Source organism: Petromyzon marinus, chromosome 32 (assembly GCF_048934315.1).
Source record: "Petromyzon marinus isolate PM22_M1 ecotype Great Lakes invasive population chromosome 32, UKy_Petmar_22M1.pri1.0, whole genome shotgun sequence".
Lineage (NCBI taxonomy): Eukaryota > Metazoa > Chordata > Hyperoartia > Petromyzontiformes > Petromyzontidae > Petromyzon > Petromyzon marinus.
In genome coordinates, this window is record NC_133698.1 from 13,592,888 (window position 1) to 13,735,845 (window position 142,958).

Genomic DNA, 142,958 nt, shown 5'->3' on the forward strand with positions numbered 1-142,958 from the left:
GGTGTGGAGTGGGGGAGGGGAGTTTGGGTGGGGCGTAAAAAAGGGGGTGGGGTCAATAACGTGGGGCCAGGGGGGGGGTTGTCCGCGCGCTCGGGTTCCACTGCTACGGGAGGGGGGCAGAGGGCTCGGAGTGGGGTGGGGGCAGCTGGGAGGGGGGCAGGGCTTGGGCGCGTGACGTACGCACGCGCCCGCGGGTGCCTCTGTTGTAGTCGTGTTGGCTGTGGAGGCAGCTGGGAAGGTGGGGGGAAGGGGGCAAGTGGGGGCGGGACTGGTCGCGTGACGCACGCGCGCGGGGAGGGGGTTGCAGAGCGGCTATTGGTCAGAGGGAGAGGGGGTGGGGTAGTTGGGAGATGGGGGAAGGGGGGAGGTGGCGGAGCTGGGAGGGGGGTGAATAGCGGCGGGAGTGGGGGGATGCGCGTGACGCGGGCGAGTACGCGGGGGGGGGGGGCTTTTATAATAACGCGAGAGTGGGTGGGGGAGGGGGCGGTGGTGGTGGGGGGGGGTTACATCGTGCGCGCGTGGGCGGCGCGAGCTGAGCGCGGTCATCGCGGTGCGAAGCCGAGCGCCCTCACGTCCCGGCCGGCGGGCGGCGCACACTTTTTATTTTAGTGCGCCCCGGCGACTCGCTCCTTTCTGCCATCTCTATCGGCGCCGTCACTCTTCTTTTTCTTTCTCTCTCCCCCCTCTCCCCTTCCTCGTTACTCCCTTGCACCGCGCGAGCTTCCTCACGGACCGACGGGACGGAGCCACGGACCCTCGGAGGAGTGAGAGACGCGGGCGGACGGAGATCTTCCCCCCCCCCCTCCTCACTCTACCCCGGCGCCGCGACCATGAAGAACGGTGCCGAGCGAGGTGCGTGCGCGTTGCGGGTGAAGTTGCGTCGCGGCTTGAGGGGGGGTGATGAGCGCGCGTAAGGGGTGGGTGGGGGGGGCACTTTTGGCGGTGGTGAGGGGCTACTTTAAGGAGGGTCTGCGAGGAGGAGGAGGGGGCAGGGGGGGTCGCTTTAGGAGGCGACTCGAGGGGGGCTGTGTAGCCAGCGTCTGCGGCGAGTCCGGTCCGTCGGCCCCATGTAAGTGGTGGCCATCCCCTCGGCGTCCATCAACTCGCCACCACCGCATCGTGCGCGGGGAGGCATTTTACGAGTTTTGTGCCAGGGCCCAGGGCTTTCCTCTCTCTCTCGCGCCGCCGTCGCCGACTCTACCGTAGGCGCCGATCCTCGCTCCCAAGTCGCCCCCCACCACCACACTCGTTGCCCCCCCCCCTCTAATCCCCCGCGCCCCCCCCCCTCGCTAATGTCTGTGTGACGTCACGGTTCCTGTTTTCGCCGCGACGCGGATTTCCTGGCCGAGCTTTCCCGCCCCTCCCCCCCCCAAAACCTCCACCCCCCCCCCACGGCCACGCGTCTCGCGTGAGCGACGCCGCGAGCCCATGTGTCCCTGGCCAATGTGTGTGTCCCGTGTGTGTGTGTCTGGCCAGTGTGTGTGTGTGTCCCGTGTGTGTGTCTGGCCAGTGTGTGTGTGTCCCGTGTGTGTGTGTCTGGCCAGTGTGTGTGTGTGTCTGGCCAGTGTGTGTGTGTGTCTGGCCAGTGTGTGTGTGTGTCCCGTGTGTGTGTCTGGCCAATGTGTGTGTGTCCCTGGCCAATGTGTGTGTGTGTCCCGTGTGTGTGTCCCTGACCAATGTGTGTGTGTGTCTGGCCAGTGTGTGTGTGTGTCCCGTGTGTGTGTCTGGCCAATGTGTGTGTGTCCCTGGCCAATGTGTGTGTGTGTCCCGTGTGTGTGTCCCTGACCAATGTGTGTGTGTGTCTGGCCAGTGTGTGTGTGTGTCCCGTGTGTGTGTCTGGCCAATGTGTGTGTGTCCCTGGCCAATGTGTGTGTGTGTCCCGTGTGTGTGTCCCTGACCAATGTGTGTGTGTGTCTGGCCAATGAGTGTGTGTGTCCCGTGTGTGTGTCTGGCCAATGTGTGTGTGTGTCCCGTGTGTGTGTGTCTGGCCAATGAGTGTGTGTGTCCCGTGTGTGTGTCTGGCCAATGTGTGTGTGTGTCCCGTGTGTGTGTGTCTGGCCAATGTGTGTGTGTGTCTGGCCAGTGTGTGTGTGTCTGGCCAGTGTGTGTGTGTGTCCCGTGTGTGTGTGTCTGGCCAATGTGTGTGTGTGTCCCGTGTGTGTGTCTGGCCAATGTGTGCGTGTGTCCCGTGTGTGTGTGTGTCCCGTGTGTGTATGTCTGGCCAATATGTGTGTGTGTCCCGTGTGTGTATGTCTGGCCAGTGTGTGTGTGTCCCGTGTGTGTGTGTCTGGCCAATGTGTGTGTGTGTCCCGTGTGTGTGTATGTCTGGCCAGTGTGTGTGTGTCCGGCCAATATGTGTGTGTGTCTGGCCAATGTGTGCGTGTGTCCCGTGTGTGTGTGTGTCTGGCCAATGTGTGTGTGTGTCCCGTGTGTGTGTATGTCTGGCCAGTGTGTGTGTGTCCGGCCAATATGTGTGTGTGTCCCGTGTGTGTGTGTGTGTGTCCCGTGTGTGTGTGTGTGTGTCCCGTGTGTGTGTGTGTCCTGTGTGTGTGTGTCTGGCCCATGTGTGTGTGTGTCCCGTGTGTGTATGTCTGGCCAATGTGTGTGTGTCCCGTGTGTGTGTCTGGCCAATGTGTGTGTGTCCCGTGTGTGTGTGTCTGGCCAATGTGTGTGTGTGTCCCGTGTGTGTGTGTCTGGCCAATGTGTGTGTGTGTCCCGTGTGTGTGTCTGGCCAATGCGTGTGTGTGTGAGTGTGTCTGACCAATGTGTGTGTGTGTCCCGTGTGTGTGTGTCCCGTGTGTGTGTGTCTGGCCAATGTGTGTGTGTGTCCCGTGTGTTTGTGTCTGGCCAATGTGTGTGTGTGTGTGTTCCGTGTGTGTGTGTCTGGCCAATGTGTGTGTCCCGTGTGTGTGTGTCTGGCCAATGTGTGTGTGTGTGTCCCGTGTGTCTGTGTCTGGCCAATGTGTGAGTGTGTGTCCCGTGTGTGTGTGTCTGGCCAATGTGTGTGTGTGTCCCGTGTGTGTGTATCTGGCCAATGTGTGTGTGTGAGTGTGTCTGACCAATGTGTGTGTGTGTCCCGTGTGTGTGTGTCTGGCCAATGTGTGTGTGTGTCCCGTGTGTTTGTGTCTGGCCAATGTGTGTGTGTGTGTTCCGTGTGTGTGTGTCTGGCCAATGTGTGTGTCCCGTGTGTGTGTGTCTGGCCAATGTGTGTGTGTGTGTCCCGTGTGTCTGTGTCTGGCCAATGTGTGTGTGTGTGTGTGTCCCGTGTCTGTATGTCTGGCCAATGTGTGTGTGTGTGTGTCCCGTGTGTGTATGTCTGGCCAATGTGTGTGTGCCCCGTGTGTGTGTGTCTGGCCAATGTGTGTGTGTGTGTTCCGTGTGTGTGTGTCTGGCCAATGTGTGTGTCCCGTGTGTGTGTGTCTGGTCAATGTGTGTGTGTCTGGCCAATGTGTGTGTCTGGCCAATGTGTGTGTGTCTGGCCAATGTGTGTGTGTCTGGCCAATGTGTGTGTGTGTGTGTGTCCCGTGTGTGTGTGTGTGGCCAATGTGTGTGTGTGTCCCGTGTGTGTGTCCCGTGTGTGTGTGTGTGTGGCCAATGTGTGTGTGTGTCCCGTGTGTGTGTGTGTGTCTGGCCAATGTGTGTGTGTGTCTGGCCAATGTGTGTGTGTGTCCCGTGTGTGTGTGTCTGGCCAATGTGTGTGTGTGTCTCGTGTGTGTGTCCGGCCAATGTGTGTGTGTCCCGTGTGTGTGGCCAATGTGTGTGTGTGTGTCTGGCCAATGTGTGCGTGTGTCCCGTGTGTGTGTGTCTGGCCAATGTGTGTGTGTCCTGTGTGTGTATGTCTGGCCAATGTGTGTGTGTGTGTGTCCCGTGTGTGTCTGCCCTGTATCTGTTTATTATGTCCTGCTGTGTGTCCGCCTGTCTCCCATGTGTGTGTGTCTGGCCAATGTGTGTCCCGTGTGTGTGTGTCCGTCAGCCCTATGTGTCTGCCCGCCCTGTGTGTGTACCCTGTGTGTGTCTAACCTGTGTATATTTCTTTGTATATCTGCCTTGTGTATGTATGTCTGTCTTGTGTGTATATGTATATATGTCTCCATATATACGAGTGTTTAGGTCCGTTGTGTGTGTCTAGCTCATGTTGTGTGTAGTTCATGTTTGCATTTGTCATGCCTGTCTCTTGTTTATTCGGTGTGCATGCCTGTGCCGCATGTGTCCATCTAGCTCACGCGTGTCTCTCTGCCGTGTGTGTGTGTACTTTCTGTTTAGCATGTCTTTTTAGCTCATGTGTTTAGCCCAGGTGTATTTTTCTCGCTCTCGTGTATGTCTGGTGCATGTGTATGTGTGTCTGTCTTGATCATGTCAAGACAGCTTATCCCAAGTAAATCTGTCTGCTCCATTTGTGTCTTGTCTATCCCATGTGTATTATGTATATCTCACGTTTGTCGATCCTGATTAGTGTGTGTTTACCCTGCGCATCCTGTCCGACTAGCCCATGTGTGGCTATCCTGTCTAGCTCTTCTTTATCGGTCTATCCAGTGTCCTCATGATCTCACATGGGTTTTTAATCTATCGTGTGTCCGTCTAGCCCATGTGAGCGAGTCATGTACAATCCATGTATGAAATGTCTGTGCTGTGAGTACTGTATCCCATGATAGCTCGTGCGTGTGTACCCCATCATTCTATCTCTTGTGTGTATCTGTTTCGCGTGTGCCCCTATCTTGTGTGTGTCCTCCTTTCTAGTGTGTGCGAGACCCTATCTCATGTGTGTGCGTGCGTGACCCTATCTCATGTGTGTGCGTGCGTGTGTATCTCTCGTGTGTGTGTGGCGTGTGTGTATCATGGGTGTGTGTATCTCTCGTGTGTGTGTGGCGTGTGTGTGTGTATCTTGGGTCTGTGTATCTCTCGTGTATGTGCGTGTGTGTATCTCTCGTGTATGGCGTGTGTGTGTGTGTGTATCTTGGGTGTGTGGCGTGTGTGTGTATCTTGGGTGTGTGGCATGTATGTGTGTATCTTTGGTGTGTGTATCTCTGGTGTGTCGCGTGTGTATATCTCTCGTGTGTGTGGCGTGTGTGTGTATCTTAGGTGTGTGGCGTGTATGTGTATCTTTGGTGTGTGTATCTCTCGTGTGTGGCGTGTGTGTGTGTATCTTGGGTGTGTGGCGTGTGTGTGTATCTTGGGTGTGTGGCGTGTGTGTATCTCTCGTGTATGTGTTCGTGTGTGTATCTCTCGTGTATGTGTTCGTGTGTGTATCTCTCGTGTATGTGTGCGTGTGTGTATCTCTCGTGTATGTGTTCGTGTGTGTATCTCTCGTGTATGTGTGCGTGTGTGTATCTCTCGTGTATGTGTGTGCGTGTGTGTATCTCTCGTGTATGTGTGCGTGTGTGCGTGTGCTCCTGGGCCACAGGAATGCTTGCGAGTGTTGCAGAACTCTTTAAACACAACATTCCAGTTCGTGTTGGATGGGCAACCTTTAGTGGGTGCTCGGGATTTTAGGTTTACTGCAATGTGGCCCCCGAAGGTCATGTGGCTTTGATTAGCGTCCACACGACAGCTTGTTACGTTTACCTACAGAAGGGACCAATGATTACGCTGTAGCTTCCACACCGAATCCACTTTTGACTCTACACTAAGGTCGACACTCGTCTTTGTTCTATCGTAATTATAAGAGCCCCCCCTCCCCATTCCTCTGGAGACAAATCGCTTGCAGCCCTGCAAAGGTTTCCAACTCCTGAACGTGGAAAGTTGTAAAAATTAACCTAAAAAAGACACCAGATACGGACGGACCTTACTAATTCGTTGCAGGATAATTGACCTGGTACAGTATTAAACAACGTTAACCAATGCACGATCCCGAATGCAAATAACTCGCGAACCCGTCTAAATCTGCATCACGCCCTCGTTGCAGAACGTCGCTCGGTTGTTTGTCGCTTTGACAAGACTTCGTCGCTGGGAATGACCGAAAAAGCCCCCAAATCTCGCGACACAATCATTCTCTTTTTTGAGTTCGTAACGCAGCAGGGCCCTGCGACCTTTAACGCACCACGCGGAGGCCCCGCTTCCTTGAAGGGGCGTGCCTTCACTTCTCGGCCATGACACACACACACAAAAACTCTCTCGAAAACAATGCGTGGGCCTTGCACTCGCCTCGACACGCCACGGAGATTCTTTAGTCAACCGGTCCCAAACGCTTATAGATCCATCATCATCATCATCGTCGTCGTCGTCAGCAGCAGCCATGACCACATCCACTGCTGGATGAAGGCCTCTTACACTCTGTCGCCATCCCTCACGTGGTCCGGTGCTGCTGCCATCTCGTCTCACTCCTCCTGCACGTCACAGACTGACCTCGTAACGCCATCGTCCGTGGTGGTTGACCTCATCCCGTCACGTTTTATATCTGGGTGTAATTCCAAGTACGTCCCTCTGCATGATTCTTTGTGCGCTCTTCAGCTTTTGTTTCCTCTTTAGTCAGTGTCCCGTGTGTTTGATTCTTTTGTATGGATGTTGAACTTCTTTCCCACCGTACGTAGCCAACCGTGCTAATCGGAGGTGTCAGAACTCGCGTTCTAGACTGATTGAAGACTCTGCTAAAACACCGGGCCGACTTAGTCCTAAAGCCGAGTCCAGATGTTTCACTTGTCCCCGTACCACCTTATATTTAATCACTTGAGTGGCTCCAATGTATTTAGAGTTTTGCTACATTCGGTGGCACTGCACTAATTGTTTCGCTAGCCCATGGACTTAACTGGGCAGTGGGAAGTCTGCAGGTTGTTACAACTGGATCCTAGCATAGTGCCGCAGAGTGGATTACTCGACTGCGAATGTCTTTGCAAGAGAGCTTCATAGTGGCATACTGTTTTGAGTAAAAAAACAAGTTTGTTTAATTAGTTGCGTTATTTGTAACCTTGAACATATGTTACAAATTGGGTCGCGAATTATCATGTCTATCGGAGAATGTAAACAGACTGAAACAACACTCGCTTAACACACCACACGTTCATCCCTCATTTGCATGATGCTGTGGAAGTCTGTGGTGAATGGTTTGAGTGGCTTCTATCCTTACAATTACATGAACGGTACAGGTTAATGCAAGTTTAATCGTGCCGTTACTGTGCTTAGTCACTGCTTACAGTATCGTATCACGTTACTTTAGGTACAGTAAGGTAAGTACAGTTACTCTACGTATAGTAGTGGCATGGTTAATGTATCACGCATCGCAAAGCCACCTAAGTGGCAGCCACACATGGCTGAAAAAACACGCTGCACTTCGGCACATTCTGTGGTGCTGTTTGTGTTATACGCAGTTGGTACCATCGGTACGGACAATCACTACAAGCAACACTGCCGCCACGCACACACGCGTTGCACGTGTGACACACGCACACACGCGTTGCACGTGTGACACACGCAATAGCGCCCCATCATCATCACACGCGAACACACTGGTCATCTCACGAAGTTTACGGCCATAACTGTGCACCGCGCCCTACAACCACCACCACCAAGCACACTAAAGCCCCCTTCCCCCACTCCGTCCTGACAACTCGCAAAAACACGTAAAAGCACGACCTCCCAAAACGCACACCATCCCCTCCCACCCTGCCCTGCTGACGCTGCAACTCACAGGCGATATTCATCAACCTTCGCTGACCAGCGTGGAGAAGTATGGACAAATAACCACCCCTGCCCCCCCCCCATTACCAGCACAGTGTGGTGAGGCCCTCATCCAGCAGCTGTTTGACAAAGGGGGCTGTGTATTGTAATTATTTTTTATTTACCGTCTGCCGCCTCCCTTAGCGCCGAATGGTAAAACCTAACCGTATTCACGACCCCCAAACTTGACAGCCATGAGTGCCAGGAACACGTGGCGAGCGAGGAGGAGGGCACGGCGCCTTGGCTCTGCGTGGAAGTGACATTGCGCGGCGGGGTGGACCCCACGACCTTAACTCTAACCTCTACGCAGAAGCCGAGAGTTAAAGCGCGATTAAAGGCATTAGGCGGTCAGAACTCGGCGCGTCGTGACTTGGGCGGTCTCGTGAGTCGTGGGTGGTGTTGGTGAATGCGAGGAAGGAACCCCGTGATGCTGGCCGGCTGGCTGGCTGCTTGTAGAAGCCATTGTGAAATGACAAGCTGATAGTCGTGTTACACAGGGACCTATCAGCTGACCATCTTTATTGATTGGCTGGGCCCCGGCTAAAGAACCCGCATCACCGTGCTATCATTGGCGACATTGTCAGAGGAATGTCAGAGGAATGTGCTAATTATCAATTGGTTACCAACATGGTTTCATTTCTCAATATTTTCGGGTCGCTGTTAGACTGGAGTAGGTGGCATGTGATGAGTCGTAGCCACAGCCTGTGGTGGACTGAATGTGGTCTGCTGGGTGCGAACATGTTTTCTGCGTTGCTTTCCAGGACAGACCTGGATTAAATTAATTCCTGGTCGCCTATAATATCACGCGACACAACTAGTGGCATACAGCAACTGGTTTTGATTTATATTTATAGACATGTGCTCTGTGTAGGTTAAGTGTTTGAATACCAGAGCCGTGCTGACTATGGCCTGATTGTCATAGATGTCTGAATGTCAATCAGGCACACACAGGCATCATTACTATGTGTCCATGTGTACATTAGCTGGGTTATTCACTTATTACCAAGCAGTTAAGAACAACAATGCAAATGTAGTATGTTCCATGGTTTTTTCCATCCTGGTGTTTGCAAGTTATTATTGTACAGTCATCACTCCGAACTGGTGCCACACACTATTCGTATGCTGGCTAACTACAGTTATGCAATATGGCTTAATTACAATTATACAATGGGGGGGATTTATTATACAATGGCAAGGCAGGCGCAAAGGTCCAAGGTTGGTTTGTTAAAAGTCAGTCCATTTCTCAGTGCCACGGGGTGATTGCACGGAAAAGCATTTGGAGGGAGTTCACTCAGTCCAAGGTTCGTTTAAAAGTCCTGGCATGGTGTCTCTGCTGTCCCCCTTGACCCCATGTTCAGCCATCTGTCATACACGTACGTACACGCACGACCTGTTTTTGTCAATCCACCACTGGATGAGGGCCTTGCAGGCCATTTCGTATCTTCGACCGTACTTTCCCAATATGGTTGGTACGGGTAAATCCGCAATGCCAATGATCACACCGGTCTTTTGCGCGTGGTGTGATCGTCCATCCAAGCACTGTCCCAGAATCGCCCGTTTCCGAGTTTTGAGGAATGCGGGGCGATTTGGTGTACAGTACAGTACTACAATTGCGTACAGTACAGTACTGCAAACGTGGCATAAATGACCACGCACAGTCGGTAAGGCTGGAACAGTGGTTGCATTGGTTTCACGCGCTGCGCTATGAACCCAGCGACCTGAGTTCGATGCCTGGCCCCCGGCTATTGTCCAGTGGCGAGTCCCCTCCTTCCCCCACCCACTACCTTGGCCAAACCTCGCTGACAAGACGTGAAGCATGATCCAACAACTAACAACCCCCGTGATCGCTATGGTGTGGGGAAGCCTTCATCTAGCAGTGGGTCGATAAAGGGCTGTACATTACATCATAATAATCAGTAATAACCCATTTCAAATGTTAACATTGGAAAGAGGAAGAAAATAAATCGAACTTTCTGACAGGGTAAAATGCAGACAGGCATACAGTGTAACGAGAACCCGGTCGGTGTTTACGCCGAGTTCATTGTAAACTTGAACATGAAAGCATCCCGTTACAGATTGTGTAATCGAATATCACGCCTATCGGAGAACGCAAACAGGCCGAAACAACACGAAACTCACAAACTTGACAGTAATTTGAAAGTGTGATCATCCCTGACGTACACAACTGTAGGATTAGTTAATGACTCTGCTACGTGGCTTCCGCTAAATTCAATACATAGCCGTTCCTGAACTTAGTGACATACTGCTTAGCACAATGCAGAACAATACTTTCATTTCAGTAATGTTACCGTACTTAGTTACATGTTTATAGTAACGTTGAACATCCCTGTGTATTTGTTCATCAGTGGTACAGCCCGACTTCCTTTGAGCTGGTGATTCATCACAATGTACCTTGTAATTAGTGGTACAGCCCAGTGTCCTGGAAATCTCTGGTAAGCCATCGTTTTGAATGTGTAATACCCACCTGGCCAATGACATGGTACATATTCACTGCCATCTAGTGGACCTCAAGTGACACCGTGCAAAGCAGCAATTGCAGGCTCGCGCTGGGAATGATAAACATCATCAGCCACGATCAAGCCACTGCCAGATAAATGCATGGCCAGGCCTAAAAATGCAAATAACTGTGTAGAAATGTTGTACATCATGCACTGAATAGTATGTCTGTGGGGATGCATAATGTAACTAGGCCCTACAACTGCCAGAATCGGAAACCATTTGTTAAGAGCATTGGAATTGTTAATGTGAGCGGTGGTGGACTAGTTAGCACGCTAATATGAACACTGCTACCTGAGTTTAATTCTCAGCCAAGGCTGATGAACTATGGTCAAACAACCCCCCACAACTGGTTCGGCAGGGGGGGGGGGGACTTCATCCAGTAGTAATTGACAAAGACTGTAAAGTAAAATGAGTAGTAGTTGTTCATGCGCGTGTTGGAAATCACGCCACGGGGTGGGTAGATAGTGGGAGGGGGGCATGAGCTTGTGATGTGTGTAATGTTATTGCTCTGGCCAATAAGCCTTATCCGTTTTAGCGGTTGGTAATTTTGTTGCCAGGATTTGGGTAACCCCTTTTAATCAATTTGACTGGTTTCCTATAGGGCAAGTTCCTATTAGCAATACAACTCGATACTAGCATTTTATTTAAGTTGAAAAAAAGCTCAAGTGATGAATCGATAACACTGCCTCGAAGTTTAACTTCTTATGAAAGGAAAAAATATAATAACGGAGACATTTTGGGTAGTGGCCCTTCTTCATAGACAGGCTATAAGCTGACTATTACATAAGACCTGAACCATTGGCAGCAGCTGCGTGTGCACTGCAATAAGTTGGACCGAGTGTTAAGTGTAATTATTTACAAGTAAATAATAAAAAATCCATTGTACGGTTTGGAGACTCTCAGAATTGTGAAAAACTGTGAGTCTCAAGGGTAATGCTTGAGACCTAACACGTATGATTATCCCTAGAGGACAAATACAGGTCGGAAATCATTATAGAAGTCGTGCTCATGCGTCATTTTCCTTCCCTGATTTTTTAATTCCTGAGTACCGAGTTTAGCTGCCACAGCAACTGAACATTCAGTCGGCTTGTGTATTTACAGTCTTTTATTGGTGATAGGCTTTTGACCAGTGTCTGGTGGTCTGTAGAGCGTTTAATAAACCCACGAAGCCAAGAGTGGAATGTTGGCCAAGCCTAACAATGCCGCCCCCCCACCTCTTACCCCCCAACATGTGTTTAGACTCGCCGGGGCTGGAGCGCGTGGACCTGAGTCCTGGTTGTCGGCAAGTGCAGCTGTGGCACTTCATCCTGGAGCTGCTGGGCAAGCGCGAGTTCCGGCACGTCATCGCGTGGCAGGGCGACTGCGGCGAGTTTATCATCAAGAACCCCGAGGAGGTGGCACGGCTTTGGGGAGCGCGCAAGTGCAAGCCGCACATGAACTACGACAAGCTGAGCCGCGCGCTGCGGTACGCTCGCGTCCGTGAAGGAGAGAGAGGAGGGGGGGCATGCACAGACACGCTGTGTACGCGCCGGATAAAGAGTCGTTTCATGAGAGCCGCACCGATACGTTGAGAACAATTTTTGTTTGTGGTCGATTACTTGGGACCCCCTTTAAAAGTGGCAGCCACCCCCCCCCCCCCCACATTCCAACAGCCTCCTGAAGGTGGGAAACCCCAGCAAGTCCCCCCCACCCAGTGTGACGTGGCCATGAGGTCACCAATCCTCCGGCTATCACCTCCTGTCCAGTGGCACACATGGCAACAGAGGCGGAACTTTTTTTTTCTTCGCCAAGCTATTTTCACATTATCCGATGAAGTCAAACAATCTTAACGGATAATCAGTGGGAATTTGTTTCCTTGAAGAATCGTTTAGAGCCCAGCTGTGGTGTAAATGTTAACTTGTGTCAGCCTATTGCGGGATGAGGGCATCCCCATGCAGTGCGAGTCGTGGGGGGGGGGGTTAAATGTACCTTACTACTCTGGTCAGTGCCGGTTGGTTGACCGTACCTTACAATGCTGGTCAGTGCGAGTCTTGGGGGTTGATTGACCAGACCTTACCACGCTGGTCGGTGCCGGTTGGCGAAGGCAGCGGGAACAAACGTTGGAGCATAAAAGTATCGTGCATTTTCCTGCCGTTACCACCCAACCCCACTGCCGTGATGACAATCTGTGTTTGTGCTTGGCAGTCACCTGTTTGAGTGCTATGCTGGCTATAGGCCTGCTGCTTAGCTTCTGAGATTGATGAGATTGGGTGCATTCCTGATATTTAGACCAAACACGGTTCACAAATGATTTAAATGTGAACTTGCTCGTATATTAAATTCACGGAATCATGTTTTTAAAGCAAAATCATTCAGCCGCGAATGGGAGGTTCCAATTCAGTAGAGGAGAGTGATTGTCGATCGTTACCGCCGATCTAACAGTTGCGTAAAACGCGCCCACAGGTATTACTACAACAAAAGGATTCTGTACAAGACCAAGGGCAAGCGCTACACCTACAAGTTCAACGTCAACAAGCTGGTGCTCTCAAACTACGGCGGGGTGGATGCGCGGAACAAGGGTGAGTAAGCGCTCGAGCGCCGCCCGCGAAAGCAACTCCTCCGACATGCCTTCCGGTTGAGGCGCTCGCGTTTTGTTCGGAGACTCTTCCCGCGACGTTTGGCTCCGCATCACCGGGAAATTAGTTGGGAAGCGTTGTCTTCATTCGTCCGCATGTCAGTCTCCAGCATGGGGGGTCGCGATAACTTTCATGAAGGTGACCCCAGTTTGACCACTCCGACTGCTATTCCCGGGACAGATCCGATCGTCGGGGTGCCCTTGGCGATGACTCGGCTGTCCGTTTCCCCCAGCGCGTGCCGTCTCGGGACTCGTGGAGTCGCGGCTCGGGTAGAGTTTCTGCAGTCCACCGCTTGGCGGATTCCCAGCGGGGTCTTTCTTCTCTTGTCTTCCTCTCTCTTTCCTTCAGCCGCTCCCTGCTGACGCACTCTCTTCGTGAGGTTGCTGCTCCGCCTCGTGAAACGGCCAAACCATTGCAGTTCCCTCTTTTTTGATGGTGTTTTCCAGCTGTAGAGGTAATCGTTTCCAGACGTAGAGTTGATCGTTTGCTCAACACATTCATTTAATTTCTTTTCCAGATCCCATATAAATGACATAGCATAATAATTCACGTCATTGTGGAGACTTAAGTAATAAAAACTAGCTATTTTGACCGTCCCAAGGACAGGTGTATATTGCATCAAATCTGAAATATTCAATAGAAAAATTGTTCAGCTCATGATTATTAATGAGGGGAGGGGGGTTGCCCCATGTGGAGTGACGTCACCCGCTAATGATTATTAATGAGGGGAGGAGTGTGCCATGTGGAGTGCGCGACCTTGTGCGCAAGTGTAAATTTCCACGCGGGCATGAATATTAATGAAGGGGGGGGGGGGCTCTTTTGCAGTGACGTCACGCACGGATGTAGCACTGTGCTGCGTAGATTTATTTTTCACCGTCACTTTCTTTAACGAAACGTCATCTTTGAAGCGACTTGGCGTAATACATTATTTAATTCATCTCGACCTTTGCGTTCGTGTAAAAATCCACCCACTCATGAATATTAATAAGGGGGAGGGGGGTGTGGGCCTCGTGTGGAGTGACGTCACACGGGGGGGTGGGCCTCGTTGAGTGACGTCACGCACGGGACGGACAGACATTTATGGGTGATAGGTAATACGAAGCGGGACAATACACCTTCCAAATATTTGTCCCTTTACATAAAATAATAAAAGCATTGTTGACACATCTCACCAGCCGCACAGCCTTCTGGGGAGCGCATAATTACAGCAGCGTAAATTAATTCAGTTCCGAAGAATCTGCCAGCAGTACGCAGAGCGAAACGTTGGACGTCGTCCCGCACGACGCTCTGTACGCGGCACGACCCGAAAGCACAAAAGGGAGAGCCATACAGCTCGAGCGCTAAAACCTACGCGGTAGATTTCCTGGAAAAACAGACAATAAAGCGTGCGGGACACGCCGCTCCGCTGAGTGGCGGTACGTGACATCATTCTAACCGGGCCGTGGGCTTGAACGCGATGCTCTCTGCACACTCTGCAAGGGTCCAATTATTATAAGTGCCTGCGTGAGCCTCGGCCCAGAGAATCGGGAGACTAAACTATTGTGCGGAATAGAAATGCTCCTCTACAGCTTTAGCACCAAAAGTCACAATTTATTGAAGCGTGTGTGCATTGGACGAGACAATTATGAATGTGGGCCTTGATTATTTGTGAAAAAGTAATTTTAAAGCTTTCAAACCAAGGTTGAAAGTTTTTGTGTATTGGCTCTCTCTGTCTGTCTGTAATATGGGATCATGAATTGCCCTCGAGAAAACTGGCCCTATTGATCACATAATTGCCATTGATCGATATAGGTTACCCTTTGGCGATAATAAAAAAAAATAGCAGGAAATATATAAGTGCCTCTCCTCCCCATGACACCTTTATGTGTGACGTCATCTCTCATAGTGTGGCTTGGAAGGTAACATTGCATTTGCGTGATTTTTCTTAATTGTTTATGACGTCAATAAGGCCCTGCAAAAAGCAGCGCATAAATTCATGACTTAAAGGTCTGTCAGTCCACCGCTGGATAAAGGCCTCCTGACGCTATTCCGGTGATGGCAGTAATTTGGCCATACTTCACCACGCTGGTTAAAGTGAGCTGGTGAAGGCAGGGCACAAATAATTGGGCGCATAGCAGTGCAGTACAACAACGGGTTTTGCTGCATCGCCTTCTGCCCACCGTCGTGTACCTGCCTTGCAAGCCCTGCAGCAACAGCAGCCCGTTTGACCGCGATGGTCGCCCATCCATCCAAGGACGATCCAGGCTTAAACCCCGGCTTCGGAGGTCTGACGGAATGGAGGGGAGCACGTTGTGAGCGATGTGGTCGTAGGCGCAGCGTAAATAACAGCGGTGCACTTGTGTCCGTGTTTATCTTTTATTATTATTCACCCCCCTTGTTGTTGTTCACCGTGCCTGTGGAGAGGGCATTACCTTGAACTGGCATTCCTGTCATTGTCCGGAGGTTAGTGAACGCCGTTCCACTCTGATGAGAGAACTGATACAGGCAGGCGGTGTTGGTAGGAGAGGGTTTCTGCGATTTGGCGACACTGAGAATACCGTACGATGTAAGGTCCCCACGGTAGTCGTATCATCCATTTTGAGAAAATATATTGTTATGTCCTGGTAATCGTCCTGCATTTTATATTTGTCAAACCACTTGGCGATCGAAGTTTTAAATCAATACCCGTTGTTCATTATTGCGTTGAAAAAGTTATTCAAGAGGCACAGCATGGTATGGTTATTGAACGACATCAACGTCATCGTTCTCACTAGCAAAAGAATTGGCCAAACATCCCAAGAAGGTACCCCTCCTTACTGGGAGTATTGAGACTCACAGGTTTTCCTGGGTAGCCTTCTACTCCAATAATAATAATCGGGGCACTTACAATTATAATTTTTTACGTCACAACTCATGCATTCGCAGAAAGCATCGTTGTGAGTTGAAGTGGAAATGGCATTTGTAGTGCAACACTGGCTGGAGGAGGGGTTGCTACTTAGTGGTCAAGTACTGACATCGCGATAAAAACTAGAAAACATCTTTATCAACACTATACTCTTTGGTTCTTTCGGTAAAGTCACGTAGTTAGAAATACAATGTACCTTGGGCACAATGCTGTGATTTGTGATTAAGAGCGACGTGTTGCCACAGCATCATCACACGATGATGGCAGCGACGATGGTTGTAGCGTTTGGCCTGTGCCACGGTGGCGAGATGTTAACTACCTCGCCTGGTATACAAGAGGTCGTGGGTTCGATTCTGACCCTGACGCCTGTTGTATATGTGGAGTTTGCATGTCTTATGTTCCTGTGGTCGTGTGGTTTTTCTCCGGGTTTTCCCTCCACGTTTCGAGCTATATAGCTCAGTGGGTCTTGTAAAATAAAAATAGTTGAGCTTTAATTGTTTTTGACTAAAATCAGAACGTTTCGCCGTCCTACGCTGTTGGCTGTCGTTAATTTTGTGTTCTCTTTTTCCGTGCAGTGGGCCCCGTCCCAGCCAGCGCCCCGCCTGTGCCGGCGATCATCAGCCACTTTTACTTCCCCCCGCTGGAAGGAGGCGGGGGTGATGGTTCCGACCCGGGCCCCGGTCCGGCTCCACACCAACACCCGTTCCTGCCTCCCGGGGGGCCCGCCGACGACTCGGCCTCCACCAAGTGCTCTGTGATCACCCGGGGGCCCCACGCCCACCCCGCGCGTGCCTACCCGCTGCTCTACCCCGGGGCCTCCCCCCTCGCCAGCCCCCAGCCTCCGTTCTCTCCCGGCTTCTCGCCCGCCATCTCCCTCACCCCCAGCCACTTTAACTTCACCCCCTCGCCGTCCTGGAGCCCCGCGTTCGGCGGGCACACGCACTTCTCGTTCAACCCCGACGACATGCGGAGGTACTTGGAGGCGCAGAGCCGCTCGGTGTACAACTACCACCTGAGCCCGCGCGTGCCGCTTCCCCGCCCGCACGCGCACCTCCGTCTCCGGGATGACGACCTCCGTATCCGGGATGACGAACTCCGTATCCACGACGACCTCCGTCTCGTGAGCAACGAGCGTCTCTACGGCGATGACCTTCGCGCGCCGCGCGGCGGCGGCGGCGGCGGCGGCGGCAACGGCGTCGGTGGCGACGACGCGCCCAGCGTCACCCTGAAGCTGCAGGCGCCCCCTCCGGGAAGGAAGGGCCGGCAGAGCGCGGGCGAGGACGAGCCACCGTGCGCGGACAACGCGTACAGATGCTACGGCCACCGGCGTCCCGACGCGGACGCCTACCCGGCGAGCAACGGCCACCCCTCGGCGCTCCGCGTCAAGACGGAGACGGCGACCGAAGCGAAGGCGGAGGACGCCGACGACGTGGACATGGACGCGGCGGACGACCGCCACGGCGCCGGCTTGGCGACGGGCGAACGGAAATCCGCGTGGAGACCGAGGCAAGCCGAAGCTTACCCGGACGGGGGCCGGCAACGCTCGGAGCCCAGCTCCCCTCGCCCGTCGCCGCCCTCCCCCTACGGCACCCCCCCGCCCGCCGCGGCATCGCGGCCGCCGACGCCGTCCCCCAACGCGCCCCTCCCGTCGTCCCTGGAGGCGCGCGACCCCCGCACGCCCCTCGGGAGCGCCACGATGCCGCTGAAGCTGCGCTTCAAGCAGCGGTGGTGGAGCGAGCAGCGGGCGGAGGCGGAGGAAGCGGGCCGGGGTGGCGCCAGGGCCGACGCGGCGTTCGACACGGGCAAGCTGCGCCTCACCCTGCCCGACTCGCCGCTCGCGCTCAAGTGAAGGGACGTCCGTCCCGTCGTGAAGCCGTTAGCTCCGCATCGCAGCGCACAGTACAATCAGACTCAAACGTCGGGCACAGTCGGGTCTTGACACTGAAAAACATCCGCTCCGATTTTGGTAACTGTGTCAGGTGTTGGGGAATGCAGGATTTTTTTCTCTCACGTTTAACGAGTAATGTAACACATTGACAGGGTTTTAATTGTGCTGAGGAGTGCCCTGTGGAACAACAGGGCACTTGCACTGATGGACAACACTGGCCGACCTCACTGGGACAGAAATGCATGTTGACGAACATGTTGATTGATTGAATGTTATAGTAGCAGAACAAACATTTCACGTGCTTTCAATGCAAGCTACACTCAAGTTTGTGATTTGGCTACAGGGAAGCTCATACTTTGCAGCCAGCCTGTCTGCTAATCAGGCAGCCTTTCCACTATCCTGTCAGCCTCTCTGCTAACCAGCCAGTTATTTTGATAACCATCCAGCCTGTCAAGTAACCAGCCAACCAGTCCACAAAACAGAAAGTCAGTCTGCTAACCAGCCAGTGATTCGCCAGCCAGTTAGCCTACTAACCATCAAACCAGTCTGATAACCACGCAGTCAGTCCACTAACCAGCAAACCAGTCTCATAACCAGGCAGTCAGTCCACTAACCAGCAAACCAGTCTCATAACCAGCCTGCCAATGTATCAGGCAATAACATTAGCCACGTGTTTACACGGCCAGACCCATTAGGCCAATTAAGCACCCATCCGCCTCCTACATTAACTATTCATCCAGAAACACACGTGGGTGTGCCAGAGCATGTTCACGGCATGCTCCATGTAACAAGCGTCCGGTAACACGTCTCTGTCAGGCCTCTCCTTCGACCACACAACGATGCCGGGTAAACACCCCAGCCAGTTAATTGAAGGCTGCTATAAGCACGCACGTCATGCCTTAACGTTTGTTTTTTAGCACCGTAGTGTGGCGATTTCTTACGTATACTAGAGGTGGGATGGTCGTCAGATTTACCAAAGTCCACTTCGTAGGCCAACCAATCAAATCATCCTCGAAAAAAATCCCGAAAGGACCATTTGATCCAAAAGTTATGCAATCGCTAATTCGTCACACTTTTTGAATACGTGACGAGGCCAAACGAGCCACATTGCATTGCTCCACCCCAACCCCACCCCCGATGTATCGTCCCACCCCTAGCCGTGCGCTCGTCATGGTGCTGCTGCTGCTGCCCTACATGCAGTGGAGGAGGGGGACGTCTGCTTTAGCTGTAAAGCTGTTTATACTATGTGCAATACGACACGCGCGTGTGCCCGCCCTGCCCAGCTCCGTTAACGCTTTCATTCTGCTTTGTGTTGGATGGTTTTTAAATATTCTTTGTATTACGTGGTATAGATTCGAGTCGCTTTTGTTGTTAATTGAGTGGCGAATTTGAGTAGTTATTTTTCTCCCGAGGGGCAGGATGTGATGAACGTTGCGCATGCTGCCGCTAATGCCTTACGTAACTCCACAGTAGGAACACTGCTCACTAAACATTTCTATGCTTTGTATCGCCTATTGAATCTGTCGTGTAACTGGCATAACCAATGTTTTTACGACATTTTTTTAGTTTATCGGTTTATAAGTTGTATAGGTGGTGGAGCTTTTTGTTGTTGTTCGGTTTTGTGATTATGTAATCATGTGGGAGGTTTTTATTTTTGGGCCAGCCTCCAAGCTCACAGAGATTGGAAAGTGCAGCAGATGCGGGAATAATGCCCCTACTGTTGTGCCCGACTCGCGTACAGTGTGTGTGTGTGAGGAAGCTCTTTATGGAACATAACTGAGGCCCTTTTGTTTGACAGTGGGGTGGAGCCCCCCGGGTTGGTGAGACCCCATTTGGAGGGCCGTGCCAACAGTCGGGGAGAAGGGGGCGTTGGGGTTTAAAGAGTCGGGTGTACGATGGTAAACGCTTTGGGTGCAGCAGCAGTTTGAACGGCTGACTTCGTCGTATTTGGCTCCTGTAAACCCAGTGATGACTATTGACGATGATTGCGAAGCGTGTACATTATATTAAAACTCGCAAGTTTGTCAATGTACGTACACGGTGCAAGGTATGTATTTTGTTTTAAAGCATTACCTTTTTTTTCCGATAACAATGGAAACATAAATGTGCACATTTCCTAAGAGTTTACATTTAAAAAAAAACTAGGGCACAGATTTTTATTACATCTATTTTGTAATAAAGTAAATGGTTTTTCTTTGGATTTGTAATGAAATATAGCATGCTTGATCTTTTGGATATATTTGGGTAGAAAATCAAGTTTTACCTTGAAAATCTTAATTCTTAAGACAGAGTTGCAGCCCTTGCAATGACCTGCTCACACCCACTGCTGCCACCAGAGGGAGCTCGTGAGAGCTCAATCTACTCTCGGGACGGCTTCCACGCGAGCCGGGCATCTTCGAAGAAGCAAGAGTCACCCACACTTTACCCCAACGCATGCAAACCTCCCTGTCGCAATAACTGCGGCATACCCATTTATACTGTTGGGTAGACAGAGGCGGGGTGGGGGGCGGACAGTTTTAGAAATTCTCTCTCTGTGTCTCTATTTAAACTGCCACGCCGGGAGAGCGACAGTCCAGCGCACTCAACCATTATATCGCAGCAGCAGCAACAGCGTCCACGTGTGTTATGGCATCAGTTTGTAAATTACGGAGTGATGCCGTTTGGGGCAATAATTGGTAACCCCGTTACAGCAGGGATGTTGAAAGCCGTTGAGCTGGGGGGGGGGGGGGCACTTAGGCCAGCTTGGTAATTTGGTGGCCTTCGTCTGCTGAGGCGCGGGGTTGTTGGTAGTTGACGGCCACGGTGGGAGTGGAATTTAGCCGTCTGTAGTTGGGGGAAGCGTGGAACTAACAGCTTACAGAGTGGGTGTACTGACGGGCCAACTCGCCGCAGTGGCGAGATGTTAACTCCCTCGCTTGATATGCAGGAGGTCGTGGGTTTGATTGCGACGCTGACGCCTGCTGTATATTTGGAGTTTGCGTGTCTCTCCTCATGGTCGCGTGGATTTTTTCTCTGGGTCCTCTGGTTTTTTTGCCTCCACATTGGAAAACACGCGTTTAGAGTATTTGGCTGCGATAAATGTCCACGTGATGACAAGCCACTTCATTAAGCTTTGTAACTCCGTGGGTTTCACCTGGTAAAATGAAAACATTGTTTGACAGTTTAGTTTAAACTACAACTTGTCCATCCAGACTCCCCCTCCCACACACCCTGTGAGCTACCCCACCTGCTGTATTGCTCTCAAGTTCCAAAGTGTGTTCTGTTGAACCGGGTGAGAACTCCAGAGACCAGGATTGGGGCCATTTGCAAAGAGTCACCTGGGTCGCCAAACACGGCACAAGCGCAACAAAAACAAAGTTACAGCGATGAAGCGAATCAATCCGAGCAAAAAAATAGTCAACTATAACGTGAGGAATCGAAGATGTTGCAAACACCCATGAGCCACCGGTCTCTTGTGACTCTAAAGGTGGCATTTGACACCCACGGCTGAAGCACCCTGAGCAGACGTAATGCGCAACCCTCGTGTTAATCCACTGCTGGATGAGGGCCCTGCCCCACACCATGCGGGTCGTTGGCATTTCTTTGACCGTACCTCGCATGCTGAGTACATGGACGTTGGTTCATAGTACAGCACAACCATGTATGTTGATGCACTGGCCACCATGAAGCTCTTGCCATCTCTATGATAATAAATAAAAATGCGTGCTTAAGTGGTCACCCATCCAAGCACTCTCCAGACTCAACGCTGCTGAGCTTTCAAGCCCGAACAAACGAGATTGGCTGCATACCAGATTATTTGATCATACGCTGTTTAAAGGTACATGATATTGTTTTAACTATTTTTTTTCTCCGCTGATATGGTCATCGTGTGTGGTGTATGTTCAGATGTCACAAAATGAGAATTTTTTGTCATTTGACCATTAGCACAGGGCTTCGGTGACGTCTGTCGTGTCTCGTGTTCAAAATGAGATCCGCGGTCTTGTGTTATGGCCCAAGTTAACTTTTGGTGTGAACACACGAGTATGTAAAGTATTGTTTTGATTAACTTAAATTAACATTCGGCAATTTGTTGTTTAAAAAAATGTATCATGGTATCTGTTTTAAGTTTTTTTTTATTAAAACAAAAGGTGGGAAAGATGTTGGCCACTTTCCACAGCCACAGTAGTTTGTGTTGATTTCATACAGATGAATATATATGTATATATACAGCTTTGCAAAATGCCCCGTGACATTTCATGGCTTAAGATCCCACTTCTTGTGGTCGTCTCCCCAATTATTTCTCAAGTGTGTACATACACGGACTAGACAAAGATCCCCCGTATCGCCTTGACAGACTGTTGGGGCAAGTGCTGGAAGCGAGCACCTATGAAGGCCGGCACGGCACACGAGGGGGTGGCTGACCAACACTAGGCCCGGCCTTAGGCTTCCCAGTGGCGATGTTTACACGCCGCACCAGGTACTCATTTGAGGCTTAGTCGACCTAGGGGAGGCCCAGGACCGGTTCAGATAATCGTCACCAGTGTTGGCTGTGAGCTGGAATCGAAATCGGGTCGCCGGGTTTGTAGCGCTGCGTGCGAGCCGCTCCTACACTACCGCTCCCCGCTGTGGTAGTAACACGCTCACACACACGGAGCCCTAACAACAGTCCCGTGGTATAGCGATCAGAACAAAGACACAAACACTATCACGTGATGAATCGTAAACATGGCAAACTCACGCACGAGCTACACACGTCGTATCGTGACACCCGTGGCTTCAGTGTGCACAGTCCTTTTGTCAATCCACTGCTAGATGAGGGCATTCCCCTCCGACAATTTCTGCACGAGGTTATTTTCATTCTTCCCCTTTAATTTTCACCACCACGCCCCTCCTCCAACTCCACTCTCTCCCCTTACACCTGACGCGAGTTTAATTCTCTCCATGGCCCTGCCTCTCAACTCCTTCCATGTCACCCTCCTCTTCGTTCCCAATCTGCCTCTCACGCTGCCTGTGCCCATTCCCGTGATCGGTCCTTCTCCCTCCTTGCACCCCTCCACTGGAATCAACTTCCCCTTTGCATTAAACAGCACTGACCATAGCCCCAACACTGCCCACAGACTCAACTCTGCCCCTGTACCTGAAGCAGCCCCCCTCTTTCACCTCCTTCCGTTCCCTCACCTCTTCTTTATCGCCCATTCCCCTCCACTCCTCCCCGTCCCTCCCCTACCCTTCAGTGACCCCTCAGTACCCGAGTGTATCGCGTTGAGTCATTCCTCCCCTGCACGCCTCTGCCAACTAAAACAGGTCCCTGCAGGGTGGGCTGGTAGGACAAGTCTCTGCGCTGTCTATTGCTGATTTTACACCCAACAGCATGAGATTTCACTTCGTTAAAGTATTGAAAGGGGACGGACGGACGGACACATTAATCTATTGCAGGCTGGTACACTCAGTTTACAACTTCGTTCCTACCAGTATCATTCCATTATTATCACCGTTTTGTTTTTCTCACTATGTCACGTGCCTTGAGAGGAGCCGCTCTACAAATAATATAACATGAATAATGTAAATAATATCAATATAACAGATTGGAATCAGCAAGCCACAGTGCGGGTTGGGAAGGACTGGGAGCTATTGGCGTTTGTGTATAATATAGTGCAACATGGATTGTATTCACGCGCTCGTGATGTAGAGTATTCACAACTACTCACACCGGCACAGGTTCCCGCATCCAAGCAAGTTCAGGTGGACACGTGGTCCGAGTGGGGCTCTCAGTGCCTCCACACCACGAGGCCTCTGCGTTCAGGAAACCCTCCAGCAATGCGCTCGCATTTTAATCCGACCTTGGAAGCTACGCAGGAGGTTAAGGCCTGAGATTGTTTTACTCGATGGCTGACCAAGGCAGCTACTTGTGGTGTCAATGGTCAGCACGCCGCTCCTGCAACCCCGAGGGTCCTCCGGTTCGATTCCATCTCGTGACGCGGCGATCGAAGCAGTCTCACGAGATCCTTCGATCTCTCCCCGCCCAGCAGCGCGCCTGGGTTCAACCACAGCGATTCCATCCGAAAGGTCGCGTGTGTGGTGGGGTAACGCGTGGGTTCACTCTCCCACATCTTCGACGAACACCACGGGGTCGGCAACTTGCGGCTCTGTAAGGACTGCGTCGTGGCTCCCGACACGATCGTTGCAAAATAGAAAAAAAGCAAACCCCTCCGATGTATTTTCTATAAAATAGTGATTGAAGAAAACTATGGTCTGAATGCATTCATGAAGGACCGACTTGTATTCACATGCATCGCGGCTCTCGAAATATTGAGGGTTTTTTTTACTTAATTCCATAGCTGTCAACCCATGCGGTTTACCCAAATTCTTGTTCCAGGGAAATTGAGTGTTCAGGTCCATACGGCGTACAGCCGTTTCAATACGGGCAAAAAAAAGTTGTATGTGTTTATTCCCTTGTGATCGGACTTTGTAGGATGAACGTTGAGATCTATGAGGGCACGGGGTGACCAATATAAGGTCTGAATTGGACTGTAATAAGGTAGGGCACTGATAAGGGGTTGACAGCTCTGTTAATCGAAGAAAATGGCTCTTTTTTGTTACTTTTGCTGCCGACCCACGGTCACTGACGCGTCTTCTCCGAGTAAAACCAAAAAATCCCCTCTAAAGGGCTCCCTCTAGCGGAGGAGTCAGTCCCGACTGCCGGGCAGTGGCCGGGGAGCGATCAATCCCAGGGCTGCCCTTTCTGTTTCACTGCCCTCTGCTGCCCCACAACGCCTATTGCATCTTCAACGGAGCAGACGTTGGTAAACGCCTCCACTGTTGGGTGACCCCCACGCGGTGACCTGGACCGCCTTGACCCCTGAAAACGTCCACGCTCGCCTACCAATCGGTGGCGTTCATTTTATTCTTTGTAATCCACTGAAAACGGTAACCGGTTCCTGACTTTCACACGGGTTTACCGGTTATCGTTTTAACATCTCTTGACAATGTACAGACATTTCGATTCAAAGCTTTCGTGACTGCAAGGTTTCTTCTTTGGTTCTTTCGGTAAAGTCACGTAGAATGAGAATAAAATCATAAATTGATAAAATAACACAAAATTCTCACGACGTTTCGGCCACAACACAAGCGGCCTTCATCAGGTGAAGGGACGAGACTTTACCGAAAGAACCAAAGAAAATGTACAGACACATCTGGCTGTCCGCCTGATGAAGCTAGTTGTAATCACTGGCGAAACGTCGTTCTCAGATTGTAAATGTTGTGGATTTGCTCTTCAACACACCGGTGTGCTGTACTAGTAACGAATTGGCCACGTTCTGTTGACGTTACAAACCTTACTAGTTGGCTGTCGGGTAGTGGCGGGTTTAACAACACATTAATATATTTACGCGATCTAACAAAAAAACACACTACTATAGACTGTACAATATATTTAGCACAACGCAATGTACACGGTCGTTTATAGACATATAAAAAAGTCGAAATCTCCGCAAATTTGGCCCAAGAATAACTTGTGGAAAATATCGACATATTGATTCTTCTTCCAATGCTGTGGTCCATTTAATTTAAGCACGTCCCCGTGTCACCCTTCACGGTGCAGGGTGGAGCAGGCCAAATACGCGCTTCAGCTTGCCAGGCCTCGGAAAGCGAAGCAGGGCATTTGAGCCCGGATCGTGCTTGGATGATGGGTGGGTGGCTACCCGGCCCAAGCTTGGGTGCCGGTGCTGCTGCATTGCTTAGTAGGAGGGATTGCCAACTTTGAAGATATTCCGGGATATTTTTTATTCCACTCCAACATGACATAATATAACGACGCTCTATAGATGCTCGTGCACGCATCTTCTACCGCGTTAAACGAGGACTTACTTGACGTGTCAATAACACGGCTCTAAAATTAAAAGCATGCAGCGTGCATACTTTAGACATTCGCTCGTCACATCACGGCGACAAAAAAAGCTGACGTTTCTCTTGGCCTCTTGTGAGCAACAGAGGGCAGTGCAGTCCTATCCACTGCGCTCACATTCACCACCAACCCGCACTGACCGGCGTGCTGCAGCATGGTGGAATACCTCAAGGCCCGCGAGGCGTGGGGAGGCCGTCATCCAGCGGTGGAGTAACAGGAAGTGCAGCAGGCAAGGTTCCCGTGCAGCCCGAGTTTAAGTTGTGCATCATGAAGCCTTCGTCTCCATCCGTTGCATTTCCAGGTGTGTGGTTGAGATCGACTCGCGTTCCACAGGCGGTGATGGAGTGGTTTGTATCAACGCGTCTGCACGCGGCTCGGGAAACCGATAGGGGCAGCACAAAGGCTACCAGAAACCTTCCCCTCGTCCAACCCTGGAGAGGCTGGCCACGTGATGGGGTTGGGGGAACCTCGCGTGCCGCTCTTTTGGGCGTCGGCTTATCCACGGTGGCTACGAAATGTTAACTCCCTCGCCTGGTATGCAGGAGGTCGTGGGTTCGGTCCCGACCCTGTATATTTGGAGTTTGCATGGTCGCGTGGGTTTATATTCGGTTTTTTTTCCCGCCACATTAAGAATCAACAAGTGTTTGGCGTATTTTGCTGCCATGAATTTCCACGTGACAAGCCACTTCGTTGAACTATGTGGCCAGGACGCTTCTGAAAAAAAGCTACATGGCTCGGTGGGCCTTACCGGCTAAAATAAAAAAGTGTAGTTTCTGTAACACAGCACTGCTGCTCCAAGGCCACCGTGCAACACGAAGGCCACAGGGACCAGCCTCGCGACCTCTTCTACGTCACCCTGGATGGTTCACGCTTCCTTCCAGCTGAGCGCTCTCCCACTTCCAGCTCTTTATGTTATCGCGCGAGTGTAGGAAAGCCGCTGACATCCACGCGGAGGAACGGTCCTGTTCCATCTCAGCTGTGCCGTTAACGAGGCATGGCCTCTAGGTTCGTCGCTCGAGGTGCGTGGGCCTCATGCGAAAGATTTCATGCGCACGGTCGCGATGCAGTTTTGTAGACCTTGTGGCATCAGAACCCAGGTTGTACAATCAAGTCGTGGGCCCTACGGGATTCCCAATCGTTGCTCTAAAATAATCCTCAGCCAGAGCCACGTGATTTGGCAACTTGGCCACCTCTCGCGTTTTCCTCTCCTTTGATGCCTGCACACACTCATTTGGAATGACCAACAGGACCACGAGGCGCTGACAACAAACAGCATTGCACTGAGCAATGGTTGCAACCTTTATTAATAAATATTAAGGAAGACAGTGAACAGACAAGATTCCATGCACGTTTTGATAAAAACTTTGCTGTACCAATCTACTACCACGATATGTATTAAAATTTGTTAAAAACGGCCGATTCACACCAAGTGTGTGTTGTACATGCGTTGAAAGTACACGGCACGCGTGCGCGCTCGGCTTCCCAAGGCTGTGCGCGCTTTTCGAACGTCGACCGCTCTGCGCTCGCGCCGGCCACGTGACCGCGCCAGCGCACAGAGGAACGCGAGCACGTGGTGCGTGCACGCACAGCAGCTGCAGGCCACGTGGACTTACAGCCGTGCGTGGGAGCTACGCCGGTCAAGAACTGGCTGTGAAGCCAAGGCACACGCGCGCTCCCTCCTTGTGTATAAACGGACACACGGGGTTTTAAAAAAATGGCACAAATGTGGCCACTTAACTCACAGACAGCTCACTAGCGGACTAAACAACATCGTGGGATGAACGGTTTTGTATTTTATTACTTTAAATGTTCAGCACAATACCACCGAATAAACTAGGTGGGGGGGGGGGGCAGCAAATGGTCCGTGGAAACAACAAAAGGCGGCCAGACACATGGTGCCACTTTTTAGTTTCACTGCATTGGCGTCATCCACGGACTTGGCACGCATGGCAGTGCAGCACCACCCGTCTGGCACCCCCCCCCAGGTTTTCCAGGACGAGTCCGTAATACTCAATGCAAGATCAAGACTTTTTTTTCTCTCATGAACTCGGGGGCACACTTTTAGAATGGCCCACCCCCACCCCTCCCCCCCATCCCCACGCAAATTGATGACGTTTGCGCGAAGATGGGTCCCGCTGCCAGTCGCTCGCGGCCCCACGAAGTGACGGTCACGCACACACTACGGCACAGTTACCACACGACATAAGTGCAGGGCACGAGGGTCTGGTTCACATGCAGCTCTCCTCTCTCGCTCTGTTTGTGATGGGAGTGGCCGACCCTGTTGAGCAGAGTCAAAGCCACCGGGTGGGATCCTAGAAAAAGCCACACTCGGTCCATGGCTCCTGTCCAATCGATGCTTCTTTAAAGGCAAGGGGGCTCTATAAATTGGCAGCTGCAATACTGTAAACCTGTTGACGTTTTTATTTTCTCAATTCATATTTCGACTTGCACATGACAAAGCAGAATACGACCTCACGGCACTGTATTTTAAAAACTCTATATAAACACGTTAACAATGAATTCAGCTACTGAAGGCAGGTTTACAGTATTTAATAAACAAACGTTTAATGTTAGTTTGGCAATTGACACATTTAGTGAGTGGAGCGTTGGGGCATGGCCCTTGCAGGGTGTAGGGCTGGGGGTGGCGGCTGCGTCGTCTAGTAATACGTCTCTCTCTCCACCCAACCTGCACGCACACACAAGACAAAGACAAACGCACAGTCACACGGGGACAACGCCTGCCAAGGGAATGCACCGAGGCAAACCCCCGACATCAGCAGACTGCCCAACAACCTCACCTCGTTATCAAATTATGCGCAGCCCATTTTTGGAAATACCACAAATGAAGGGGCTTCTCCAGTCGTGGGGATTGGTTTTGCCCATACTTCACCACGACAGTCATGCGCAGATTGGTAAAAGGAGTGGGGGAGGGGCATAATCGGTTCAGCCATCACTCCCCACCGATGTTGGTCGTGGCTGGCAATCAAACTCGAGCTGGCAAGTTCTTTGTGCAGTGCGCCAACCGCTGTGACACCTCTCCTCGCCCACCCGCCACAACACCTCTTCTGGAGGCGAAGAACGACCGCAAGTCTAGGAATGTGGCGCGGTCCTCGCTCTGTGAACTCACCTCCAGGATGGCGCCTAAGGATGAATTTGCGCACCTCGTCGTACACGAAGATGAGGAGACTGTAGGGGAAGGCGCAGAACCACCAGCTCGGCCTGCACACACACACACGTGATTGTGAGGTGGTGCAACTCGCTGCACGATACCCGTCACGACACCGGTCAGAAAAATACGAACATTAACAAAAACTTTAGTGCAACAGAAATTGAAAAATGCGCCAAGAAGCACGGAGGGATTCGTGCTAAGAATGACAATGAGACAGAAAGAGGGAACGCGTCGCTCAAGAGAACATACACCCAGGTTAATGACATCATGCAAACTGCTACAAATAGCAATGTGGTGTTCGGCAGGACACGTCATGGGGAGAAGAGATGATGGCCAGAAATATCGACGGCGTGGCGGCTAAAGAATGGAACGCGGCCAGGGGACGTCCAGCGGGGAGATGGAGCCAAGGAAAAGTAGCTCGTGTAGAGGGGTGCATGGTGGGTCATTACATCGTAGGTTCATGGAAGATGGAGGCTGATTGGCGAGGCATTCATCCAGCAGCGGATTGACCATGGTTGATGATGAAAGGTACAACGCTGGCTTATGAACAGAAGAGCGAGTGAGCGAGTGGATTGGCCCTCACTTGAGCGGGTACATAATGAAAGGCACAACGCCGGCTTGCAGACAGACGAGCGAGTGAGTGAGCGAGTGAGAGAGCGAGTGGGTTGGCCCTCACTTGAGCGGGTACATGCGCAGGGCCACGTCCATGCCCGGGCAGTAGGAGAGGAAGGCGGCCAGGGCGGTCTCCTCAAACAGCCCAAATATCAGCACCTTGTTCCTGGGAGAGTGACAGAGCAGCCGTCAGCAGGGGGACTCCCTCCCGGCCGTGCCCGCCGGGCGGAGAGGGGCGGCACGGCCGGTCCACGGGGGCTGCCCGACTCCAAACTCCGCGTGACGCCGGACAAGCCGCGCAACTTCGTTAATCGACCAATCGCGATGACGGTGGTGCGGTCGGACGAAGGAGCGCCGCGTTTACGAGCGTCCGCGCGAGAGCCGAGGCGGCACTCACTTCATGCCCTGCTGGAACACGGAGTTGCGTCTCGTCTTGCAGATGATGAGATCGGCCCACTGCACCACGACGATGCTCACGAAGAACGAGGTGTGGCAGGTGTACTCCACGATCTTGCGCTGCTCGTACGTCTGGAACACGCGGGCACGCAAACACAAGCACGCAATGTGTACGTGACACCTTGCCAGCACACGAGTGTCTTGAGGGTCGTTATATTTAGACGCTTTAGAAAACCACAATTTGGGACTCTTTCCATCTGGTCACTCAACTCTTCGTGAAATCGTAACGGACGGCCGATGTATGCACACAACTTACTCTTAACGTCACAGACAGAACACTGCACGTGCATGGGTATGGATAAATACGACTACGATGATGATGACGACGACACTTACCCATTCCTGGCCGTAGCTGTCCTCCAAGTCATTGAGAGATTTGTCATCCCAGTTTATTCGGATGCCAATGAGGTTCCAAGGCAGGAACCCGTTCTCAGCCAGGATCACAAAGTAGGAGAAGAATCCTCCCAGGGCCTGGATCATGCCTGGGACCAAACACACGCACAGTTAGAGATCAGCAATGACAAAAGCAAAGGTGCAGCCCTGAAATTGCGTGACTATGAGAGCAACATCAGCAGCTGCCAAGACGAGACTGCGAGCACCCAAGAGACTCTTCCATCAGGGTCACGGAACCACGGGGAAGTCTGCGGGTAATGCCCGAGCTGCCTGTGTAGGTACAGGAGTTGGGAGCCGCACAGCTGAACCTGGGCACAAGCCAAGGGGCCCTCTCAACCGGGACTGGAACATGAGAGCTGCCGTCTGTGGTGAAGAGCGGACCGACTCCCTCGCTCATCTGCGCTGCCGTTGTCCGGTAGCCAACGATTACAGCTACGTTACCGACTGCACAAGGGTCCCCATCACCAACCACAAATGGTAATTGTTGATCCAAGTTGGTATGATGGACGTGAAATGGTGGGTAAAAAGGGTCCTTTGGGGAGATAGATGGCAGGCACACAGTACCCCATCAAAATTTACTCTGCAGTACGGTTCCCGTGCCCCGTAGATAGATAGCGGTGTCCGTGTGTGCGTCGCGCGGAAGATAGGGTCATGTGTCCGCGTACCGATCTGCCCGTAGGCGATGCTGATTAGCCGCTCGTTCACCAGTTTGTCGACGCGCGCGTTCCTCGGCTGCCGCTTCATGATGTCGCTCTCCGCCGCCTCGTACGCCAGGGAGATGGCGGGCACCTGCATCGCGTCAAACGCGTCGCGGTTAGAGTCGGGCTCCGGGGTTGGGATTCAACGTCCGCGCAGCTCCGGAGATGCCAAGATGCCACCACCGGCTTTGAGGTGCGCTGCCGTGCGCGCTGGCGCCGCGGAGGCCACTGCTCACCATGTCGGTGCCCAGGTCGATGCACAGGATTGTGACGGTGCCCAGCGGGAGGGGGATGTTGCACAGGATGAAGAAGAGGAAGGGCGTGATCTCGGGGATGTTACTCGTCAGGGTGTACGCGATCGACTTCTTGAGGTTGTCGAAGATCAGTCGTCCTGAAACGCAAACAACGGTCAGCGCTGGCATTGGCCCCGCTCTGTAGGTAGAACTTCTTTCGCACCGTACGTAGCCAACCGTGCACAGGAGCAGCCTCTTTCCACCCCGGAGGCGACTGCCGGAGAGCCACGCAACTTCTAACGACTAGACACAGCATGACGACCGGTATCGCCAGTGGCAAAGCAGGTCATGGTGGTGGTGGTGATGAAATTTGCACCGTCACTCACCCTCCTCTACGCCGGTGACGATGGAGGCAAAGTTGTCATCGAGCAGGATCATGTCGGCCGCCTGCTTGGACACATCAGAGCCCGCGATACCCATGGCGATGCCGATGTCGGCCTTCTTGAGCGCAGGCGAGTCGTTCACACCGTCTCCCGTCACGGCCACAATCGCACCCTGCAGGCAGACAGGGAGAGAGACACGTGCGGGCACACACGTCAACAAATCCCAGGACCATTCGCTTGACACGACCGTCAGTGCCAGAGGGTTTGGTTCTGCTTGAGGCAGTGCAGTTTGCGAGTGTACACGTACCTGTCTGGCAGCGTGTGCGTATGTGTGTGCGAGCACCTGTCTGCCAGCACGTGTGTGTGTGTGTACGTGCGTAAGCACCTGTCTTTGACAGCCCTCTACGATGATGAGCTTCTGCTGGGGGGAGGTGCGAGCGAACACGATCTCCGTGTGGTTCTTCAGGATGTCGTCCAGCTGAATCTCCGTCATGTCCTTCAGGTCCGAGCCGTGCACCACGCACGCCTTCGCGTCTCTGAGCGGCACAGAAGGACGAGAGCGCAGCACAACAAAGCGTCATCACACGGCACAGGGCAGCACCAATACACAGCAGCAGTAGTACAGGGCAGGATGGAGGCAGAGCATCAGCACGTGGTTGACAGAGCATGCATCTCCCAACTTTCGAAGTCTCAAGTCTAGATATTAAATTACCGACCGACGCGATGGCCAACCAAAAACAAAAACCCCCCGTTATAGCCTTAACAGACTTTTGGGGCACATGCTGTTAGCGAGCATCTATGAAGGCCGGTACGGCCACGGCAAACGAGGGGGTGGGTGGCCAACACCACACCGGGCCGCCTCCGTCTCCCAAGTGGCGATGTTTACACACCACACCAGCGACTCATTTGAGGCCGAGCCGAATTAGGGCAGGCCCAGGACCGGTTCAGGTAATTGTCACTGGTGTTGGTCATGAGCGGGTATCGATCTCTGGTCGCCGGGTTCGTAGCGCAGCGCGCCAACCACTACGCCACCGCTCCCTACAGCGAGGGGCAACCACACGCTCGCCAGCGAGTGAACGCCGGGCCGACACGAACTACGGGCCGCCGCGCTCACCTGGGGTTGACCTGGCTCACGGGGATGTTGAGTCGCGCCGCGATGTCCTCCACCGTCTCGTTGCCCTCGGAGATGATGCCCACGCCCTTGGCGATGGCCTTGGCTGTGATGGGATGGTCTCCGGTGACCATGATGACCTGGCCCGCAACACGATGGTGCCGTTGTTAAATAAATGATGAAAACCACGCACACCGACCACCGGCACGGAGCCAAACTGGTCGATTGACACTCGAGTTGGTACGAGTGGGCAATTGATCGACTGGAGGTTGATTACTTCAATTTAGAGTTGTAATCTATTGCGTTGCGAGCACTCGTTTAGCCAGGCCCCCCCCCCCCCCCCGTTCACAAACGGTGGTCATCCCGGCACCCTGCCTCCCCCCACGGTGGGATGACTTACCCCCACCCCCCCCAACATATATAATATGCAACCTCCACAAATGGGGGGGGGGGGGGGGGGGGGGAAACGCTCGATTACACGGCGCAAGGCCACACCTTGATGCCGGCGGAGCGGCACTTCCCCACGGCGTCGGGCACGGCGGCACGGGGAGGATCAATCATGGAGATGAGTCCGGTGAAGCACAGGTTGTCGGTGGTGAAGTTCACGTCGTCCGTGTCGAAGGCAAAGCCCTTGGGGTACTGGTCGATGGGCAGGTAGAACTGGCAGAATCCTGCGGTGGTGGGGGACAAGGGAGGGAACGATACAATTCGGAGGCGAGACGCAACAAGACACTTATCCCCTGGATAGCCCGAACAGACTTTTGTGGAATGTGGCCTCACGCTGACGCTGCCCGTGTACCCTACCTAGGCGAGGCCGTACGAATATCTCAGCGATCACAGCTCTTCCCATTCACAACAACCCCTTCCCTGAAACATGCACGCACACCAAGTGCGAGCCCTCAACTCACCCAGCACGCGCTCGCCCAGCCCTCCCAGCTCGAGGTAGGCGTTCTGGAAGGACTCCTTCAGCTCCTCGTCCAGAGGCTGCTCTTTGCCCTGGATGATGATGGAGGAGCAGCGGTCGAGGATGCGCTCCGGGGCGCCCTTCATGACCAACAGGTAGCGCGGGTCGCTGGCGTCCTCGGTCTCGTGGATGGACAGCTGACCCACGTGCACACACACACACGCGCGCATGTTAACAACGCACACGAAGGGGCCTACTACATCCACCGTCAGCAACAGCAACGAGGCTCGCTACCTGCACGATATGGGAACAACATCTCCTCGTTGCTTCCCCTAGGCAGACCGCTCTCACAGGGCTCTCCGAGCTCGAGAACCTCACGTGCAGAGGAGGCCAAGTGGGTGGCCGCAGATTAACCGGTAATGTCGAGACTCGGGGACACCGAGGGAGACACTCGTGGGGGGCTTTGCCAGGAGGGACTCTTAGGGTTTGGCACTAAAAAGGTAGTGCTCCCACACTTGTCTCGACCGTCAATTGAGGATGTTTCTCTTTATTTACGACCACTTGCAATGGCAAATGAAAAGCGGGGAGGGAGAGTCAGGGGGAGTGTAAGAGTACGCAGTGCCCCTACCTGGTACTTGTTGGTGGAGTTGAAGGGGATCTCGGCAATCTTCTTGTTCCTGTCACGCATGTCGCGCACGTTGCCAACGCACAGCTCGATGCACTTGAGCAGCGCAGACTCGGACGCGTCACCGGCCACATCACGCTGTCAAGGAAAATTAAATGACGAGTTGTTAGCGCGTCACTCTTGTCGAGTCTTTTCCACCGCACGACCGAGCCGTACCAGGGCCTGTGCCGAGCCAGCCTGGCACTGCTGCTGCGTTGGATAAAAAACCAGAATCGGAGCCGTGCAGCCGACGTCGCATGCAACGGATCAGATGAGAAGTGAAAAGGGGGCGGCGTGGCCACCCACCTTGAGCACGGGCACGTTCTCCTGGCCCGCCTGGAACACGGCGCGGTTGCACAGCGACGCCACACGCGCCAGGGCGGTCCACGTCGGCGAGCTCTTGTCGAACGCCGTTCCTGTCGCGAGGGCACAACCCCAACAGCGAACGTCAACGGGGCAATCGCATTTCCACACCGGATTCATCCCAATTTGTGCGATTGGCGCTTGTGTCACGAGGAATACATTCGGCCTCCCGCACAGCGGTTTAAACCCTTCGCATTACAGAAGCCGATGTAAAAGGAACTACTTCTGAGATCCCTTCAAAGTGACCCTCGGTTCAAGCAGCAGGGGACAACATTTCCCCACCCGTTCTGCCACGGAGAGCACCGTCTGTTGCATTCGAGTAAAAATCAATATTTTTTAATTCTCCAGAACTAGAATTAAAACCAAATGAAATGCAGAACCACATTTAAACGAGGCGTTTCCTTTCTTAGCACAGTCATCGGTGACTGGACTGAGACCGATCGCTCACGACCACCTGGCAGATCAGAGAAGAAACGTGACGGACCGTAGAGTGGAGGCGTCGGTCGAGCAGATCTCTCGCGCCTCTACTCCGCCGCATTCCCCCAACATCCCGTGGGCTCACAAGTCTTCCGGGGACGTGCCACCGAGACCGTGTGCGCGTCACTCGTGCCCGGGCACGGCGGAGCAGCAACATCGCGACGGCGCCCTGCGTCCGCGTACGGAGCTCGCGCGTGCTCTCACCGGACTGGTCCTCCGTGGTGTCCGCCTCGTGGATCTGGTTGTCGAACCACATGTGCGCCACCGTCATGCGGTTCTGCGTGAGCGTGCCCGTCTTGTCGGAGCAGATGGTGGAGGTGGAGCCCAGCGTCTCCACGGCCTCCAGGTTCTTCACCAGGCAGTTCTTCTTGGCCATGCGCTTGGCCGTCAGCGTCAGGCAGACCTGCGAGCGCACGCACGCGTGCATTTAGAAAAGATTCTACCCTTCCCCTGCTGTCAAATAATTCGCATTACATCACAACTTAGACTAACATTTCATCTCAACCATTCCGATGCCCTGCTGCAGTCTAGCCAAGGGGAGCTCCCAGTAGCAGATGGCTCTGCAGCAAAAGATCCACACGCAGCACCGGCCTGAAAATGGGTGTTTAGAAGTCTTCCAGTAGGGGGCAATGTTGCGACGTGGTGTTTACCAATTAAGTAATGTCTGAGTAATTCCATAAAATTTGGCAAATGTAGATCATGATGCGAGCCTACAATGGCAGCTCTTTCACATAACTTCCACTGTGAAGACGGTGGGTATATTTATGGTTAATACACAATGGCAGAAATAACCAGGGCGGCCGCTGGGCTCGAACCATGAATATTTGCAGCGAGCGGCGTACACGTTAACCACTCGGCCGGGTCACCGCCCACTCTGATGACAAACGAGGAGACGGGGAGGGCTGGCAACGCAGCGGCCTCTTAACTCACGGTGACGGTGGCCAGCAGACCCTCGGGCACGTTGGCCACGATGATGCCGATGAGGAAGATGACGGCCTCCAGCCAGCTGTATCCGAGGATGAGCGACAGGATGAAGAAGGAGACGCCGAGGAAGACGGCCACGCCGGTGATGATGTGAATGAAGTGCTCGATCTCGATGTTGATGGGAGTGCGGCCGCCCTCGAGCCCGGAGGCCAGCGTGGCGATACGGCCCATGACCGTGTGGTCACCGGTGTTGATGACGATTCCACGAGCGGTGCCTGCAGCACAACCAGATGGTCCCGCCCCAGTCACCACAGCATTCTAACAACTCATGGTCATGCCACGACAATTCACCCTTCGCCTCGGGATCACGTAGCGAGCTACGCCGACTCAATTTCTATTGAAACAATGCAGAGGGAGTGCATAACAGGTAAAAGGAGAGGTGGACGGTGATGCATCCTCAGCAGACGCACCCCCTCTCGCCGTACTGTGCGCACACGACACCCACCCTCGACGCAGTTGGTGGAGAAGAAGGCGATGTTGCGAGTTTCCAGCGGGTTGTCGTGCGTGAAGTCGGGGGAGCGGCTCTGAGGCTCCGACTCTCCGGTGAGCGAGGAGTTGTCGACCTGCGGATACCACGCAAGGGAACGGCGACCAGGTGAGACACGCCGCGGCGAAAAGTCTCATCCCTGCAGACACCCGCGGTGGTTGTTTTTCCTTCTATTTAAACAAGAATATTTTCACAATTGTAATCCCAATTGTGCCGGGAGGCGTCACGGAGCGAGACGAAGAACTCATTCAGGACTCTCGCAGAGCAGTGCAGCCCCTTCTTGTCACAGAGGACGACCCACGGAAGCGGAAACCACAGAACTGCTGCTTAGGGGATTCTCTTCAAGTGACCTCTGCTCCACATGGAAGGTGGGGGGGGGAGGCACTTTTTCCACCCCGTTCTGCCACTGAGAGCACAGCTCGGCAGAGGTCACCAAACGGAAGCTTTTAATCCTAACCAGCTGAAATTTCGCCAATTTAAGTATAGAACCAAATTTAATGTCAGGTTTTTTTTTCTGCAGCAAGTGATTAACCCGAGCCAAGACGACCGACTACACTTTACAGAGTCCGGATTAAATCGTTTTTTTATGGAATCGTGAAACAAGTGTGGAATGCTTTATCTTTAGAGCAATGCAAAAGGGGTGCACAGAATGAGGCGGGAGCTGGACCACGACAGGTTCTTGTGCAGTCGTTGGTAGCGGAGCCGAGGTTCGACCCCAGCATCTGGCTTATTAGGCATGTGCTTTTAGCACAGTGGCAGTTGAACTAACCTCGCAACTCAAAAAGATAAGCAAAAGACTATTTGAAATGGCAAGAACAGTTACAAATCAACGTCTGGATTATTTAGCCAGTTGCAAATTGTTAAGATGAGCACCACGGAATAACACACTATATAAATCTATGCAAAAGAAACTATGAACTAAGCGACCGGTGGACCGGTGATCATCGAAGCGAGCCGGTGGTCCGCTCTGGTGCTCCCGGCGCTCTCCGTTCCCAGCGTACCTTGCAGCCATGCGATGAGACAATGCGCAGGTCGGCGGGGATGCGATCTCCTCCCTTGATCTCCACCAGGTCCCCCAGCACCACCAGCTCCGCATTCAGCTGCGTCTTCTCACCCTCGCGGATCACCAGCGCTTGCTGCAGGGCGGGGCACGCGTCGCAGACTTTTAACGCGACACATTGCCTTTTGTGCCAGCCGTTGCACTCTTTTACAAAACCGCACGTTTAACGTGCTTGTTAAAAAACAACTCAAAGTGTGCAAAGGAAAGCGTGGGCGTGACAAACACTTGGGATTACTCGAGACTGAAAGGAGATAGCATGTAGTGGAGCACACAGCGCATGTTCAAATGCAGAATTTTCACTGATAGGGAAAGAAAATGGGCTCGGGTAGGACAAATGGACGGAGTGGCAACCAAACGAGGCAATGCCTGCTGCGGACATGGAGAAAAGGTACAAAATCGGCTCGTTTGTAGGTGAATTGTTACATGACACGGCTGAGAACTGGTGACAACTTGGGGTGGGCCATAATCCAGCAAGTGGATCGACTTTGACCGATGATGAAATATACCTTTAATGCGGTGCCATCAAAGACCATAGGCAGATGCCACCAAAAACGACCCAGGTGGGGGGGTGGGTGTCACATTTATTTACCTGTGGGACCATGTTCCTAAAGGAGTCCATGATACGGGAGCTCTTGCTTTCCTGGTAGTAGGAGAAGCAGCCGGTGATGATCACCACGGCCGACAGCACCACCCCCAGGTACAGCTGCACACACACAAATTATTAGTATAAGGTACACCTGCTATTCCCGCCATTCTTATCACACGAGGCTATCGGAGAAGGCGCTTTGGCTTCACCCACGAGCTGTCCTGCCAAGAGGGGACAACATTGTTGCATGGCTTTTAACTGGTAGGTTTGGCGAGGTAAAAAAACACCCGGAGCATTAACCAGGGCGGCCGCTGGGATCGTGAGCGAGAGCCTCCCAAAACGAGTTGGCAAAACGCGCTATCGCAGGGGCCCACGTGAAAGGTCACGGTCGTTAAGCTCCCACCCCGGGCCAGTCCACTTTGGCAGCCGGCAAAAAGAACGACACGCGTCGGCATGCCAGCGCCCACGAGAGCTTCTTCCGGCGGAGCAGTGGACTCACGTTGTCGTTGGAGGGCTCGTCTTCAGTGGCGGCCTGGATGCCGTAGGCCAGGAAGCACAGGATGGCTCCCACCCACAGCAGCAGCGAGAAGCCCCCAAACAGCTGCTTGCAGAACTTGACCCACTCCGGGGTGGTCGGGGGAGGGGTCAGGGCGTTGGGGCCGTCTCGAGCCAGGATCTCCGCGGCTCGCACGTTCGTCAGGCCCTGAGACACGGGCAAGGGGACACGGAGGAAGCAGCGGTAGCCCGCACACGCACACACACACACAACGCACACAAATAAACACACGGTACCTACCTATAAAAGCATATGTAAGCAGAAGTGTTCTGCGTCTGCACCCAAGTAAAAATATTTTGTTTGTTCATCAACGCATTAGCTGTTTGGACCAACCAAGCCGAATCTGTTGAAAGTTACCGGAATCTGGCGTTGACGCCTGGAAGGACAAAGCCGGTCCAGCATCTGATCGCTTCAACATATGGCTGCTTGATCATATTTGTCTGCAAGGGCAATAGGCTAACAGACTGGAGGAACTTTTATTCAAATGTGGATAGAGAATGCCATTTGTTTATTTACGCTTCTCAACATAATGCTCCAGCATGGCACACGCAACATTTGTGAACGGAAAAAACTGCCCGTACTGGTTACATAAGACCTCCACGAGGAGAACATGGCGTGCACGTGTGGAAAAGAAGATTGCTATCAATGATAACCATCGCACCAAATACGTAAACGCCGCAAAAACAAATCAGGGAAGGCTCTTTCATCGAGCGCGCATGTCTCCAAATCGCAATGTTTACGTAAATAATTTAATAAAGGAAACAAGGCATGTTTTGTAGCTGCCAATGACACGTGACCCCTGACTTTAAGCGGAGCTCAAACGTGGCCGAGTGGAAGGTAGAATGCGAGAGCGCCGCAGCGTCACCTTTAATTAAATTCAAACAATCGCCTCGCTTGTTCGTGAACCGCTAAGCCGCCCAGCTCACCTCGTATCGCGCGCCGCTGGCTCTCGACCGGGGCCCATCGACCGGGGCCCATCGACGCACGCGGCCATCCGGCCGTTGGCGTACGCGCGCACGCCTCCTTTGCTTGGTCGTGTGCGCTCGGGAGTCAATTACGACCACGTGCGCGACAGCCCCATTACCGACGCCACAGCGGGGAAAAAAACTGCGTGTGTCAAGGGAAGCACCCCCGGGCTGGGTCGCAACTTTGGAAAATGACCAGGCGATCCAACGGCAAGCGCGCTCGCGCGCCGTGCCCGTGCGCATGACGCGCACAGAGCTTCTCCTCCGTGACGTGCACGGTGCGTGCGAATGGTTGTGTTTCGGTGCCGCTCACCCCACCCCCGGGTACTTACACGGCTCAGATCCGTCCCGTACTTGCGGTGCAGTTCGTCTAACGACAACTTATGATCGTCCTTAAAAAGCGAACAGAAAACAACAACACGGGACACTCAGCATGCGGCGCATCGGGCAACACAGACCTGCACGGGGTCCGTGCCGTTTTTACAGCAGACTTCCTCCACAGACATCTTGTGCTCAGTCTAACCTCCCATCCCCCCCCGAAGCCCCACCGTATCAACCACCCACCACGAGGAGGTGGAGACAGAACGAGAATGTTACACGTAACCATGGAAAATGACCAAGCATCCATGCGTGGGCAATCCCATGGGAAGAGAGAGGAGAGGAATGAGAGGCGCGTTGTGAGCGCGAGTTGCGGGTTACACAGATAGGAGGGTGCGTTAAAGAGGGGGGGGGCGAGTGAGATAGACGGCGACGTGGAGATGCAGGCAGGAGGTGGTTTGACGCATACAGGAAAGTGACGAGCGATGAGGACAAGACGGAGAGGGTGGGGTGGAGGGTGACAGCGATGTTGTGTGTGAAAGGGCAGGCGAGCAGAGGGATTTATTGCACGAGTCGGGGCGAGTGAGCGCAAAAGTTATGGGAGAGGTGGGGGGGGGCACGGGAGAACGGAGCGTAGTAGTGCGGTTGCCGCCCGCGTTGAGCAGCGGGAGGTTTTTTCCCCCCCGTAGAGAAGTTAGGAAACAGGTGGACGAGCCAGGAAACCGGGAGCAGCACCAAGTAGAAGGGAGGCATCGGTTCGCATGTGCAGGGCACAGACAGGGAGAGGGGGAGGGCTTCGTTAGTGCGCAGCTCGGCAGGGGTCACCACACGCGCACGCGGTGCGGCGTGAAGAAACACGGCTGCCCGAAGCGATCAAAGACGAGGGAAGCGCGTCGAGAATAACAAAACATCAAGGAGGCGGCCGTGGCATGCTCCGTACCCACGGAACGTCGCATGTTCTACCAAGTCAACGCTCAGTCACTGCAGATTGTTCAACCACATTAAACCGTTATTGCTCTTTTCAGTTTGTTCAACAGGCACACACCGGAAATAAATAAATAAGTGATAGGCATTCTATTTTGTTAATAAGACATGTATATTTTAATAATACATTTACATCACATGTAGAGCAAACATAGGAGACGAGTCAGAAAAACAACGCGGTGTCAGTGGACAATCGAGGTGGGGGGGGGGACCGTCACATGGACATTGTTGCCAAAATATATTTAGCTCGTGCAGGCCCGTTGCAGCCACTCTACCAGGGCTCAAACTGCGCTGCTGCCACTGCCACCGCTCTGCTAGGAGACCTGCAAAGTCCTGAGACGTACTGTCACCCAACCGCTGCCAGGAGTAGAACTCACGTCTATGTTGTGCGCTATCTGGAACGCTCTTCCTGCCGATATTAGGAATCCATTGGAGGCATGTCCATTTGAATGTAGATGGGGAAAACTCGTGTTGCTAATCAATTTCGAAATTGAAATCTAATTTTTTTTACAACTGCTTTTTGCGTTTACTTTATCATCCTTCCCCTGCACCTCCAATTAGTATGGTTGGCTACATACGGTGTGAAAAAAAGTTCATACAAAATGTAACCGGATCACGTGATATTCATTTCACTGCCAAACGAATGTAGTAAATGCCGGGTGGATGGATAGCCCAGCGGATGTACGGGGCGGGTTTCACCGCACAACTAGTTTTCACACGCCACATCGGTTCATTCTTGCCCCTGGAGCGTTACGGCTCGCGACCAAACAAGCAAAGTGCGTGGGCCTGCCCGCCAGTAAAGTAAGTTGGTGAAACGGAACGCTTCTGATATCGTTTACACGAAGAGCCCTATTACGCGTAAGAGATATAAAAGGGTCAACAAGCTGGGAGCAGTCCCAAAACATTAGTCAATATTGAGGGAAAACATCAACGCTAATACGCAAGTGTCAAACTATTACTCGGGCAGAGCCCACGCTTGCGCAACAAGTCCGTCACGCACCCCCTCGCAGATTGAGAAAGTTTTTTTAAACTCGGCCTTTCAGCTCCAAGGGCAATAAGGCGGCAGCATTGTGCATGAGTCACTGGGGTTGTTAGTTGTAATTGATACCGGAGTAAAAGGCACCTCTAGTCAGATTTTAATGAAGGCATGGGATTAAGTACGACTCAGTGAAAGCCACCCCCCCTACTCCTGCCGTTCCCTCCCACATATTTTGTTCGCACTTACTTCGTAATTATAAAGGTAACTAAACAATGCATAAGCATGTCCCTTGCTGACGGTTGTAAACAGAGACTCTGAAAACCCCGTGCAACGGACTGCCCCCACATCACTCGTTTATGCCCATCTGGGGCTAATTTAATGAAGCAGTGAGCGGAGTGGAAATTTACTTGCTACTTTGACCACACGCATAAGCTAAAGTGACAAAGCCACCCACAACCACACAGCATTCACACACGTGGGAGTTTTACATAAATCGCCAAATCACAAGTGGCCTAGTTTAAGGCATCAACACATGGTGGGTCTGGAGGTGAGAATAGGGGGCAGTGGAAGGTGGGTGATGGCATGGAGGATGGTAGGCAGCCTTACCAGGGAAACCTCCTTCTTCAAGTCATCCATGTTGTTCTTTTTCTCCAGCTTACGGTCTTTCTTGCTCTTCTTCTCAACCTTGTTGGGAACGTCATCCTTCCCATACTGCAGGCACACATGCGCACACGGCAACAGGCACAAACGAGCAACAGACATCAGCGACAGCGTCCCGGACTAGACCAAGCGAGCGAGTTGCTTGGTCGCATGCCGACATGCGAGGGAGCGCGACAGCCTTGCCGACCTTAGGATTTGGGAGACCCTGCTCCGCAATCCAACCGTCGTCCTTCAGGTAAGAGACCTTTGAACATCCCTTACACAGCTGACCAACGAGCACACACAAGTGATAGAAAATCCCTGCAATTGCTTGCTCATGCTGGCATCCACTAAAGGGAGCACCACAGAGGAACCCTGAGAGGGTAAATTGGCTTAATCTTTTTCAATGCTGGTCTTGGACGAGGTGGGTACAACCCACTTTACCCCACTCCAGGCGACCTGCTGATCAACTGTGAGTCCCATATATACAGCAGAGTGGACAGAGGTGGAGATGGCATTTAAGAAACTTGGGCACAGATAAAATACCATGAATTTAGTCACCACACCAACAAACATTGAATCACACCCAACCAGGGCACTCATTTAAACTATTATCTTGCACTAGTATATTGAACTCCGTGCACACAATCACGGGGTGTCCACCAGCAGCACAAGGCGTTCACCCCTGCGAAGGACTCACAAGGGACAAAAGGGGAACCCCTTATCAGCCGCTGCATGCCATTAACTCCGCACAAGGATGAAAAATACCTCCTTGGGCTCACACTGTACTCTCAAGCACACCCCCATGCCCTCAGCTCTTCAGGGATAAGATAATCATTAGTTGTTAAAGCTGAACTTTGTACAACTCGGTACACGAAGTCCAAAAATGCTAGCAGGACCCTCAAGAAAAAATTCCCATCGATGCAAGGTCAACGTGACGTCACCTCACACTTACGGAGTCTTTGTGCACGCAAAAAAATCAAATGGGAAGGAAAGAGCACGTGCAAATAGGGAGAAAAAAACTCCACCACCAAAAGTTTGGTCGACATCGCATACAGGTGACATCGCACTCAATTGTTCAGACACATGGGGGGTCGTTTTTTGGCCAAACCCCACGACTAGCACAGCACCCTCACACACCGTCCTCCCGTGTGTCACAGACCCCTGACAAATGCAACAAGCATCACACATGTTGGATAGTGCAGACATTGAGCTATTTTCTTGCCCGTATTATTTTTAAGCGGGTGGAGAACGCGAGGCCAGCAGTTAGTGGCATTGCGCTATGAATCCGAGAAACCTGCGTTCAATCCCCAGCCACATTTTAACATCTATGACAAGAGTGATAAATGATGGACCCCCCCCGCCGCCCGTCTGCCCCAAGCAAATTCACCAGGTTTCCTGCACCCAGCAGCGGGATTTGATATAGGGTTGAGAGTTAAAACGACCGCAAAAAGAAGACTTCTAAAACAAAGTCGGTTAAGTACAATATAGCCGATTAAACCGGTATTCAATGTAATAGAGTGCTTCAAAAGGTAGGGCACGTATTTCATACCAGCGAAGACAGCATTTAATAAACTTGGAACGGTTCAGAATCTTTCCCATCCAATAACAAGAAAAACACCACCACAGCTGGATTCAAATTTCAAAGGACATTTTGGTTTGTTTTCCACAAGCCCGGAGTGCAACCCACCACAACACGCATATCCAATCAGACGTGCGCACACGTACAGTGTGGGACCCCATTGTGGGATGATAATCCCATGTGCATGCTAAAACAAACACCAGCCTCAAACAGCCAAGGCTAGAGGACGACTGGTCTGCTCCCAGCAAAACGCAGAACAAAACCCAGATTACACACAACCTGAGTCATTGTGTTTGGCCAGAGCCAGGAAGTACAACAAGCAAATGCTAAGCCATGTGCACACACACCACATCGTCACAGCTTCCCCCCACTACACCAGAGCCAAATTGGAATTTTCCATTCTGAAGTTACAAAACATACTTTGTTCACAGCACTTAAACCACGGCTGGGTGCCCCTCCCCGTAACCTGTCCCTGCCGTTACCCCATTGGTAATTCTCCTCCACTCACCCGTGATTGGCACTACATCAGATCCCGCCGCGCTGACCCCGTAGTTACGAACGATGTCCAACTTACTACAGAGTCAGCCGGCACTATTCCAGCTCTGCGCAGAGACCGTTTACGGCTCCGGTCAGCCAACCGCAGGTGCGTCCCCCTCTTCCCATCTCCGTGTGGTCATTCCTACCACATCTACCCATCTCCTCTCACTTTCAGCTTCTTAAACTTCACTGAAGTGATTTGTTAGAACGCGCGATGGCACATGGTAATATTATCAATACTGTGATCACAATTATCTTCATTTATGTCCCAAGCATTTACTACACTTTTCTGATTCACCGGTTCAAACAAAATTTTTATAACAGTGACCAACAGCTTACAATACAGTACAACTTCATGAATGACTTGTCATACATCCACACTATGCACATCTACAGTACTTTACTTTTGTTGCAATATCATATTTGGTAAAATGAGCTGACATGAGTTATAGCAAGTCAACTAAAAAGTAAAAAAAATGGCATTACAGCAATGATATGGTTACCATCATAATAATCATCATAGCACTCACCCCACGCCCCATGGTTAGGCCGAGGAAGGTGCCCGAGCAGACGCACGTGTACTTGGTTTGCTGTGCCTGCTGCTCACAGCCTCTCCAGCCAGAACAAGAGCTTCAGTGAAGCTCACAGGACTTTAAGCCAAAAGCCAAGCCCACCAGCCAATCCGGTCGCAACTAAAGAGAGGCGAGGCCATGCCCCTTTCCCAGCCAACCAACGGGAATCCCTGCCAGCTTTAGGCGATGACATTCACACGCTAAACTTGAAGGTCATTTTACAAGAAACTTTGTCGCCCTCTTACTTTCAGCATTACCCTTCTTTTACATTCCATTTTTTTTGTTATTTTCTTTCTTCAAAATCCGGTTCTCTGACGTCACAAGGAGGGTCATGGAGGCCATGCTGTATTTCAAGGTCAAAACTACAAGGAGTGGTGGCTGCATTAAAAATGTCCCCCACAACTATACAACGCAGAGGCGCATCAACATTCACGGCCACACACCAGACAGGGACACGGGCATTGTATGCACGGCACAAAACCACAGAAACACTCGCATAGACGTTCACTCGAACACTCGGTTATATAAAACAAAACACACACTAACACTTTCTCTTACACACCAAAGTTAAATATCCCCCTTAGACTTTAACTAGCTGTTGGGGCAAGTGGTGTTAGCAAGCATCTACGAAGGCCGGCACACCACACGAGGGGCTGGTGTGGCTACTACCAAGTGTTGGGTCGCCTTTGTCTCCCCAGTTGTGACGTTAATACGCAGCACCGGGTGCTCATTTATGGCTGAGTCTACCTAGGGGAGGCTCAGGACCCGTTCAAATATTCGCCATTTATGTTAGCTGCGAGTGGGAACCGACACGTACAGACAAGTTCAACTCTACATACAAGTTTTTATATACACACCAGACACACTAACTAGTACAGTATATACATATCACTTTCAAAGATATTTGCAATTCCATTCTCCATGCATACATGTATGCACACAATAGTTTTACAAACACCCACCATTCATAAATGCACACACCAATACTCCCTTTACACAATACCATGCAAGCACTCCTAGAAATATTCAATTTCACATCCACTATCTCAAACTCGCAGATGTTCAAATAAACACCGTACACACACACAGACATTCAATTCCATGTACACGCACACTTGGAGTTGCTCAAATACACAGACGAAGATACACCTCCCCCCCCCCCCCCAGTCATCTCCACAGGCTGTTGGGGCAAGTGCTGTTTTGGGACCCGACTCTTTCCATACTCAGAACTGTTCAAATGCACACATGCGTACACCAACCCTTTCTCTAATACACAGTTCAAATACAAAAATACACACTAACAATGACATTAATAAAGTGGTGTGGACATCACCACACCTGACCCGCCTTTGTTTACTCAGTGGCAATGTTTAAACATCGCATCAGGTATACAATTAAGGCCGAGTCGACCTAGGGGAGGCCCAGGACCGGTACAAATAATAATCACCAGTGTTGGCCATAAGCGGGAATCAAACCTCGGACCGACGGGTTTGTAGTGCAGCACGTTAACCATTGCACCACTGCTCCCCACGCACATTAAGTGAAATCAGCAAATTCACCACAGTGACACTCGCAGAGATAACAGCGAGCAGACTGCGGCCACACACAATGGATCAGGTGAATTGTAACAAGAGAGAGAGAGAGAACACCCTCAAGGCCCCTCCACCTACAGGAGTGGCTGTGTCCAGTTAGTTCTGGAACACAGTGGCCAGGCAGCCGGAGGCTATATTTAAAAACCACATACCAAGATTTTCATTTGGTAGGTGTAGGTAGTGGCACACCCAACATCCATCCCCACGATCTCCCTGCGTTCGCATGCACGGGGCGCAGCATAATGGAGAACTCTCTCAAGGATGTACATACAAACATTCTATCACTGTGGCATGGATTGCCAATGGGCATCATGCTTTGAAGAAAGGCAGGCTCCGGCCAAGTCACACCTACATTTTATGTGATTAAAAACAAACGTGAGAAGGCTTGCGCTAGTTTTCGTTCCTGCAGGATCCATGCACGAGAAATTGTGAGGGGGACAGCCGTGGCTCTCCCATCGGTCCCCGTTCGAGAGAGGCCACTATGGGGACGTGATCACGGCCATGGCGAGAAAGACAATGCCCCCCAGAGCCCCGCGCGCTCCTTTCCCCACACACCTTTAGGCATCGTAACCTATGCTCAGCTGTAAACGGGTGCTACTCATTAACTTACATTCTCCACGGAGAGGGCAGTTAATGGAGTGTGAACATTAACCTGCCCTCCCATGGAAAGGTTGAGCTGCTCGCTAGTTTGTTCTGGTCCCCTCCAAACCTCCCCACTGCCTCAGCCCCTTGACTGTTGCTTAAAGGGCAAAGAGGCAGACTTGCTGCCGATCTGCTTAAATATTCACTTGTAAAAAAAAAAGGGGAAAATGGCTGAAATCTGTGCACATCTAAACAGGGCACATCTCAGGCCATGGCAAGACCTTCACCCCCCACCACCTTTGCAATGAGCAAACACAGCAAAGTATCACAAAAGCCCGCCACCCCGACCAGCTCCTTGACTGCAAGCCCCACACGGTGTGACACAATTAACCGTGTAGTTTCTCAGAACCCACACCATGGCCTGGTTTTAATTTGTACCAAATATCAAACACGGGCAAATGTGTAGAGAAGGCATATTGTGTATAGGTGGAGGACACAGAGACAGAACGTGGGAACCGCATCGAATCATTATTATATTTATTGCCCCAAGTAGGATGATGAGGGCAGCAGTGGTGCTGTGGTGCTGTGGTTAGCGCACCGAGCTACGAACCTGATGACCTTGAGTTCGACTCCCGGCCCATAGCTAGTTAACGTTAGTGCCGAGTGATGGCCTAAGCACTCCACCCATCTCTATTCAGCAAGCCATATTGACCAGTGTGGTGAAGTATGGTAAAAAAAAAACCTCTTAGCAAAATGGTTGAAGCAATCATCCAGCAGTCAGATAACTATCCACTTTTAAAAGAGACCGACAGTTCAGTTTTATATATTAATTTACACGCAATTTAAACACTTCAAAAGTAACTAAATATGCAATTAATGAAAGTAGTCCATATCGTAAATGTAAAATACGGTAGATGCATGTTCATGAAAGCATATGAATCATTTTGAAACGACAGCACCACCACCTGAATTTTCTATAAAGGACATAGGCTGAAAAAAATATTCTCTGCAAACTGGTCTCCTTTTCTATTCCTTAGACGTTTACATGAAACGCCACAATACGCAAGGTCCCAAACTATACAAGCGAAGAGATAAAGTATTACAATGATGATGATGAATAATCAAAACGTACACACTTGTCACCCCACAGCTGGATCCATAATTCCCTAAACCAGGTTTGGCCATGATTGGTGTATGGCCACTTTTCCCACATTGGTTCCTGTGTGGTGGTAAAAGGGGTCTCCAAGATCATTTCATACATCACTCAACTGATATATTACCCATGAAACTCACGTGGCTGGATTAATAGGGAAGTGCGTCAACCACTGCGCCACCAACCCCATTCCATCACGTCTATGCGCTCCACTAAAAGAGTTATGTTTGTACATAAAGCGCAGCGCACCTATATCTTGGCATCTGCGTATCGGGGTTCCATCGCACATGCATATAACATGCAGCGACTGTTCTCCCTTCTGCAGAGTCATGCTTGTCAGCCAGAAACACATTCCAAAGTAAGCACTCCCAGGTGGCCAAGAGGGAAGACGATAGGATGTGTAATTTTTTTGAAGTTTAGAAACAGATATGCAGCAGACTTATTGGCTGCTCGTCTATTTTATTATTCCAGGAGGTGGTTGGTACCGACACAGCATCGGATGTAACCCCCCACCACTCAACCACTGCAGGGGCCACTCATCCACCCATGGGGTTGTGTTAACTTAACAGCAGAACAAAGGCTCTTGTATATTTAGAGTAGGCACCTCTGGGCTCAAGAGTTTCAGCAACACAGGATCAAACACACCTGGAAAAGTATTTTATGGAGCACACAGACATCAAACGTTATCCATTAGGGGCCCGTGTTTGCCTCTCGTCTGCCAAATGTAAACAAATCTCCTTGGTCCAGCTTAGAAGGTAGATTTTAATTAAGACCAGCCGCAAGCCAATTATGGAAAGCTTATCGGTGGCTTGCACCATATCAGCCATTACCTGGAAGCAACCATTTGAGGATTATGTGCAGACATGTATTGCTTGCTTATCTATTTTATCAGTGAAGGATTAGTCAGAAAGCAAACCTCTCCTGCTGGTGGTCGCATATACATTTCTGATACCCGGAAAGAGATGTCCAATACACAGCCTAGTAGACATCACAACTAATTTAAAGGGTTTGATACACTGGGCTAAAACCCACTGCTGGAGGAGTGCCTCGGGACGCCATGAGTGTAGGGGGTTATTTCACCGTGCTTCACGTTACGTGATCGTGGGATGGTGAAGGTGGGGGGAGGACACGTGCGTGTGTGTGTGTGAGCATAGGGGTAGCGTACAACAAATAATGTTGCTACATGTGGGAGCATGGGGCAGAGTACAGTCAAGAAAGTATATATTTTTTTAGGAAAACATTTGAAGGATCAACAGGTGCATTTACAGGAGTGCCTGGACAGTGTCCCATAGACTCACTGGGGACTGAGGTACAGGCAGATATGGGAAAAGGCTCAGATTTGCGGACACCCTTTTCATGGAGATGTTCCATCATTCACGCGTGCACGCCTGCTGTGGGTGGTGTGCGGTGTGTCTTGCATGTGGTGTGCGCCAGCGCAATCCCAACCATTGCTTTCCTGACCACAGCTATGTCCCAGCTGGAATGCACAGCAAGCTCCAATGCTATTGCCGCAACTCGTGATCCCCGTGACTTTGTTAGAACTAACGACCCCTCCAGCAGAGCTTGAAGGGGGTGAGACAGCATATCCGCGACCCCTAAGAGGGTATAGGCACGCAGTGTGGCGGCACTCCTGGTGCTGTGCCCTTCCCATATGTTTTACGCGCGTGGTCCCGCACCATCACAAACCCTTCTGTGCCTGCCATTATGAATTAAACTACACACGGGCCAGGTACAATGCGGGCAGAGATGCAGAGGGATTTAATGGATCCGAGGATGATAAACGCCGAAGAGATGGAGCGATGAAATTAGCTCGTGCGCAGGTGTTGGGCGGTTTGTTACACTGTTACATTGCGGGACCTCAGTAAATGGTAGAGGCTTGTGATGGCCTTCATCCAGCAGTGGATTAACCATGACTGATGATGAAAATATTGTAAAATGCCTTCACCATGACCAATCCTATGCTTTAAGGGTCAGACTCCCACAGATGGTTTCCACATGATTAAATAATTATGTACATGCCACCTTCCCTCCACACCGAGATGGCAGGACTTGCAGACAGTCTGGATTTGTTCATATTTACAGCCCTTTTGTCAATCCACTGCTGGATGAAGGGCTTCCCCATGCCATGCTGGTCACGCAAGGTGTTTAACCATACTTCACTAAGCTGGTCAGGTAGTTTAAAGGGGCAGCCGTACAGAACCCTTTCATACACGACAATTCGTCACCGATGTTAGCCCGTGGCTGGCAATCGAGCTCGCTGGGTTTGTAGCGCGGTGGGTTAACCACTGCGTCACCACTCCAAACGTCCCATGGATTGTTGGGACTGTGGAATTGCCAGAGGCTCAACAAAACAAACACTGCAGCATGGCAGACAGGGAAAGGAGAAACAACATGGAAACGGCGTAATCTTGGAAACAAGCCATGGTATTCAACAGGCGGTTGGGCGAGGGGCTAGGCAGACCAAGGCCGCTCACAAGTGCAGTCACGCCTACACGGGAAAATGGCAGCGAAAGCTGCACAGACAACTTCCCTGCACCACAGTTTTTGCCCACTCCACCTCACCCTCCTGGTGAATTTGCCACAAATTTATGTTTCGGAAGGGGTGAAACAGTGTCTACAGCGGTTAAGAGCAATTGTGCTACGGGCCCGGCAACTCTAAGTTTGATTCTCGGCCACAACTCGGGACAGCGGCGAGCGCCATTAGAACCCTGCATGGTTTTCCTCCACCACCCCCCAAATCCCCCGATCCACTCGCGCAATCATCCACAGGGACCGCTCCATGGTGAAGAGAGGCCAAAACAACCTCCTTGCGACTGACACGTGGCATGGGAAGGCCTTTGGACACCGCTGGATTGAGAATAAAGCAGAATAAAAAAAATGTAGACAGTTTTTAAATGGAGCCACCCAAAGTCTTAAGAGCGAGCGAAAACAGGCTCTTGGCAAGTCACGGTGAAGAGGGTGGCTAGCAAGCGGGTGTCAAATGTGCAAGCGACCGCTCCTACCAAGCTCGTGCCAAAACAACGCTGTACTTATCTAATACGTGGAAGATTATACATTTACTCCATTGTGCAAGAGTTCTAAAAAGAATCGCTTCCCATAAGGTCCACTCAAAGTTCAGCACCCTCAGTGGTCTTATCCACCACAAGGTCAAAGTTCTGATTATTTAAAAGAAATATGGAAAATATTTCCCGTTGATAGCATTCTTGAAACTCCAAAGCCAAAGGATTAATCTTGAACTGAAAACGTGGATGACAAACAACTATTTGTTTGCCTTTCCTGTTGAGAAGGCATAACTGTAACCAGTGTTCAAGCTAACCAGGCTAGATTCATGACGATTGCATAAGGAGTGGAAATATCTAAAAAGAAAAAAAATTCCAACAGGCAAAAATCTGAATGACAGAGCAGAGTTGCGCAACAGGGACCCATGGGGGCGGGGTGTCCTTCATTCCCGTGGTTTAATCGTTATTTATAAAATTATCATCTTCCACTGCCTCACTGGGTTTGGAAGGTGTGCTTGCACAATTAACTGTACCCTATAAAACAGCCTATTTGTACAACATTTATATACCCTTTAACAATCCACCGATTAATGTAGGACTCCGCAACGTTTAGGTCTTGGGGGTTTGTTTGACCATACTTCACCATGCTGGACAACGTGGGTTAGTTAAGGCGGAGGGAGGCCTAGGAACAGTTCAGAGATCACGTCGCTGTGACCAGAAGCAGTGCAGTGCGCTAACTTGATCCTCAAAACTGAAAAAGAGTCCAAAAATTAATCTCTAATTGGCTGCGTCTCACCTGGGTTAATGTTTCAATGCCGAAAGTCACTTTGGGTTTTATGGTTACAATCGCAAAGCGAAGCCATAGTCCAAGGTTCGGAATGGCTAAAGGCGGCGTGAAGGCACTGGGTTTAACAGTGCAGTATTACACCATGAAATCAACGTGAACGGTATGAACTCGACCTGCATGGCCACTCAGGCAAATTGTAAACCTATGCAGGACCTCTCACTGCCATCCAACGCATTGGTGTGCACGGCCCTGCATTGGCGAAGGACATCATCTTCATAGTTATAACATTCCTTTCACGACTCGCCAACATCCAGCTATACGATTATACACTCACAAACCCTTGTTCTCCGGCTCATTTCCGAACGACCATTTGAGTCCGCCACCTGTTCATGAATTTTGTATCGGTGTACGGGAGACAGGAATTGATTGCTACCAGAGCTGTGGTGGAACTGTGCCGAATTTCATTCCAGTAAACTGCAGTTATGATGGAGCTAGGTAGATCGACTGAGAAATGTCTGGGTTTGGTCTGTGACAGGTGGCAAACGCTCAGGGGACCATGCTACACCATGCTCGTCAGCATCTGGTGGTATAGGGGAGGAGCATATTGCAGTACAAGCTGGATATAAGCACTCCTTGTGAGTAAGCGCAATTGTGCTTATATCCAAAGTAGTGCATTTGTATTACAAGTTATCCCATCACGTTCCTCCACACCAGTGTAAGACAAGAATGTGTTTCTAATATACACAATTGTGCTTTCATATCCAGCTTCTACTCAACAATAGATGTTGCTGCACTGCCCTCTCCAAACACCTGTTTTATTTATGCATGGTGGTCCCCCACCCAAAAAAACACGCAATCCAGGCTCAAACCTGCTTAGCCAGCGGGATGAGACCACATTCCAGGTGATTTGATCACAGGCTCTATACAAACACGAATCTCCAATAATCTTTACAAACAGGAGAAGATCAATGGGCACCCAGAATGGCTCTTTATGCAATCGGCTGGCATCTGGAGCCAGACGTATTTTTTTGCAAGGACAGACATTAAGCCAATTAGGAAACAGAGCACATGGTGGGTGTTAATCATTGGTGTAATAATGCTTGATTTGTGGCACTGGAATATCTTTGTTTAACATTACAAACACAGCATTTTCATCAATACATCCAAAGTGAGATTTGCTTTAAATACAATTAACTTTAGCTCAATAAAAGGATAAATATATACGGTTCTAATGTTGACAAAAGTAGTTAAGAAATTACCACAATGACGACAATAATAGTTTTTACATGACTGTAATATAATATGGCCTAATGACAAAACCCAGAGCACTCCACCCAATTAAATCTCTGAAGTCCATCTGGGTTGAGCCTGGTTCGTGTGCTTGTACTGGCGACCACCACGCACAAAGTTGTCACAGGGATATGTACAGTGCAGAAAAATCAATTGGTGCACTGTACATCTATTCCCCCCCCCTCTTCACCATTCCACACTGACCAGCATGGTGTAGTATGGTTGAAGAAGGCCACCATGACCTGCACGGCTTGTGCAGGGCTTCAACCAAACACCGGATCGTCAAACATATTTTAATTTTAACTGCGGGCGGTCCACGTATATGAAACATAACACGATCAACTCCACAGCTCAGCCGATGACGCCACACTTCCTACACGGTTCCAGCCGATGTTGCTTAACAATGAAGCTTAATTTATCGACTGGATTCAATAAAATACAAGGAAACGCGATCGCCGGTTTAAACAAATGATGCACTCGTCGAAGGTAAAGCAGGCCCGATAGATTGTGAAAGAAATCATTTTGATTTTATTTTTATGTTGAGAGACCAATAAAGGAGGTGGCCCATGGTCTGCCTATGCAACTTTTTTTTAACAGCCCTAGAATTACACCACAGCCACACTTTGTTTAAAGTAAAACTTCCTCGAACAAAAGGGCTGTACTTTACTCACATGGACTCAAGTCTGTTCGAGGTGGAGGGTGTTAATTGGTAACCAGACTGACACCGTTGTGCGATTATTACATTGGCTTCACGCATATGGGCACGAGTAGGTGAACTGTTTGGATACACAGTGCTGGACTCGTCCGCTAGGGAAGGAATACACAAATAATAACAAAGCCTCATTAAGCAGCTAGCTGGGAGAGACGTCGAGTGGTGGGACCTTTGTTTTGCAAACGTAAATGTGGCTCACAAAGTGCCGCTCACGGCTGGAGGGCTGCAGGCGACAACAATTGAGGCCCGATAAGAATGACGTTAAAAATGTTTCCGGATTTAAAAAAAAACCCACCGAGTTATAAATTGGCATATGAAGTTACCTAAGAATTGACATTGGAGCAAAACATCTTTCAATAATCTAAAATGTATAAGCTTTATATTCTTGGTTCTTTCGGTAAAGTCACGTAGGTCTACGTTACTTTACCGAAAGAACCAAGAATATGAATCCCTGCTGTCACGCAAGCTTTACATCAAAATTTGTATAAGCTTTGTTTTAAACCAATATCTGTTCCAATAGGAAGGCTATCAGAATAAGGGCATGTCTGGAGCAAGTCAGCCTAGAAGCGCAGTATCCGTTAAATTAAACCAAATCAAATAGTTACTCGATTTCTCTTTGTTCCTCTGTTGCCTTTACAACAGTGAGTGGTGCTCCAGGGCTACAAATGGGCTGGCTGCCTTCAATTTAGTCTTTGCATTCGTCCCCCCACCCCCACCTCCCCCAACTTAGAGCTGATTGCGCTATCAGCCTCATGTCTTACACTACTTTTGTATGGCCGATGCAAAGAAAGAGCAAACCACAATTTCACAAAAATCAGGTGGTCAAGCCAAATAATGATGTCAGGAGTAGCGGAGTATATCGGTGTGATCTCGTATAAAGAGATTGTGCTACACTAAGTGTGCAACACAAAAAGTAAGTCTTGCACAGCAGTCTTTTTTTCCAGGCGGCTGCCTTTATTTGAAACCCAGAGTCGCAGTGGTTGCCAGCTCAGCACTCCGACCTCCTGAGCCACCCGGTCGACTCTTCTGTCACCTCTTCTAAAAGGGCTGCGTTAAGCACGTGCTGACTATGGCAGTGGCAATCTTCCGGACTCGGAAACCATTATTGAGAGATCAGCAGTTCAGTTTCCTAAACCATCGACTCATCAACTTGTAACGCAATTAACCCAATTGCTGAATGCAGGCATATATTTTTCTTGAATTGGCCTTCAATCAGGCAGATAAGCAGGTCTTTAACATTGCACTCAATGTCTGCACTCTACAATAAACATCGTAAATCAGCATACAAGAACAAAATACTCAATTTCTGTGCAAGCAAATTGCTGTAATGTTTTCAAGTGGGTTCAGCTGTAACACAGCAGTCGCACTCCAGTTGATGCTGAAAGTAGCAATCATGCTGGCAAGGCTACCGTTGGTAGTGGTAGGCGGCAATGGTTGTGATATGGCAGCTGACAGTAGTGCTACTGCGAGTACTGGTGGTGACGGCGGTACTACAGCCGATGGTGCTGTTGCTGAGAGTACTTGCAAAAGACTGGTACCAGCGGTGTCAGGATCGGCCCCTATGGAGGAGGCCCGCGAAGGACGCTACCGAGCAGTTGAGAGGCAGTTATCCTCCAAGAATAACTGAGGGCAGAGGAGTGACGCCAACAACGAGCGGAGCATCGGGTGTCTAAAATGCAGCAAGTTGGCACAGTGGACAAAGGTGGTGCATCTGCCAGTTATTGGAGTCAGTTAACCCATGGCACCTGGGTATGTCCCCTAAACTTCAGTCAGCAAGCCTTCGACACTTCACATGTCCTCCGAGTGCACCAGGCCTGGCAGACACCGTGGTGATGTCACCTCCACTTGGTGGCGAATGGCGACTGTTGTTGTGGGGATGATACTGCTGGTGGAGCCATCAGTAGCGGCAATGGTGGTGGAACTGCAGCCGTTTAAACGCTGGTGCTGGTGGTGGGCAGCAGAGCTCCGCACAGCGCTCGGGTAAGCGGGTGTGGCTGCGAGCGCCACTCAAACCGCTCTAGGCCGCTGTGAGAGGAGGGCACGCTTCAGTAGCAGCCCGGGGTATGCACGAGTTCACGGGATGCATGTGCAAGCCGGGTGGATCCGGATCAGACGAGGCAAGACAGGCACAGTGCGCCCCTTCCCCTCACTTTAACTCCTTACATTGTGTTCTTAGGGGATGGATGCCTGCCGTTTGACAGAACCCGCACTGACAAAAAGGAGGAATGGCTGGGAATAAATGGAGAGCCATTTGAAAATGAGTGAGAGCCAAGATCTTTGAAACTCCAGCAAATCCACCGAACATGGGTAATTGAGTGACATTAATGATCATGGAATTACAATGATTTGTTTTGCTATGCATTCTACACACCTGGGACGCTAATTCTTTAGAAAATATGTACTCAAGTTATCAAATCAGACAGTTAGACATCAGAGTATCAAAATAACCCTAATAATACGTCTATAATTTTTAAATCAATTATATCTAGTGTTAGAAAATACAGCTCATTCTTGGAAGAGGTGAATGATTTAAACCGCTTTTTGTGTTTTGTTTGGCATGCTTCCCCACACCTCCGATTAGCACCGTTGGTTACGTACGGTGCGAAAGAAGTTCAACATGCATACAAAAAAGCCATGCAACATGGATAACATGTGAAAACATGGCATTCTACGCACAAATAACTTCACATGGGTTCATGTACCATGCCCAAGTGAAATGACAATTCCATCATAATACTAAGGGTTACTCGAATCTTTAAACGGTGTCTTAAATGTACATTCCGAATCGTGGACATGCCCAGCAACAAATTAATTAAGGAAATGTGTGCAGCGGACAGAAAGCAAAGAATATAAGTACACTGCATAGCCCCCGGGCTATGGAACACTCTTCCACGAGATATCAATCAGCATCTGAGTTTGTGGAGATTTTGAAAATGCACCTTAAAACCGATTTACACTTCCGCTGATTAAACTTTTAGTTCATTCGTAAATGCTTTTTTAAATGTATTTATATTTTCATGCCGAGTGTCTGCTGCTGCTGTGTCCTGTATAGTGCTTTGAGATCCTTGATAAAAAGCGCTATCTAAATGTAATTATTATTATAAGCATGCTTGGATTACCCAAGGGTGGAGGATGGTGATGGAACTTTCAATAGGCATACAATATTTTCAGATACAAGCACAGCCGACCTTCCTCCATCCAAAAGGGGTGTGCTTAGTTACTGAAAAATGTTAAACGTTTCAAATAGTGCTAACCACATGAAATAATAAACCACGGTGGAACGGTTAGCACGCCGAATTTTCAGAGGGCACGATCCAGAGGTTTGCTGGTTTATTTCAACCTCCACGCACAGAAGTTGAATAATTTCTTACATTTTAACTGAAGGTAAGAAGGGCAACCAGTGAATTTGTTACTCTCAATCCAATGGAAACTTAGTCATGAATGAAAACGGTTACACTGGTGTACTGGTTATTGTTTAACCCTGACAGTTACCCACAGACGTATGTCCTCTTACAAGTAAATCTCACCGATTCCAACGTCATTGCGTGCTTATCGCTGTACCTTGCGTTGATCTAGCGCAGCGGGTGTTGAACCCAGCTAACATTGGCAAGACAGGAGAAGCAACATACCAACCACAGTAGCCACACACGCATGTATGCCGCCTGCCTACCAGCATGCCCGCATGTCCCTGGGTTAAAAGGGCCAGGGGGAGTACATTTTGCTTTCTCCGGGTCGTCCAGATGAATCGCAGACCACACAACTCTACACGCGTTAAACAACCTTACGTCAACAGTTTGCTCTAACTCACCAGAGCCTGTCCTACAGCTGTAATATGATTATATTAAAATCGGCAATGTTTTGAACGATGGCCTTCATCATAGGACATTCACGTGGCAGTGTCATTTGACGAATGCGAGTTTTTTTAATTTGTGCACAAGTGCCAACACAGCAGGACCACCACCAAATCATTTCTTATTGTACACTTATAAAAACGTAAATCCACACTTTCCTACAGCCAAAACATGTGCGCTAGTTTGTAGAAAATGCACACTCATCAATTAATGTTTGTTCTCAAGCTCACGATAGACAAAATTAATAACCGAGTGTAAAAATCAATATTTTTCCATTTGTATGCCATACACGCTTGGGATTACATTGCGAGACATAAAAATGAAAACAAGGATGAGGGAATAAAAAACACAACCCCGCGACATCATTGATAATTGAGAAAATTGGGATAGCCTTCGGACGAGGTTGGTGACGGAACGGCAGCCCAAGGACAGAACTCTTGTACCACGTCGACTGCCGTGGAGATTGAACCATGAGATGAGCTCGTGTGCAGGAGCGAGATGGATGGGAAGCAGCAGTGCACAGATTATTACATAATTGGGTGGCCTTCATTTAGCAGTGGATAGAAAATGGCTAATGACGCTTTTTTTATCTAATGGGCTCACATGACCTCTGTACCCACCACAATATCTTAAGTGGATAACATTCTTAAATTTAACTTTAACACCAAAGAGTTTTTGTATTGCCAGGTAAGGTGCATACTTACTATCCTAACTTACATGTGCCCAGCAATTTGTAAGTATGCGCCATATACCTACAGAGGAATTAAATGCTCAAAGTTCAGCGTGCGTTTTAACGAGCAGGTTAAGAACACTGTGTCCCAGAGGCAGTGTTTATAAAAGGGTGTAGATCGCTCCCATGCCTTCCAAGCGCATGTGGAGCTGGCACGCCGCATTAGCGCTGGAAATCTGCGACACAGCATGAACATTTTGCTTTGGTGCGTTCTGAGCAAAGCACACACACACACACAGATCCTCCATATGCTACTGTGCAAGTTTCGTGGCTGCGCACTATATCTCTCTGATGTGTTTTTGGAGTTCTACCGCGTGTCTTTCGAGCACTTTAGACGTTTCGCTCCACATGCTGGGAGGTTCTTCAAAAGAGCCCACATAGGCTTTTGGGGGCAAGTGCTGTTAAGCAAGCACCTATGGAGGCTGCCACGGTGCACAAGGGAGTAGTGGTAGGGTCAGAACCACACGCCCGGCAGCCTTTGTCTCCCTCGTACTGATGTTTATATGCTGCGCCAGGTACTCATTTTAAGGCCGTGTCGACCCAGGAGAGGGCGTTGGAATGGTTCTCATTTGTATCACTAATCTACTGATGTCAGCCATGGGCGGGAATCAAAACCCAGGTTGGGATAAGCAGTGCGCTTACCACTGCATTACCACGCCCCCACACACACATGGATAAACAGCATGCACTTTCAAACACCTTTACAACACACATACATGTCTATAAAAATGTGGCACAAAGCACAATATGGTGATAGTGTGAACATGAAGAATAGGTAGGCACTGCAGGACATGCTGGATAATACACCTGACTATGCTCTACACACATACTACACAAATAATTATCTTTTAGAAAAAGGATTACCGATCGTGACACTGAACCACTTTCTGTAAGCTCGGGTCAAACTCCTCTTGATGCCATCGAATGGTTTGCCAATGTCAACAGACTTACAATGTAAGGTGCCTTTTCAAATGCCATACAAAAAAGGTGTTATGATTAGTGTTCCCTGCGATCCATAGGATCGCGATTCATTAATGGATTTTCTTTTTGCACCGTGGCAATTCTTTCGTAGGGTTCACGTGAAACCTTTCCATGTGACAAATACACGATTAAAAAAGGAGACTTACAATCGTGAGTCGATGCACGCATCATGAACTTTAGAATTTGTATATTCAAGTGACGAATCGACACATCGTTACATTGCTAATTTTAAAGCACCTGCACATATGGAAGTCCTGGGTACATATAGTAATATGGCTGATCTTACCCCCGACCCTCACCCCGGTCAAAGGCACTGCCTCGCTGGAAACTGCCGCGCAAATGCAAGGCCAACATTTTTGTGAATGGCGGTCAACGTTTAGAACACCTATGATAGGTTCCACACCCCGGCTTATGATACCACTAAAATGGGAGAGGCAATAGCAGAAGCTGCACGACTCCCATGAACAAAGTGCGTGCCTTTCTGTTAAAGACTGCTGGGAACGTTCTCTGAAAAGGTGACCTTAATCCCCTCCTACGTTTGGAAGTGGAGAAGCCACCACAAACTGTACAAGCAAGCTGTGCTTTGCAAAACCACCAAGTACACTTCCCCAACTGCACGCTCAATGAAAACAAAGGGGCTGCATAGCAATCGCGGAGGACGGACGCCACGCGGGAAGGGTAGCGCTGGCTCCGCACATTGCGGAGTGACCTCAATCTTTGCCATGGAAACCCCGCCAGCCACCCTTGCATCGTCGACCGAGAGCAAGCACAGCTACAGTGAGAGTGGTGCTGCTCATCTGCCGCGCAGCGAACTTGTAGACAACCGTCGTCGTCATTAAAAGCCATGTGCTCAAACCACTGCTGGCTGAAAGCCTCCCCCAAGCCATCGCCATCTCTAGCAATCCTACGATGCAATAATCCACCAAGCAATTAGCTTTAATAGCTATCTCCGTGGAGGCTCTTCTCCAAATGCGTTCCATTCCTTGGCTGCCACTCCATCGTTATTCTTGACCACCGACCATTTAATTCCTTCTAAGCACCGCATTCTGCACAGTCCACTTGATTTCTAACGAGTTCGAATGATGTTTTTTAAGCTGTGTAACTTATCTAATGCACCCGTTCCCTTTTGACTGTCAACGCAATCCCGAAGACGCACACATTACATTTTTTGCAAGTAAACCTTCCCATCAAATAAACCAATTCTACCACTTCCTGCAAATGATGACAAACTCTGGACCGTATTCCTACTACACAAGGGGATTTCTGGATGGCGTGACTACTGGCTCAGTCCTCCAATGCCTTGTACGTCAATTGAAAACCAGTTTGAATGTGTACTCGCATACACGTTTCAGGACACCAAGTCACTGTTGTGGCCATACTATTAAGGCAGCGGTAAGCTGATAATGGTATACCGACATAGGAATCAATCAGTACAGCAAGTCCTTCATTGCTTTGTGAACAAACCCTTTCCAATTACTATAGGGACAGGTTGGCGCTATCCGGTTTACCTTTTCAATGTATGTTTGCCACAATGTTCTCAGCTGATCAGGTAGAATTACCGGCTGACACTTTCCCTCGAGCTACGCAATAAGACAAACGCTAAAAAGAGTATTGCACACAGCGGTGTTTGGAAGCAGTGTGTTTTTAACACCGTTGCAAAATTCCCAAGCGCATCGTCGCCACGAGCGAGATTTACTTGGGCCCATTAACATTGCAAATAACTCCAAACTATCTTCTTGGTTCTTTCGGTAAAGTCACGTGACTTTACCGTGACGTGACTTTACCGAAAGAACCAGGAAGATGAATAACTGCAGTCACGAAAGCTTTAAATCGAAATTTAACTCCAAACTACTGTACGGTTTATGAAAGAAAATCTGGCAGGCAACGCTTAATCGCGTGCAGAATTCACCACAGAGGAAGAGACACCGCAAGGGGCCCACTATCGCCACCATGGTCAGCGCCAGCTGTAACGTGACGCTCCAGACTCGTTGTTGCAATCTTCTCAAGTTTTATCTACAAGCCGTGGGCGATCACGTGGTTTAAAGAAAGGCAACCTCTGCACATACCTAGCTACCCTGGCTACAAGATCATCATCAACTTAACCCAAATGGCCAACAATGCATTTTAAAGCATCTGGATTGCCCTCGTTTTGAATGTCTGTTACACGTCCGTGTGTGAACATGGAGCAACAAGACAACTGTGATACAGCGATGATGGCAGTGGTAACGTTGTGGGGCAATGACCTTTCTGCCAAGCACTCATTGGTGCTAAGAGCCATTTCCATAAAATATCCAACAATCGTTTACAATTGTATATTTTTTTCCTCTTTAGACCGTGTCATTAACGAATGTGTGTAGTTGTTTTTAATGGTGCAACGGTAGCCCAGAGCATTATGAAATAAAGAGAGTGGTGGGAGGGATTGGGGAAAAAAAAATAGAAAAATAACACCAAAGTACAGCAGTAATAAAATGGCTCAAGAGCGTACATTGTGCATCGTGTTTGTTGTAACCATCATGGGGGAAGAGTAAACACGAGGGAGTGCTTCACTGCCAAGGGTAGGGTAAAACATACTGCAATAACAAAATTAATAATTAATCCCACTCCCCCCCCCCCTTATAAACCCACCATTTTGTTACTTCACACGTCTCTCTCCACCAAGGCTCGTTCTGTTCATCACCGCCGCGTTGCTGGCAGTTCCCCGTGCACTTATCGCCTGATTAGCTGCAGCTTCACAACTTCGCGGTGACGATGACAGGAGATAACACGACACAGTTTAAAACAAAAAGGTAAAACTAAAATATTGAACAAGGTAATTTCAAGAGGAATGAGCCTCCACAATATACAGCAACTTTGTGGCCATTTCCTGAATAGAACGAGGCAAGGGCAAATGAGGGGCACTCTGTTCGGTGCCGTGTGATACAGGATCTCGGAGCTGCATTGCGGGGTGTCATGAGCCAGCCCCACACAACGTTTTCAGGTTGAGACTCCAATTCACACGGATGCTTTGTCGAGGTCTAAAAAAAAACTTAAACCGTGCGATGTGCAAACCCCTGCACACAAACACACCATCTGGAAGTCCATCTGCCCTTACATATGTGCAACTGCCCAAGATGATACGCCAAGCACATCGAGTGACCAGCAGAGTAAAATAAAAACAAGATTGTGTAAGTAAATCCCTTTGTACAATCCACTGCTAAATGCGGGTGCAGGTAATGGGGGCTTACTTGCACAAACCGCACTGATCAGTGGGTTGAGGCAGGGAGCATACATTTGGGAGCATAGTACAGTATAACAATGGATTGTGCGACACTGCAGTGTGCTGTCCACAACATCGGCCAAAACCTATAAACACCGATGTTATGGTGATCATCCAAGGACTATTCAGGCTCGACCTTGTTTGACATCTAGCAAGATCATGTGCATTGTGAGCGAGTTGGTCAAAGGCCTTGTTTGACATCTAGCAAGATCATGTGCATTGTGAGCGAGTTGGTCAAAGGCATGTCTTTTTTTTATTTGTAATAGTTTTTTATTCAAATTGGATCATTAGATTAAGTGTTGAAACACACATGCATCCTAAGAGTAAAGGCTGTATGTCTCCAATTTGTTTTACCCATTGTAAAATTAGGAGACAAAATAACCGTCTTGAACCCATGCACCGTCACATCCATGTGACAAGTCCACCCCCATCTCTTCTGGTAGCAACAAAGCAAACCAAGACTGTCACTTAAAACACAACACACGCGTGGAGGGGCAGAGGAGTCTTAAAAAGTAATCGTAAGATGAAGGCTTCCACAGTTTCCATTCTTCATGGTCATGCAATGAAATCATCCATCAAGCAGCGGCACACGAGCCGAGTTCGTCTCTCCATCTCCGCGGGGGATATCGCCTTAGGCTCATTTGGCTCCTACTCCATAGTTAAGTTGACCGCTGGCCATCATCCCTTCCCTTCCCAACGTATTTTGCCTACGCCCACTCACTAAACAGTCAATGGGGACTTGATCATTTGTGTAGGATGTTGACTCCCCTAAAAGTAGCGGTTAAATTTCGCAATAGGGTGTCTTTACGACAGCACGCATCGAAGTACGTCCGCCAGTTCCATTACGTGTAAATCAATTACCCAGAAAAAAAAAGTCTTACAGAGTCTCAGTACACTGTGCAGGAGGGTCCTGCATTTGGATGCTTGGCAAATGCTGAAAGCAAATGTCGAATCCACGGAAGAAACACCTAGCACTGCCATCTCCTGGAAGAAAGTAGAATACTTAATTTCGCAGTATAGTGCCGTCACAACGTGTGCGGCAGGGTTAATTACACCGGCACGTCCCATTATATTTAATTCATTTATCCAGGTAAAAAAAACCCGAGGTTGGGATTCTTGCAGGCCCGCGAGAGAGAGTCAACGTGTTGATCGCGGTTACTGTCAAACTCTGCTGCCTGCTTGGCAGGCCTCGCTCGCAGTGGCAGGGAGTCGGGGTTGTCAATGGTCGCTTTATTGGACGGGCTCTCTGCTCGGGGTGGCTTTCTGGCCTCTGACTTGGCCACAGCGCCCTCACGCGGCCGCCCAAAGTGTTCGCGCAGAACCAATTTACTACCCGACACAAGGGGGACCATTGATCTCGACATCAACAGCGCGGAGAATAGCACCTTCTTTAAATTTCAAGGGATTAAAACCGGTCCATTTAAATTTCGGGGGGGGGGGGGCCCAAAACAGCAGCGAATGTAAAACCCACCCACGGTGCCTTGAAGCTGCCCAATTCCTCTCCCTTCGTTGTATTTTATCTACCGTGACATTTTATCAAACGCGATATCATTAATAGCGGGGCTTGGATCCCATCCACCGCTGGATGAGTGCCCCAACCCCCAAAAGACGTCGCCATTCCCCTTACGGTCACCACGACGCCACCAATGAATCATCTCGCTCATGCATTTAGAATCCGACCTCACACCCCTACAAACCCAACGCTCTCATCGCGACCACAATTGGGGCGAGTTCACGCGCGAGGCTGTCACGACGTTGTTAGTCGTCTCGACCACCGCCGGGTCCATCCATCATCCCTTCTAGCCGTCACGTGGAGTGGGGGCCCCGTGTCCTGCCCCATTCGTGCCGATTTTCACGCACACCAAAAAGACATCCGACGCGAGCGCTCCCCTCCGAAACCACACGTTCCTATTTCAGTTTCAATTCGAAGCACGTGCCTCCCTCTCGCTCTCTCTCCTCCCCCTACGCTTCGTTTGATCGCTTTTCAACTCTCGATCCTTTCTGTTTGCCGGTGTTTCTAATCGGAAACATCGGGTGGACACATTCCCTCCCGACTTGAATTCGAGCCGGCAGATGGGCACAGTGCTCCAAGGCGGCCGGGCGGGCTTGGCAGACTCGAGATCCTCGGAAATAGCTGCGCGCCTCACCGCGACCAAAATAGATCGTTCCAACGGAATATCACACACACATATAGCACATAACACACATGCATATCACACACACACGGGGGTTATCACACACACCAACACACGCACGAATGCGAGATGGCGCGCTGTCTGTGTGCCCGTATAAAATTAACTCTTGCTCCCTCCCGCCTCCACCGGACCTCGAATCCGTCTTGACACTCGGGAGATGCTGGGAGACCACTGCCACAGGTCACAGGGAACAAAGATAACGGTGCCTCGGCGACTACTGCCCACAGAGATAAATGAATGCAGTCTACCACACAATCTCCCTTACAGCCATTGACAAGGTCTGATACAGACAGAGCTACACAAAGACACGTGGACGCCCCGAAATGGACACGATTTCCTCTACACCGACAAGCATACACTTGGGAATCCCTTACACATGGATAACCACAGACAACCACACAACCACATGGGTTTGCCTAGATACACAGAGCGACGTATTCTCTCCTACAGATGCATGAGCCAACACACACACATTATACCCTTCACAAAACCACACGAAGCCACAGGCAAATGGTTGCCCTTACAGAGCCACAGGATATTTACAACAAAACCATAGACAACATGGTCCGCCCCTAAGCCCACAAGTCATAGGCTTCGCTGGCAGAGAGCTACAATGAGGTGCTTCACGGTATCTCCTTCCCCTCCAGAGAAGACAAATGAACGCATACTTCCCCTTACGCGGGGGGAGGAGACGGGTGCGAACGAGCCACGCACACACAGAGCGAGCCTCCATGTACACGGTGTGGCTCGCGCCACACCGGCTCCCATCACGCGCGGCGCCTGGCTCGGTGTTACCGCCCGCCGCCGCCGCCGTGCCGGTGCCGTCCCGCTTACCCCATATCACCCCCCACCTGTCCTCCCCCTCCCCACCCCGGTCTCTGTCACTCGCCCCGTCACCGGCGAGGCTCCCGGGACCCCGCGACTCTCCCCGCTCACCTGTGCCTCCTGATGCTGCTCCGGGGTGGTCGCCATTTTGTGAGCGGGCCACGTGACGCGCAGTGCCCTCGGCTTATATAGCCCGCCTCGTGACGTCACGTGCCGCCATCACGCGTCCACGCCCCCCCCCCTCCTCGCCCCCCCCGGACGTCGTGGAGACTGCGCGGGGGCGAAAGGACAGCAGCAGCGGTCCCCCCCAGCCCCCCCCCCCAGTCCCCCCCCCAGCCCCTCCCCCAGTCCCCCCCAGCCCCCCCCCCAGTCCCCCCCAGCACCCCCCCAGTCCCCCCCAGCCCCCTCCTCCCCCTAATTCAGAATCAGACTCAACAGTAAAGCCCCCCTCCCCCCCCCATTCTATATTTGTTTATCTGATTTCTCGTTGGTTGGTTTCTGCTCTCATTTCTGAGTATTGGTATGATTTTAATGTTGTCATTGTTTTATTTTAATGTTGTCCATTTTGTAATTTAGTTGACCCAGGGGTCACTCTTGCTATCCCTGCTCTGTTGCCTTCTCATCAGGTTACGCAATCTAGAGCAGGCCTTCAGTATTAACACAAACACGACAGCTTGCACACACCCATAGCCAAACATCGGCCAGGTGTACCCTAGCAGCCCACTTAGACCAGGATGACATTTCTTATTAAAGTATTTAAGTTCCCTTGACATGGGACATCTCATATTCTTGGTTCTTTAGGTGAAGTCACGTAGAAGGGAAACAATAAAATGGTGATTGCTTGTGTTGCAGTCGAAGCGTCGTGATAATTTTGTTGTTTTGTGTTTTTATTTTATTGTTTTACTTTTACCGAAAGAACCAAGAATATGAATCCCTGCAGTCACGAAAGCTTTAAATCAAAATGGGACATCTCGTTTGCATGGGTCTCGACGGTGTCAACTGATATACCCAAAGGTATGCAATTTATTAATCGGATGAGAACATCTGGATATATAGAAAACCGCAGAGCTTGGGTCATTGTTGGCTCACTGCCTGTCTGAATTCCAGCTTGTCTGTGGTATTCAGTGTTTTGGGATACAATTTGCACGGGCTACACTGTATAATACGAAACAGTATTATCAGATTAATACCCAATTAGACCAGGCTTCTACTATTCCACAAATATTGTATTTCGATTAAATCAGACCTCCCCTATGACTTAAGCAAGGCTTTCACCACTCACCCTATGCAGTTAATTTCTAATCAAACCATGCACCATTCCAAACACCATTAAACCCCCTGGCCTCGTAGATCAACGTTATCCACCACCATTGTATTAAGCTGGCAAACTCTGGACTGGTTTTCACCCAGGTCTCTTAATCATAATAATACATTCACTGTCGGGGCTCGACCGGCAATCCGTACAAGTGTCACACTTTCAAACATCAACAATGATAGTAGGCAGGTATGATCGATATAAATAATTGTTGACATCCTCCTGTCAATCCACTGCTGGGAGAAGGCTTCCCATTGCTCTGATGGTCAGGACGGGGTTGATTGACCGTACTCCACCACTCGCCATTGATGTTAGCCACAGTTAGGAATCAACTCAGATAGCCAAACTCATAGTGCGGTACACTAACCACTGTAGCCACTGCTTCATTATATACAAACGTGATGCAAGATGGAACAACAAAATATATATTTGAATGTATTTTGTCTTGGGCTCCAGCCAGTTATTTAATTTCTATTCTTCTTCTTGCGTATGGCATTGTGAATGAATGCAACGGTTCCTCATCCGCCCCCCTTGATGTGGTTGACGCAGTGTGGATATCAGCGATACCCCCAGGATGTGCATGGATGGAGCGTTCATCGGCGACATGCTTGGATGGTTCGGACTTCTCCACAGTCGCAGTCGGGCGATTCTTTGATATTCCATTTATGGAACGTGCACGCGCATCTGCCGTGTCGTGTTCAAGCGCGGTTCAGCGTGGTCCGTAGTCGTAGTGGGAGAGATAATCCCGGTACTTCCACCGTCGGATCGTGAATTATGTTTTTGTTTGCTACGTCCATAGCCGCCCACGATTCTCAGAGCACCGAGTGGCGGTGTCTTTAGTTTGGGCTGCAAGAGTGGAGGCGCGTATCCAGAACGTTTTCCTGGATTTTAGCCTTGGGCGTGGGGGTTCCTTTAGATGTTCATGGAGCGGCAGAGTGAAGTTCTTCATTATCTTGTTGTGCTCCCGTACCGTCGCATCATATTTAATTTCTATAGGATTGTACAATACAATTATATAAATTGGGATTTTATAAAGCATCTAAATGTCTACGAATCTCAAGACCCTGAACCACGGGAGCACGGATATTGATGTATGGCCAATGAGATGGCCTGAAGCACTTGTCACAAAATGATGTGCTCGGAAATAGAACATTCGTCTTCTCAGCCTATTTATCATAATCCTTGTTCCACTGCCCTTTGGTTGTCCTTGTCCTGGCCTTGCTCCCCTCCCACCCCCCCGTGTGTGCCATATCTGCTGCCTCCTCGTCCCATTACTGGCAGCAGAACAATCCATCTCTTTCAAATAAGCCTTCTACCCTAGCGCGTTCGCTTTTCACGGCTCACATCTGCCGGTTAGCACTGATCCACTTTCAGACGCATGTACACACTGGAACTTCCTGGACACACACAACGGAACCAGAATGGTTTGCAGCTTGCTTTTAGTTTTGTGTGGTGCAGACATTCCCACGTTGGCCCAACAACATTCCGGTTTCTCGGTGATGTCTTGGTTCTTATTTTCACAAACGCGATTACTTGATGCTTGCAGAGGCTCAATATATCCACCAGGTGGAAACCTTGCAACGCCACATCTACAGGGAAGTGTCTCTCTGGCACTTTGCCGCCGGTGTGACGGTAGCAAGAGATTTAATACAGTGTAATATACAAGATGCAACACCCTGTCATCTTTTTACTCAATAATCGATTCGAGCCCGAGCAGCTTGTTATTTATTTATTTTCAAACTGGAATAATTCATTGATGTGACACAGCAGGAGGTGGCTACATCCAGGGAATAGCAGCCATTGGACTGAATGAATGCATTTCACCCTTGACCCCGTGGACTCGATCGAAATCAATGCCCCGAGATGGTGAGGCTGCTGGTGCAGTTAAACCCATTAGAGAGATTTAGTCGCTACCACACATTCACTGATACGCACATTGCATTTGCTCGCCACCTCAACCGATCTGAGCAGCAGGCTGCCTATAAGAAACCCTTTTACCGCATGTGCTGATTTACCAATCATATGGCGTTTTACGGTATACGTATATTAATGATTTACGGTATACGTATATTAATGATTTACGCTATACGTATATTAATGTTTTACGGTATACGTATATTAATGCATACCACGTTTGACGCAATTAACATCGACAGCGTACCTTATAAACCGGTACGAGTGATAGGTTCGAATAATGTGCGTGTGCACATAGCTGTAAATGATATGTTTTACTTTGTTTACGTATCTTATGTCTAAATACATTATTAAATATTCAAATTTACGGCACACTCCGAGGGCTTAACTGGAGAAATATGAAAAAACACACAAGTAAAAACATACACACAAAGGAGCATACATTACGTGTTCATGAAAATACAAGTTTGTAATTCTGCTCAAACTCCCCCAGGTCTCCCTTGAAACATATGGAATTGTATTCTGATAGATTTTTACCTGGCATTTTAATTAAACTTTTTGACTTTGGAGGAAATATAATAGATTGCTCCACAGTGGCAATTTGTCATCGCAATGTTGTTTAATCGATATTATTGTTAAATGTGCCATAACCCATTGATACTGTGACTATATGCAACGCTATGGGGTTATGTGTGTTGGGCAGCACACGGCAGCGCAGCAAAACATCCTTTGTTGTACTGAACTTATATGCTGCCACATCGATCCCTCGGCCTATTCACCAACGCACTCTGTTACCAGTGTGGTGAATTATGGCCAAAATGACCCTCCTGACCCACGACGACGTGGGATCGAGACCATCATCCAGCAGTGGATTGACGAAGGTCTGCACAAATGCATATACGACCTTCAAGGAAATATGTGAAAGTCACGGAGCAGAACGAGTGGTACTGGGCCATTGGTCAGGCTTGTGAGAGAGGCGTGACCCAGCGCGCCGTGCCAGGTGAGAGCAAGCAGGTGAACAGGGGGAGGCGCACCTTCAGTGGCCACAGGGCATGCGAACAGAGTGCCAAGTCGGAGAGTGTGGGCTGAGAGCAGGAGGAGAGAGGACCTGCTGGACGCCTCGTCCACTCAACCTGCTTTCCCGTCAACCCGTGCCTCTGCTTGGGCATCGTCCTCGGCTTGGCCATGGGGCGTAGGGTGAGTGCTGATGCCACTGTTTGGTGCCTGTCTTGTGAATAACGCCTTTCTTTAACAGCCAGCCAATGTGGCTTTAACCGACCTAAACCGGTCCTGATGGTGATGGTGGAGCAACCGAGTTCCTGTGTGGAATAGATAAATAAAAGTTGCTTGTGTGGTACTGAGTTGGGGGACAGTGGTGCACAACTTAAATAACAGACACCGAACACGTGTTCATAAAGCTGTACTCAAACAGGAAAACAAGCAGGCAACGTTTCGGGCAGTGACCCTTTCTCAGTCTCTTCGCAGTGCAGAAACACAATTCGCATGAATTGTATCCTATTGTTAAAACACGTTGTTTGCCTCTTTAGAGGCAAGTGTTATTTGCGGCTGCGTTTAGTGTTGTGCTTCAAAACGAGGTGATCTGTTAAAAAAAGAGCTTGATAGCTAATCGGATTCCTCCAGTGAGTCTAAATACAGATTTCAATGTTGTACTCAAAACTGAGTCGACACGGGCAAATGCTTTACATAGCTCCCGCCCATATAATCTGGGACGAGGAAAGACGCGTGCGGTTTTGGACTTCTTTTAAAACAACAGATTTGTGCTTTATTTGATTCGTGTGATTGCGCCACAGAACGCTGTCTTGCCTGTGCCTCCCTGTTGTGTCATGACACACACGAGGGAGCGGTGGCGCAGTGGTTAGCGCGCCGCGCGACAAAACCGAAGTCCCGAGTTCGATTTCCTCTCACGGCCAACACCAGTGGCGATTATCCAAACCGGTCCTGGGCCACCCCTAGGCCGACTCGACCTCAAATGAGCACCTGGTGCGGTGTGTAAACATCGCCACTCGGGAGACAAAGGCGGCCCGGCGTGGTGTTGGCCTCCCACCCCCTCGTGTGCCGTGCCGGCCTTCATAGGTGCTCGCTGACAGCACTTGTCTGTTGAGGCTGCACGGGGGAATCTTTTCGTCGTGACACACAACGAGGTTGCACGCGTCACTCAATCCCCGTTATCGACGCGAGAGACACGTGCTCGTATTATCCAATCGTCGTCGTGCACTGCAGGTGCTCGAGTACGTCACACGTTGTGCATTGTTTAATATCGTTCAAGGAACCCCTAAGAGATTGTAAGCGGCATTACTGCTATAATTGACAACATCCAGAATGATTTATGCTTCTTTCTTTCTTATCAACAAGACACATCACACACTCCGTGACAAAAGGGTCAGCTGGTGCAACCCTTACTTTTCTTGAAGAAGAAAAAAAACCAGTCGTGCAGGTTTTAAATGAAACCCAAATTCCCTTTCATGTCATCAGCCCCCCCCCCCCAATCCTCTCCAATTCCTTCTCGCTCAAACATTTTTTTAAAAAACGAGGCCGGGGGGGGTGAGAGTGGGGGGTCTGGGCTGAGCCACGCCGTGTAAGTGGCGGGGCGGTGTCTTATCCTCCTCGACAATAGTTCCCAGGCGGGTTATTGTTAAGATTACAGATGCACGGTGACCCATTAATTGCCAATGCTGTTATTAATTATTCTTGTTGTAGTACTGTACTGACAAACACTATTTAACATGCGCATTAACTCCTCTGAACTACTGCACTATAATTATAGTGTCTATCCAACTACCACATTGGCTGCTGACTTTAATACATTTCTTAATTTTTTCGTTTGTTCCATTTCAGTTCCATTTATTTGGTGTAGCCCTGTGAGCCATTCGGCTCTTGAATCGGGTGCAACCGCAACAAACAAAAAACAAAAACACGAACAAGAAAAACATCTTGAAGTGACTATGTGCATGTGCAAACAGAAAATCCAGAAAAAAACATCAAAATATTACAGCAAAAGCACCGTACACCAACGCTGTGTGCAAAATCCCAGTGGGATGCAAGTTAAACAACAACAACAACCACAAGACAACTTAGATTAAGGCCATCAGTCTAACTCCGAACTACAACAAACAAAAACATGGCCAAACCAAAAAACGTTTTCGAAATCACCAAAATAAAGCCATAAATGCAATGTAACAGTGATCACAGGGACTGTGACTGAATTTTTAACAATAAACTACATAAATAACATGTAACACCAAACCCTAGAGCACTGTGTATTTTGAGGGTGTCGTTGTCAGCATAATCACTCGTGTTTACATCGAAGGGAGAAAAACGCAAAGCAAACATGCCATGACATTTGATCAACACCTTCTGTTCGTCAAAAATTATCAACGTCGGTGGCGGCGGGACACACCGTGACCCCACCCACAGTGGCTGTGCTTCTGCCATGAGCTGGATTATTCAATGGCCTTCATACCCATACACAAACGCCCGGTTATGCGCGGAGTTATAATCCTACCAACAACAACACAAAACTAACCATACAATATTAACTGGTATTGGGCAAACATCCCAATGCTGGAAGATTACTTGCTAGATTATCTCAATTGGAATTTAATGTATGTTGAACTTCTTTCACGTCGCACGTGGCTAACCGTGCAAAGGACAACACACTAAACATACAACACACAACAATAAACAATATAGCAACATAGCGCTCCATCTGTACTGCGAAAACTTTTGGGGAAACTTCAAGATAAATAATCTTGACACACAATGGGGCTTCACTCGGTAAACAAAATCGAATTCTGAGCCTGGTTAGTGCTTGGATGGGGCGACAAACTACCGTGCCCAAGAAAGGTGTAACACACCGACCGCCACGTCACCTTCAACCCGCACTCATAATCGCATCGGAGGTGAATTTCGCTTGAACACCCCTCGTGGCCCACAGGGCACCTGGAGGCCCACATCCAGCAGTGGACTGACGGAACGGGCCGTACGTCTCCTGCACAAGGGTACAAGAGTGGCAGATCCGCTAAAGTTTGTGGAGTGGCAGTGCCCTGTCTGGCAACCCCTGTTTGATGTAACATCTGCACGAAGCAGTATTATTTTAATCATCACTGTACTTTTAAAACCAAACTATTCTTCTTTACATTCTAGACATTAGGGTTGCTGTCTTTAACTCGGCACTCGGTCTATTATCACGACTGTGCATGACACCGTGATAGAGCTCAGCATGATACCACCATCACATCTCGGGACACATCTACACAGTATCTGCCACCGAAACCACAGGTACTAATCCCCCATAGCCCGGGACAAGTAGAAACCGCCCCGCGCATCCTAGAAATGCAGCGATCAACGTGTTTTTCATTGGTAGGCACAATTTGCCACTGTGTGCCTTTAATGTCCTGCTGGAGGAATGTCCGTGTGACTGCATACTTGCTGGAAGGGCTCCTGTAACCTGTAGAACTCGTTACCTGGAGATGTCTATCTCGATGCACAGCCCGGCGCTTCGAGCCAGCATTCTGTTTCCTTGGGGGCCCTGAATGCTGTGGAGATGAGCGTTGCGTGCGGCTAACATATTCGCTTGGGTTTATTCACACTCGGACGCTACCACAGCGGTGTCATAGTTCGCACGGTGGACTTGCAATCCAGCCAGCAGTATAAATGTGTTCACCAACATTTAGTCGATCGAGATGTCGCTTATGGTGGGCTAAAATGTGGGTACTCCCACCTCTTACCAAGATGTCTAACCCGGAGGGGGATTTCTAGAGGTCTCCCTTCAGACAGCAGTGGCGTGAGTGAGAAATTGCAGGGCTGCGCTTTTACATTGGGCTTAAAACTTGTGTGGTACGATAGCTTTTGGAAATAAAAAAAACCGAGCCAGCCAAGCCAAAAGAACATCCTCACTGCGTGTTACACCATCATGTTTATCTCTGCGAATCACCAACTCTTCGCTTCAATTTTCCTCGGAATTGCTCACTGATAATCAACCCCCTGATGGGATTACCAAGAGCGCCCAACCCTGTCATCCCCCTTTAATTAAACGTACGCAGGGTGGCTACCTATCACTCGGCAACAGGCAAGTACACGTATGTGTTCAGAATATAGAGGGTGATCCATTTGTTAACACAAATAACTAATAATATAATATCGAGAAATATCAAGAAAAACTTGTTTTTGTTATTTCAATAGTTGTTCTTTGTCTCACCAAGAACACATTCCCACAATGCAATGTGCTAATAACTTGTTATAATTTTACATTTAATAGAAATCAGTTTATTATTTAGTAGTAATACGTCGTGATTATCGAAGGGAGTTGGTACTCAGTAGTTACGTCGAGTGAAACTATTCATATCCCCACTTAAAACTGGTCATCAGAAAATATAAAAAAAATTTGAATTCCAATCAGGCCCTGCATTGTAAATAAGTGCAGTATCCATTCTCGTAAACTCTTATCTCTGTGGCTTATGTGCTATGAAGGAGAGCCATTGCCTGAAACGTCATCGCACATATATATTTTGTTATTTTCAGGTCACAATGTTCTTGATGGATGAGTTGAGTTATTTTATTTTAAAGCCTCTGCACGTTTCCCACCAAGCTCGATGTGCTTATTAAATCTCTCCACTATCTTGTCTAAGACAGAGAGCCATCACTTTCACAACATTTAATTAGCTGTTCACAACAGAGTACGAAGGTGATTCGAAACCAGTAGGTGAACTATAAACGGATCACCCTGCACGTGTACACTGTTTGTCCGCGGGAGCGACGGTGCAGTGGTTTGTGCCCGGCGCCATGAACCCGGTGACCCGAGTCAGATTTCTGCTGGCCATAGCTAACATCAGTGGTGAGTAGGGCGTCCACCTTTACCACTGTGGACAAAACCCAGACAGATCCCTCAGTCGGCACGAAGTATATTATCAAAACCGTGCAGTCTCCTGTCATAAAGTTCAATGGAATACTGCCACCACCACCACCAGACCTTGGGACAAATGAATTCTTGCCACCCGAACCCAAACACCGATTCCCGGACTGTACCGGGTCAGACCTGGGCAGGTGGCGACCCTCACTGCACAGTGGTATCTGAATAAGTCTCGCCCCCACCCCCCACCATTATTCAACCTGCACTGACCAGTGTGGTGAAGTATGACCAAACAACCGCCACAACCAACACATTATGAGGCATTCAGCCCAGCAGTGGCTTGACAAATCAAACGGCTGTAAGTTATACAGATTATTATGGTATTATATTACAGCTATTTATCTGTTGGCGTGGCTACGTACGGTGCGAAAGACATTCAACATACATACGTACACTGTCGACTCTGCGTAGAGGAACTAGCAAGGTGTGTGGGGGGTCACGTATAATTAATTTGTAGAGTTCACATCTGCGCCTCGATTGGAAGGAAATCGACGAAGGCGGCCCTGAGTCAAGGGCACTCAAAAAACACATGACCAGCGTCACAAAGCCGTGACACGAAGGCCCCCAAAAAATAAAATCTGAGACGTGGATCTGTACATGCGCCACATTGATAGATACGGTACAATTACACTTAAACAGCTGTCCGAGAAGCAGTAGCTTTGCTCTTTGCATACCCGGAATGTGATGTGTACCGGTCGAATCAAGGTGGAGGGCAACGCGTGCGGAGATGGCAAAGCCAGGATCTTGCGTAGGGAAAATATAAAAAGAACTCAAATCCTTTTTTTAATTTTTGGCAGTGGTTCACGCGATGCGATATGGGCCCAGCAACCTGAGTTGGAGTTCCGGCCACAGCCCACGATACCGACGGCGAGTGATATCTGAACCGGTCCAGGCGCCCGTCCCTCACCCTTCAGCAACGTGCACCGAGCAGCGCGACAACAAATAAATAAATATGTAGACAACATCCCTCTTCCCCATATCTACTGATTAGATAGCGTCATAAAGATTGTCTCCGGTGATGCTGTATTGACAGTCGTGCGCACGCGTAAATAACAACAAAGACTCAATTAATTCATGGGTTTTGAAAAAGGGCCATTGCCCCAAACGTGCTATATGATTCAAACAAAATAATTTTAAGGCCACAGTGTTGTTGACGAACCCGTTGAGGTTATTATTATTATTGCTGTGCGTGATAAACTATGGGCAAACAGCCCACGTGACTGATCCAGCGTGGGGAGACCGTGAGCAGTGCACTCGGTGGCCGCGTGCGGATCTCGCAGAGACGGTGGCGGAGTAAACTCCAACCATCAGCACAGGGGGTGCGGCAATGGATCAGGTGGGACCCCAATATTTGATTCGTCTCTCATGGTGGCTGTCAAGGGGCCCCCCAACTCGTAGTTTGGGCCACTGGGTTAGGGGGATGGCACCCCCTCTGCCCCTGCGCTAGTTACGCGACTGCGTAGAGACCTCCACTAAACTAAGTGGATAGTCACCGACACCACGCGATACTCTTTGCATAGAGCCGCAGCTATGGTGTGCGTTGCCATCATGAAGGCCCCCCCAATACGGTGGAGGTTGGCCCCATAAAGACCTGATACCTGTACCTCCCCCCACCCCCCTCTGATGGCGTGGCAGGGTGAAGCTGGGTGGATAGCCTGTAGGATCCGCGATAAGGAACCAGTTTGGAGCTGATTTTGCCCTCCATTCCTCCTGCCAGCCGGTGTCTGCTGAGCAGTCATGGGGCGGCTGTTTGTACTGCGGTGCGTGTCACGATGACGGAAGGCGTGCGGCGCGTGGATGTTGGAGATCTTCGAGTCGCGACAGACACGGGTTGGCGTTGACCTTCTCCAGTAGCTGGCGAGTTGCAACTTCTCGTTGGATGTGAGGGGCAAGAATGTTGCTCGGGACTGGAAGCCTTGGTAGAGGGGTCGATGGAAGAGTTCCCGAGATGATGAGCACCGATAATTACAAAGGGACGTAATTATTAGAATCAATTAGACACGTTGTGAAAGCGTAGGCTTTTGCAACCAATATTATCCAGTTCATTCTACTGGCTAGCTTTTTCAGCGTACACACATTCCTCACACACCTGCCAAATTGTTCAAGGTGCAAAGCAGCAAACCTTTTTGGAGTGCTCTTGATTGCTCTATGTTTATGTAAATGTGTGGCAATTTGAAAAACGTCTTGCCAGCTGTTGTCCGCGTGATGTCGACCGACTGTTCGCGTCCCCACCTCTGAGTCTGTGCGTCTGCGTGGGGGTGCGCTCAGCGTGAAGAGGACGAACCTCCCAACAAGGTCGAGGAGAAGCCCAATATGTTCTGCTGGAAGCGAAAGAGCAACATGGAAGAGCTGAAGAAAGAGGTGTCCTTGGTAAGCAGATCTTGTCGCGACTTAACACGTCGCCTTTCAATCTCACGACGATGGCCAATCGCTCCTCCGATACAGATTCATGATACTCTATTTGTAAAACGCCTTTTGTGTTTGTGACGTGTTTCACATTTGGATCGATGTATTGATGAGGGTTTTCACGGCTCGATGAATGAGAAATGTTCGCCAAAGCTGCTCTTTCGGAATAGCGGTGGAGAGCGCTGCTACTTTCTCCTTCGCGACGTATCGCCGCCCCCGTTGGAGGATGCTTCTTGTAGACGCCTCCATCGTGGGAGGAGGTGAAACGGCGCAAAGGAGAAGACAGCAGCGCTCCCCACGGCTATCCTGAAAGAGGAGCTTTCAAGACCATTTCTCAATTGGATCAATACTTGTAAGGGTTGCTGCCACAGTGGTGTAATGTTTCCCACGCTGCACTTGCAATCCGGAGGGCATTGTATCACCAACATCCCATTAAACGTGTAACGTTGGGCCAACGACGGCATGCGGTTGGAACCGTTGGGTCAACGTTGGGTCAACGTTTGTTCAAAGTTGGGGCAACGTTGATACAACGATACACGTTTACAGGGATAGGCATTCACTTAACTAAACTTGACCCAGGGCGAAGGCAGATTATGGGACTCGGGAGGGACGGCAGTGTCGAATTTTGCAGTCCGATGGGCCTGCCGGAAGAGCAGGCAGGCGACACGCGATGAGGTCTGTGCATGTGCGCTGAGGTGGTGGCGTTCGCTCTCGCTTGAAGGACGATCACAAGCTGTCGATGGACGAGCTGCACCACAAGTACGGGACCAATCTGCTTCGGGTGAGTACTGCGGCACGGCTCGCATCGTCGCCATCGCCTTCGTGCATCGTTTCTACTGCGGCTCCCACGCTGTACACCTCCAGGCACTGGAGCAGAGATGGGGGTATTTGCGATTTATGTTTTTTGGCGTCGTCCGATCGTAGTCCAAACAGATATGACGTTCAAACACGACGCGGAGTAGACAACGTGCTGGGCGCCAGTTGGCGGCCACGCTGGTGGCCTGTAACCCGGCAATGTTGTGGTGGCGGCAGGCGGCAGCAAGGGTTGGTAGATCACCGCGCAAATGTTGCGAAACTCCCTTTCATGTGGGCGTCGAAAAGGTGCCTTATATTGGCCCGACAGGAGGTGGTATGGCAAATGTGGACTAATAACATCCGTCCTAATCTGTACGGGGATGGAGCATTGTCTCCTCGCTCATACGCATAGGTTTTCTCCGGGTGCTTCGGTTTCCTCCCACACGTATAAACACTCACTGATTGGCTGGAAACATCTCGATCTACGCACCTGCGTGTGTTTGTTTATACGCGCTGTCGTGTGGTGCAGTTTGCATAAATTACGCTACTTTATAAACTCGCATTATTACTTTATGCAACAAACTGGACGAAAGAAAATTTAAATGCTGAACTGCGCTTGGGACTACTCCCCTCCTTGCCCACTTCATCTGAGTTATGGATACGCTATCTGCAAACGACGTCGTTAATTTAGCCTTTAAGTCGATGGGTTGTGCATGTTTTCCGATCGGGAGGTGATGTGGTAATTGCACCACGGTGAATACAAGGAGGTGGTGTGGTAATCGAACCACGGTGAATACAAGGAGGTGATGTGGTAATCGCACCACGGTGAATACAAGGAGGTGGTGTGGTAATCGCACCACAGTGAATACAAGGAGGTGGTGTGGTAATCGCACCACGGTGAATACAAGGAGGTGATGTGGTAATCGCACCACGGTGAATACAAGGAGGTGGTGTGGTAATCGCACCACGGTGAATACAAGGAGGTGGTGTGGTAATCGCACCACGGTGAATACAAGGAGGTGGTGTGGTAATCACACCACGGCGGCAATGTAAGTTTCTATGACCCAAGAGTCTCTCTTTATGGCCCTGCCATATTTAATAAACTAAACTATTTTTATTTGACCGGATAAGGCCCACTGAGCTATAAAGCTATTTTTCAGAAGCAACCTTGCATAAATCATAGCCTAATGATGTGGCTTATCACGTGGAAATGTATTTTAGCCATGTTGATTCGAAATTTGGAGGTAAAAACCGGAGGACTCAGAAAAATGCACGGGACCGCGGGGAGAACATGTAAACTACAAATATACAGCATCAGTTGGGATGTAACCCACGACCTCCCATATACCAGGCGAGGTAGTTAACATCTTCCCACTGCGGCGCCAAGCTTGATGGGGGCCTCTACACGGCAGTGACCTTTGCAGGTCAAGGGTGGAAAGATTAATCGTCGCCCCCCTCCCCCACATCTGCAAAAGCCGTCATGCCACTGCCGCGGCCCGTGCTCACCGCATGTATCGAACATTGATGCACATGCTCATGTCCCCTCGCCCGTCTCTCAGGGCCTGACGAACGTGCAAGCCGCGGAGATCCTGGCTCGAGACGGCCCCAACGCCCTGACCCCTCCCCCGACCACCCCAGAGTGGGTCAAGTTCTGCAAGCAGCTGTTTGGGGGCTTCTCGCTGCTGCTGTGGGTGGGAGCCATCCTGTGCTTCCTGGCCTACGGCATCCAGGCCGTCACTGAAGACGAGCCCTCCAACGACAACGTGAGCGTAGAGCAGAGACGGTTCGTCCATTCGGTCCATTAAATTGCTCATGTAGCTGCTGATGGAAGAGCCTCCACTAGAATTCCTCTAGAGGGTATCTTGCCCTCCTCTGCCATGGTTAGCCAGACTCTGAAGAGTACTCAACTACTTTATTGTGGTTGATTACTCGGGCCTCTTTAAAAATGGCAGCCGCCCCCACAGTCCGGCCTCCTGAAAGCTGGAAATCCCGTACAAGCCACGCCCATCGCGATTTCATCACCAAAACCCCACCCAGCACCTCCTGTCCCGCGGCATATGTGGGTACAGAGGTGAAACTTGTTTTTATTCCCCCCCCCCCCCTCCAGCTGTTTTCGTGCTCATCCGATTATCGGATGAGTAATAAAACCGATTGGTGAAATAACGGACGGCCCGGCTGCACACAGGTGCGATCATTTGCACCTGGCGTGCCTAGGAGTGCACACAGAAGAGGCCGTGCACACCCTGGTGTAGCCAACGGCAATGCCAAAGTGTGCACCTGATACACGCGTGGGGAACACAAGACTCTCTTCCTGTGCGGGAATGCGGCTACGAGCCCCAAACTATGGACTGTGTAACTTTGCACTGCCCCAAATACAAATTTGAAGGTGGTTGGGTGAGATGGTGGGTAGGTGAGTGGGTGGACGAGTGGGCGTGAGAGGAGTGGGGAGCGGTAGTGTCACGGTTAGCGCGCTGCGCTATGAACCTGGCGACCCGGGTTCGATTCCCGCTCACGGCCAACACCAGTGACGATTATCTGAACCGGTCCCGGGCCTCCCCTAGGTCGATTCAGCCTCAAATGAGTACCTGGTGCGGTGTGTAAACATCGCCACTAGGGAGACAAAGGCGGTCGGGCGTGGTGCTGGCCACCCACCCCCTCGTGTACCGTTCCGGCCTTCATAGGTGCTCTCTAACAGCACTTGCCCCTACAGTCTGTTAAGGCTATATGGGGAATCTTTATCTTTGTTGTGAGAGGAGTGGTAGTGTACTGGTTAGTGCACTGCACTTCGAACTCGGTTACCCGAGTTCGATTCTCGCTCACAGCAAACACCGGTGACGAATATCTAAACAGGTCTTGGACCTCCCCTATGGTGTGGTGTGTAAACATCACCACTGGAGATACAAAGGTCACCGAGTGTGGTGCTAGGCATACCAACTCCTCGTGTGCCATGTTGACCTTTATAGGTGCTCGCTAACAGCACTGTCCCCAAAAGCGTGGGACCTTTGTCTTTGTAGAGGTGGGTACTTACCAACAGCACTTGCCCAACAGTCGACATAGGCTACATGGGGGATCTTTGTCTTTGTTGTCCATGTGCAGCTGTACCTGGGGGTGGTGCTGTCGGCCGTGGTGATCATCACCGCCTGCTTCTCCTACTACCAGGAAAGCAAGAGCTCCCGTATCATGGACTCCTTTAAGAACATGGTCCCACAGGTCCTGAGCAGCTACATATACATCACACACACACAAGTACAACAGCTATTGTTCGCTACTCAAGTGATGGTGATGTCACCATGGCGCTCGTGCCAGGCTATATGCACTTTGAGGCCGTCAGGTGAAGTGTGGAAGGCTCAAGGTGTTGAATGGGGTTGACTAACTGAGATGTGCTTGTCGATGCAACACTATGCGTCCCCACTGTGTCATCACACAATACTGTGTCACCAGGAAGACTCCCGTATAGCCTTAATAGGTTTTTAGGGCATGTGCTGTTAGCGATTAGCACGTATGAAGGCTGGAATGACATACGAGGGTGTGGGTGGCCAGCACCATGTCCAGCAGCATTTGTCTCCATAAGTGGCGATGTTTACACACCGCACCAGGAAATCATTTGAGGCTAAGTCGACCAAGGAGAGGCCCAGGACCGGTTCGGATAATCGTCACTGGTGTTGGCCGTGAGTGGGAATTGAACTCGGGTCGCCTCCGTTCCCCACGTACAGACACACATACACACATAGACACACATAGACACATACAGACATAGACACACATACACACAGACATAGACACATACACACAGACATAGACACACATACACACAGACATAGACACACATACAGACATAGACACACATACACACAGACATAGACACACATACACACAGACATAGACACACAGACATAGACACACATACACACAGACATAGACACACATACACACAGACATATACACACACAGACATAGACACACATACACACAGACATAGACACACATACACACAGACATAGACACACATACACACAGACATAGACACACATACACACAGACATAGACACACACACAGACATAGACACACATACACACAGACATAGACACACACACAGACATAGACACACACAGACATAGACACACATACACACAGACATAGACACATATACACAGACATAGACACACATACACATAGACATGCACAAACCCACCTCTAACACACTGCTAAAAAACAATAGACTACAATAGGATTGATATTGCGCATACATTCAACCGCACCTCCAGGGGCTGTACAAAACATTGGGATATGAGTATCACAGGCAAACAAAGGGATATATATATTCGTAGTTACTCGTGTATATATATTTTATAGAAGAGACAATCGATCATCGGCTAAGGAAAGTCTCGAGTGAGGACTTGAACAGGTGCAGGGTTGTGCGGACTTGAACAGGTACAGGGTTGTGTGGACTTGAACAGGTGCAGGGTTGTGTGGACTTGAACAGGTGCAGGGTTGGTTGGGGGAGGAAGGGATTCCTAGGTGATGGAGGGCAGAAAATGAGGCCCCTCGCAGTGAACGGAGGTCGACTGGGGACGTTCAGCAGAAGGCGTTAATTGCCGGAGTGTGGGCGGTTAGAGCCCCACTTAGATACGCGCAGCTCTGCCTAACATCTGCGTAGACTCTCAGACGGTTCAACATGCCGCACGACAGAAGCTTTCTGTTTCTGGCAGGCGGTTTGCTGTCACCATATGCCACTTCACGACTGGCTGTCTTTTACAAACAACGCGGTAATGCCACGCCTGGCCAGACGCCGGCACGTTTGCCTAAGTTCCACGGGGACTGCTTCGCCCTTCTTCATCACGAGGCCTGGCTTCTCACAGCCGTAGACAGATTTAAGGTGTAGCAGCTTCCCAAGCGGCAAAGGGAAATTCGTTTTATCCCAGAACTGGGGTCTTGCCCTGCTGATGAGCAAGGCGAAACTGCCGCACACGTGCCGATTTCATGGCTCCACCTCCACAGTGGACATCTTCCCCCCTTTGGCTGCAATGCCACCGTTAGTCTCAACCGCCGACCGTCATCCCTGCTAGCGACGTTGTCCTCCCCAAGCCCACTTTGTTACGTCAGCGTGCTCACAGTCGCAGCACATGGCAGCAGAATCCCTTGATCCCTGCGAATCAGTGTGCAATTACCCTTCGCGCAGCAAGCGCTGGTGATCCGCGAGGGCGAGAAGGTGCAGCTGAATGTGGAGCAGGTGGTGCTGGGAGACCTGGTGGAGATCAAGAGCGGAGACCGCATCCCCGCCGACCTGCGCATTGTGTCGTCCCACAGCTGCAAGGTACGCTGGGTAAAGGACAGAGGTCAAGCGTCTCGCCTCCATTAGAGATGCATCGTCACCCGTCGCAAGGTGTATAGAGTCACACAGAGATACATTAAAGACAAGCCACAGGAGTGCGACTGTGTATGTATGTTGAACTTCTTTCGCACCGTACGTAGCCAACCGCGCTAATCAGAGGTGCGACTACGACCATGCAACCAAACTATGGACCGCACAGCAAACCCACTGCGGTCTGCACTCTTTCAATAGAGGAGGAGAAACAGAAAAACTACTCAAACTCTCTATCTGCTGAAGCCCTATCGTCGTGGTCAGCAACAGACCTCCACATCGGCATTCAGCACCTGAACACGCTGCTTCTGCTGCTGCCATCGTCGTGCGCAAGAATAGATTGGGTCATGGCGGGATGGCGATCGTTGACGTCGCTCTCTGGATTACGGCTATCTGAGTTGGGATAACAGTTTGGGAAAAGACGAAAAGAATTGAAAAGCACAAACCGCGCACGTGCCTCAGGGAACACGGCGCGTCTCACGCGGCCGCCATGCTCCTGGCGTGACGCCCCCAGGTCGACAACTCCTCGCTGACTGGCGTGTCGGAGCCTCAGAGTCGCTCGCCCAACTTCACGCACGACAACCCGCTGGAGACTCGCAACATCGCCTTCTTCTCCACGGACTGCGTCGAGGGTGGGTGCCGTGAGCGTGCGGGCGTCTGTGCACCTTGCTCACAGGTGCTTTGGAGTTCGCAAAGTGATTTTCGATTGAAACCAATCTCATTGGTTTTGCTTCCCGGAGTAGCAGATTAGGGATTAAATATAAGCGAGCAAAATAAAATATGTTTAAATAGCCCCTCCTCGAGCCGACTTCTCGGCTGTTGGAGGGATTTAGGCGATTCCGATGACTGAGCGCGAGCTGCTGTGCTGCAGGAACCGCTTGTGGAATCGTCATCAACACCGGTGACCGCACGGTCATGGGCCGTATCGCCACGCTGGCCTCCGGGCTCGAGGGCGGCCGCACTCCCATCAACATCGAGATCGAGCACTTCATGCACATCATCATGGGCGTGGCCGTCTTCCTCGGCGTCTCCTTCTTCATCCTGTCTCTCATCCTCGGATACAGCTGGCTGGAGGCCGTCATCTTCCTCATCGGCATCATCGTGGCCAACGTGCCTGAGGGTCTGCTGGCCACCGTCACCGTGAGTTTCGTTGCACGACCGCACCGGGGGGGGGGGGAGGGGGGGGGCATGCCGAGCCAGCCCGGCCATGGCTCAAGAGGTGCCAGAGGTTGTTTTTTCCCCCCACTGCAGAACCCGAGCCGTGCCGCTGATGTCAAGAGCGCGATGAACGCGCATATTCAAGCATCCTGACTGATGCGACATATGTCAAAAATTATAGACCGTGCCCTTGGCTCTGCTTGGCTCTGAGCCAGATGCAGATGTCTTGAAGCCTGAGTTTCAAGGTGTTTGCTTTGGCTCAGCTCAGCAAATGGCCAGATAAAAAAAAGCAACACCTGTACCACGAATGGAAGCGTTGTGTCAGAGACGCCACGTTGTAAGTACAGTACTTGTGTTTAGTCGCCAGAGTGAAATTCACAGCAGCAGGAGGGGGGAAATTGTCTAATCGCATGCACGTGTTTGTGTGCGCACGTTGTATATGTGTGAACGTGGGGAGGGAGAGTGTATTGGTTAGCATGCTGTGCTACGAGACCTGGCGACCCGAGTTCGAGTCTCACCCACGGATAATAACAGTGTCAAATATTTGAACCGGTTCATGGCCTCCCCAAGACAAAGGCGGCCGGGCATGGTGCTGGCCATCCACCCGCTCATGTGCCGTGCCGGCCCTCACTAGCTGTTCACTCACAACACTTGCCCCAACGGTGTATTAGAGACTATATGGGGGATCTTTGTCCATTGCATGTGCGTTCGCAGGTCTGCCTGACGCTGACGGCCAAGCGCATGGCCAAGAAGAACTGCCTGGTGAAGAACCTGGAGGCCGTGGAGACGCTGGGCTCCACCTCCACCATCTGCTCCGACAAGACGGGCACGCTCACGCAGAACCGCATGACGGTGGCGCACATGTGGTTCGACAACCAGATCCACGAGGCGGACACCACGGAGGACCAGTCCGGTGAGAGCGCGCGCGAGCTCCGTACGCGGACGCAGGGCGCCGTCGCTGGCAGGCATGACGGGCGGGGGGTGCTCCTTCTTCGGGAGGCCACTCTGCCTGCAGTGGCGTGAGCGTGACCGAGGAATTGCAGGGTTGCACCTGTACCACCCGCGATGTTTCCTCCGCGCCAGGCACGGCGTTCGACAGGAGCTCCCCGACGTGGAGCGCCCTGGCGCGCGTGGCGGCGCTGTGCAACCGCGCCGTCTTCCAGGCGGGCCAGGAGAGCAGGGCCGTGCTCAAGGTGGGTGACCGCCCCTCTGCTCACCGCGTCGCTTCACTCTCCCTCCCCGCTCTCTCTCTCTCAGCTGGGGGTGTCAGAAGGGTGGGATTTTTTTTTTTGGCCATTGATGTCTTTGATACTCCTTTTCCACTGGCAAATCCGAGCTACACCAGGGCCGTGCCGTGCCAGGCCGTGACGGCTTAGGAGGCGCCAGGTTGTTTACCACTGACATCGCACGCATTGAACAAATCGGGACGTGTGTAGGCGATGCACTGACGCCGTTTCCTCAGTGTAATGGCTGACATCACGCACAATAAATGCATCATTATCCCCACGCGTGGCCCTGTTTGCCCCCCCCCCCGAGATTGATTCAGGGTTTTTCTTTTGAGGCCAGCATAGCATGGTTTTTGTCACGGCTTGGCAAATAAGACAGTGGAAAATCACCCGTCCTGTGAGGGTCCTGCATTGTCTCCGCTCATGCAGTGCCAGTGGAAAAGGGGCACGACTGGAGAAAAATCCTCAAGTGTGACGATGACGACTGCTACCCACCAGACACCAAAGCGCGACCGACTTTGAGGGGGCACAAGAATAACTCGCGTGAACGGGAGACGCACGCCAAGATAAACCGGTGACGTTGTTAGAGGCAGCAGTGCACGGTGGAAGATCACAAAACGATAATTGTCTTTATATGCAGGAAAAACATTGAAACTAAACAATCAATAATTCTTGACGTTTAGATACATTTTATATTGTACTACATTCGATCTGTCTTGTCTAAACAAGCAGCTGAAATAAACACGCTGTTGGGAAAACCTATTATCAACTTGGTTCTCTTGAGAGCAAAACAAATTTGCGGCTTCTGAAACGTTTAGCTGGGTGCGCTGCTGGGCCTACTCAATGGCACTGAGAGAGGAAGTTGGTCAGGCGTGACTGCTGGGCGTGTGTGCATGTGTGGGTGCACGTGTATGTGTGTGTGTGCATGTGTGGGCGCACGTGTATTTGTGTGTGTGCATGTGTGGGCGCACGTGTATGTGTGTGTATGTGTGGGCGCACGTGTATGTGTGTGTGTGCATGTGTGGGCGGACGTGTATGTGTGTGTGTGCATGTGTGGGCGCACGTGTATGCGTGTGTGTGCATGTGTGGACGCACGTGTATGTGTGTGTGTGCATGTGTGGGCGCACGTGTATGTGTGTGTGAGCATGTGTGGGCACACGTGTATGTGTGTGCATGTGTGGGCACACGTGTATGTGTGTGTGTGCATGTGTGGGCGCACGTGTATGTGTGTGTGTGCATGTGTGGGCGCACGTGTATGTGTGCATGTGTGGGCGCACGTGTATGTGTGTGTGTGCATGTGTGGGCGCACGTGTATGTGTGTGTGTGCATGTGTGGGCGCACGTGTATGTGTGTGTGTGCATGTGTGGGCGCACGTGTATGTGTGTGTGTGTGCATGTGTGGGCGCACGTGTATGTGTGTGTGTGTGCATATGTGGGCGCACGTGTATGTGTGTGTGAGCATGTGTGGGCACACGTGTATGTGTGTGTGCATGTGTGGGCACACGTGTATGTGTGTGTGTGTGCATGTGTGGGCGCACGTGTATGTGTGTGTGTGCATGTGTGGGCGCACGTGTATGTGTGTGTGTGCATGTGTGGGCGCACGTGTATGTGTGTGTGTGCATGTGTGGGCGCACGTGTATGTGTGTGTGCATGTGTGGGCGGACGTGTATGTGTGTGTGTGCATGTGTGGGCGCACTTGTATGTGTGTGTGAGCATGTGTGGGCACACGTGTATGTGTGTGTGCATGTGTGGGCACACGTGTATGTGTGTGTGTGTGCATGTGTGGGCGCACGTGTATGTGTGTGTGTGCATGTGTGGGCGCACGTGTATGTGTGTGTGTGCATGTGTGGGCACACGTGCATGTGTGTGTGTGCATGTGTGGGCGCACGTGTATGTGTGCGTGTGCATGTGTGGGCGCACGTGTATGTGTGTGTGTGTGCATGTGTGGGCGCACGTGTATGTGTGCGTGTGCATGTGTGGGTGCACGTGTATGTGTGTGTGTGCATGTGTGGGCGCACGTGTATGTGTGTGTGTGCATGTGTGGGCGCACGTGTATGTGTGTGTGTGTGCATTTGTGGGCGCACGTGCATGTGTGTGTGTGCATCGCAGCGCAACGTGGTTGGTGACGCGTCCGAGTCGGCGCTACTGCGGTGCGTGGAGCTGTGCGTAGGAAACGTGCGCGACATGCGCAGCAGAAACCAGAAGGTGGCCGAGATACCCTTCGACTCCACCATCAAGTACCAGGTACCTGCACATGCAGAGACACAGGTGCCACCGTACAGCCTTTAATAGGCCGTTCGCTCACAGCACTTGCCCCAATAGCCTGTTAAAAGCTATACCGGGGGTCTTTGTCTCTGCGTGCGTGCCAGCTGTCCATCCACGAGTCGGATGAACCAAACGACCCACGCTACCTGCTGGTCATGAAGGGTGCCCCGGAGCGCATCCTCGACCGCTGCTCCTCCATCATCATCGAGGGTCAGGAGGAATCTCTGGACGAGGAGCTGGAGGAGGCCTTCCAGAACGCCTACCTCGAGCTGGGCGGGCTGGGCGAGCGCGTGCTGGGTGAGTGGTCGCCGACCGCCGCAAGGACGGCGAGGCGACCCAGTGGCGGTGTCGGCGGAAAGTGTTTGCTCACCACGGGTTTGGTTCCGGCGGCCGCCCAGATAAATACTTCGGTGTTGATGGGGGTGGTGTGTGAATCGTCGAAAGAACATTGCCATCGTGTGCCGGAATCACGGTCCAGATTCGATAAATTTCACCTGCAAATCACTCAATTGAATCTACGGAGAAATTGTCGCCACCCCCCCTCCCCCCTGCTGTGAAGACGTGGGCAGAACCCTCATAAAAAAGAGTCATGAGACTCAGTGAGGCTCTCCTGGGTGATCAAGCAGAATATTAACTCTCGAAGCCCTTCCTCTGGATGGAATCCTGTGACCCTCACCTGACCCCTGTGGCCAATCACCACGAACCTGATGCTCGCCACTCTTCCGAGTCTCCTCCCTCCCTCTGCCTTTGTCCTTCGGATCTTTAACGTCCACTGTGAAGCAAGCTGCGCAGAATATTTGCTTAATTTGGCCGCAGCAGTATTCACCAGGGCGGCCGCCGGGCTCGAACCACGAAACCTACGAGCGGCTCCTGCGCGTGCTCTCAGGCGCTCGCGAGAGGCTGCCGCTGAGTTGGCCGACGGCCGACCATGGGTAACGCTCTGTGTGCCTCGCAGGGCTGTGCCAACTCCGCCTCCCGGTCGACCAGTTCCCCAGGGGGTACGCTTTCGACACAGAGAACATCAACTTCCCCATGGAGGACCTGTGCCTGGTTGGCCTCATGTCCATGATCGATCCTCCTCGTGCCACCGTGCCCGACGCCGTGGGCAAGTGTCGCTCGGCTGGAATCAAGGTGAGATTCCAATTTGCGTGCGGTTTATTCACAGTGCACGATGATCTTCTTGTTCTTAAATTCTCTGCCCAACGGCTGATTATGGTGATGATGTTGCTTTGTGTGGATTATAGGTCATTATGGCAACAGGAGACCATCCCATTACCGCAAAGGCCATCGCCAAGAGCGTTGGCATCATCTCCGAGGGCAACGAAACGGTAGAGGACATTGCAGCGCGACTCAACATCCCCGTAAACCAGGTGGACCCAAGGTGAGGACAACATCTCCCCCATCGCTATCGTCTCACATCCACCAACATCATCTTCACCATCACCACCACCATCTCACGTCCACCAGCATTACCTCTACCACCACCATCACCCTCGGCGTGTGTAGCAGCGTGTGAGTTATTTTTGTGAGTTGTTTTGCGTGAGTGTAAACTGTGCGTGAGAATATGTGACAATGCGAGTGAGAATGAGCTGTGTGAGTGAGCCGCGCGTGTGTGAGTGAGCCGTGTGTGAGTGAGCCGAGTGAGTGAGAGTGTGTGAGAGTGAGTGCGTGTGAGTGAGCCGTGTGTACACTACACTAGTCTAGACTAGTCTGGACAGGCAGGTTTGCGTGTTCCCGCGTGCACGTACACCCATCATCATCATCACAATCCATCTTCACCACCCATCATGATTACCATTCATCACCAACACCATCACCCATCATCAACACTCCGGTAATCAATAAATGTTCTTATGGAACATTCTTAATCTATAAGTAAATTAAACGTAATTGAGGATTCACGCTTTGCCTAGAAACAGGTTAGTAGGCCTCAAGCATTAGGCCTAACGGTTTAAACTTTAATTTGGTTACCCAACTAAGGTGTTTAAAAACTTAATTGCAGAGATCTATAGGTGGCAGATCTTCAGTCACCCCTAAATCTGTTAGTGCATTTTTAACTAATTTGAGGATTAATTCTCACGCCACAGGCTTCGTCTAATAACAGGTTAATAGGCCTCACGCCTAAAGATTTAAACTTTAATTTAGCTCCCCATCTAAAGTATTTAATAACTTAACCATTTTACAGAGGTCCTTCGATGGAAAATTATCAGTCACCTCTTAATCTATAAGTATTTTTAAAACTAAATTGAGGATCAATTATCTTGCCGCAGGCTTCGCCTAGTACCAGATTAGTAGGCCTAAATATATAAACTTTCAATTTGTTTACTCATAGAAGGTGTTTAATAACGTAACAATTTTTACCGAGATCCATAAATTGCAGATTATATGTCACCCCTTAATCTACAAGTAATTTTGTTAAATGTAATTTGGGGATTAGTTATCTGTCATGTTATCGTGGTTCGAGCTGTTCATAAATGTTGCAGAGGTAAAGGTGCAGTCCTGCAACTGCCGGCTCATGCCGCCACGAGAGGAGGCTCTCGAAGCCTGATGAGATCTTCCTCAAGACATGGCCCAGGCCTAGTTAATAGTGCGACGGACCCCAAGCTGTGTCCCTGCCAAGGCAACATCGCGACGGACCCCAAGCTGTGTTCCTGGAAAAGAATGAAAATAACTCGTATAATTCTGTAGATTTTTCTGGCAGGAAAGGTGTTGGTTTTCTACATGTCAACATCAGAGGGCTTGTGATTAAATTAAGTCAATTAAAACTAGAAGTGGCAAATCTTGACCCGGAAATTTTTCGCATAACAGAAACATTTCTCACGCCTGCCGTCAATGACTTGCAGATTCTGATTGACAACTACAACCTTTTCGGTTTGACCGAGGATCTAAAGGAGGTGGAATTGCCATCTATGTTCGTAATACTATTGCATGTTCACTAGCTCACTCCTTGTTTAAAAAAAATGTTGCTTTGAAGGTCTGGCTTTTAAAATAACTCTTCCAAATAATCAACAGATATTGGTAGTGTGCTGCTATCGACCGCCTAGTGGGAAGGATGTTAAAGCTGCATCTGCACTGAGAGAGCTTTTTGGGGGCCTCCCTAAAAGTGAAATAGTTTTAGTGGGTGATCTCAATTGGAATTGGCTAAACCCGCCGGCCATGGCCACACATTTTGCGGATGAATTTAATCTGTTTAAATTAATAAATGTCCCCACAAGACCCAACCTAAAAAATCTGGGACAGTCATCTCTGCTTGACGTCCTATTGACAAATGCCCCTCACAATTTCACACTGACTGGTGTTCTGGGTAATAACCTTAGTGATCACTCCTTCATTTTTGGGGTGAGATCATCAGCCAGACCCAAAGCCCCCCCTAAATTCGTTGAGAAGCACTCTATGAGACACTTCAGCACTCAGGCATTTACTAATGATGTGCTTCACTCGGATATTGACAAGGTCTGTGATATCCCCAACCTGACTACGGCTTGGGAGACCTTCAGGTACACGTTTCTCCAAATTCTTAACAAACATGCTCCATTAGATTTAAAACTAAAGGCAACCGCCCACTATGGTTTGATCCTTTGATTACAAAGCTCATGAAAACTAGGGACAAGGCTTGGGCATGTGCTCAGAAAAGTAATTTGGTCAATGACTGGCTAGAATACAGGATTTTAAGGAAGAGATGCGCCAAAAAAATATGGCATGCAAAAAATGCCTACTTTTCCTCCACTCTCCTGGAATCATGGAAATGCCAGGATTTTCTGGAAAACAATCAAATGTATCGAAAAGGCATCCAAAACAGACAATCTGCCCATTGAGCTTAACCGAAATGGGGAATATTTTTCAGATCCCAAAAAAATAGTTGACAATTTTAACCTTCATTTTTCTGAAGCTGGTAATCTTTTTGATAATGTATTGGGAGTCACCCCTGCTCATGCAAATTCCTACACCCCTCTCCAAACATTAAACGAATTTAGTTTCCAGCCAATCCACGAAAGTAATGTTCTGAAACAACTGTCCTACCTCAAAGGGTCCTCCTCTACCGGAGCAGATAGTATTCCCATCTTTGCTCTACTAACTGTTGGTCACCTAATATACAAACCTATAGCCCATATTTTCAACCTGTCCATCAAAGAAGCATCAGTTCCTCTAGAATAGAAACATTCCTATGTATGTCTGTCCACTTCACAAAGGGGGCCCTAAAGATGATCCAAATAACTACCGACCTATCTCAATTTTTTCCCCGTTGATGAAAATTTTTGAAAAATTGACCTACCAAATTAGCAGTTTCCTGTCCACCAACAATCTACTACATCTAAAACAATCTGGGTTCCGAAAAAAATACAGCACCACATTTCCTGCATTAGACTCTCTGAATCACATTTACAGTAGCCTTGATAATAAGCAGTACTGTGCCTGTCTTTTTCTAGACCTGTCCAAAGCTTTTGATACAGTAGACCACAACACCCTGCTTAGTAAACTAAGTTACCTCGGTTTTTCCGAAAACGCAGTAAAATGGTTACAAAATTACCTCTTTTCTCGCACCCAAACTGTATTCACAGATGGTTGGAGGTCAAACAGTGAAGGGGTTCCACAGGGTCCCATCCTCGGCCCCCTTTTGTTCTCTCTTTATGTCAATGACTTGGGCACCGACCTGGATCATTCCAGGGTAAATCTTTTTGCAGATGACACGATACTGATTACTGCTGGCCGCTCTCCGGATGACGTGATTGCAAAGCTACAGGGTGATTTCAACAAACTACAACATCAGCTAGTTGCTCTTAAACTAGTCCTGAATACCTCCAAGACCAAGCTGCTATGCTTCTCACCAGGACTAAAGCAGGAAGTTATTTTTCCCAAATTACATTCCTTAAATAATTATCAAATAGAGCAAGTCAAGATCTATAAGTATCTTGGGGTCATCCTGGATTCAAAACTGAATTTTGAAGATCACATTGATTATATTGGTAAAAAGACAAAAATTGGTTTTCTGTATCGACACAAGCACTGCTTCCCCCAATGTTCTGTTTGGAATTGATAAAAGCTACCATACTGCCTCTACTTGACTACTGTGACATCGTGTATAAATCAGCCCCAAGTACTGTACTGAAGAAGCTTGATTCTATCTATCACTCGGTCTTAAGATTTATATTGAACTGCCCATATAGGACTCACCACTGTGATCTCTACATTGGGTCAAACTTAACATATCTTAATGTTCGACGGCTTGTGCACCAGATCTTATTTATCCACGATGTATTTACAAAAAAATCCGCAGGCTACCTGCTGGATCTCCTCTCTGTTTCAAAGAACAAATTTGACCTCAGGTCTTCGCTCATTTACCAGCTTCACATTCCCTATTGCCGTACAAAAACTGGAAGAAGGGCCTTTGCTATTGATGCCCCCAGAGTCTGGAATGCTATTGCCACTAAAATGCAACTTGAATCGCTATCTCTCAAAACTGCTCTAGAGTTGTACACCCCTAGCTGCCACTGCTATTCATTGGCGTAAAATAAAATAAAATGTTTCGCTCCGGATGACGCTGCAAAGTATTATCTGTATTTTGAATTAGCGTGCTGATCTTAAAGGTGCATTGAAAAATTTGATATTCCGACTGATGCCTCTGTTGTTGTGGAGTAACTCATGCAGCCAGCTATGGCTCTAGGATTTGGTGTTACATGTTATTTATGTAGTTTATTGTAAAAAATTCGGTCACAGTCCCTGTGATCACTCTTACATTGCAATTATGGCTTCATTTTTTGGTGATTTGGAAAACGTTTTTTTTTGGTTTGGACATGTTTGTTTTGTTGTAGTACGGAGTTAGACTGATAGCCTTAATCTAAATTTTCTTGTGGTTGTTGTTGTTTGACTTGCATCCCACTGGGATTTTTGCACACAGCGTTGGTGTACGCTGCTTTTTTCAGGAATATTTTGCTGTTTTTTTCTTGGATTTTCTGTTAGCACAGTCACATAGTCACTTTAAGATATTTTTCTTGTTCGTGTTTTTGTTTGTTGTGGTTGCACCCGATTCAAGAGCCGAATGTCTCACAGGGCTATACCAAAATAAATAAACTGAAAATGAAAACTTAATCGTCCCCACCAACATCTTCGCATTACCAATATGGGGAATTGACGGGGTCACTCGCGTGCATTCTGGCCAGCACTCTCTCACCGGCCAACGCGCGGGGCACTCGCTAGACCGCGGTCCCCACGTGGCCTCCTCGGCCTTCTGATGCTGGGCTCTCCTGTCATCCTTCCGTGCCGCTCAGAGATGCGAAGGCGTGCGTGGTGCACGGTTCGGACCTCAAGAACATGACGGAGACTCAGCTGGACGACATCCTTAAGAACTACACGGAGATCGTGTTCGCTCGCACCTCCCCCCAGCAGAAGCTCATCATCGTGGAGGGCTGCCAGAGACAGGTGCTCACACGCACACACACACACGCATGCCATACGCCATGCTGCTCCAAGTAAAAACAGAGCTTTTGGCACCAACAGCTGGGCATAGTGGCCGATTTTGGGATTTGTTGACACGCGTGTGTGTGTGCGTCTCTCCGTGTTTGCCTGCAGGGTGCGATTGTGGCTGTGACGGGAGACGGTGTGAACGACTCCCTGGCGCTCAAGAAGGCCGACATCGGCATCGCCATGGGTATTGTGGGCTCTGATGTGTCTAAGCAGGCTGCCGACATGATCCTGCTCGATGACAACTTTGCCTCCATCGTCACCGGCGTGGAAGAGGGTGAGTGACCCTCGAGTTTCATCGTCATCAGAATCATCTTTGGTGTCATCACTACCACCATTGCCTCCTTTGTGAGGCTAGCGTGGTACCGGCTGTCACGCTGTGTCGAGTTGTCGGATGTTGGTGGCTCTCCAGCGATCGTCTCCGGGGTGGAGAGACGCAGTTCCTGTGCATTGCGAGTGCACAGCGGGGCCAATGCCAGCGCTGACCGTTGTTTGCGTTTCAGGACGACTGATCTTCGACAACCTCAAGAAGTCGATCGCGTACACCCTGACGAGTAACATCCCCGAGATCACGCCCTTCCTCTTCTTCATCCTGTGCAACATCCCCCTCCCGCTGGGCACCGTCACAATCCTGTGCATCGACCTGGGCACCGACATGGTGAGCAGTGGCCTCCGCGGCGCCAGCGCGCACGGCAGCGCACCTCAAAGCCGGCGGTGGCATCTTGGCATCTCCGGAGCTGCGCGGACGTTGAATCCCAACCCCGGAGCCCGACTCTAACCGCGACGCGTTTGACGCGATGCAGGTGCCCGCCATCTCCCTGGCGTACGAGGCGGCGGAGAGCGACATCATGAAGCGGCAGCCGAGGAATGTGCGCGTCGACAAACTGGTGAACGAGCGGCTAATCAGCATCGCCTACGGGCAGATCGGTACGTGGGCACGCGATCCTAGCTTCTGCGCCTCGCGACGCACGCACGCACGGTCACCGCTACCAGTGGCCACCGCAGCCCCATGATACAGAGGGAGCAGCGATCCACGGACTCGCACATTCTCAGCCATCGTCCGATTAGCACAGTTGGCTCCGTACGGTGCAACAAAAATTCAACCCACATAAGTACATCGTCAGCCGTGGTCTTTGCATCACCTCCACGCCGTTTTACATGAAAGTCACATTTATCGGTATGCTGCGGTGATGTCTTGGCTACCACACTGGACTTGCAACCCAAGATGTTGCTGGTTCGATATACTGGCAGCTTAAACATCGATCACTTTTCTTAATTCCCCTCTGACCTCTGTCCACCCAGTCGTATAAATGGGAACACCACAATCAGCTGGTTGCGTGTGGTGGGGTAAACCAGTGGGCAAAATATCCTCTGGAGGGGCTCTCCAGAGCTCTATCTCTTGGGGGCCTTCCACCAGCGGTGGCGTGAGTGACCAATTGCAGGATTGCACTTTGCTGTCTGCTGTGTGCACGTTTGTTGGTGCCAGGCATGATCCAGGCCCTGGGAGGATTCTTCACCTACTTCGTGATCATGGCCGAGAACGGGTTCCTGCCGTCCAAACTCATGGGGCTCCGCATCGAATGGAACACGAGGTCACAGAACGAGCTGGAGGACAGCTACGGCCAGGAGTGGGTGAGAGTCCGCGCACCACATGAGCCTCTCCAAGGATGCATACGTGCAAGGGCAGACGTGCGGTAGACTGTGCTCGCATGTGTGTGTGTGTGTGCGTGCTTGTCTGCTCGCTAACAGAACTTTCCCCAACAGTCTGTTAGCGCTATATGGGGAATATTTGTCCAAATTGCACACGCCGGCATGTTCCAGACGTACGAGCAGCGCAAGATCGTGGAGTACACCTGCCACACCTCGTTCTTCGTGAGCATCGTCGTGGTGCAGTGGGCCGATCTCATCATCTGCAAGACGAGACGCAACTCCGTGTTCCAGCAGGGCATGAAGTGAGTGCCGCCTCGGCTCTCGCGCGGACGCTCGTAAACGCGGCGCTCCTTCGTCCGACCGCACCACCGTCATCGCGATTGGTCGATTAACGAAGTTGCGCGGCTTGTCCGGCGTCACGCGGAGTTTGGAGTCGGGCAGCCACCGTGGACCGGCCGTGCCGCCCCTCTCCGCCCGGCGGGCACGGCCGGGAGGCAGTCCCCCTGCTGACGGCTGCTCTGTCACTCTCCCAGGAACAAGGTGCTGATATTTGGGCTGTTTGAGGAGACCGCCCTGGCCGCCTTCCTCTCCTACTGCCCGGGCATGGACGTGGCCCTGCGCATGTACCCGCTCAAGTGAGGGCCAACCCACTCGCTCTCTCACTGGCTCACTCACTCGCTCGTCTGTCTGCAAGCCAGCGTTGTACCTTTCATTATGTACCCGCTCAAGTGAGGGCCAACCCACTCGCTCACTCACTCGCTCGTCTGTCTGCAAGCCAGCGTTGTACCTTTCATAGTCATTATTGTCGTCGTCAACCGTGACCAATCCGTCTCCATCCACCTCGCACCATTCCTCTACACAAGCCGATTTTCATCGTTCCATCTCTTCGCAGCGACGTTCCATTCTTTAGCCACCACTCCGTCGATATCCTCGACCATCAACCATCGTCCCCGCCAGCGAGGGCCTGCAAGTGACGCCGACGGGCGCTGCATGCACGGCTTCTGTGCTGCACGCACGGCTTCTGTCTTGCTCACTGGTGTCCCACTCGTCGGCCCGTTCCACCCGAGTCTGTCCAGTAGGTGGTAGGGCGCGGATTCAGAGGCCAAGGCGTTAAGATGGCGCTTATGAGAATCCTGGGTTCGAAGCCAAGAAGCTGCCTTGTGACTCAACGGAGCTTCTCCAGTGAAGCGCTGAATCGATGGTGTTAGCCAGGTCACTCAATGGCTGCGCACAGAAAAGCATCACAGTACAGAAATTAGTTATATTCTTAATTGATCAAAATGTCAGCTCTCACAACTCGAGTCATAACATGAACATTGCTCACACGTGGCAAGGCAGGTGGACAAGTGCTGTCCTCGACTGTGTGGACCAGAGGTAACCTAAAGGGACTTCAGATGTAGCTCTGTGATATCCGCTTCTGTGAGCCATTCTCTAACAGAGGGTTGCACCGAGTGAATACTTTGCCGCGTGACACAACGCCTCTAGCACAATCGGGATACAATGAAGGAACTTTATTTAAAAAAAAGCAGCTGAGCAAGAAGAGTTATGAGAACAGAAACGAAGTGCTTTGAGTTTCATTGAATTTTTGAGCCAGGCAACCGGAGAACACGCACTTAGATAAACCACACAACACTTGTGTCTGCCCTGTGACCTGCCAGCGTGCCTTTGGGTCGCACGCTGCACCTCTCCTGGCACAGCAGTGAGTGGTGGTTGTTGTGGGTGTTGTTGTGTGTGTGCGCAGGTTGAGCTGGTGGTTCTGCGCCTTCCCCTACAGCATCCTCATCTTCGTGTACGACGAGGTGCGCAAACTCATCATCCGGCGCAACCCTGGGGGTGAGCGTTCCAGTCGTTGTCCGACCCGCCGCAGCTGGCGCTACCCAGCCTTGTGGGAGCATCAATACCAAATAAACTAATTAGTATTCAAAGGAAATTTTAGAAAAATGTTGCTGGCACATTGCACTGTGGGAAAGTTGGAGCATTGCAGAAATTGTCTGGGGGAGGGGGGGGGGTGTTGACCGTACTTCACTGTCAGTGCACGTTGGTCAAGGTGAGGTATATCGGTGTTGGAGTACAGTTGATTAAAAAAAACTATCTAAATCAAATCCATTTTTATCAGCCTGGACCTCTTGCTAGATCAACCTAGCCCATGGTGCCCGGGCACGGTGCTGGCCACGGGTCGCTATCACAAGCCACATTGCCTTATTAGGTGCTCCTCCACCAAAGAGCACTTGCCTCAATTGTGTGCATGGCTGAACACGGGACCTTTGATCTGTGCGGGATGGGGCTATGTGTATGAGCGTTACATGTTTAGGTCTTTGATGGAGAGATGAGTTGTCGTATCTGATGGTATTGATTGTGTGTGCGTGCATGCGTGTGCGGCGGTTAGCGCAATGCGCTACGAACCCGGCAACCCTAGCTCGATTGCCGCTCACAAGCCAACATCGGTGATAATTATATGAAATGGGCATGGGCCTCCCCTAGGTCGACTCATCCTTAAACATTAGTAACTGGTGCGGTGTTTAGACATCACCATTAGGGAGACAGGAGGACGGCCACGGTACTGGCCACCCAACCCCTCGTGCGCTGTGCTGGCCTTAATAGGTGTTCGCTAACAGCACTTCCCCCAACAGTCTGTTAAATGTGAAATGGGGGATTTCTGTCTTTTTGTGTGTGTGCAGGCTGGGTAGAGAAGGAAACCTACTACTAGGAGCCGCTCTCCTTCTGTTGGCTACAATTGTCAATTGCCCAGCTATTCGCGTCGTAATAAATGCGGATTAATCACAGCAGAACACCTTTAGACGTCTAACCACTTAAACCGCTGTTTGTGGAATTCAAACGGAATATTGCGGACATGAAATCAATTTATTTAACGAGCTTCGAGGAATATTTACTCAACCGGAATTCCAGTTTTTCATCTGCCGATTGGCACAGCCCTCGTCTTCACGAGACATCGCGGTGGAGCGGAAGCAGAACGACGGCGGAGCCACCCGTGGATCGCACCCCGCGCTCGTGCGGGGGGACAAGGCAGGAGCTGCACGCGACACCAACCCCCCTTCCCCACTCGCCCGCCCGCCCTAGCGTCGCCTCGTCACTACTCTCGGCGGCAGCCTGGCTGTCAAGAGCGTAGGAGGTGGAACTGTGCCAGCGCCCATGGGACAAAGGAAGCCTTGGCGCTGGGGTCACAGAGAGGGGGTGGGGCTTGCTGCCCCCCCCCCCCCTCCCCATTTGATTTCTTGTACTCGGGTCCAATGGCGGCCCCACGACACTCTGACCGCCGTCTCAGCGATTTTCCGTAAGGCTTTCACCATTGTGGGGTTTGTTTGTTTGTTTGTGTTTTAAGTTGCAATCGCACTGGGGCGGTGACGCACTGGGGCTTGTTGCAGAGGGTCACGGTTCGAGTTCAGTGGCTGCCATGGTTAATACTGCGGGCTAGGCGCCGTTTATTTCGCAGTTAATGATGCCGTGACGTTATTCGACGAAGATTCGGCCACATATGCCGGTGACATTGTCCATATTCGATCAATTACTCGCAAACTACTTATTGGAGAAATATACATCGCAACATCGTCCCTCTACTTGTAGACTCGTGCCCATTGGCAGGCTGGCACTGCACCCACCTGATGCCACGCAAGAGAAGCTGGGAGTCCCACAGGCCACACAACCGCAGGGCAACAGGAGAGTTGAGATGAGACGTGATGCAAGGCGCTTGCCGAGAGGCATCTCGGCAAGCGTCACTCTCAATGTAAATCCTCACGGCGTCGCTCCAGCGCCGGAGCGGAGATGGCGACGAGAAGCCGTGAGAGCGAGCGGTACTTTTAACGCTCGAGGAGGTCAAGAGGTCACAGTAGCGTGAGCTCCACGCTGGGCTCCTTCACGCCGCTCCATCTACGGTAGGAGGCATAATGGAAGGGTGGGGGTGGGGGGTCTCAGCAAAGTGAGCGTGTGTCAAGAGGGGGCATTGCGGGGGGAGCTGGAGGGCCATTTCGATTGGGTCTCAGGTGGCAGTTCATTTTGCGAATGAAATGAGTGGCGAATATATTCCTCGACGAAGCTTTTTTTGTTTTTATTTTAGTCAACGATGGATGGAAATCATGGAGCGTGGCTATGGCTACGGCAACTACCGACTACCACGGCGCGGTTGTGACGAGACGAAAATAATGAGTAGAGAGTCGTGTGAATGGAGGGCCGGGCTAATATAATTTAGTAATGTTGTTAGAGACGCTGGGGTGAGGGGGTGTATCACGCACCCCTCACACCCGCGTGTAATCACTGAGAGTGTTGGTCTAAATGCGTCACTGTTTTAATCAGCCAACGAGTTATGACTCCACGAGATTCACAGTCTCAGACTCCATGGGCTCGTGAGAGAATGGGGGTGTGTGCTCGGGTACTACGGGGAGGGAGAGGTATCTCGCAGGAGTTAGGGGGGGGGGCGGGGGTCTCAGGCAACCGCTGCAGCTGATTGGGAGCGGAACGCAGGGGGCCCGATGCGTCCACCTAACGAGCTCGAGCGCACACCTCGTTTTGGCGCGACCTTTGGCTCACCAAGCCCCGTGCAGACACTCGGGACGTGCGAGCTCGGGCCGAGGGAAGGGCTCCCTTGGGGTCGAGTGTGCGATGTTCCCATGCGCCTGGCGGACACTTCAACCACGCGTTCACCATTAAGAAAGAGATACGGGCAGCAGAGAGAGAGATTGTGTGTCTGAGTATGTCTTTGTGGGTTAGCCGGGCGGATAAAATGCAGCAAGTTGGCACAGTATGGGGGCACAGATGGCGCATCAGCCAGTCATCTCAGTCAGCCAATCCATGGCACCTGGGTCTGTCCCGAGACCTTTGTGTCAGCGAGCCTTCGACACTTCACGTGGCCTCGGAGTGCACCTGGCCTGGCACAAGTGCCGTGATGACGTCCCTTCCACTTAGTGGCGAATGGCGGCTTTTGTTGTGCCTGCAGCTGCTGCTGTCTGAGTGTTTGTGGCTTGGGACAGGAATGCCTCGTAGCCGTAGGTAGCGGGTGGCCGTGGCTAGCAGGGCCGAGCCGCCTCAAATCTATTCACTGACTAGCGCCCGAGCCCAGCTGCCACAGACAACCTCTCGAAGCCGGACTCGTCCGAGGGAGCGCGAGGTCGCTACTTGCGAACTACGTGGCAGACAGACGCAATAGGTGGACCCCTGCGGGCCATTGGGTCGCGAATCTACCATATCTGCTCGTGGAAAACTTGCTCTCTCTCATTATTATTGGACATCGGTTTGCTAAAATTTCGTTTTTAATCATTTCAATTTCTTCAAAATGTAATTTCTGCCATTCCCTAAAATGTATCTTACCCCCCCCACCACCCGAAAATAATATTTCACCTGCCGCATGTGCTTGTGGGCAGGGCTCTGCTGTCCAGCCGTCACCGTGCCTGGCACTGGGAGATTGCTGAAGCATTCACGTCACGTGAAACCCTTTCCCCTGCCACACCCCGAGCCACGCGAGCGTGTGGCCTTGGTGGCACTGGTGATTAAATGCCGTGCTGAATCGGGACAACATCGTGTTACGCTGGCACAAGACATCTGAATCTGGCTCGTGGCCAAGCAGGGCCGTGGGGTGGGGGGGGTTAATAATTTTCGTCACGTGACAGTGAAACGGCTCTAGCTCTGCAGTGGAAAAAAAAACTTGCCACCTCCAGAGCCGTGCCGAGATGGCTGCGCATGGCCCCGGCACGGCTCGGTTGTACAGTGGAAAATCGATGTTTGTCCTTGAGAACGAATTTAGGGTGTTCAGAGTGGTGGGACTGTGTGGTCGTTTGACTTTAGGTTATGCTTTTGGTGCGTGGGCGTGTTTTTGTTAAACGTATGCCCATCAATTGTATTGAAACAGGTGAAATATTAGACGTCTATTTTAAAATCAGATGAAATCCACGACACAGGGTGACGTCTCTGTGATCGACCTCGGCGTGGGAGCAAAACATTCCCAATAAAACATTTCGTGCTCACGGGGAGAGTGTTGGCCGGTAGTAGTGCATTATATATGAGAACATAGATAGTTTACTGTAGTTGGTGTTTCAGAAAGCAACACATTTCAAGAGTGATAAAGATCCGAAGTTGTTGGTGGTGGGTCTGCACAAGTAGTAATGTGTGCCGTATCTTTATCTGGACATCTGTGAACGTCTGGACATGTGTGAACAAGAGCTTCATAGCTCATCGGATTCCTTTAAACACTTAAGAACTATACAGCTCCTTCAGGTGAACACGTTAAATCACACAATACAGGAGACCCTTGAATTACCGCGGGGGTTACGTTCTTGGAAAGTGCCGCGAAAGCCAAAACCGCGATATTCAATACTTAAACCTTAGCTGAATAATGAGGTTAGACACGGCCACCAAAGACGTCACAATTTGGAATAAGTACTGTGATGTATATGCCAAATTAACTAAATTGAAATAAACATGGAACACTCCTTCACACAAAAGACTTTCCTAGACAATAAATAGGAGTGCAATAAATGCCGTGTTACTTATTGATGATGATGATGATGATTCAAAGCGGGTGTGTGTTTGTGTTTGTCCGCGAATGGGGGGAGCGGTCGTGTCGTGGTGAGCGCTACGCTGCGCTACGAACCTGGCCACCCGAGTTCGACTCCCACTCACGCCCAGCACCTTTCACGATTATCTGAATGGGTCCTAGGCCTCTCCTAGGTCGACTCAGCCTCAAATGAGTACCTAGGTGCGATGTGTAAACATTTGTAAACATCGCCACGGGGGATACAAAAGCGGACGGGCGGTCGTGCGGGCGTGGTGCTGGCCACCCACCCCCTCGTGTGCCGTTTCGCCCTTCATAGGTGCTACTCACGAACAGCACTTTCCCCTACAGTCTGTTCATGAGCTACACGGGGGAGCTTTGTCTTTGCCCGCGAGATACTTGCAAAGGCTGAGGTGCCACTCACTGCCTCGAGTCCTTCGCGCGCCCCGCACCGCTGGCGAAAGGACAAAAATAACCCGGCGATATTCAAGGGTCTCCTGTACAGCACATTGACTTACTACAAATCACCCTGAAGTGTGCCCGATCTCGCCAGATCGCCGAAGCCAATGCAAGGTTGAGGATGGTTCGTGCGTGCACGGGAAACTACCTCTGGGGTTGCCAGGTGTTCTACAGGCTTGTGCTGTGAAGACGCCAGGAGGTGGTACGTTACAGAATGGATTCTTGATTCGTCTATGTAGGCATTTGAGTGTTACTCCCTCGCACGTGTGGTGGTTTTTTTCTCCCCCAGACACTCAGTTTCTTCCCATATTCAAGGTGCAGTACTCGTTGTTACTTGGCCATGTAGCGGTGCCCTCATGACAAAAAGTTTTGAAACTCGGTGAGGCTTTTACGGGGTCATGGGCATCATCATCATTATCATATACTAAACTAAACGTTTTATTTTACCAGAGCTGTATAGCTCTTTTTCAGAGGCGATGTGGCCACAAATGACAGCTCAACGAAATGGCTTATCATGTGGAAAATTGTAGCAGCCAACTACTCTAAACGCTTGATGCTAATTCTCCAAATATACAGCAGCAGCAGGCGTCAGGGTCGGGATGGAACCCACGACCTCCTGTATACCAGGCGAGGTAGTGAACATCTCCTAGCCACCGTGGCGCCCTATCACCATTGATCCAATATGCGACATCGATCCGACTAAGATTAATCTGCTCATTTGCAAGCAGACCGTGCGCTCAGCCGCGATCGTAGCTTTTTATAAATATTATCTCGTAAGTGGGCGGCACTCGCCCCTTGCGGTTTCATGTTCAGCTGCTGAAAATAAAAATACAGTACTCTGTTTAAACAAACTACGTGTTTTGATTCTACATTTTAAGGGCAATGCGCAGCCATTCAATTTCGTGCTCACACCACTGCTAGCGGAAGGACCTCCACGACAGGGAGCTCTAGAGAACCCCCTCCCCCCACCCACCTCCGCCTCCCACCTCCCACCTCCCTCCTCCCTCCCCCTCCCACCTCCCTCCTCCCCCTCCCGCCTCCTTCCTCCCCCCTCCCGCCTCCCCCTCCCACCTCCCCCCTCCCACCTCCCTCCTCCCGCCTCCCACCTCCCACCTCCCTCCTCCCACCTCCCCCTCCCCCCTCCCACCTCCCCCTCCCCCCTCCCCCCTCCCACCTCCCTCCTCCCCCTTCCCCCTCCCACCTCCCCCCTCCCGCTCTCACCTTCCCCCTCCCCCTCTCGCCTCCCACCTCCCCCTCCCCCCTCCCACCTCCCCCCTCCCCCTCTCACCTTCCCCCTCTCGCCTCCCACCTCCCCCCTCCCACCTCCCCCCTCCCCCTCTCGCCCCCCACCTCCCACCTCCCCAAAAGGATATTTGAGCAACCCTTTCATGCTGACCAGACGTCGTCTCGAAAGAAGAAGAAGACGGCGTGGCAGTACCCACACTTGACCCCACCACACGCGACCTGACAGCTGACTATCGTGAACCCAAGTACACTGCTGGGTGGACAGAGGCGGTGGGGAATTGATGAGACTTGACCTGTTGTTTTCAACTGCCACGCCGAAAAATCGTATCGGCGACCTCTGGATTGCAAGTCCTGTGTGAGAACCGTTACACCACCGTGGCAGCATCCCTGTGAACTGTACATTACCGGAATTTAAATTATCAAAATATATTCTTTATTTACACATTGCTTTTACTTGTTTGCATTAAAAAATAACATTTTCGTAAGTTATTTCATGCCAGAGTAAAAAAAATTACACGTGTGATGCTGATTTCTGATCATTCTGGTATATTTCTGTGATGAATCGGGCGAATGCATGAACATTCTCAGGTGAGACTTTGGGTGTTTAACCATCAGCAAGTAAGGGTGGCTACGTACGGTGCGAAATAAGTTTAACATACATACAACAAAAGCTACACACACAAACACTAAGCCACATATCACCCAACGTGTCATGTCCAACACTTGTTTAGATGTTTCAGTTTGACATCAATTAAGTTTAAATGAACGCGGACCAATTGCACAGTACAGGAACCTAATTAGCGGCCTTCCTTTGTAAACCGCAGGCGTGAGGCAATACGATTATGGACATTTAATTCCCTTCGGTCGAACTTGCCAGAGGCAAATGTCTATCAGATGAATTCTGAATCCAATGGGCTCAGAATTGTGCCCAATTATAAATTATCCCGTCTCGCCAAAGGAGCCTCCAATCATCCATTCGCAGTGGCGATCGCTGGGTTTCCATGCATAAATATAATCTCTTTCTCAAATAACTCATCTTACCAAACTTCCTATGAGGTAACTGACTATTTTTTTTTCTAAAACGGCATACTTGCTCTGGAGCGGCCACTGCTGACGATGTAATAGTTGAGTCCCGATTAAAACCATCTGTGATTGGCTGGAATCTGTCACGCGTGGCTTATTTTACACATGATAAAATAATCATTAATTGCAATATAAATGCAATTATGCCACCTTAATGTGAAGGGCATGTAACATCATTACCCTGCTCGCGAGTAAGAGATATGAGTTGTTTGAAAGGACATGTGATTTAGCTTGTATCGTATCAATTTCCATATATTTTATTCCAATGAAATGGCATCCAGTCGAAATTTTTTTTTAATTGATAAATAAAATTTCATGTGTAAATAATATTAAAAAATTTGGCATTGATTCTTACAGTGGTCTACAATTTTACCAACATAATATTTGACAAATACAATCGGATGTGCACACGTTTGATAAATATAATTATATTGACGATCAATATCAGAGGGCAGATGTTGCATTTGAAAAACTACCTCTAAACCCACGAAGTGACCAATTTTCCAAATAACATTTTAAAATGTTCATAAAATTATAAACCCTCCCTGAAATGTTTTACAAAATGAACAAACCCTTTACGTCCTTCCAGATCACTTCTTCTCTCAGTCAACATGGAACGTTGGCCCAACAGTTCCACTCATGCGCCAACATTGGGCCAATTTTGTCGCGTTTTAGTGGCGCTATTCGCAAACGGCACAAAAACAATGACATCATCCCTTCTATTTTGTTGAATAAATGCAGTAAATATTACCCCCATATAAACCACAGATATGACGGAATATATCCGAATCAGTGTATACTCATTGTTTCTACAGATTCATACGTTGTGTGAAGAATCGATCAATTAATGATGGATTTACTAATCGTGGGTTGGTGGGGTGTCATTATTACAATTAATCATACGCGGTGATTGATGCGCTCTCAAAACAATGCATAAATCACAGCACACGATGCTAATGGGTGGCAGCTAAGACTCTATTTTGGAAATCGGTAAACCACTCGAATTTATACTAAATATAGAATAATCCCGAGTGCATTAACGATTGTCACATCTTCGAAGCGAAGCAGACCCGAACCTGGATAAATGCTTGGATGGATGGCCACTCTCCAGTACATGTCAGGGACCAGAGTCCAGACAATTATCTCGATCTTCGTCGAAAAGTCGAACAGGCTGCCACCGTCAATGTCGTCAGAGAAAATGGATCGTCGAGAGATCGTAACTATCACTCCTGGAAGAGCTGTTGCCATGTAAGAGCTGTTGCCATGTAAGAGCTGTTGCCATGGAAGAGCTGCTGCCATGGAAGAGCTGTTGCCATGGAAGAGCTGTTGCTATGGAAGAGCTGTTGCCATGTAAGAGCTGTTGCCATGTAAGAGCTGTTGCCATGTAAGAGCTGTTGCCATGGAAGAGCTGTTGCCATGGAAGAGCTGTTGCCATGGAAGAGCTGTTGCCATGGAAGAGCTGTTGCCATGGAAGAGCTGTTGCCATGGAAATCGTCGTCGCTCCCACTGCACCAGCCACGTAAACAATCACCCAGCCAGCATGGCAGGCGAGACGTCACCACTCCGCATTACAGTTGTGAACCGGTCCAAAGCCCCACAGCCCTGTCCCTGAAAAGGCCCGATGCTGGGGATAACCCCAAGTAACTCAAGGCGCCTTTAAATTAAATGTAAAAACATCTTAACGAAATCAGATCCTAATAAAACAAAAAGCGAACTGGCTAAACGGGGTCATCCGAGTCACGGATAAAATAAACTCAAAGCTGATGCTCATCTTTCATCTCTGTACTTTCTGGAGCGCTGTTCCTTCTCCTAACTCCATCTTTGCCTCGTCTACTTACAACACCTCTCGGGTTTCGCCGCATCTCTGTCTCATCTGTATCTGTCTTCTCTTAACTCATAACATACACATCTCATCTCGTGTCCACATTTCTCACCACATCTCTATCCCTTACCTACATCTCTTCTGCCATCTCACGAGGACTTGATAATTTAGAAGCAGTGGGAGACCCACGTAATAATTTACCTAGGCCCACCATTATTTCGACTGCAGCCACCTAGCCAACACAAATTACAGTCTACAAAGTGGCGTTGATAATGACCTTAATTTCGTTGGGAGTAGCTTTATTGATCGAATGTCTGTTTATTTGAGGTAAAATTAATCGATGGACACAACCCTCGGCCGCTCGGCCTGTCATCGTAAACATTTATATCGAGCGGCCGGTCTGACAAACCGTCTCTGGAATGGCCTCTCGATCGTTCGCAGGTGTTGTTCCCTGCCTTTCGTCCATCGTAAGGGCACATCGAGGACTCGCAATAAACCCGAATATTATATTGGCCATAATTGCCACACTAATGCCCTGACTTTGCAGCACGTGACATTGTTGCAGATTGCCACGTCTGCTGAGCAATGAGAGGCTTAAAAAGAATAAAATCGGCGTGCACCATCTCATCACTGTCTGCGGAGCCATGAACTACGGCGCTGCCAGGTGAAGGCCTCCCCCACGATGTCGCCATCCCTCCCTCGCCCCTGCGATGCCACAGTCGATCTCGCCCCTTGGGCATGCGCCGCGCCCATCGCTCCCACTTGGTCGTCTCCTCGTGGCTGCCAGTCCACCGCCAATCTCATCCATCGGCCATCGTTCCTTTTCGCCACTAGCTGATGCGTCCTGCTCACGTCTACTTTCTCTGCTCAACAGTGAGCCTCTCTGTCTCTGGCGCCTGTGTGTGTTCCCAGATCCACGTGTTCCCTCTCTCCATCTGTTCCTCGGTATAGCGTTAAGAATTACATCTCTCTTGGTGCTTATTTGTGCGTTTCTCTCTCTCATTTTTTTCAGTCAGTTGTCCATTAATAAAACAGTTGTGTTCAGATGTTCAAATACCAAACAGAATCCTTTTGCAAGGAATAATGTCTGCATTAACCACACATTCTTGTGGTGAACATGCCAACAAAAACATGCTCTAATAATATACGCATTGTCTTTTAAACTGATTGGTCTACACCAGAGAGAGCCTTCTTTGGGGCCTAGTCGCAACAGAGTTAGATCAGAGAACGCCAAAAGGCGAGCAGCACAAAGACAATGCCACTATGAGAGCACTTATACAGTGAGGGAAAAAAGTATTTAATCCCCTGCTGATTTTGTACTTTTGCCCACTGACAAAGAAATGATCAGTCTATAATTTTAATGATAGGTTTATTTGAACAGTGAGAGACAGAATAACAACAAATCCAGAAAAACGCATGTCAAAAATGTTATAAATTGATTTGCATTTTAATGAGGGAAATAAGTATTTGACCCCTCTGCAAAACATGACTTAGTACTTGGTGACAAAACCCTTGTTGGCAATCACAGAGGTCAGACGTTTCTTGTAGTTAGCCACCAGGTTTGGACACATCTCAGGAGGGATTTTGTCCCACTCCTCTTTGCAGATCTTCTCCAAGTCATTAAGGTTTCGAGGCTGACGTTTGGCAACTCGAACCTTCAGCTCCCTCCACAGATTTTCTATGGGATTAAGGTCTGGAGACTGGCTAGGCCACTCCAGGACCTTAATGTGCTTCTTCTTGAGCCACTCCTTTGTTGCCTTGGCGGTGTGTTTTGGGTCATTGTCATGTTGGAATACCCATCCACGACCCATTTTCAATGCCCTGGCTGAGGGAAGGAGGTTCTCACCCAATATTTGACGGTACATGGCCCCGTCCATCGTCCCTTTGATGCGGTGAAGTTGTCCTGTCCCCTTAGCAGAAAAACACCTCCAAAGCTTAATGTTTCCACCTCCATGTTTGACAGTGGGGATGGTGTTCTTGGGGTCATAGGCAGTATTCCTCCTCCTCCAAACACGGCGAGTTGAGTTGATGCCAAAGAGCTCCATTTTGGTCTCATCTGACACACAATACTTTCACCCAGTTGTCCTCTGAATCATTCAGATGTTTATTGGCAAACTTCAGACGGGCATGTATATGTGCTTTCTTGAGCAGAAGGACCTTGTGAGCGCTGCAGGATTTCAGTAAATTCACGGCGTAGTGTGTTACCAATTGTTTTCTTGGTGACTATGGTCCCAGCTGCCTTGAGATCATTGACAAGATCCTCCCATGTAGTTCTGGGCTGATTCCTCACCGTTCTCATGATCATTGCAACTCCACGAGGTGAGATCTTGCATGGAGCCCCAGGCCGAGGGAGATTGACAGTTCTTTTGTGTTTCTTCCATTTGTGAATAATCGCACCAACAGTTGTCACCTTCTCACCAAGCTGCTTGGCAATGGTCTTGTAGCCCATTCCAGCCTTGGGTAGGTCTACAATAATGTCCCTGACATCCTTGGAGAGCTCTTTGGTCTTGGCCATGGTGGAGAGTTTGGAATCTGATTGATTGATTGCTTCTGTGGACAGGTGTCTTTTATACAGGTAACAAGCTGAGATTAGCAGCACTCCCTTTAAGAGTGTGCTCCTAATCTCAGCTCGTTACCTGTATAAAAGACACCTGGGAGCCAGAAATCTTTCTGATTGAGAGGGGGTCAAATACTTATTTCCCTCATTAAAATGCAAATCAATTTATAACATTTTTGACATGCGTTTTTCTGGATTTTGTTGTTGTTATTCTGTCTCTCACTGTTCAAATAAACCTACCATGAAAATTATAGACTGATCATTTCTTTGTCAGTGGGCAAACGTACAAAATCCGCAGGGGATCAAATACTATTTTCCATCACTGTAACTCGGGGTGAGCATCTACAACATGGGACATTTCTTGGCAATATCAAAGTATAATAATTGTTTGCATGTTCACCACAAGTACTGTGTGTGGTTAGTGCAGACATTATTCCTTGCAAAAGGTTTATTTTTGTTGTTTGAACATCTTAACACCTCCTGTTTTATTGCCAGATAGGGTAAAACCTACTAATAGAGCTTTTCCCCTTTTTTCTGGCAACAAAACTGACACCTTTTGCAAGGAATCATGTTAACATTAACCACAATACTTGCAGTCAAATGCAAACAAAAAACAATACTCTGATAATTTATGCATTGTCCTTGAAACTGATTGGTCCACACCAGAGACAGCTTTTCTGAGAGCCTAGTCTCATACGGGGTTTGACCAGATGACGCCAAAAGGCGCATTTTGGTGGTTAATGTAAACATGATTCCTTGCAAAAGGTGTCAGTTTTATTGCCAGAAAAAAGGGGAAAACCCCTATTAGTATATTTTGGTACTGGCAAAGGAGGCCTCATGATGTAGGGTAAAACCTATTCTTATACGTTGATACTGGCAAGAAAGGCCTCAGTTGTCCAGGTTATCCCATCCGGATGTCACAGCAGGCCTTGCGCAATGCCTGACTGCCTCCTCAGGCACATCGCTATGCTGGCTTTCACCTTAAAATTCAGTTTTCCAAAGGCACTCTCCATCCTTGCTCTTGATTCACGTCCATTTGCATAATTGTGACTCTTGTCACCTTTAATAATTGCCTCAGGTGTACTGTACACAAATCTGCCTTGCTAGCAGTTTCTCTTCCTTCTGCTATTCCTGTTCAGCGAGTTTGTGACCTTTACTTTGCTCATGTTGACCTTGAGCCCAGCTTTGCAGCCTTCTTTGCGAAGGTCTTAAATTATTTACAAAATTAATTAATTTAGCTTTTTGTAGGCAAAATCTGAGGTGGCTCGTACTTTGCTCTGTTACCGTTTTGGGAAAATATCTCCTCGCGATGCACCACATAATAAGTATTTTGTTCATATTTAATGTTTCATACTTTTATTTATATATTCATGCTTGTACATTTCAGAATGTGTCGGCGTGCGATATTATACTTAAATCCAGCTCTCCCTTGAAGAAACTCTGGTTTCGCTGGGCTCTTACCTTGTCACAGTGAAGATTGATTGTCGTGAAAGGTAGGTGAACGTGTGGAGGGGAGTAGAGTGAGATGAGAGGGGAGAGGCAGGAGAGTACGTGGAGGGGAGTGGAGTGAGATGAGAGGTAGGTGAGCGTGTGGAGGGGAGTGAGATGAGAGGGGAGAGGTAGGAGAGTACGTGGAGGGGAGTGGAGTGAGATGAGAGGGGAGAGGTAGGAGAGCGCGTGGAGGGGAGTGAGATGAGAGGGGAGAGGTAGGTGAGTGTGTGGAGGGGAGTAGAGTGAGATGAGATGAGAGGGGTAGGAGAGTGCGTGGAGAGGAGTAGAGTGAGATGAGAGGGGACAGGTAGGAGAGTGTGTGGGGGGGAGTAGAGTGAGATGAGAGGGGAGAGGTAGACAGGGCTGAGTCCACAGAAGATTTTGAAGACGGTGAGCGTGATCTTGCTTCTGATGCGAGATCGCATTCGGAGGCCGATGAACGACTTCGCTAATCTGACGCCTCCGCCTCGCCGTCGCGCGCGGAGCTCACGCTGGGCTGCAGGTGAACCACGAGGGTCCCAGCAGCCTCAGCGGCCACGTTGTGACCACGTGGCCTGTCGACCTACACCAGGGACGGGGCCGACCTTCGCCAAGAGCGATGGCCTGAAACTTGACGACGTGAGATTGAAGGGACCAGTGTCGCGTGTCTTGGCGTAAAGTAACTTGTACGTCCCAACGACGTCTAAATCTGACCCAAAAATAACGGCGGGTTGTCGCCTTTCACGAGTCAAATTAATCACGGCCGTCATTGTGAATGTAAATGAACACAGTCGGCAGACAATGTCTCCTTCACATATCCCTATCTCTACGTAAAAAAATAAAACAATGTTTACACAACCCCATCGGCCTTGTGGGAGTGCATCATTTCAGCAGCGTTGGTTCAAAACAAGCAAACACTGGACCGATTTCGACAGTGTCTCATCAGCATAATCATGCTCGCTCTCATCAACACTGACGAAGTGCTCATGTTACAGGCCAGGATCCTCACTTGATATGGCGTCATAGTTCGACACGGCGCGTCTTTAATGCCAAATACTCGTAAACATTCAACAAAGACCCCCCGCATAGACTTTAACAGACTTGGGACAAGTGGTGTTCGTGAGCAGCACGGTGCACGGGGGGGCAGGGGGACCAGCACCACGCCCGGCCGCCTTTGTCTCTCGCGTGACGATGTTTACACTTCGCTCCTGGCACTCAATGAGGCTGAGTCTACCTAGGGGATGCCCAGGACCGGTTCAGATAATCGTTACTGGTGTTGTGGGCCGTGAGCAGGAATCGAACCCGGGTCGCCGGGTTCACAGCGTAGCGCGCTGACAGATTACGCGACCGTTCACCGTATCCACACACACAACAAAAACACACACACACGTACACAACAAAGACACACACACACGTACACAACAAATACACACACACGTACACAACAAACACACACACGTACACAACAAAGACACACACACACAACAAAGACACACACACGTACACAACAAAGACACACACACGTACACAACAAAGACACAAACACAACAAAGACACACACACGTACACAACAAAGACACACACTGCCACACGGAGACACAGACACAACAAAGACACACGCACGTACACAACAAAGACACACACGCACGTACACAACAAAGACACACACACATACACAACAAAGACACACACACGTACACAACAAAAACACACACACGTACACAACAAAGACACAGACACAACAAAGACATACACACGTACACAAAGACACACACACGCACATAACAAAGACACAGACACAACAAAGACACACACACGTACACAACAAAGACACAACAAAGACACACACACGTACACAACAAAGACACACACACGTACAAAACAAAGACACACACAGACGTACACAACAAAGACACAGACACAACAAAGACACACACACGTACACAACAAAGACACACACACACGTACACAACAAAGACACACACGTACACAACAAAGACACAGACACAACAAAGACACACACGTACACAACAAAGACACACACACGTACACAACAAAGACACACACACGTACACAACAAAAACACACACACGTACACAACAAAGACACACACATACACAACAAAGACACACACGTACACAACAGACACACACACACGTACACAACAAAGACACACACACGTACACAACAAAGACACACACACGTACACAACAAAGACATACACACGTACACAACAAAGACACACACACGCACATAACAAAGACACAACAAAGACACACACACGTACACAAACAAAGACACAACAAAGACACACACGTACACAACAAAGACACACACACGTACACAACAAAGACACACACAGACGTACATAACAAAGACACAACAAAGACACAGACACAACAAAGACACACACACGTACACAAAGACACACACACGTACACAACAAAGACACACACACGTACACAACAAAAACACACACAGACACAACAAAGACATACACACGTACACAACAAAGACACACACACGTACACAACAAAGACACAGACACAACAAAGACACACATGTACACAACAAAGACACACACAGCCACACGGAGACACCGAAAATCGCGGAAACACCAACAACCCATCATGCACGCGGCTATTGTTACAGCCGTGGTTGTGGTGGTTGAGGCCGTGGTTGTGGTGGTTGGGGCCGTGGTTGTGATGATTGGGGCCGTGGTTGTGGTGGTTGGGGCCGTGGTTGTGGTGGTTGGGGCCGTGGTTGTGGTGGTTGGGGCCGTGGTTGTGGTGGTTGGGGCCGTGGTTGGGGTGGTTGGGCCGTGGTTGGGGTGGTTGGGGCCGTGGTTGGGGTGGTTGGGGCCGTGGTTGTGGTGGTTGGGGCCGTGGTTGTGGTGGTTGGGGCCGTGGTTGTGGTGGTTGGGGCCGTGGTTGGGGTGGTTGGGGCCGTGGTTGTGGTGGTTGGGGCCGTGGTTGTGGTGGTTGGGGCCGTGGTTGGGGTGGTTGGGGCCGTGGTTGTGGTGGTTGGGGCCGCGGTTGTGGTGGTTGGGGCCGTGGTTGTGGTGGTTGGGGCCGTGGTTGGGGTGGTTGGGGCCGTGGTTGGGGTGGGTGAGGCCGTGGTTGGGGTGGTTGGGGCCGTGGTTGTGGTGGTTGGGGCCGTGGTTGGGGTGGTTGGGGCCGTGGTTGTGGTGGTTGGGGCCGTGGTTGTGGTGGTTGGGGCCGTGGTTGGGGTGGTTGGGGCCGTGGTTGTGGTGGTTGGGGCCGTGGTTGTGGTGGTTGGGGCCGTGGTTGTGGTGGTTGGGGCCGTGGTTGGGGTGGTTGAGGCCGTGGTTGTGGTGATTGTTGGTGGTGGAGGCTGCGACATCCTCCTCCATCTTCACGGCGGCGACTCAGGAGCCGCCCCCCCGGTGTCGCACGACGCACAGAGACTCCACCAATGAACCTCCAACCCCGCCACACTCCTCTCATCATCGCTCACGCACTCTTCACGAGCTACATTATCTGTAAATTGACCTCTTTATTTGGGAAAGTGTTAGTGATGTGGAGACAAGAGAAAACAAAACCGTGACATCGCCGTTCTCCGGGGGTGGGGGAGAGGGGGCATCGCCGCCTTCCCATGATGCACCGCGAATGCCCCGTGATGCAATGCACCTGCGCGTTGTGAGGGGCCGGCACAGGTGTGGAGAGCCATGGAGAGGCTGGGGGCACATGGGGGATGATCGCCGGGGGTCGGGTGGTGGAGGGCAGCGCGGGTGGGGGGTGTGGGTGACGATGGTGACATCGCCGCCTCACGATACTTGACATCCCAGACCGATGACTAATGCGTACATGAAAAAAACAACAACCCTACTCTGAGCAGATTTAGCACGTGGTACAAGGCAGCTCCGTCGGTCACCGCGCGACTCCAACGCCGCGTTGCCGCCCTGAAGTCTCGGGGAACGACCGGGCGTCACCGGCTCCCGTGCGGGAGCCACAGTCACCGTGGGGGTCACATCCGGTGCCACTGCTGGATAAGGAGGGGGTAAGGGGTGTTGCGGGGAGGGGTGAGGGGCCGCCAAATTTAAAAGCGGAACGCCGCCGTCGCGACCGTCGGCGCACCGTGGCCCGGCGGCAGCGTCGCCCGCCCCGATCTCCTTCCGTCTCGGCGGCACGGGGAGCGTCTCCGCGACGGAGCGGGCGGCTCCGGCTCGAGAGCCGCGTGAGCTCTGCCGCAGCAGCCCTCCCCCCGCGCCGCCGGTCGGGTTCCGCGTGGTGCCGGGCGCGTCGGCCGGAGCGCCGTTGCACGACGGCGCGAGCGAGTCCGTGCGTGGCGCCGCACGTCCAAGGCGCGCGTTCCGCGCGGCCGGTCGGAGCGCACGGTCGGCGCGGCCGCGCCGTCCTGGCCGGACTTCGCCGGCGTTGGTGGCGGCTCGTGGGCAGGAGGAGGAGGTGGAGGAGCCGTTCAGCCCCGATCGACGTCGCGCGGAGCCGGCGGTCGGCCGGCGCTTTCGGGATGCTGGCGCCGGATCTCCTCGCGGCGGCGACGGTGGCGCCCCGACCTGTCCAGATCGCCCCCCCGTCACGTCGCGCGGCCTCCCCGCCCTCGTCTCTCTCCCTCTCTCGCTCTCTCCGCCGCTCGCGCCGGGCCGTCAGAGCGACGACTGCTCCGTGTCGCGGTGCAGAGCGTCCGGCGCCGCCCGCGCCGCCAGCAGCCTCAGCCGGTACTGCTTCCGGCACTCGCGGCACGAGTGCATGTGCGTGCAGGCCGGCGAGGGGGGCTCCGCGAGGCCGCCCCCCGCCACCAGCTTGCCGTTGGCGAGCTTGAGGTGGAGGCCCGAGGCGTCGGAGGCGTGCGGCCCGCGCGGCGGCAGCGGCGGCGGCGCGCGGCCGGGCCTCCGTCGGGGCTGGCGTCTCCGCCGGGACGTCTCCTGACACGAGACAGCACGGCGCAGCTCGCTCACCATCTCCTGGCAAACAGACACCTGCGCACGCCGCGCCGCACACACCACCGCCACCACGCACACCGCCACCACCGGCACCGCACACGGCACGCGCAGACACCACCACGGGCGCACACCACACGCAGAGCACGACAGGCATCCCGCACTCGCTCCTCCCCCCACAAACCAAACTCGCGACGCCGCGGCGGCGGGATTCGTACGACGCACGCCGGGGTCGTCGCGGGTCAACTCAAGGCGGGGGAGACGCGGGGGCAGGGCAATGACCTCCCTTGCCTTTGGCCAAAGAACATTGGCGAGCAACCGCAGATTAACGCGCGCACAGCCCAGCGCCGCCCGATGATAAAAAGACCGGGTACGGGAAGAGGCGCCCCGCGCGCCGAGCGGAGTGACCGCGCGCGGTTCAAACATCCCGCACCCCCTGCCCCATTGTTGTGCAGTGGCCGACGCTTTGCGGGCCCTGTGGACGTGCGCCCCCGTCCTGCGAGCGGCCGCGCAGTGCTCAGTGAAGCGCTCGGGTGGACGCACGGACGGACACTGTGGGGGCCCCCAGTGTGAGACGGCATCGATTGATTATTTTAACCACCCCTTACCCTCTGGTGGTTTAACCTCCCCCCTGCCCCCCCCCCACCGCAACCAGCTTGGGTGGTCATAGCTGTAACTATGTTGGGAGTTAACAAAAATACAGGCCATCACTAAACTAAACACAGTTTAATCTTGACTTAAAGCTTTCGTGACTGCATGAATTAATATTTTTTCGGTAAAGTCACGTATCTACGTGGCTTTAGCCGAAAGACCCAAAGAATATGAAAACTGAACACAGTTGTAAGAAAACTTGGGCAGACACTGCTAACCGGGGTGGGGAGGTGGGGGGCGGGAGTCAAATTGCTGTGATAGCATCTCTACCCCAGGGTCCCATTCCAGGCAGGGGGATGGTGTGCGGGTGGCTGTGGCGGTGATGGTGGCAGTGGTGGTGGCGGTGGTAGTGGCGGTGGTGGTAGTGGTGGTAGTAGTGGTGGTGGTGGTAGTGACGGCGGGGGTTGTGGTAGTGGTGGTGGTAGTGGTGGTGGCGGTGGTGGTGGCGGTGGTAGTGGCGGTGGTGGTAGTGGTGGTAGTAGTAGTGGTGGTAGTAGTGGTGGTGGTAGTGGTGGCCATGGTGCCCTACCTCATCTGATTCGGAGGCCGTTTTTCGCGAGTTCCAGATAAACTCGAGAACAGCGATGAACACGGCCATTATGAGGCCACAGAACAGAACCACGAAGATGCCGCCAATGTTTTCCAGACCCAGGCCTGTGCGGTACACAGAAGACAGCATCGTTACCACGTGCGATGAAAACCGGCTTCTGAAGGGCGCGTGAGTTGACGGTGTCGGCCCAGTTACCAACAACAACACAGACACACGTGACTACAATATCGGTTTGACCGTCACGTGACGAACTTGGCTCTCACACGCAGAGCGGGTGGGGAAGCGCTGCCCTCTACTCCGTGTGGGCCAGAGAGGTCACTCGAAGAAGCGATCTCGGAGGTCACTCTGCGATATCCGCTTCCGTGAGCCGTTCACGAACAAGACGGGCTGCACTGCTCCTCTGCCGGAGTTCCGAACGGATTCTTCGTCTCGTGAAGATGCGACGCCGATTGCGCAACCGGCATTAAAGCGGGGAGCACAGTATTTATTTATTTATTTTAAACATTACCACCTTGCCCTCTCGCGGGGGACTTGGGTCCCACGGCAGCAATGCAATTGGCATGAGCTTCCACGCATAGTGGATGTTGCACTACTCCCTGTGACCCCCCCACCCCCACCATGCCCCCCACGCCGTCCCCGTGTCCCCACGTACCTTTGGCGCGGTGATCTTCCTCCTTGGGGCAGCTGCCTCCCTCCCACCACTTGCGCTTCAGGATCTCGATGCGATTGTTCTCCTGCAGCTGGAGGATCGCGAGTGTGATGTCATCACGGAAGGGGGAACCTGCGGGCACGCGTCACACAACGCACTCAACATCGCGCCCTCTCTCCACTCCCACAATCCCCCTCGTCATCGTTAATCATTGATATTAAATAAGATTGATAGAATTCACCCATTGGCTAACCTGATCCGATCGGATGTAGCTACGCCACTACCCACCCACCTCCCCAAAAATAAAGACGCCACGTGCAACCTTAATAGACTGTTGGGGCAAGTGCTGTTAGCGAGCACCTATGAAGGCCGGAACGGCACACAAAGGCGGGAGGGTGGCCAGCACCACGTCCGGCCGCCTTTGTCTCCCTAGCGACGATGCTTGCACAACCGCACCAGGTACTCATTTGATGCCGAGTTGACCTAGGGGAGTCCCAGGAACCGGTTCAGACAATTATCGTCACAGCTGTTGGTGGCCGTGAGCCGAAATCAAACTCGGGTCGCCGGTTTCGTGGCGCAGCGCGGCGGCACCGCCGCTCGCCCAGCCGCCCGAGCCCGGCAGCGCGACGGCCACGGCGGTGGTGGCGGCATACCGAGCGGCATACTGAGCGGCATACCGAGCGGCATACCGAGCGGCATGCCGATGCCGTAGCCCTTGGTGTCGAGGAGGCCGCCGATCTGCGTGAGGTTGCAGTTGCGCTGCCGGTGGTACTCGTTCATGGTGGACTCGAGCAGGAACGCGTAGTTGGCGTTGAGCACGCGGGCAATGCCCTCCTCGGTGCTCTTCACAAACACGCTCGGCTGCTTAGACAGCATGAAGTTCCACATGCGCTGGTAGGTCTGGTAGCGCGAGTTCTGCAGGGGGGCGGCGGGCAAGCGGCGGCGGTTGAGGCGGCGGCGGGGGGGGGGGGGGGGGCGAGGGAAGGGCGGCGAGTCGGGGGTCTGGCGGGAGCCGCGGGGAGTGCCGCGGCGGCAGCCGGCGGCCTCGGGCTGCCGGCGCGGCGCTCCCCGCGGCTTTGTCCCCCCCGGGCGGGCGGGCACGCCGCTCGCCCCCCCTCGCCACCTTCCGTGCTCGCCACCGGGAACGAGAGGCCACGCAGTCACCCGCAGCACAGCTCGCCGCCGCCTCAAACAGCCACACCCCCGGCCTCTCGCCCATCTCCTCGCCACCCACGCACTCACCTCACCAATACAAGGACCCCCCCCCCCAAAATAACTCCCCGTAAGTGCTGTTAGCGAGCACCTATTGAGGCCGGCAAGGAAACACGAGCGGGTGGTGTGGAAAGCACCACGCCAGGCCGCCTTTGCCTCCTCGGTGCTGATGTTTACACAACGCACCTGATGCTCATTTAAGGCTGAGTCGACCTAGGGGTTTAAGTGAGAAGCCAAAGCGAACTTGTGGGTTGTTTGATTCAAGAACGCATTTGCACAGTTGAGTGTCTTACCGTTTTCCCAAATCGGAATTGCATGGCTCAGAATTGTTTCAGATTATAACCCAGTTGCACCAAATCAATCCTTCATGGAGTGATGGTCACTGGGTTTCCATTCATAACTCAGCCAGCCAGTCACTGTATTTCCGGTAAGGCCCAACGTCTCCCACTAACTCTCACCACCTCTCATCATGTCCCACAATCACCGCCTCTCACCATCTCTCACCATCTCCCACAAGATCCAGCGATCTGTCAACATCTCTCACCACCTTTCCATATCCCACAATCTTTCACAATCCCCCCGCCATATACCCGCAAGCTCCCACAAGCTCCCATAATCTCCCACCATCCACCAGCATCTCTCGCGCACTTTTCAACAACATTTACCATAATCACCCAAACATCGGCCACAATCTCCCACCATCTCTCATCAGCAATCATCACCACACCTCCCCCCCCCCCCCACGCCATAACAGACCTGAAAGAAGGTCATGGTGGAGCCGGCCTGTAAGGTGCCATACTCGATGTTAGTTTGGTCAGCGAGGTCTTCGGCTGACTCGATGGGCACTTCCATTCTCTGAACGGTAAGGAAAGCAGCCAGATTCGCTGTGTAAGACGAGATGATGATCAAGGTGAATGCCCACCTTGATAAGAACATAAATTTTCAGGCAACCTTGGCGGGGAGAGAGGGCAAGTCTTCAAAACACACTCTAGAGAAAAGAGGACATCTGCAACATCTGACAGCCGTTAGTACCCTCCAACAGCCCCCCCATTCCCCACCAATCTACCCCTACCCCCCACCCCGACCACACAGGGCTGCACACGCGACCGTCTGTCTGGTGACTGTTGCGCCGTGCTGTGTGACTAATGCGTCGTGCCGTGTGAGTTATGCACCGTGCCGGATGAATGATTAGCCGTGTGATTGATGCGCTGTGCCGTGTGACTGATGCGCCGTACCACGTATCTGATGCACTGAATCAGTCGAGCTGCATTGTATTTTCATCGGCTGCGAAAACGCTGTGTGGCAACCACCTGATCTGTCGCTCCATACGAAGTCAAGCCCTCCCTTCTCTATGCTTGTGAAACGTACAGCCCTTTACAGGAACATCTGTGCTGATTTCCAGCATTCAGGCGAGACTGCCTACGATCCATTCTGGGTGTAACCATTCTGTATTGTGTGAGGACCTCACAGATCCTTGAACGATCTCGACACTTTCACATCGGTGAGCTTCTACGGCAGGCGAGGTTGTGTTGGCTGGGTCATGGAGTCCGCATGCCGAACCACCACATGCCCAAGCAGCTCTGCTTGACTGGATAGAGGGTGCTAAACGGGCGTGGCGCGGGCTAGAGAAGAGATGGGCTGTTGCGGTACAGGAGGATATGGAGATGAGCCGATGACCGGTACCAGCGGTGTCAAGATCGGCCTCTATGGAGGACGCTCGTGAAGGACGCTCCTGGGCAATTGGAGGCAGTCGCCCTCCAGTACAACGGAGGGCAGAGGAGCGACGCTCACAACAACGAGCGGAGCGCTGTACGGCTAAAACGCAGTAAGGTGGCACAGTGGTGCATCTTCCAGTCATCTCAGCCATTCAACTCGTACAACATGGGTCTGTCCCGTCACCTCCGGCCAGAAAGCCTTCGACACTTCACGTGGCCTCAAGGTGCACCTAAGCGCCATGGTGACGTCGGCGTGTGAGCGCGGGTGGGCGTGGTGTGTGTGTGTGTCCGTTTCCAGCGGGGCTTGTCAGATGAGCGCGTGTGGTGGTGACGATGGGACACGCATGCAGCCCTGTTAGGCCAATCAATGCCACGTAGCCCATGCCCACACGCACCCACGCACACGTGCACAGACAAATATCCCCCGTGCAGCCTTTAGCTGACTGTTCGGGCAAGTGCTGTTAGCGATCACTGATCGAAGCTGAAATGGCACACGCGGTGGTGGGTGGCCAACACCACGCCCGGCCATCGTTGTGTCCCAATACCACACCAGGCACTCATTTGAGGCTGAGTCTACCTAGGGGAGGCCCAGGACCGGTTTAGATACCAGTCACTGGTGTTGGCCGTGAGCGGGAAGTGCTAACCACTGCGCCACCGCTCCTCCCCACCCTGACGCACGCACACACGCGCCCCTCACACACATCGCTAGACTAAGTATGGACATTTAAACGTTTCATTTTTATATCTAAACGATAAATCACCGATTGTCATAATTAATCACATTAACTACATCGAAATTCATGAAGCAATTACAGCGAGCAGTTAACGAGGAGGCGTGAGTGTGAGCGGCGCTCGTGTCGGGGGCGATGGTGTGCTCTCTCCTACTTCTGCAGCAGCAGAAGTAGGAGAGAGCAGTGTGTAGTGTGCAGCAGCAGGAGTAGGAGAGAGCAGTGTGTAGTGTGCAGCAGCAGCAGTAGGAGAGAGCAGTGTGTAGTGTGCAGCAGCAGCAGCAGTAGGAGACAGCAGTGTGCAGCAGAAGTAGGAGAGAGCAGTGTGTAGTGTGCAGCAGCAGGAGTAGGAGAGAGCAGTGTGTAGTGTGCAGCAGCAGCAGTAGGAGAGAGCAGTGTGTAGTGTGCAGCAGCAGTAGGAGACAGTAGTGTGCAGCAGCAGCAGTAGGAGACAGCAGTGTGTAGTGGGCAACAGTAGTAGGAGAGAGTAGTGTGTAATGTGCAGCAGTAAGAGGGAGTAGTGTGTAGTGTGCAGCAGCAGTAGAAGAGAGCAGTGTGTAGTGTGCAGCAGTAGGCGGGAGCAGTGTGTAGTGTGCAGCAGCAGTAGAAGCGAGCAGCGTCTAGCAGCATCAGTAGGAGAGAGTAGTGTGTAGAGTGCAGCATCAGTAGGAGGGAGCAGTGTGTATTGTGCAGCAGTAGGAGAGAGTAGTGTGTAGCGTGCAGCAGCAGTAGAAGAGAGTAGTGTGTAGTGTGCAGCAGTAGTAGGAGTGAGCAGTGTGTATTGTGCAGCAGCAGTAGGAAAGAGTAGTGTGTAGTGTGCAGCAGCAGTAAGAGAGAGTAGTGTGTAATGTGCAGCAGTAGGAGGGAGCAGTGTGTATTGTGCAGCAGCAGTAGGAGAGAGTAGTGTGTAGTGTGCAGCAGCAGTAGGAGAGAGTAGTGTGTAGTGTGCAGCAGCAGTAGGAGGGAGCATTGTGTAGTGTGCAGCAGCAGTAGGAGGGAGCAGTGTGTATTGTGCAGCAGCAGTAAAAGCGAGCAGCGTCTAGCAGCAGCAGTAGGAGAGAGCAATGTGTAGTGTGCAGCAGTAGGAGGGAGCAGTGTGTAGTGTGCAGCAGCAGTAGGAGGGAGCATTGTGTAGTGTGCAGCAGCAGTAGGAGGGAGCAGTGTGTAGTGTGCAGCAGTAGGAGAGAGTAGTGTGTAGTGTGCAGCAGCAGTAGGAGAGAGTAGTGTGTAGTGTGCAGCAGCAGTAGGAGGGAGCATTGTGTAGTGTGCAGCAGCAGTAGGAGGGAGCAGTGTGTAGTGTGCAGCAGTAGGAGAGAGTAGTGTGTAGTGTGCAGCAGCAGTAGGAGAGAGTAGTGTGTAACGTGCAGCAGTAGGAGGGAGCAGTGTGTAGTGTGCAGCAGCAGTAGAAGAGAGTAGTGTGTAGTGTGCAGCAGTAGTAGGAGTGAGCAGTGTGTATTGTGCAGCAGCAGTAGGAAAGAGTAGTGTGTAGTGTGCAGCAGCAGTAAGAGAGAGTAGTGTGTAATGTGCAGCAGTAGGAGGGAGCAGTGTGTATTGTGCAGCAGCAGTAGGAGAGAGTAGTGTGTAGTGTGCAGCAGCAGTAAGAGAGAGTAGTGTGTAGTGTGCAGCAGCAGTAGGAGGGAGCATTGTGTAGTGTGCAGCAGCAGTAGGAGGGAGCAGTGTGTATTGTGCAGCAGCAGTAAAAGCGAGCAGCGTCTAGCAGCAGCAGTAGGAGAGAGCAATGTGTAGTGTGCAGCAGTAGGAGGGAGCAGTGTGTAGTGTGCAGCAGCAGTAGGAGGGAGCATTGTGTAGTGTGCAGCAGCAGTAGGAGGGAGCAGTGTGTAGTGTGCAGCAGTAGGAGAGAGTAGTGTGTAGTGTGCAGCAGCAGTAGGAGAGAGTAGTGTGTAGTGTGCAGCAGCAGTAGGAGGGAGCATTGTGTAGTGTGCAGCAGCAGTAGGAGGGAGCAGTGTGTAGTGTGCAGCAGTAGGAGAGAGTAGTGTGTAGTGTGCAGCAGCAGTAGGAGAGAGTAGTGTGTAACGTGCAGCAGTAGGAGGGAGCAGTGTGTAGTGTGCAGCAGCAGTAGGAGAGAGTAGTGTGTAGTGTGCAGCAGTAGTAAGAGTGAGCAGTGTGTATTGTGCAGCAGCAGTAGGAGAGAGTAGTGTGTAGTGTGCAGCAGCAGTAAGAGAGAGTAGTGTGTAATGTGCAGCAGTAGGAGGGAGCAGTGTGTTTGTGCAGCAGCAGTAGGAGGGAGCAGTGTGTAGTGTGCAGCAGCAGTAGGAGAGAGTAGTGTGTAGTGTGCAGCAGCAGTAGGAGGGAGCATTGTGTAGTGTGCAGCAGCAGTAGGAGGGAGCAGTGTGTATTGTGCAGCAGCAGTAAAAGCGAGCAGCGTCTAGCAGCAGCAGTAGGAGAGAGCAATGTGTAGTGTGCAGCAGTAGGAGGGAGCAGTGTGTAGTGTGCAGCAGCAGTAGGATAGAGCAGTGTGCAGCAGTAGGAGGGAGCATTGTGTAATGTGCAGCAGTAGGAGAGAGCAGTGTGTAGTGTGCAGCAGTAGGAGGGAGCAGTGTGTAGTGTGCAGCAGCAGTAGGATAGAGCAATGTGTAGTGTGCAGCAGCAGTAGGAGAGAGCAGTGTGTAGTGTGCAGCAGCAGTAGGAGAGAGCAATGTGTAGTGTGCAGCAGTAGGAGGCGAGCACTGTGTAGAGTGCAGCAGCAGTAGGATAGAGCAATGTGTAGTGTGCAGCAGCAGTAGGAGAGAGCAGTGTGTAGTGTGCAGCAGTAGGAGAGAGCAGTGTGTAGTGTGCAGCAGCAGTAGGAGAGAGCAATGCGTAGTGTGCAGCAGTAGGAGGGAGCAGTGTGTAGTGTGCAGCAGCAGTAGGAGAGAGCAATGTGTAGTGTGCAGCAGCAGTAGGAGGGATCGGGGTGCACGTGGCGGGGGAGTGGGGGCGGAGCGGGACACCCCGCGTGCCCGCTAAGTGTCGGGCAGGACATTTTATGCTGGGTGTGTTGTGCAGGGAGTTTAATGCAGGGTCTTGGGTGCTGGGTGCAGCCTGCTCGATTCGTTGTGCAGTGTTCTAAGCGCGAGGGATTTTGATTGCGTAGTGTGTTGTGCCGGGTAAGATTTCACGCGCAGGGCTTTCAGCACCGGTTCAGATAATCGCTGTGACTGCTGTTGGTGGTGGCCGTGAGCAGGGATCGAACTCGGGTGGGGGGGGGTCTCTGCTAGGTCCGTAGCGCAGCGCACGGATCTTTGTGAATGAGCATGCACGTGGGTGTGCGTGCGTGGGTGCGCGTTGCGTGGGTGCGCGTGCGTGGGTGCGCGTTGCGTGGGTGCGCGTGCGTGGGTGTGCGTGCGTGGGTGCGTGCGCGTGTAGCTAGGAGGGGACACGTACCAGACGCCGCTGACGCAGCGGGTGGAGAGCGCGCGGGGCATGATCTCGGAGCCCTGCTGCATGAAGCCCCCCACGGGGAACCAGAGGCTGTTCCCCAGCGTGTACTGGTTGACGGCGAGCTCCGTGCGGCCCCGCAGGCACGGGTACGGGTTGTACCACTCGTACGGCGACAGCCTGGGGGGGGGCACAAGCGCTGAGATCGCGTGCCGCGTGCCTGTGTGCGTGCCTTGCGCCTTGTGCGTGCCGTGCCGGCCTTCATAGGTGCTCGCTAGCGGTTCTTTCTCCAACAGTCTGGTAAGGCTATACGGGGGATCTTTGCCTTTGTGTGTCTATAGATAGCGGTGATGTCGTGGTTAGCGCGCTACGTTACGAACCTGGCTACCCGAGTTCGATTCCCGCTGACGGCCAACACCAGTGACGATAATTATCCTAACCGGTCCTGGGCCTCCCGCTAGCCTCAAATTAGTACCTTCTGCGATGTGTAAACATCGCCACTGGGGAGACAAAGGCGGTCCGGCGTGGTGGTGGCGGACACCCACTCCCCTCGGGTGCGGGGGATCTTTGTGTTTGTCGCACTACACACTGCGCTGTGGAGTGAGGAGGTGATGGACCTGGCGACGAGGAAGAGGATGCAGGAGACGGCGAGGTACGCGAGCAGCATGAACAACCACACGGCCGGGGAGAAGGGGTCCAGGAAGGAGAAGTAGCCGGGCTTGCGGCCCTACACAACCACAGCAGCAGCCGCAGCAGCCGCAGCAGACGCACAGCCACGTGTGAACGCAACACTAAACACACATCTGCACTATGAATACAATGAGCCGGCTTCGATTCCCGCTCACGGCCAACACCGGTGACGAATATCTGAACCGGTCCTGGGCCTCCCCTAGGTCGACTCAGCCTCAAATGAGCACCTGGTGCGGTGTGTAAACATCGCCACTGGGGAGACAAAGGCGGCCGGGCGTGGTGTTGGCCACCCACCCCTTCGTGCACCGTGCCGGCCTTCGTAGGTGCGCGCTAACAGCACTTTCCCCGATAGTCAAAGGAAGGCTATGGGGGGGGTCTTTGTCTTTGCATGTGTGTGCGTTCGTGCGTGGGTGTGTGTACGTGCACGCACGTCTGTCCATGTGTGTGTGTCTGTGCGTGCACATGCGTGTGTGTGTCTTTCTGTCTGTGTGTGTGCACGCGTGTGTGTGTATTTCTGTCTGTGTGTGTGCACGCGTGCATGTGTCTTTCTGCGTGTGTGCACGCGTGTGTGTGTCTTTCTGTGTGTGTGTGTACACGCGTGTGTGTGTCTTTCTGTGTATGTGTGTGTGTGTGCACGCGTACGTCTGTCTTTTTGTGTGTGTGCACGCGTGCGTGCGTGTGTCTTTCTGTGTGTGTGCACGCGTGCGTGTGTGTGTCTTTCTGTGTGTGTGCACGCGTGCGTGCGTGTGTGTGTCTTTCTGTGTGTGTGTGCACGCGTGCGTGTGTCTTTCTGTGTGTGTGCACGCGTGCGTGTGTATCTTTCTGTGTGTGTGTGCACGCGTGCGTGTGTGTCTTTCTGTGTGTGTGTGCACGCGTGCGTGTGTGTCTTTCTGTGTGTGTGTGCACGCGTGCGTGTGCCAGTGAGCGCCCCACCAGGTGTACGCGGTACAGGATGCTGATGCCGAGAGTCATGAACGGTTTGGAGAAGTCGATGACTTTCTCGCGCTCCGCCGTGATGGTGAACGACGCCACCGCCAGGTCCGCCTTCTGCGAGCGCCATGCACAACGACGACGATCAGTCAGCACTCAGTGGCGGTGACGCCACCACGGCGCTTGTGCCAGGCTTGGTGCACTTTGAGGTCACGTAAAGTGTGGAAGGCTCGCTGACAGGTTAGGGGCAGACCCATGTGCCATGGGTTGACTGACTGAGATGACTGGCAAATGCACGTGCATCACCTGTGCCTCCTACTGTGCCAACTCGCCGTGCTTTAGCCGCCCAGCGCTCCGCTCGTTGTGAGCGTCGCTGCTATTGTTGGAGGGCGACTGCCTCCAACTGCCCGGTAGCGTCCTGACCGAGCCTCCTCTATAGAGGCCGATCTTGACACCGCTGGTACCGCTCTTCGACAAGTCCACGCAGCACCACATCCTGTACTGCATCAGCCAATCTCTTTTCTCGACCGTGCCGTGCCCGTTTATCCCCTCTTCTGTCCGGCCAAACAGAAACTGCTTGGGTAGCACGTGATACAAACCTGTCAAGCCCTTATCAGTGCCTTCCTTATTAGAGACAAATTCAGACCTTATTGGTCACCCCGTGCCCTTATACATCTCAGCGTTCATCCTACGAAGTCCCATTACAAGGGAGAAACAAAAAAACGTAGACAAAAATAATTGCCAGGATTGAAACGGCTGTACGCAGTATGGGCCTGAAAACTCAATTTCTCTTTACAAGAATACGGGGTAAACCGTCTGGGTTGACAGCTATGGTGACAGCTGGGCACGCACACACGCACAAACACACACACGCACAAACACATAACAACAACAACTGCCATTCGCCACAAAGTGGCGGTGACATCACCACGACGCTTGTGCCAGGCCATGTGCACCTTGAGGCCACGTGAAGTGTCGAACGCCCGCTGGCAGGAGATCACGGGGCAGACCCAGGTGCCACGGGTTGACTGACTAAGATGACTGAGATGACTGGCTGATGCACCACCTGTGCCTCCTACTGTGCCAACCTGCTGTGCCTTAGTCACCCGGCGCTCCGCTCGTTGTTGTGAGCGTCGCTCCTCTGCCCTCCGTTGTTGTTGGAGGGCGACTGCCTCCAACTGCCCAGTAGCGTCCTTCACGAGCCTCCTCCACAGAGGCCTATCTTGACACCGCTGGTACCAGTCATCGGCAAGTCCACTCAGCTCCACGTCCTCCTGTACCACATCACTCCATCTCTTCTCTAGCCCGTGCCGCACCCATTTAGCCCCCTCAATCCGGCCAAACAAAAGCTGTTTCGGCATGCGGTGGCTGGGCATGCGGGCTACATAACCCAGCCAACGCAGCCTTGCCTGCCGGAGGAGCTCACCGATGGGACCGTGCCCAGATCTTTCAAGGATTTGTGAGCTCCTCACACAATCCAGCCTGGTTAAACCCAGGATGGATCGTAGGCAGGCCAGCCTAAATGTTTCGAACCGGCAAAGATGTTCCATTAGGGGGGTCCACGTTTTGCAAGCGTAGAGAAGGGAGGGAATGACCGTGGCCGAGAAGACCTGAAGCTTAGTGCGGAGCGACAGACCAGGTAGCTTCCACACAGCGTTACGCAACCGATGAAAAGATATTGCCGCTCGACTGATTCGGAGTGACACCTCTGCTGTTAAACTGGAGCCAGTCATAAGCACACTGCCCAGGTATGGGAAACTCTCCACTCTCTCCACAACTGCCCCATCACCGATTGGAAGTTGTGGGGGTGGAGTGTCCGATGGTACAAAATACCCAGGCAGGTGCTTAGTTTTGGTGGGGCTGATGGTAAGGCCCCACCTCTTAGTGGCACGCTCCAGTCTCAGCAGCAGCGTCTCCAACTCCTCCTCTGAATGAGCGGCTATTACCAAATCATCGGCATACATAACGTGGTTGACAAATAGGGAGCCATCCCTTGACCGCACCCGGGCATCGATCAGCCTCCCATTATATCTGTACCATACACACACGCACAAACACACACACGCACAAACACACACACGCTCACCCTCTGGATGAGCTCCCCCACCATGCCGGTCCACGTCCCGTTGGGCTCAGGCGCCCCATAGATGCCATCGTCCACCAGCTTGATGCGGTAGTTGAACTTGAGGATGTCGGCGATCTCGGCGAGCAGGTCCACGCAGAAGCCCTCGTACTGCGCGTTCCCATCCACCTCCTTGTAGTTGGGCCGCAGCATCATGTACGGGTTTTCCTGCACACGCACGGGCGCAGCCACCAGGCGCACAACCCGCTTTCAGATGCGCTTCTGTGGCCGTCGGGAACGCTCTTTGTTCCAATAATGGGAGGCCACTGGAGCTCTGCACTTTTAAATCTAGATTAAAACTCATTTCTTTAGAACTGATTTTTGTGTTTAGTTTGTCGTCCTTCCGCCGCACCTCCGATTAGCGCGGGTTGGCTACGTACGGTACGAAAGACGTTCAACATACATACAATCCATTTTTCCCACTGGGCACACCCGAGCCGTGCCAGCACGGTTCTATTGGACAAAATAGCTTTATAGCTCATCAGATTCCTCCAGCATAAATAAATATTATGATTCTGGTTCGGCTGGGTTGTTTTTTTCCCACTGGCTGTTTGGTGTGCCGTGCCGGAAACCGAACGAACCGTGACACGCCGGCCTTCACGAGAAGACGCCGGAGTCTGGCTTGGGGCCAAATCAGGGCCAGGCGCGGACGGCGACGTCGCTCAGCACGCGGCGAGGACGCGACGTCACCACGTGTGCGTGACGTCAGTCCGTAGGCGGTGGTGGTGACCTCACCTGGATGGTGGTGACCGTCAGCGTGCGGTTCGCCAGGCTCTCCGATGGGTTCGCCGTGGGGAAGGTGATGTCCATCATAAGGCCCCGGTTCGAGTGCCACTTCCCGATCTGCGGAGGGGGCGTGGGGAGGTGGGGGTTCATGGATAATATTTATTTATTAATTACAATATTTTCACCTGGAAAATCCCAATTAACATGCATGTGACCAACACGTAACGACACACACACTCGTATACAACGCCAAAGATCCGCATCATCTCCATTTCTTCTCTAGCCCGTGCCGTGCCCATGTAGCCGCCTCTTCTATCCGGCCAACCGGAAGCTGTTTGGGTAGCACGCGGTGGCTGGGCATGCGGGCTACATGACCCAGCCAACGCAGACTCGCCTACCGGAAGAGCTCACTGAGGCTGGTGAGCCAGGCGAATCAGGTGAGCAAGGTGAGCCATGTGAGCCAGGTATATCAGGTGAGCAAGGTGAGTCAGGTTTGTCACGCAGGTCTCACCTGCTTGAAGCCGTCTCTTCTCAGCTGCAGAACGCGCAGGCTGTAGTTGGTTCGCTGTCCACGGCTGTTAAACTCGACACGGCCCGTCAGCCCGTCGTACTCCACCTGTGGGACGCGGGGACAGAGACGCGGGGCACCGGGACACGGAGGACACCGAGGTGAGAAGGGAGACACAGAGACATGAAGGCACATAGGACGCGGAATCGCACAAGACAGAGACCGGGTGGAGTTGCGGGAACGCGGAGACACGGAGAACACAAACGCCGAAGGCACGGTGCAATGTGCGAGAGAGAGATGGAACGGGGACACGGGGACGCAGGGAGACAGGCAGCCGGTGGGACACCAGGGCAGGGTGTTACTCGAGGGCACCGCTTCCCGGCGCTTTTCTCGAGGGGCCCCGTGTGACCTCACGGTGTCAAACACCGTGGTGTAGGGGTCACGGGGGGTCAGGGCCACAGGATAGGCTCGCCACCTGTGCAGGTTTTATCCGGGACAGCCCAGGCACTGCCGTTTGTGTTTGTGTGGCGGCAGTGGGAGTCGATTGGAACCGAGGTCTGGCAGCGGTGCTGAGTCGAGCTTTGTCGCAGTCGTGTACTCTGCAGTGGCGACAATAGAACCGAGCGCTGAGTGCAGGGCCGTCCATGGGGGTGGGGGGGGGGGTGTGGGGCCCGGGCCAAATCAGACACCGTGCGGGCCCCCCGACGCCTTCAAACCCAACCGGAATTATTACATCTGACAGCGCGATGTCGGAGCGCGGGACCCCAAAAGCGCAGGGCCCTGGGCGGTCGCCCCGATTCGCCCGTACCCTAGGGACGGTTCTGCCTGGGTGAGACCTATGAGTTCTGTGGAGACGGTGGCGACCCCAGCCACAATGCTGGGGTACGGGTGGAGCTCGGGGTATGGGTGGGGGAATGGGTGGGGGTAGGGCTAGGGATACGGGTGGGGGGAAGGCATAGGGGTTGGGCTAGGGGTACGGGTAGCTAGGGATACGGATGGGGCTAGGGGTATGGGTGAGTGAAGGGGTGGAGCTAGAGATATGGATGGTGCTAGGGGTACGGGTGGGGCTATTGGTGGGGGTAGGGGTGGAGCTAGGGATAGGTCGTGAGGTATGGATGGGGGTAGGAATAGGGGTGGGGCCAAGGGTACGGTTGGGGGAAGGGGTGGAGCTCGGGGTACGGGTAGGGGCGGGGTACGGGTGAGGTAGGGGTGGGGGTAGGGCGGGGCTAGGGGCGGGGCTGGTGGCTCACGGTGCGCATGTAGTTCATGAGGCTGGTGCCGTGGTTCCAGATGTGCGGCGAGCTGCAGGACAGCGTCTTCACTGACACCACTTGGCTACGGTTGAGCTCCCGCACGGCGTTCACCACCACGTGGACCGCGTCGAACATCAGCCCCGCCGTCAACTGAGACACGCGGGCGGGCACAAAGGCAAAGACAAAGATCCTCTGTGTAGCTTTTAACAGGCTGGTGTGCAAGTACTGTTAGCGAGCGCCTATTAAGGCCGGGGTGACACACGAAGGACATGGGAGAAACCTCCCACCACGTCTCCCTCCTCCACGCGACACCGTGGGTCGTGGCCACGAGGGTGGTGGCCACGTGGGTCGTGGCCACGTATGAATTCAACGATGCCGGGGCCACCGCTCTGTGACAGCCGAACTGGTGGTGGAGCCGTGGTGATGGGAGGATCGCAAAGGTCACACCGCACTGGATACTCGTTCAGGGCTGAACAGACCTAGATGAGGCCCGACACCGGTTCACATATTCGTCAACGATGTTGACCCGTGTGCAGCGATCGAACTCGGGGTGCCAGGCCCACGCACCCAAACCCGTGTACGCAGGCAGACGCTGGCACGCGCTCCACGACCAGCTCGGCTGTCACAGAGCCCTGGCCCCGGCATCGTTGGATCCCACGTGGCCACCACCCACGTGGCCACCACCCACGTGGCCACCACTCACGTGGCCACCACCCACGTGGCCACCACCCACGTGGCCACCACCCACGTGGCCACCACCCACGGTGTCGCATGGAAGAGGGAGACAAGGTGGGAGGTTTCTGCCGTATCCTGTCTCCCGTCTTTTGTCGCCCACGTGTCCTGTCTTGTCTCCCGTCTCCTGTGTCCCGTCTCCCGTGTCTCACCTCAGGCCCTGGGAAGGGCCGTCTCCTCCGACAGGTCTCCCTGCTCGACATGTTGAGGCTGCGCACGAACTCAGGGTAGAAGGGGTGAGCCTCGTTGTAGAGCGAGAAGCCCAGGATGCTGGGGCCGTCCGCTCGAAGGCCCTCCAGCTGCACCACAGGAAAATCCTGCCCGGGAAACACGCGGGGTGACCTCCAGACACACAAGGTGACCTCCAGACACGCGGGGTGACCTCCAGACACGCAGGGTGACCTCCAGACACACAAGGTGTCCTCCAGACATGCAATGTGACCTCCAAACACACAAGGTGACCTCCAGACACACAAGGTGACCTCCAGACACGCAGGGTGACCTCCAGACACGTGGGGTGACCTCCAGACACGCGGGGTGACCTCCAGACACACAAGGTGACCTCCAGACACACAAGGTGACCTCCCAGCACGCGGGGTGTCCTCCAGACATGTGGGGTGACCTCCAGACACACAAGGTGACCTCCAGACACACAAGGTGTCCTCCAGACATGTGGGGTGACCTCCAGACACGCGGGGTGACCTCCAGACACACAAGGTGTCCTCCAGACACGTGGGGTGTCCTCCAGACACGTGGGGTGACCTCCAGACACGCGGGGTGACCTCCAGACACACGGCGTGATGAGGGTGTCCTCAAGGAAGATTGGGTGACCACACGGCACGCGGTGAAACATGGGTGGGTGGGGGGCGTGGGACGATTGCTGAGGAGATGTTGAGAAGGAGGCCCCCAGTTCAACAATAGCCCCGGGGGCTCATGCCAACCAGGGCGGGTGAGAGTGGTGAGCGAGGCTCGGAGTGGGCGGTGGTGCTCACCAGTGTTGTGAGGATGTAGCGGTAGTACGCAGACAGCATGCCCAGCTCGGACGCCTGTCCGTCACACACAAACATGCAGACAAAGGCAAAAGGTACCCCAATAGTCTTAACAGATCGCTGGGGCAAGTTCTGCTAGCGGGCATCTATATGAAGGATGGAACGGCTGTGTGTGTGGAGCATATGGTGAACACAGTGAGTGTGGTGAGTGAGTGTGGTGAGTGAGTGAGTGTGGTGAGAGCGGTGAGATGAGTGCAGTGTGGTGAGTGCGGCGGGAGCGGTGCCCGCGCACGTACCCGCTTGAGCACGGTAAGGGCAGTGGGCGCGCGAGCGTCCAGGATGATGGTGCTAATCTTGTCGTCGCGGATCTCCTTGAGTAGCGGCGTCGGGTCCTGGTCCTCTGCGAGCATCCGCACGGTGAACGCGTCGCGTGCGATCAGGAACTTCCGCACCAACTCCTCCAACCGCATGAGACCTGTGGGGCAACCACGCACAACCACGGTCGATAACGACCACACGCAACCGCGGTCACTTACAACCACGTGCAATCACGGTCACTTACAACCACACGCAACCGCGGTCACTTACAACCACACGTAACCGCGGTCACTTACAACCACGTGCAACCGCGGTCACTTACAACCACGTGCAACTGCGGTCACTTGCGACCATGCGCAACCGCGGTCACTTACAACCACACGCAACCGCGGTCACCTGCGACCACGGGTAACAGGGATCACTTGCAGCCACACAGCATGCGTTATAGTGGTTGTCGTGGTGAGCAGCGGGTGGTCAGTGGCGATCAAGGTGAGGAATAACATTGATTAGCACTGAGCATTGTAAGCAACAAGGACGGTGAGAATAGTGAGTGAGGTGAGAATGGTGAGTGAGGTGAGAATGGTGAGTGAGGTGAGAATGCGGTAAGAATAGCGAGTGGGGCGAGTGTTTGATAAATGTTTTGGTGTGTGTGTGACGGTCGAGTCCTTGGGGAGTGTTTGCCAAGTGCGGTGAGTGGCGAGTGTGGCGAGTGTGGCGAGTGTGGCGAGTGTGGCGAGAGTGGCGAGAGTGGCGAGTGTGGCGAGTGTGGCGAGAGTGGCGAGAGTGGCGAGTGTGGCGAGTGTGGCGAGTGTGGCGAGAGTGGCGAGAGTGGCGAGTCTGGCGAGTGTGGCGAGTGTGGCGAGTGTGGCGAGTGTGGCGAGCGTGGCGAGTGTGGCGAGTGTGGCGAGTGTGGCGAGTGTGGCGAGTGTGGCGAGTGTGGCGAGTGTGGCGAGTGTGGCGAGTGTGGCGAGTGTTGGCGAGAGTGGCGAGAGTGGCGAGTGTGGCGAGTGTGGCGAGTGTCTGGCGAGTGTGGCGAGTGTGGCGAGCGTGGCGAGTGTGGCGAGAGTGGCGAGTGTGGCGAGTGTTGCGAGTGTGGCGAGTGTCTGGCGAGTGTGGCGAGTGTGTCGAGTGTGGCGAGTGTGGCGAGCGTGGCGAGTGTTGGCGAGAGTGGCGAGTGTGGCGAGTGTGGCGAGTGTGGCGAGTGTGGCGAGTGTGGCGAGTGTTGGCGGCGTGCACACACAGTCGGGCTTGACGCAGAGCAGGCTGACGGTGGAGGCGTTGAAGAATCCGATGAGGCTGCCGATGGCGTTGCTCACGTCCTCGTAGCTGGGGTAGAGGTTGACCGAGGCGAAGCGCTGGTACAGCAGCTTGGGCGTCTCCTCCGCCCCCACCTTCACATGTGGAACCTGCGTGCGGAGCCACGGAGAACACAGAGAACGGAGAGAGACACAGGGACGTCCCACTGGTTTTCCATTCCCACACGACGGGGTCGTGCCAGGCCAGACCGACGCGGCTCGGGAGGCCTCGCGGTTGTTTTTCCACTGGGCGAGCCGGACCTGCGCCGCGCTAAGTGACGCACCGTGTACCGCCTGACGTCACACACGCGGTGAATGGATAGTTAGCCCTGGCCCTGCTTGGCCCCCAATCGAGATGCACATGTGGTGGTTGTGTTTATTGTGGTGGTTATTGTGCTTGTTGTAGTTGTGGTGGCTGTGGTGGCGTAGTTGTGGTGGCTTTAGTGATCACTTGGACATTATTTTAAAGTTGGAGTCAAGCAGCCATGTAAATAGTCTGCGCCCCATCCAAACAGTGGGGGTGGAGGCACGGACACTGCCCCTGCGTTCAGAGCGACATCACGTGAGGAGGTGTGGCCCTCACCTCTTTCTCACCGCACACGTGGCTGATGACGGATGAGGAGGCCGGGCTGGAGGAGGGGCCTAGCACAGCCACCACGCCCTTCTCCATCACCTGGCACACTGCCCATAGAGACGCACACAGAGACCCATTGAGATATATAGAGACACACAGAGACCCATAGAGATACATAAAGATACACCACGCCCTTCTCCATCACCTGGCACACTGCCCATAGAGACGCACACAGAGACCCATAGAGATACATAGAGACACACAAAGACCCATAGAGATACATAAAGATACACCACGCCCTTCTCCATCACCTGGCACACTGCCCATAGAGACGCACACAGAGACCCATAGAGATACATAGAGACACACAGAGACCCATAAAATATATAGAGATACATAGAGATACACAGAGAGATACATAGAGACACACAAAGACACACAGAGACCCATAGGAATACATAGAGATACACCACACCCTTCATCACCTGACGCACTGCTCATGGAGATACACATAGATACATAGAGATATGCGTAGAGATGCATAGAAAGGTATATAGAAATGCATAGATATACGAAGGCACACACACCGACACACACGGATATCGACACATATTTACACATGCAGATGCATACCACGTGAAGGAATGACTGTGAGAAGTACATTTATGGACGATTAATGAATGAACGAGTGATTGAATGATGGTGAACGAGCACGTGGTGAATGAACAACGCAATGAGCAATGACGAAATATTAAATAGGCCACGAATGAATGAAGAGATGATTGGGAAATTAATTTATACATCGTAGTGTGAATGAATCATTCAATGATGAGTGAATAATGCGTTCACAATGATATCCTGATTTGGGGCAGTTCAGCCCATCATCCATCCGGGGTCAATAAAAGTGGTTCCCCTTCGTCGGATAAGTCCTTGTGGATAACCACGCCCTCGCCATATGAACGTGGAATGTACACCACTGGGTCTGTAGAATTGTGAACAGGAGATTATCGAGGCTCATTAAGATCAGGGAATTACTTTGACTTTGTGAGCAATTACCAATTAGGGTGAATGCGCGAGTAATGACAGCGCGTGACATATGAATGACGAATGACTGAGTGCCATTAAATAATCCAGAGCCACGCGGGCGATTCCGCATCTCCCACCAGCCAGGCGCGGCCTCGTGGTGAGCGTGCAATGTCAGCAGCTTTGGTTGAGCACGAGCAAGCGAGCAACCTCGTCACGACCGCTCCCTCCCTCGCACGGCTCTACTGCAGAGTCCCCCCCACCGGCCCTGAGCTCTCACAACGAGAACCTCGTTCGAGCCAAGCACCGCGTTGCACGGCAAATCGATTGCCACTGTGACGACGGCGCTGTTCGTTGCTGCCCGCTTGGCGTGTTGGGCCCTGCGCTCGGCAGAGGTGCGTCTGAGCTAATGAACAAACCGCGGACTCGTCCGCACGGGGCCTCTCCCGTCTACCGTAACCCGACCGTGTGGACGAGTGACCAGGCGCTCCGGTCCCCCGCGCCGTCGCCACGGTTACCCCGCCCCCGCGCCGTCGCCACGGTTACCCATCTCCGTGGCCTCGTAGTCGTTGTCGTGCAGCAGCTCGTGGACGTCCACGTCGACGCGGGCGCGCGGGAGCCCCTCGGAGCCCACGTGCTCCTTGGCGAGCGCCAGGGCGAGCTTCTCGCCACGCCCACACGCAGGGGTGTCGTCCAGCAGCGCGGCTGGGGGGCGGCGTGGGGGGCACGGGGAGGATTGGTGAGGCGGGGATGGTGAGGCACTACTCACCAATGGGCAGGGATGGTGAGGCACTACTCACCCATGGGCAGGGATGATGAGGCTGGGGTGGTGAGGCAGGGATGGTGAGGCACTCACCAATGGGCAGGGATGATGAGGCTGGAGTGGTGAGGTGGGGATGGTGAGGCACTACTCACCAATGGGCAGGGATGGTGAGACACTCACCCATGGGCAGGGATGATGAGGCTGGGGTGGTGAGGCAGGGATGGTGAGGCACTACTCACCCATGGGCAGGGAGGTGAGCACGGGGGCGCTCCCTGGCACCAAAAGCACCACGAGGAGGAGGAGGAGCGGAGGCCACGGGAGGCGCGGGTACGGCGCGGGGGCTCGCGGACCCCTGCCTGGGGTCGCGCAGCTGGGGTCCAGGGGCGCCTGGGACGGAGGGAGGCGGGGGGGGGGGGGAGCCGCCGATTTCAATTCCCGGCCAAGGCTCATGAATAATGATAATGGTGATGGTGGTGATGATTGTGAAGGTGAGTGTAGTGGTGGTGATGATGATGATGGTGGTGATGATTGTGATGATCGTGGTGGTGATGATAGTGGTGGTAATGGTTAAAGTGAGTGTGGTGGTGATGATGGTGGTGATGGTGAAGATGACGGTAATGGTGATTGTAGTGGTGATGATGGTGATGGTTGTAGTGATGGTGATGGCTGGGCAAGGTGACCTCGTGATGAGGAGCCATCGCGACCGTGAAAGACTCGAGCAGGGGAATGAGGCCGCGAGTCTCGCCGCTAATGACGAGACGAGGCCCTCAGAGCGTTGCCACGGCGACTAATTACGCATTGAGTGATACACACACAGGTACACACGTACGCACACACAAATACATACACACGGATACACACGCTTGCACAATGATATATACAACCAGGTACATAGAGATATACACACGTGCAATGCAAAGCCAGGGACACACACACACGGGTACACCGACACATACACTCCCTACATGTGCACATACACAGATACCCAGAGTCGCATACCGACACAAAGACAACGGCATAGGGGAGGCCACGACCGGTTGAGATGATTGTCACTGGTGTCGGCTGTGAGCATCTGGGGAAAAGAGCTTTATGGCTACTCTTTGGTTCTGTCGGTAAAGTTACGTAGGTATAAAATAAATTAAATTAAATTTAATGTAATTAATTTAATTTAAACCCACTACGTGACTTTACCGAAAGAACCAAAGAGTATGTATCCCTGCAGTCACGAAAACTTCAGATCTAGCTTAATAGCTCATCGGATTCCTCCAGCATACATTAAATATTCTGACCCTATGCGGGAATCGAACTCGGGCGCCTGGCTGCTCATAGCGCAGCGCGCTAACCACATCGCCACCGCTCCCCCATCTCGCTCCGCACAGACAGAGACGCGCGCGCGGGCCGATGACATCGTTGCGTCGGACGCGCTTCCCTCCTCCAGCTGCCACTCGGTCCGCACTCTCCTCCACCGGACGTCATCATTATCATCGTCTCCTTGATTTTATTCGTTCCCCGCGGCACAGTGTCCGCTCGCTCTCGTACACAGAGAGAGAGAGAGGAGGAGGAGGACGACTCGGAGGCGCGGGGAGGAGGAACCGCAGACGAGCGGGAAGCCAGCAGCAGCAGCAGCCACGCGGCGCCGGCGATACACCACAATTGCCCGCGCTCTGCGGTCCTCTATGTATGACCGTGTTATCGGCCTATTTCATGTTTGTACGTGGAAGGAAAACGGAAGCACCCGGACAAACCCTAAACACTCTATCCCATCCAGACATAAGAGTGGAGTCCACATGGCGAGCCCGGGTAATGGTTCCTCCTCGACGTCCGCGGGGAAGGGAGATTCACAATGTTCGTGCGGTGATCCACCAACCCCTCGCAAACTTCCGCAGTGCTGAGGTACAGACCACGTGAGCTCGGCATCGTCCCAAGTTGAATTCGCAGCCGCTGTGTCGCCCATTCTCTGTGACTTCCCACGCGCGGTTGCCGAGGGAACAACTCGAGCGATGGGCGTGCGCGTGCGAGGGTGAGTTTGACTGTGTGACTGTGTGTGTGACTGTGTGACTGTGTGTGTGACTGTGTGACTGTGTGTGTGTGACTGTGTGTGATTGTGTGTGTGTGACTGTGTGTGTGTGACTGTGTGTAAGACTGTGTGTGTGTGAGACTGTGTGTGTGTGACTGTGTGTGTGCGATTGTGTGTGTGTGACTGTATGTGTGACTGTGTGTGACTATGTGTGTGTGATTGTGTGTGTGTGACTGTGTGTGTGTGACTGTGTCCGGCAAAACAACCCCCTACCTCCTCGCGGTGCCGGACGGGCAACTCTGTCGTGGACAGTGCTGTGGGGGGAGGGCCAATTCCGATTGGCTCCTCCCCTCATGGCGTCTGTGTCCACCTCAGTGGCTAAACGGGGGCTCTGGACGGGTGCGTGGGGCTGGTAACCCCTCCACCTTCAATTAATTACCACTAAATTACGAATGAAATATGTAACTAATAAGCTTGTGCCGGAGGCCCCGGGGGGACAGGCGTCTATGACGTCTCCTGGCCAAGCCCCATTTGGCGGAGCCAGGAGATTGAATCTCTACCCTCGGGGCACCTCCAGAAACAACGAAAAGCAACTACGGATGGCCACGTGGAATGTTCGAACACTCACTGCGGAGGAGAGGCTGCCACTCCTCTGTCAGGAGCTGGACCGGTACCGCCTGGATCTCTGTGGCATTCAGGAGGTCCGGTGGACCGGTTCTGGCTCCTGCAACCATCAGAGATGGACAGTCCTCTACTCGGAGCAGCAGACTACCAAACAATAGGGTGTGGCTCTTCTTTTGAACAAAAGAATGAAGGGGACGTGGGAACGTGGCGGTGAGGTGTGGGAAGCTGTAAGCCCCAGGCTACTTTGGGCTCGCCTTCCCATCAACCGGAGGCAAGGAGTGATGGTCGTGGTTACTTATGCCCCCACCGAAGACGAACATCCATGGAGGGATGCAGGCAAAGCCGATGAGTCAGATGCCTTCTATGACCTCCTGTGACAGGTGCTGGTTAAAGTGGCCCCTCGGGATAGAGTTATCTTGTTGGGTGACTTCAATGCCCGAGTTGGTCATGATGCTGGCACCTGCTCTGGAGTGATTGGAGGGCATGGGCCAGATCAGCTCAATAACAACGGTAGGAGGCTGCTAGATTTTTGTGCAGCTCATGGGCTTGTAATTACCAACACGCTGTTCCGGCATCGGCGCATCCACACAACATCATGGATGCATGCCGGGTCCAAGCAAGAACATCTGCTGGACTACATAGTGACGGACCAGCAGATGCGAGCCCATGTCCTTGACACCAGGACCTACCGTGGAGCTGATCTGCCCTCTGACCATCGACTTGTCATCTGTAAGGTGCGCCTGCCATTCTTCCACTCCGGTGGTGGGTGTACACCCAAGACCCCATTCCAACCTAAAGTGGCCTGGTCTCAGTTATCTGATGAAAGTTGCAAGCGAGAATTTCATCATCGCTTGCGGCTGGGGTTGGCATCGTCCCCCACTCCTCCTGATGTCGAGGGTAAATGGGCGAGGTTTAGGACTGTGACTCATGCAGCTGCAATGGCTGCTTTGGGTACGCAGTCCAGACCTCCCCAGAGACCCTGGCTGACAGAGGAGGTGTTCAGGATGGTTGAGAAAAAGCAACAGGCCCACTGTCATCGGCTACAGAATCCCACGTCAGAGAATGAAGAAGCTTACCGCAGCCTTCGCTCAGAGGTTCGGGTGGTGGTCGCGGGTTGCTGAGGAGATGGAGTCTGCCTCAGTGGCCCGGGATCACAAATCTCTATTTAACTCCATCAAAAAAGGAACCTGCAGCGCCACACCTATTACCATCATTAGGGGAAAAAATGGTGATCCAATCTCCGACCCCCAGGAACAGGTTTGCAGATTTTCTGAGCATTTGTGAGGTCCTGGGGGAGGGAAAATCCCTCAGCCAGGAAAATATCGTGGCACAAAGTGAGGATGACCCTGCTGAGGCTGCGGTGCCTCAAATATTGGAAGAAGTCACCCCCTGTGAGTGGCTGGCTGAAGTGCCATCTGTTGAGGAAGTACTGAAGGCGATCCGGAGTCTGAAACCAGGAAAGGCAACGGGCAGAGATGATCTCCCAAGCGAAATGCTGAGGGAGGGTGGCGTTTGTGCACAGACTGCCCTACATGACATCATAACAACAGTCTGGACCACTGGGCGGGTTCCGCAGGATTGGAAGGATGCCCTGGTGGTCCCCCTCTTTAAGAAGGGGGACCGCGCAGACTGTAACAACTACAGGGGCATCTCACTCCTCAGTGTGCCGGGAAAGGTCCTGGCAAGGATTATTCAACATCGCCTTGCCAGGCACGCTGAGGAGAGGCTTGCGGAGCCCCAATGCGGTTTCAGGAAAGGGCGGTCCTGCACAGATGCCATATTTTCTGTCCGTCTGCTACAGCAGAGGTATAGGGAATTCCAGCAAGACCTACATCTCTGCTTTATTGACCTGGTCAACTCCTATGATACCATAAGTAGGCCTGGGCTCTGGGTTGTTCTTCGTGCTTTTGGAGTACCTGACCCTCTGCTCACGATCATTAAGGACCTTCATGATGGTGAGCGGGCCCGGGTAAAACTACGTGGCCGGGAGTCAGAGCCATTCCCTGTACACCTTGGGGTGCGACAGGGATGTCCTCTGGCTCCCACATTATTTAACATCTATTTTGACCACGTAGTTCGTGAAGCCTTCAATAGATGTACCGGGGGAATCTCCATATGGTACAGATATAATGGGAGGCTGATCGATGCCCGGGTGCGGTCAAGGGATGGCTCCCTATTGCTCAACCACGTTATGTATGCTGATGATTTGGTAATAGCTGCTCAGTCAGAGGAGGAGTTGGAGACGCTGCTGCTGAGACTGGAGCGTGCCACTAAGAGGTGGGGCCTTACCATCAGCCCCACCAAAACTAAGCACCTGCCTGGGTATTTTGTACCATCGGACACTCCACCCCCACAACTCCCGATCGGTGATGGGGCAGTTGTGGAGAGAGTGGAGAGTTTCCCATACCTGGGCAGTGTGCTTATGACTGGCTCCAGTTTAACAGCAGAGGTGTCACTCCGAATCAGTCGAGCGGCAATATCTTTTCATCGGTTGCGTAACGCTGTGTGGAAGCTACCTGGTCTGTCGCTCCGCACTAAGCTTCAGGTCTTCTCGGCCACGGTCATTCCCTCCCTTCTCTACGCTTGCGAAACGTGGACCCCCCTAATGGAACATCTTCGCCGGTTAGAAACATTTAGGCTGGCCTGCCTACGATCCATCCTGGGTTTAACCAGACTGGATTGTGTGAGGAGTTCACAAATCCTTGAAAGATCTGGGCAATGTCCCATCGGTGAGCTCCTCCGGCGGGCAAGGCTGCGATGGCTGGGTCATGTAGCCCGCATGCCCAGCCACCGCATGCCGAAACAGCTTTTGTTCGGCCGGATTGAGGGGGCAAAGCGGGCGCGGCACGGGCTAGAGAAGAGATGGAGTGAT

The 142,958-nt window shown here is 51.8% G+C and overlaps 4 protein-coding genes across 12 annotated transcripts in view; 2 read left to right on the forward strand and 2 right to left on the reverse strand.

Moving 5' to 3' along the window:
- The first annotated feature begins 490 nt into the window (after positions 1-490).
- On the forward strand, positions 491-21,712 carry ERF (ETS2 repressor factor). The gene is made up of 4 exons (XM_032964695.2): positions 491-852; positions 11,410-11,635; positions 12,613-12,728; positions 16,245-21,712. The coding sequence occupies exons 1-4, from the start codon at positions 831-833 to the stop codon at positions 17,516-17,518; spliced, it is 1,638 nt and encodes a 545-aa protein (XP_032820586.2). The 5' UTR covers positions 491-830; the 3' UTR covers positions 17,519-21,712.
- A 4,984-nt stretch (positions 21,713-26,696) lies between these two features.
- Positions 26,697-66,334, reverse strand: LOC116948210 (sodium/potassium-transporting ATPase subunit alpha-3). Of its 3 annotated transcripts, none has more exons than XM_032964690.2 (23): positions 66,216-66,334; positions 42,428-42,532; positions 39,873-39,932; positions 38,519-38,722; positions 38,023-38,136; positions 37,375-37,509; positions 36,332-36,449; positions 35,833-36,101; positions 35,107-35,305; positions 34,369-34,478; positions 34,027-34,161; positions 33,403-33,595; positions 32,990-33,165; positions 32,498-32,634; positions 31,769-31,919; positions 31,387-31,555; positions 31,004-31,158; positions 30,735-30,858; positions 30,013-30,158; positions 29,618-29,748; positions 29,285-29,386; positions 28,567-28,658; positions 26,697-28,125 (listed from the first exon to the last, which is right to left on the reverse strand). In XM_032964690.2, exons 1-23 carry the CDS (start codon positions 66,249-66,251, stop codon positions 28,097-28,099), a joined length of 3,090 nt encoding a protein of 1,029 aa, XP_032820581.1. In that variant the 5' UTR covers positions 66,252-66,334; the 3' UTR covers positions 26,697-28,096. The 3 variants fall into 3 exon arrangements, with proteins under 3 accessions (XP_032820581.1, XP_032820582.1, XP_075927437.1); XM_032964691.2 differs by lacking the exon at positions 39,873-39,932 and adding an exon at positions 39,999-40,058; XM_076071322.1 differs by lacking the exon at positions 66,216-66,334 and adding an exon at positions 45,110-45,267.
- A 4,017-nt stretch (positions 66,335-70,351) lies between these two features.
- Positions 70,352-104,392, forward strand: LOC116948214 (sodium/potassium-transporting ATPase subunit alpha-1-like). The gene is made up of 23 exons (XM_076071323.1): positions 70,352-70,530; positions 77,531-77,632; positions 78,390-78,449; positions 80,023-80,226; positions 81,560-81,673; positions 83,644-83,778; positions 84,341-84,458; positions 84,698-84,966; positions 85,699-85,897; positions 86,068-86,177; positions 88,319-88,453; positions 88,579-88,771; positions 89,430-89,605; positions 89,719-89,855; positions 94,741-94,891; positions 95,042-95,210; positions 95,437-95,591; positions 95,737-95,860; positions 96,420-96,565; positions 96,755-96,885; positions 97,117-97,218; positions 98,325-98,416; positions 99,262-104,392. The coding sequence occupies exons 1-23, from the start codon at positions 70,519-70,521 to the stop codon at positions 99,288-99,290; spliced, it is 3,063 nt and encodes a 1,020-aa protein (XP_075927438.1). The 5' UTR covers positions 70,352-70,518; the 3' UTR covers positions 99,291-104,392.
- Positions 104,393-115,214: 10,822 nt separating this feature from the next.
- The window catches only part of GRIK5 (glutamate ionotropic receptor kainate type subunit 5), a 32,102-nt gene continuing 4,358 nt past the window's right edge, over positions 115,215-142,958 (reverse strand). The window contains exons 2-20 of one of the 7 annotated variants that reach the window (XM_032964700.2): positions 137,685-137,832; positions 137,229-137,387; positions 135,669-135,766; positions 135,031-135,196; positions 133,769-133,947; positions 133,476-133,529; positions 132,636-132,800; positions 131,749-131,901; positions 130,502-130,606; positions 130,000-130,107; positions 129,229-129,432; positions 127,146-127,259; positions 126,140-126,249; positions 125,529-125,702; positions 120,458-120,623; positions 119,179-119,404; positions 118,493-118,621; positions 117,820-117,944; positions 115,215-116,678 (exon numbers count right to left, since the gene is read on the reverse strand). In XM_032964700.2, coding sequence (XP_032820591.2) covers positions 116,346-116,678; positions 117,820-117,944; positions 118,493-118,621; positions 119,179-119,404; positions 120,458-120,623; positions 125,529-125,702; positions 126,140-126,249; positions 127,146-127,259; positions 129,229-129,432; positions 130,000-130,107; positions 130,502-130,606; positions 131,749-131,901; positions 132,636-132,800; positions 133,476-133,529; positions 133,769-133,947; positions 135,031-135,196; positions 135,669-135,766; positions 137,229-137,387; positions 137,685-137,832 — 2,916 coding nt within the window. In that variant the 3' untranslated portion in view covers positions 115,215-116,345. Of the gene's footprint in view, positions 116,679-117,819; positions 117,945-118,492; positions 118,622-119,166; positions 119,405-120,457; positions 120,708-125,528; positions 125,703-126,139; positions 126,250-127,145; positions 127,260-129,228; positions 129,433-129,999; positions 130,108-130,501; positions 130,607-131,748; positions 131,902-132,635; positions 132,801-133,475; positions 133,530-133,768; positions 133,948-135,030; positions 135,197-135,668; positions 135,767-137,228; positions 137,388-137,684; positions 137,833-142,958 lie in introns of those variants that run through there. The other 6 variants (XM_032964701.2, XM_032964699.2, XM_076071325.1 and 3 more) reach the window with 6 other exon arrangements.

Excerpts from the sequence above, each read along its gene's own strand:
- ERF (XM_032964695.2), top strand. The coding sequence starts at position 831 with ATGAAGAACGGTGCCGAGCGAG. Across the intron at positions 11,636-12,612 it reads AAGCTGAGCCGCGCGCTGCG|GTATTACTACAACAAAAGGA; the intron begins GTACGCTCGCGT and ends ACGCGCCCACAG. Across the intron at positions 12,729-16,244 it reads GGTGGATGCGCGGAACAAGG|TGGGCCCCGTCCCAGCCAGC; the intron begins GTGAGTAAGCGC and ends TTTTCCGTGCAG.
- LOC116948210 (XM_032964690.2), bottom strand. The coding sequence starts at position 66,251 with ATGGCGACCACCCCGGAGCAGCATCAGGAGGCACAG. Across the intron at positions 36,450-37,374 it reads TCTCATCGCATGGCTGCAAG|GTCGACAACTCCTCGCTCAC; the intron begins GTACGCTGGGAA and ends TGGTATCCGCAG. Across the intron at positions 30,159-30,734 it reads CATCGCCTACGGGCAGATCG|GCATGATCCAGGCCCTGGGA; the intron begins GTACGCGGACAC and ends GTTTGGTCCCAG.
- LOC116948214 (XM_076071323.1), top strand. Across the intron at positions 88,772-89,429 it reads GCTGGGCGAGCGCGTGCTGG|GGCTGTGCCAACTCCGCCTC; the intron begins GTGAGTGGTCGC and ends TGTGCCTCGCAG. Across the intron at positions 89,606-89,718 it reads GTCGCTCGGCTGGAATCAAG|GTCATTATGGCAACAGGAGA; the intron begins GTGAGATTCCAA and ends TGTGGATTATAG.